This window comes from Centrocercus urophasianus, unplaced genomic scaffold, assembly GCF_019232065.1.
Source record: "Centrocercus urophasianus isolate 14NV4802_14NV808 unplaced genomic scaffold, USGS_Curo_1.0 seq_15, whole genome shotgun sequence".
In the NCBI taxonomy this organism is placed as follows: domain Eukaryota; kingdom Metazoa; phylum Chordata; class Aves; order Galliformes; family Phasianidae; genus Centrocercus; species Centrocercus urophasianus.
Genome location: NW_024884697.1, coordinates 19116663 through 19247263, shown reverse-complemented (window position 1 = coordinate 19247263; position 130601 = coordinate 19116663). Strand labels below are relative to the sequence as shown.

Genomic DNA, 130601 nt, shown 5'->3' with positions numbered 1-130601 from the left:
TCCCATGACCATTCACATGTCCTGTACTCTTACAGGAGATACCAGCTCTACTTTGCAGTCCACTTTGACAGAGGAATGCAGCTGTGACCCACAGCACTGAGCACATCACACCTGTCAGGCAGGTCCTGCAACACCATGGATGGACTTGGCTGCCCGCAGCTCCATGTGAGACCCCTTTGAAAGCCAGGCACTGATTGTACAGCACCGGGGCTCCCTCTGTCAGCGAACAGGAGGGAAAATGACACAACAGGGCCTTCTCAGGGCTCATCAAATGCTGAGAGGTCCTTAAGGAGTGCCTAGTCCCATAGATAAGCTGGCAATGAAACCATGAGAGTGAATTTGGCAGATGGAGCATCCCGGTAATTCATTTCCTCTGCAGATAAAAATATGCCGCATGTTGGATGAACAGCTTCTCTCTAATGCCTGTAACCAGTCATTGCCGAAAGGATCAGAAAGATGAGAAAGAGCTCATCCCCTTAATGAGATGAACTCCTTTCTTTTGAGACAAAAAACTGAAGATTTTAATGGAACACAGCATCTTCACTAAAAATCACAGGGCACCATTTATCTATAAGTGTTGAGCTTCATCTGTTTTCAGCTAGAACAGAAAGATCTGCAAAATTCAGGTGAACAATGAAGAAAGAAAAGCAGAAACTTCATGCTGAAGCTGATAACATTTCACCAACACAAGCGCAACACATAGAATTCTGCAGGAAAATAATAATCTGTTCTAACATCTGTGCATTCCCAAAACACATTACTATGCTGTCAGATATTTGATTACATCATCTGGTTGTGAGTATATGCAGAAATTGCATCAGCTGTATAAGGATGGATACAAGGAACAATCCTCCAAGTGAAGCTCTTCAAGCCCAGAGCTTACCCTTCTCTCTAAGAGCTGAAGTTTCACCTACTTGTAGATCAGCTACCTGTAAATGTTTGAAGGAGGAAGAAGTCTGACCTGGGTGGAAGTGCTGTTCTGCAATTAAAGAGATGAGCAGAAGGAAGAAGAGAAGAAGCATTCTTGGGAATTACACATGGCACATCTTCCCTTGTGGGCATAAAGCACCACGGTGCCAGGGAAGCTGGCAGATGTATTGCATTAGTAGCAAGTGCTGGTGGCAGGGACACCACAGGACACCAAAAATAGGACCACTCCTCAGGGGAAGGTGAGTTGGGATGGGGCTGACGGCAACAATGGTGAGCCTCTCACTATCTAAACATTCTCTCCCAATAGCCATGCAGGACTATGTATTAGTGCACAATTTAGGCTTTTAATACCTTCATTCAAGATTTCTAGATGTTCAGAACTGCAGATATAACCATCGCATTTGAAGCAAGGCCATCACTTTGTATAGGCACTAAACTTAAGCAGCACTGTGTGGATCCAACAGATTTGACACAAAGTGCTGGAAAGCACTCACACGTGCAAATGGACCCACAGACAACTGATCAGCATCTGTGCATTAAATCCAGCATGTCCTGAGGAGATCTGATCTGAAGGCATACAAAGAGAAGAACTGAGCTCACTGCATGCATTCTGAATCGCACATACAAATATTTCTTCCCAAGCAGAATTCAAGCTGTGGAAGCAAAGGGCTCTGCAATGGCACTCCTGGCTTTAGCAATCAAAAAGATGCAGAACAGTCACTGTACCATACATACACTGACCTGTATATGGCTCGTCATAGCTATCAACACATTATTGCACTCCCAGCAGTTACTCCTCTGAAAACAAGGTATTGAGTTATTTCCTCCTTCACTGCGGGGGTTAGAAAAAAATATGTTAATTCAATGATTTTTTTTGGTTTGTTTGTTTTTCTCTTGGGAGAAATTTTGCTAACTTGAAATTAGATATTCATCTTTACCAAAACCTCAAGGAGATTATATCTACCTGCAGACATGACCTATACTTCTCCTTTCTGAATGATATGTCTGAGAGGACAATAGTATGCCAAGTCTGAAAACAGCACGCTTACAGATGATAATAACAGAAATTGCTGTGTTCTTCCATTTACAATATCTCTTCCATCATCCCTCAGATAAAGTTTTAACATTTTAAAAGGTAGAGGTAATTTTGCTGTCAGTATTTTGCTTTTTTAAAAGCAGAGATGAGTTAAACGAAGATTGGAGGAGGTTACCACATTAATAAAGTAGTTTCTCTATTGATATTCTGTAAAGGATTAAGTAACAGCACTGAGCTGAAATGCTGTTGATCTGCACATGTTGTCGATGCATTAACCCTGCTCGTGCCTGAGCAGAGGCACCCAGCATGGGAACACAGCCCAGTGCTTCTCCAGTGCCCTGGGACCAGAATGAACACAGTCAACCAAAATGGAAGTGCTACAGACGTCACTCAGGAACTTCAAACACCACCACCTAGAAGCTGTTTTCACATTAATGACTCATTCCTTTGACACAGAATTGACCAAGGCTGACCTTTCTGCAGTCATTTGTCTTCACTGTCAGAATATCCATTTATTTTCTTTTACTATTTCACTGCACAAAGATATGCCTCCATAAAGCAGCTCTACCCAAAGCCCATGTGGCTTTGCTGTCTCCAGCACTCACCTGGAGCCCTCTCACAGCAGCAAAACACATATTGCCACACAATGGTTGTGAAAAAAGGCTCGGCCCAGCGAAAAGGGGCTGTCACAGCCCTGCGAGAGCCTGAGACACATGGGAACAGGCAGCAGGAACATGGCAAATGCCTTTTTTGAAAACAAACTAGAAGTGATTTTCATGCAGTCCCTTGGTAGTCAGAGGGGCAGGAGCCGCAGCTGTGTGTCCCAATTGCCCGCCTCGCCCTCACCACGCTGGGAGAGGGCTGGAGGTGCACGTGGGTCTCCAACAGGAGCAGTTTGTTTCATACCCACCCCTCTCTACCCCTGACGTTTTTATTTTGTGCCGCTCCGCTTGCAGTCACCATCCCAAAAGCCAGGCTCCCTCCTGGCTCAGGGTCTGTGTTTCCCTTCTGAACTTGGTCTGGGATAGAAGAGGACGCAGCAGTCCAACAGCACAGACACAGCTCAGCAGCCACCATAGCCCACCTAGCCTCCCTCCTACCCACACGTGGAGCACTTGTCCAAAGCCCTTCGCTCTTATATATAAGTGAAGACCAAAGGGAATTTTCAAAGCCTGTGGAGCTCCTCAGGGCAGGAAATATCACATGCCTCCCACATGAGCTTGGCATAAGGTGAATCAACCAAACACCGCTACCCAGGTGCTTTCCTGAGACTTACTGCAGCTACAGGGTTATTCTGCTAAACATTTCGGGTTTCCTTTATTTTTGCTTGCCCTGAAAATAAAAATGTGCAGCTCCACAGCAGCAAGCCCAGCACCAGGAACCAAGGATTCCTAACAATTTGAATTTGAGTGTTGTCATTCACTGCCTCAGAACAACTTAATGACTATGGAGAAAATGATTCAAGTGCAACAAACCTCACCCGGAGGTGGGGAAGGGGTGGCAAGAGAAAAACGAGCACTTCCTTTCCAATTCCAACATGGAAAAAGAGAGGAGAATAGGGCTGGATAGAGCTTGAGATCTCAGGCCATTTGCTGGGTGTGTAGTGCACAGACAAATGTTACTCCTGGCAACTGCTCCTCTAATCTATTTTTAAAGGCATAAATGTAAGAGGATCCACATTGTTCCTGCCTGGACCTCTGCCCTGTTTTTTTTCAAAATCATCTTCTAGGGAACTTTGTAGCCAAATTTTAGACTTCCAGATTGGTGGTGTTTGTATCACTTCACTCTCCAAAAAGAAGAAAAAAAAACCCAGCAAACTACTGACTCAACACTATCAAATGCCAGTCAGTTTCAAAACACAGAGACAAAAATCTTAATTCGCGTGGAGTTACATCTCACATAATCTTACCCTCACCTCTGAAAATCAAAGTAGGTCAAAAAGTTCCTGCTGCCAGTCAATGGAGTTGATAAGTGCTTTTTAAAAGCTAAAATAATAAGCAGCTAAATAATAATACAGCACAATTCAACCACAGCCAAACAGTGAAATGTTGAGAAAACAACCCCGGGGCTACACAGCCCCGTAAGCAGATGAGCGCCTCACTACTTGCTGGAAGAGATCCTTACTCACTTCACCTTGTCCCCCAAAACCCATTCAAATACTGACTTTGGTGATTCTGCTACCTTCAGATTACACTGCCCTCCACTGCACTGTTGCAAGCATAAGGAATCAATCTCTCCAGATGGAAAAAATATTTCCAAGATACAAAAATATAATGCTTGATACTTCAAGATACAGCTGTATCTTAGTCTGTCAGTCTGGCTTTGAAGCCAAGAATGTTAATACGTTGCTTGCCATTTCCTACCACACTGAGTCAGTGCATGGCTGTGCACATATTCATGAAGTGTTTCAAAGCTCTTCTCCATGCTTCTCAGTACATGCTTTCCTGAGATGAAACTTCTTTTTAAAGGGAAATCTCTCAGAACACAACCAAGCACCTGACTCTGCACTGCTGCTATCAGTTAGTTGCCTTAATATTTACAGCAAGATGACATGGAAAACAAACACCGTATTTTTCAATCCTGATAAGCTGATAAATCTTCAAATCAAAGCAAATCTCAGTATCACCTTGAGTAGAAGAAAAGTAAATTATCAAGTTAGAAACGTGAAATAATGATAATTTAACTGTAACTCAGAATATCGGCAATAGATTGTGTACAGTACTGCGAAAAAGATGGCAGAAATGGAATTTATCTCAGCCTGAGACTCTAGACATTAACATTCAAGAATTAGTCCATGAAACTTTTTAAGCATGCATGTCTATTTTTATGATGCTTAATTTGCTGGTAGTTCCAAGCATGTTTCCTACATGGTTTCTGTGCCAGCTGCAAACATTTCCACTCATAAGAATCCCCAAACAGTTGGCTTCACTTTATAGGAAGGGAATTTTCATCAAAAAATCATTAAAGCAAGAAGTTTGTGTACCTAGTCAAGATAATCAGTGTTCTGGAATCATTAATGCATAACATGGATCAATTACCTTACTGAGATCCAGACCAATGGTTAGTCAAAGATACAGAGAATTAGCCTTTTAATTAAGAAAATACACATTGTCTATAAATAAATAAATAACAGTCTTACTATGTTTCTAGAAGTCCAAAACATGGACTGTAGAGCACTTTAAATTCTTGGAGACCTCAACCAGAACAGTCCACCTTGGCACCACTTGTATGTGAATGATGGGACCAAAGAAAGAGTATGCCTGCTGCCTGTTGTGATAGTAATACAATGCTGGGCTGAGGCCATTCTCTCAGAATGATATCATTATCCATAATAATTCTAGCTTTAGACAATGAGAGGAAAGGATCAGCCAGTGCAAGTCACCAAAGTTGTCCCTCAGAGGCAGCTTTGCCAACATCTTCAAATATATCTACACCATAGCTCTGTTTCCACACAGACAATGGTATAGGCTAATTCTGGAAGAAAAAGAAAGGGGAGAGGGGAGGGGACACTGAGTTACCATGAGATAACTGCTGTCACTGCCTCAGGCAAGCAGAAGCAAGGAAGATGGAGCTGCTCAACTACTGAGGCTTAATTTAAAACAAAAAAAAAAGTCATCCTGTTCAATTCTGAGCTGGACCTACACAGGCATGAGCACTTTCGTTTTCCTCATTTATACTAAGAGGGAACAAGTGCCCTAAAGCAGTACAGACTCCAGAAGTTACACTCTGTGAAGTCAGATACCACCTAACCTACTACCAATTGGTCACTCTGCAGGGAAATCTCTCCATGATTTTGGAAACCTCTTCCCACTTTTATACCTAAGAGAAATCAGTGACCTGTCAATATTAGGAAAGTATTTTTGATGGAAAACGTGGCTTACACACTCTTAATGATGGAATGTGTCAGTTTCGGGTTTGTTAGGGGACTATGCTTCTTCGAAGAAAGATCAGGTTTAGACATGTAAGGAAGCACAATGATTCACAGAATCACAGAATGTCAAGGATTGGAAGGGACCTCCAAAGATCACCTAGTCCAATCCCCCTGCCAGAGCAGGAGCACCTAGATTAGGTCACACAGGAATGCATCCAGGCTGGTTTTAAAGTCCCCAGACAAGGCAATCCCACAACCTCTTTGGGCAGCCTTTTCCATCACTGTTCTGCATTTCCACACCTATTTCAAATCCAAGCTGCAAACAATCTGCCTTGCCACAAGACAGTGACTTGAAACCATTGTTCCAGTGGTCTTGCTCATCCCTTCCTTCGCCACACATTGCAAGCTGGGGAGAACTGTAAAACCACAACAACCTGGAAAATAAAACTAGATTATGTTTACTGATCTACATCCTGCAGCAGAGCCCCCTGAACTCTTCTAGGAAGCATTAATGGCTGTAGAAAGATCATTAAAGCAGATTCTTTTGCTTCTAATAACAGAACAGATTCCTGGGATCAAAGAGCATAAGTAATGTGGAAAAGCAAATCCTGTTCAGACAACAGAGTTGAATGAGCAGCTTGGTGCTGAGAGGTCAGAAGTTCCTTCGATTGACATGGCAGGAAGACCACCACTACAACCACAAGCTACCAGTATTACCAGGTGCCAATAGACAGCACAATGAATCGCTGACACAGAGAACTTCAATCTCATCCCTAACTGAGGTAAAGCACCATGAAATCTACTTCTAGAGATAAAGCAGCACACCTCTTCTGTCATTCAGCCTTCACAATCTTGTTGGTATCGCTCCTGGCAACACAGCAAAATAGTTCATAGTTTAATCTATTTTGAAGAAAAATGTATTTGGCCTTATGTACTATCAAAGGCTCAGGCTATTTTTATTTCCTACTATGTCCTCCGAAGTCAGTGATATTGTTTCCTCATTGGAGATATTGTTCCAAGCACAAAACATTTTTATTAAGATTACCAATATCTTGCCAATCCCCCAAGGGATCACTGAACTCAGGCAATCATAACTTCTCAAATTACATTCCACTTGAATTACCACTTCAAGACTGTAACTGTGGCATACCAGAAAACACATCCTGCAAGCTCAAAACAAAAGGAATCTAAAAAGTATTCCACATAATTCACTTCCTCTCCACTCTCTTTTTCAGTACGGATACAGAATCTCTGTACCTAGCCAGCAGTACCTCGTGAAAGTCTCCTTACTTGTACAAACAGCAGGGGTTCTTCAACAATTACTAAGGTCTCCTATTGGTGATCCGGACTACTGGCTTGAAACCAATTTAAATTATCTCTTCCATATTGTCCTCAAAACAGCCTTTATCATGAACCCCTTTGCCTTTCTCCTAAGATCTTCACTCTCAAAATCTGCTTTCAACACTTTTACTCTCCTGGCCTTTTAAAACAAAAGCTGACCACTTGTACAGTTGTAATGACATAGGAAAGCAAGTTAATCACTCCGATGACTTCTAACATTAAAACAAAAGTCCTAATTTATACCACATTACTAGGGTCTATATGTAAATCCTACAACATAAATAATTCACAATAAAAGCAAATTCTGAAAGCTGTACAAACAAATCCATAATTATCTAATGAAACAGGTGTAGCTAATACTATTCAGTGATTTCTCAATGATACAAGCATAACATTGGAATCTCAAAACATTGGAAATGAGTGAAAATAGCAGAAAAAGAAAAATAAAGATAGTATCAGAAAGGGAAACTATCACATCACGTGATTGTGACTTTTAAGCATAAAGTAATCCACTGCTCCAATCCATAGAGCAACAGACTTGTTTCTACAGGAAATGTCTAAATTCTTGGATATCCAAATGAGCAACTTAATTTCCTTTCTATTACTAATCTCTCAGCTAACATACCTACCTGTGGCTATCCAATTGCTGTAATTTACTATTCAGCAGAAGTGAAACACATAACACAGGTTCTTACAACCAGCAATCAAAACCAATCACCCCTTTCCAAAGTACTTCAGGCATTTGACTAGTCACATAAATCCTGTGCACAGCAGCTTCAAGTCCATCTCACCGGAATCCAGCAAAACACAAATGGTGACAGTGGCCAGCAACTATCTCAGCTACAACTTAATTCTCTCCTAAAACTGAGTAAACCAAACACTACAGGGATTTTAAGCCCCACAAACTGTGGTTTCAGAGAGAAAAGGCAAGTGAAGCAGAATAGAAAACACTCCAAAATTAAAAATACAAAAAAAATAAAAGCAAGAATAAAGGACATTTCCAACCAACAGAAGATTAACTAATGTAAAAGTGGTTTAGTTAGAATTCAACATTTTACTAGACTGGGAACTTCAGCAAGTCTCAACAAGTGCAAGTTGCACTTTCTGGTTAGGCAAGATTTTACATCAGTTTGACATTCGAGCTAGCCCCTCAAGCCTTGGCATTGGAAAACAGAGGAATTACTTTTTTTAAAAAAAGTTCTTTTTCAATACCATCTCCCATACAAAAAGCTTAGAACATCCTCAAAATTCTCTATGTGGTATGCCAAATCCATTCTGAATACAAAGCTATTTAACAAGACTCAGCTTCTCAGCTTTATTTCCAAAGGCACACTGGACAGCTTACATTTGTTTTCTGGTATTCCAAGCAACAAAGGCCAATCCAACATGTCTTATCAACGAGCAAACCTATGCAAGAGTGCCTCTTAATTAACAACTGATCTTCATTGTCAACATATCCTCATGTCAACATATATGTTCACATGAAACCCCACGTGTAAGTACCCACATAGATCTTGATTATACCCAAAACTCTATTACAAATTTGTAGGGTTAGTCAAAAAAGAGCAATCAGCAATCCTTTCCCCCTCCTCTGTACAATCCCTGCCCCCCTGCCCCATCTCCCCCCATTCAAGATAGCAGTACAAAAAGATTTTTAAAAAAAAATCACTCATTTGAACAGGTCTATCATATTCATATTCATTTTCCTTACAGGAAAAAAGAGAAAGCGAACCTAATCCACAAGACAGAAAGGAGACTCAAGCATCAAAAGAGCTTCGCAGCAGATTTAACTTAATGGAAGATTTAATTTTAAAAAAATGGTGTGACAATTGCTAATTATTAAGCTACATCTTCAAAAGCAAATACACTACTCACAATCTCAACTGGAACAAAATGATTTCTCTACATGGATGCAGAACTGGAGATCCTTTTGCAGAAAGCTTCTTTGAAACAGCTATAACTTTACCTTCTAGAATTTCAAGATGCAGACTGCTCATGTATCCAGAACAGGCAACGGAAACCACACATAGCTGAAAAATGAACTGTTATTCTATTACTATTCTGGCTTTTTAACTTCTTAATCTTAACCCATTGGTATTCAGGAACATGACTTAAATTGCACCTAAAAAGCAAGAAGTTCTTCCTTTCCAGAAGAATAAGCAACAATTATGGCAGATCTTATATTCCAATCACACAAAGAGTTAACATTCTCTGGCCACCAACATAATTCACAATGCAAACTAGATAACTCAGTTTTCTTAGTAACAAGTAAACACATAGCCTATCTCCTTCAATATCTGTATTCAATTTTGTTTTAAAAGGATCTCAAAAGCAAATGTTGCTTAATTAAAAAGGAGATACCTTTACAAAAGACAAAAAGTCAGTATCAAAGTGTCAACCATAAGGTGGAGAAACATTCACTCCACAAGTGCCAAACTTTTAATATCAAAACCAAAACATTTATTACAACAGCATATTACAAACAACGAGTTTCAATGATCAGATGGTAAGCTTTACAAAAAATGCAAAATTGTACTATCTGATTGTGGAATGACAGATACTCCAGGTTTACAAAAACATCTTTCTGTTTATGCACACTTAAAAGTGATTTCCAGTCTGCTTTATTTTCAACCAAATACAGTACATTTATCCAAACAAAAGCATGTACATTCAATATAGAACATTTTGAGCAACAGCTACGGTCCAGTTCCCATTCACAGTACTTGTAGTGCAATGCACTAACAGGGCCAAATAGTTCTCTATCCATAAAAGTATTTTTACTCCTGATCTTGTGATCAACAATTTTAGATATATTTTATACAAAAAGTATATATGAACACGAGGCATCTCCCTAAGTAAAGGAGTAAACCTATATAAAAAACACGGTATTTCTTCTGATGTACAGTACCTTTCAAATTGTAGCAATTTGACACAAATCACTAAACAAAATATTTTCTAAAACGCAAAACAAAACAAAACAAAAAAAACACTGTTGCACGAAACCCACCAAGAATTCCATAATGGCAGGCATGCAACAGGTTTCCTAAAGTCCTGGTTAAAAGGTTAAAATAAAAAGGATCTAAAACATTTTCCAAATTATACAAATTCAAGTGCTATCTATAGTGGTCATTTATCATATCGAGAGAAAAATTACTCGGAGTTTCTCTCATACTATCCTCCCTTTTTATTAATATTTAATGAAATAAACTAACATTATAAGTGGTTGTGCACAGATTGTCTGTCTATAACACATCGACGAATATTCACTACCTTCATATTAACATTAGTGTGTTGATCTTTCAAAAAATAAATTGAAAAAATAAACTGCAACTATCATTAAAGTGCTTGTTGTATCATTTTTTTAAAAAATAATAAAGAATAGAGGAATGTGGATATTCTTGTAAACATCCTAGATGTTTATCAAGTTGTCCAACGAACCACGCGTGGAAAAAATATGGACATCTTTGAAGCGACTGTAGTATAGAACATCCCAGAACTGGGAAATTAGTCTATATGAACAAACTGATGTTATGGCAAATACTAAAAATTAGTACAATCCAGCCAATATACACTACGTGTTTGCTCTTATACATTCATTTGTAATAAGTTTAAAACAGTATATAACAACAATTGCCAAAGTAGGATATCACAAAAAAAGTCAGAGCTGTTAGCAATTAGCACTATCAGGGAGGAACAGTACGATGAGCTCTCTGAAGATGATTTCCTAAATGAGGAACAAAAGTCTTCTTCCAAAGCTGTTGTTTGTCAAGTTGCCTCTGTATGGGTTTTTTTTTAAGTTCAGAAAGTTCGTATCAAACCTCAATTGCATAAGATAAGCACAGTTAACTGCTAATTTAGAAGCACAAGTGCATTTCAACTACAGCAGTGTTTTGGGAGGAGGCACTAACTACATGCAGTAAGAATGGATGTAATTTAGTAAGAAAACAACAGCTTATGAAGATATTTCCTCCTTATAGTACCATTATCAAGATATTAGCAGTTCCAACACCACATTAAAGTCTTTTTCATGCAAATGAACTCCAAATTTTCCGAACATCACTTGAACCTATCTGAGAAGAAATGGGAATAAATTAATACTTTGCATTTACCAGTACAATCCTTTCTTAAATTACACAATATAAATAACTCATAAGCTCAAATTTTTAATTTACCATCAAAATACAAAAGGCCTCTTGAAATCACCATAATTCAAGGTCCAGCTCAGCTCATTTTTTGAAGTTCCATCCCATTTAACCCAGATTTGCTAGGAAGCCACATGTTTCACATTATGTTTTAACATAACTAGGTAGCAATTCACTACAAACGCTAAACTCAAATCAAATTACCTTCTGGGATACAGAATTTCAGAGTAAAAAGATGGAATAAGGCACATATAACTTGGTTTTCTTTTCACCAAATATGCATGAAGGATATTTCTGAATAAAGATGTTAAAAACTCTTATAGGTATCACTAACGTCTGTCCAGTTCATTTTTGTACAATCCCCAAACCTTCAGGCATCACTCAGTCATTCTGTAATACAAAATTATCACCTATGTCTATTAATTCCCTTTTTTAAAGGTTCTCTTAAAAATCAGACCCTCTCTAATCCTCTAATCTCTAATCTAAAACGAAGGCAACAGAAAACTAAGAAAATACAAATACAAATCCCCCAAGTGTAAAAAAAATCCCAGCATTCTGTAGAGGCAGAAATTAAGAAAATTCTTGGCCAGAGTTGTATAAATATCTAGGCTAAAACAAACAAAAAAAACTATGAGGTTCAAACATTTTAAAAAATGAATCACCAGAAGTCTCCAAACTTGTGCTTATATAAATAAGTACTACAAGGATCAAAACCTTAATCTGACAATTTTTAGAAGTGTCCTTAGGATCCTAACTCCAACTCATTTTAAACCAAAGAAATTAAGCACCCAAATTACATTCAAAGAACTGTTCTATGCCTTTCTGTGGACAGAACACAGACAATACACATTATATATACATATTTATAAAATAATAATTCTAATATGTCCATAGAGAAATTTTCTGCCAACAGCTTTTACCATGGTACTTTTAGTGCTTCTTCAGTGAGGCTACTGAGGTGTTCATTAACAGGCTACGTTATTCAAATGAACCAAAGGCACTGATAATTTGAAAACATGCTATTTTAGAAATGTCCTTACATTAGCTTGATTACAATAGATGCCTTAAGGCAATTTAAAGTCAACTCGGTACAGCTTAATCTATATTCTACTCCAACTTCCTGCTATGACAAATTTAGAAATTAACTCTTTTCCTAAACTCTAAAAAAAAAAAAATAAATAAAAATTAAGAAACAATTCAGACATATATCACAGTATTTAAACTGCTAAAGCTGCTATGGATCTATATGTTTTTGGCAATATATCAACAACAGAACATAAAAGGTAGTTGTTCCTGTTTTGTTTGGGGAAAAAAAAAAAAAAAGACAAAACACTATATTTTCCTCACCAGACAACAGCTTTAGATCTCGTACTTCTGCCTTTGGTTTTGTTTTCTTCAGGTGAATGAGATACATTCGCCTTGTGGGTTTTCTTATGATGTTCTAGAAAAGCTTTTCTGGCAAACGCTTTCCCACACTTATTGCATCGGTGAAGAGAAAAGTTTTTTGTTACTTTTACTTCAATGCCAACATCAGCTCCTTCATACTTTTTATTGGGCGAATTAGAGGTGACATCGTGTTTTGAACCAATCTGTTTTGTTTCATCCCTCTGAGGGCCTCTTTTTGTCACCTTATTTAGAACCAGATCAATTGGCTTTTTTATTGCTCTAATTTCTAAACTTGCAGTTATTTTCCCAAGGTAGCGTGGTGACTTTTTATGAACTACAGTTATATGCCTTATCACGTCACGTTTGCGACGTGTTTCATAAGAGCAGAGAGGACACCTGTAGTATTTAACATAAATGTTATTTCCATCTGTGTGTAATTCAATGTGCTTTGTCAAGTTCTGTTTCGAAGTAAACTGGCGTTTACAGAGTTTACAGTAAAGCTGCTTGAAGTCAAAGCCAGCTGAAAGTTTTGGCTTCCTGGTTTTTTGCTGGCCACCTGCAGCAGATGCATTGGTTGACTTAGAAGTTGATTTAGTAGTTGATTTACAGGTTGATTTAGTGGTTGACTTAGAGGTTGATTTAGGGTTTTCAGAGTCCTGTTTAACTTTATTTTTCTGTGCTGACGGTGTGTTCTTTTTCTCATTTGAATGATTTGTTCCCTTTAATTCATTCTGTGGAGAAAGAGCGATGGAAGGGGGCGAAGGTTCTACAGAATCTGCTGGTTCAACTTTTAGTTTTATTTCTGTTCCATTGGCAGTATTGTTGGGCCCTTTCTCTCTTTTAGAGTTCTTTCCAGAAAGAGTTATCTTGTGAACAATTTGCATGTGCCTTTTCAGCATTATTTGTGAACTATATTTTCTCTTGCACAGAAGGCATTTGCATGCAGTTAAATTGTATTCAGCCTTTGAAGACGACTTTTGTTTTCGGGTCTTAAAAGATTTTTTAGCAGAAACTGTATCCAAGAACAAAGGTTGCCCAGGCTTTGTAGCTATATCAGGAGTAATGGAATCCCTTCTTAATCCTCTATGGACTTCATCAAAATGCCTTCTTACGTTGGCTTTTGTGGCAAATGATTTATAACATACAGGACAACTTCTACCTAATGCTACAAGAACGTTCTTATTTCGGCCTTTTGCAGAGCACAGATTTGGTTTCTTTTTTGTTTCTATGTACTTCTTCAGCTCCTCCATCTTTTTTTTGTGTACTTTTCTAATATGCCGGCGAACACTGCGTCTAGAATGAAATTCTTTTCTACAAAGACAACAAACCAACTGGTGGCCAAAATCAAAATTATCCAAAGAGTCCACTTCAGGTGTTACTGCTGGGGGCTGCTCTTCAGGAGTAGGGATCACCTTGTTTGTAACAGGATCAGCAGGAGGTAATTCCACAGTCTCCCCAACCGGAGCCGGAGCTGAAACAGCCTTGGATGGTTCAGTGCTGGGTTCCTGTACTGGTACTGGAGCTTGATCAGGAGCACTACTACTTTCTGTGTTCTCATCTGGGCTATCAGTCCTTGACACATACTGAAATACAGCATTCTGATTCGTTTCTATAGGGTCTAATCTAACTATATATTCTTGCTTATCTACTCTTGGATAGATTGCTTCCAGGAGGTCACTTATGGCTTGACTCTGTTTATCATTTATATCTGGAAGGTCTGGAGGGAAAAAAAAAAAGCAAAGACATTTTTAAATGATTTGGCAACTTACATTAAGTTTCACAAAACTCGAAGTGTCAATTCAGACACCAAACATGCACCATTGTTACTATTTTTCTGATCTTTCACACAGAAAGGCTTTGAGTAATCATTTTTAATGTATCAGTATAAGCAACACTCTTACTAGAAGCCGACTGTGGAACTACATCCCTCCAGTATGCTAATGTGGAAGCCACCTAAGCTAAAAACTAGTTTGCTTCAAATTAAATTGTTCTCTAGAAGTCACTATCAATTGCAAAACTAAGGACATAAGATTGTGCTTGTTCTTAGGTGTGCAGCTAATCTGAAATATAATTAAAAACCAATTTTCCTACTGCTGGAAACAGGCATCCTCAATAAATTAACCCAATTCTGGAAACAAGCTCTTTGCCATGAACTCTGAACAGTCCCTTAAGAGCCAACGAAATGTCTGCGTAACCTGAGCATTGTGTGAGGACAGACGTAGATGAGACAGAACTTAACTTCTGGGGCAGTGAAAACTGTTAGGACTACCAAAACACTTGAGAGACTTAGTAACAAATGTAAGGACAAAAAAATCCTATATTATTTTAGAATTTTTTTTTTTTCCCCTACTAATTTCTCAAAAGAATTCTGTGAAAGAATTTACTTCAAGAAATGACTCCACTGAGCTTCTCCGAAAGTTCATATTGAAAATACGAAAATGAGTTGAAACAGACTAAAAAAAAAAAAAAGCAAGAAAAGAAGATACAGTGGTTCTCCTTTACTAGCCTAAGCAAAAAAAGAAAACATTGCAAGTGTTAAATTTGCCCTTGAAGTACTGTTTTAATATACTTACTCTCAAAAAAGTTCATTCCGATGATTTTGAACCATTTACATCGTTGGCTACTGCAATGATGTTACGTGCATTGTATTTTTTAAAAGCAAAAGTACCAATAATTTTCCTGCCTTTTTTTTTTTTTTTTTTCTTCGTGAGAGAGATACCCTAAAGGTTTTGTATTATGAAATGAAAAATGAGATTTAAAAAAAAAAATAAAAAATCCCATTTGCTTACAAGCTACTGATGATATCACAACCCTGAGAAACATCCTGTTTTTAAATGCCAACTAAGTTCAATGATCTAGTTTCTAGCATTGCAGGCTAAACATCAGCACTGGCACAACTAAAACCCCCGTGCACTAACGTAAAAACATGAGGTACTGAGATGATCCCATTTGAAATTCTTCAAAATGATTTGAAGATCTCCTTCAAGGCAGCAACTTAATTCAGAGCATCTAGTATTATTCTTTTCATCTGGAGAACATAGCATTATCGCTTTCATTTGTACCCTTCCTAGTGAACAGTGAACTCTATCAGCCAAGCAGCCAATTAAAGGAAAGCTAGCCAACAGCTAGACTGGAAGTTTACTCAGGTTAATCTTATTTTACTTAGACATTCCTGAATTTAAGTCGCATGTACTTATAATTCCATAGTTTTTGAAACATTGAGGTACAAAGACACTAAGGAAGAAAAATCATCATCACACCAATGTTGATGAAGACAACAAAGACAACCATGATAACAAAAGCAGCTTTACAAAACACTTTAGATGCTGGCACATTTCTCAGTTACTCAGCTTTACTGACATCAACAAATCATTATCACTTGAATTGAATCTTTAATAGTTTGTTGTTGTTGGGTTTTTTTTTTGTTTTTTTTTTTTTTTTGCAAATACATTCATTTTTTTCCTTTTAATAATAAAGTTTACTCTCTACAAAAAAGAACGTGGGCTAGACATGATCACAAAAATGCCCCAAGAATATAGAATAGTTCAGTCGGAAGGGACTTTCAAGTCCAACTGCCTGAGCACACATCAGCGCTAACCAAAAGTTAAAGCACATCATTAAGGGGTATTGTTCAAATGCCTCCTGAATGCTGATAGCCTTGGGGACATCAGCTACTTGTCTATCAAGAATGAGAGATGTTTGACCACCCTCATGGTAAAGAAATTTTTCCTAATGTCTGGTCTGAACTTCCCTGGTGCAGTTTTGTGCTGTTCCCAGACATCCTGTCTGGTTCCCAGAGGGAAGATGGAGGTGAAGTGATGAGAAATGAATACAGTATAACTGAAGAAAATGTCTTCAAAAAGGGTGATTTCTCAGTTTGTGTTTCATGACTAACAATGAAGGATTGTATCTGTGATTACCAAATACTTCCCAAGTACAGGAAAAAATGACACACATCACCTACATCACTCTACATGATCCAGCCAAACTCTTTTTGAACTCTACTGATACAAAACCGAAATGCCTGCTTAGATTCAAGCTTTTCTATGAGACTCAGTTTCTCAGACCATGGTGAGCTTTTCATTATCTTCCAGAGGGAAAAGAAACCAAAGAAAAAAAAGTGGAAGAATTAAAAAGAATTAAAAATCATTAACAGTGGCATCTTTTGTTAAAGCACTGGACCTATATTCTTGTCTGATTATATTTGTTTGATTATTTTATGGGTCTGTGCTGTTAGTGCATATTCATTCAGCACTGTAGCTTCTTTTCTACCATAAAGGTTATCAACATACGTTACCATTTAAATTTAATTCCACATCAGTTTTCTGCATCTTGTTTCTCGTGCATTTGTACGAATGGTACAAAAAAGGGAAATTTCTCAATTTCAGGTGGCTTTATTAGATATTACAATTAGGAAAACTTACTATCATCCATCTGAAGACTTGGAGGACAATAAAACTTTTTATGAGTAATTAAATTTGGTAATCCCCTGAAGAGACTCCGGCACAATTTACACTCAAAAATGGTGTCCACATCTTTCAACAAGATATGCTTAAGTTGTTTAGTTCCTGTAATAAAAGAAATATTATACTTAAGGAAGGTTTTCCGTTCATTTTTTTGACTCGCATCATCACATGACAGCAAAAGCATTTTATAAGACAACAATCATAACAGTATTTCATCTTGCATTAATGCTATTTCACTGCACAGTTTATGATATGTAATCAACTTCCATTATGAAAATAAGCCTAGTTTGAAATAAATACATAAAAATTAAAGTTTACACATATTACAGTTTATTTACAGCAAACAAACAGAACGACTTGGACCAAAAACCAACAGCTGACATTAATAAGGATTCCATGGTACAATATTTGGTTGCTGTAATACAATTTTCTAGGAGGAGGGAATAAGCACCTAGAGACTTTAAAAAAGCTCATCATGTTAAGAAAGCAATAAAAATGCAGCTATTTCACGTAATAAATTATGAGGTAAGGAAAAAAAAAAATACAACAGAGTGTAAGAACGAAGCACAAAGAGCTAACATCAGTGTTACTACATCCAGGCATGTGATACAAGATAAAAGCGATCGTACTTATGGAAGAAAATAGAACTGGAGACATATTTTTAGCCTGCAAAAAGAATAAAATAACTTAGAAAATTTTCCCTTAAAACACACATTGCTCAACAAAATGTGCAGGTTTTCCAAACTACTGTATACATATGCATTGTATATTCAAAAATAAAATATCCAAACATGCAAGGATAAGTCTGATCTAGAACTGTAGGTTTTCCAGCTCCTGCCTTGCTTAAACTTTGAATCTTTTGTTTATATTACACTTCAAATCCATTCCTTCATTTCACATCTTGCTAAAACTATGAACATAATGGCCACAATGAGCAATGAATCACTGAATGATGAATACTTACCATGCCAAACAAGAAGAAAACACTGGCTACACAAATTCAGCTAATTGCTCTAACTTGATTTTATTTTTAATAGAGGAACAAAACAAAATTAATCTAAATTAGTCAAAACAGCAAAACTATAATGAAAGTTGGCAAAGTATCAACAGTGTAACAGTCAACTAAGAAACAGTAAAAATGGCATCTAGATATACTTTTCCAGCTGAAGCAGAAGCTCAAGGTTTTGGTCAACGTGGACAACTAAGGATTCCATTTAAAGATCAAACTTAGTCACACTGCAGAATTACGTTCTAAACAAAAAGCTTGTTCAAATACAAATAATTCCATAATTGTTCTTCAAGGTGAACAGACCTTATCTAGTCAGCTTTCTATTTCTTGGCCTAATAATGCTATAAATCTTTTTATAACTGCATTTTAGTAAAGCACAATACCTTCTTCAGGTGCTTAAAAACAGGACCCAAACTTGACTACCTGAGGCAACCATCCAATTTTTTCTCTGCCTATGCCTTCCCTGAGCCACTGCCTTATGTTCTTGTCTTTTTCTCTCACCACTCTTCCCCTCAAGCGTTATCAACCTAATCTTCATCTGACCTGCATTTTTACAGACAACAGACCACTGGAAAAAAACTTGCATTTATTGAAAAATCCCAAATTTGAGAACTGCATGAAGTTCCCCCTAAGGACATGTTATTTACTGAAATCTCACCCACAAATACTTCAATGCCTGCATGTAAAGAAAATAACATGAAAACACAGCTGAACAGAACTGAACATGCTCCATGTAGATGAAATTCCAGTAAGTCACTATCTATAATCCAAATAAAAGGCCTCAAGCTTGGTGTCAGTACACCATGAAATAAAATTTGACTTGTGCTGTCAGTGCATATCCTAGACACAAGTATACCCTTCGAATGGAAAAAAGTCATCTAATTTACCTCTCCTTCCTAACCAATCCTTCAATCCCTCTCTCCCACCCCTCTCTCATGTAATAATGAAAGTTCTCTACCCCTCAGTACTGAAGGACTGTCTAATTCAAACTATCAGCCTTAAGAATTTTGAGGACTTATATCAGAGGTCAGACTAGATGATGCAGTGGTTCCTCTGGCTTCAAATCTTTCTTATGCCGTGAAGCTTTTCATAAGAGTTAATGACTTAATGGGTCCTTGTGGATTATACAATAGACCCTTCCAAACTCCTGAGTTTGGAAGAGAAAATAAGTTAAAGCAACCATTGGTTTTGTTGACTCATCAGGCAGAGAAAAAGCAAGCATCTGCACATTCTTCACCAGCTACCGATTGTGGCAAGAAACAGTCAGCTTTCCACCAGCATATGCTTCCTCCAGTTTACCATAGCTTTATTTCATAGTTGCATTTCATTGGGGCAAGCAATGATGTAGCTATAGATGTAGGTGACAGAATGCATCACTACCAAAAGAAACTGATACAGAGTATCAGTCACTGCAAACAATTCTCTGGCAGAAACAGCCAAGGCTGGGCCCTCAGCAAGCAATTTCACTTTCCACAAAACCCTCAGCAGTTCACTTTCTCATAGGAGAACATTCTATTCTACAACAGCATTACAGAAGTCCAGAACTTCAAGGCCAGGCTGGATGCGGTTCTGGGCAGCCCAGTCTGGTGGTTGGCAACCCTGCACATAGGAAGGGGGGTTGAAACTGGATGATCATTGTGGTCCTTATCAACAGGCCATTCTGTGATTCATTCTAAGATTCATAGAAGAATGCTGTTTACTATATTATGATTTTGTTGCATTTGAGTCTAGCATAATTAGAAAGGAGTTACTAATTAATTTGTTATCCTTAACGCTCTTTACGACTGGAGAAGCCTTCTGCTAAAATTGCTTTCACGGTTATGGCTTTAAGCTCTATTTCTTCAATGTTCCTTTAAGAATCGAAAGAGCTCCTTAGCAAAATGAAAAGCTGTGTGTTCAAAACTAACTTGCAAAATCTTGGTCCAAGTCATTTTGCCTTCTGTGCAACTGCCACGAAGACAACAAGGTAAGCTATCAATTAACAAATGCCAGAAAGGACAATCTAGAAGCTGCCTTGAGACAGACAACTTGCAGTTTGTACTAGTGCCAACTAGTACTAGTAACTAATGGTAACTACTAGTACTACCATTAGCCTCCTTCAAGTCAAAGGGCCCTGACACACATATTTGAGGCTTTATGCCAACTTCATTCAAGCACTCACACTTATAAATAAAGTTGCTAATGATGACTCTCATATTCAGTTTTCTTTTTTGTATGAAGTTTTTAAATGCAGGTGGAGAACATACACAATACTATGTCATTCTACAAAACTCAGACCAGACACACAGCCCACTGCATACCATCAATGACTTACATGTGAAACAACTACTTCATAGACATAAAGCTCTGTTGATTTATATAAAATCTTTTCATGTAACTACTTAAAAGCACAAACTCAGCATTCTTGCACTAAGTTTGCTCTGCCACATCAGAATTGTAGAACCAGCTTGAAAGCATTACAGGTTTCAATCACCCTTGGTACGCTCATCCAAACACTCAGCTGTTATTCTTAGGTTCACTGCTATGAATTGCAACTCCAAAAAAAAGTCAAGGAACACCATAAAAGCAATATGATACAGCAGTACTAAAAAGTTCAAGGCAAATATTGAATTTTGTCTGCCACTCAAGAGTTTTAGTATGAATTCATTAATAACAGCTGGAGGGATGACATAAAGCAGAAGAACAAGCTATTTCTTAAGGAAAAAAAAAAAAAAGGTTTTGAAAGATGATTATACAGCAGGAGTTATAACTTGACCAGCGTACATGAAAATGCAGACAAAAAGAAATATCACTTTATACCAAAAACCCATCCATATTTTACAAATATGTAGAAAGTCAGGTGTTGATTTTTTGTTTTGTTTATATATACACTAAATCTACCCTAAATAAATAACTGTTAAAATAAGGTAATAAACTTTTCTAAGAGTTAAGCCACGGCTTTATACCTGATCGAAAACACTCGATGATTTGCTGAATACCAGATTTTGATGTTTGCAAAGGCTGCTGTAATAATGGAGGATCACCAGGTTCCAATATATGCACTGAAATACATAAAAGATAGTAAGTCATTTGAGAAAGCAAAGACGATTGTTATTAAATTATAGATTTTCAAAGAATAGAATAAGCTAGCTAAAGTGAAAGGCCAAGAATGCAGTACAAGCTGTCTTAGGCAAAAATTCTCATCAACAGTGAATTAAAAAATAATAATATAATAAGATAGTGACTGTTCCAGACATGATACCTTCTGAGAGTACGCTGTCATCTTGATTAGTCAAAGCAAGAATGTACTCAAAGCTGTGAGTATCAAACATAAACATACTGAACCATGCTGGCTCATCAGAAGTTTCCATCAGTTAAGGCAGCTCCCCAAAACAGGCTACCTGACTCCCATCATTCAAACCAAAACAACAAAGCAGATGTACAAAAAATTACCAAACACATCTCTTCTGAACGTACTACATTCAGTGCTGTCACTGCACCCAGAATTTACATCCATTCCACCATGATCAGAACAAAGCACAAGCATATCTAGCTAGTATGGTCCAAAGACAGGTACCATAATAGTTTTCACAATAAAACGGCATTCAAAAAATGCTTCTGGTTCAAGCAAACTGCAGAAGTAACAATTTAAAGTCTCATGTTACACTGGAATCTTCATAAAACCTATTATAAGATTTACCCAGCAAAAAGATTATCAACTTATTCTGATACACAGTGCTCACGCACACAGAATTAACAGCATTCTGTTGCTGTATATTCAAAAACCAACCAAGCCTTGCTCAGATGGAATACCAAATTTACACAAATACCAGCACTTACTCAAGCACAAGTTTGCAAAAATCACGTCAGTCATCTTTGTTATGAGCAAAACTAAACTTGTAGCTCCTCCATTGGCTCCTCTGTTGCCCATTCTATGACGCAATTAGACCATTTTTAGGTCTCCATTTCTAATGCCAGCACAAAGCAGCTCTACGAAATTTATGTTTTAGTAAGGAGCACTAACAGCATTGTGAAAATCTATTTAGGTTTACCAACTGCAAATAGAGTAAATGCAGGAAATGCAGGATGTAAGGTTATAAGTAAATTCAAGCTGAAAAGAACATCAGAAAGAAAAAGCAGTCTAAGAAAGGAACGATAAAATGAACACACCACACGACTGTGCTGACCCCATAATATACTGTTACATATGAACACGTAACAACCATTACAAATCAGTTAATTGTTTAGGGATTTCTAACACAATGACATATTGTAGTCTACCAGCCCATTCCATCTTCTTCAAAATAGTGTACTTTGGGTTGCATACTGCCCCTAACATGCATATGCAACAGCCACTGACATCAAGGAGCGACATACATGAAGCAGCCATCACACATCACTGTTATTTGTAGGGCAAGAAAAGTATTTTAGCCTTTATAAAACACGAGAACAACTCAAAGCCATTTCATCTTAAACGCAAAAAGTGTTTCTTCTAGCTGAACAGTATCTTCTCTCAAATTACAGTTAATTAAAGTAGTATAACCAAGCTTCCACAAGCAGACTTTCAAGTACTAATTCCAAAAAAAGATGCCTTTCTTTTTCAAATACAAGCAAAAGCATCCAAATAACAAATTACACAGAAAGGCAAGAAGAAAAGAACCAGGTTTACTTTTAGACTACCAATTGTAACAACGGGCATAACAATTACAGAAAATCAAGCGAGCTAGCTGAAACTTTCAAGCACTTTCTACTGGCAGCATCTCCTGTGTCACATAGCAATGGGATGCAGACAGGAGGTTTAGGACTTCCAGGGTTTCCCCCCCACCTTGACAAGAAGATCCTTGTGCTCATCTGAGCTCACCAGAGGAGGGTGAAAGTAAAGGGATACTCAAAAAATGCAGGAGATCGCCAGAAACGTCATTTAACAAGAAAAGAAACTAAAGACAGACCAAGACACTCCACTTCTCAAAACAAGAACACTTGGAATCTCTACGTGTTTTCTCGCCTGCTTCTGACAGGCACGCAGTGCCCACCTGGAGCCACGGGTTACAACGAGGCACCCCACAGGATCCGAGGAGTTACACCGAGCAGGTTGAACTCGAGGGTACTTAAGGACAGCTCCAGCATAATCCAGAGCGGCGGCACGCCCCGACCGCCCCCCGACGACGCACAGCTGTCACCCCCCGGGCTCCCGCAGCTCCGCACGGCCGCCCCCGCGCCGTACCTGGCTCGCAGCAGCCATGGTGGTGGTGCTCCGTCTGACAGCACTTGTCCCGCAGAGGCATTTTCCGTGCGCACGACCCGCGGTCCTTCTACATGCAGCGGCTCGCTCCTGCCGAAACGAGCAGACGGCCATCAGCTCCACGGAGCGAAAGGGCGAACGCCGCGCACCCGGCTCCGCGGCGGCCCCGCGCGCTCGGCCTTCCATTGTTTGCAGCGGCTCTCCCGGAGCGCACGGCCCCGCCGCTCCCGCGCGGGGCCCGCTCCAGCCCCGCGCCCGCCCGCCGCCACCTGCGCCCCGGCCGCCCTTCCCTCCTTCCTTCCCTCCTTCCCGCCCGCCCTCCTCCTCCTCCTCCTCCTCCTCCTCTCCCCTCAGCCGCGCTCGCAGCCCCGCGCCGCTCCCCACCGCCACCTCGCAACTCCCGCGCGACGGAGGGAGCGGAACCGCGCCGCCGGCAGCTCGCCGGGCCGGGCCGGGCCGGGCGTGAGGGAACGGAGCAGCGGCAGCACCGCGGAGCCGCCGGGCCGCCACGCGCCAGCCGCGGGGAGGAAGGGACGGGCGGGCGGGCGGCAGGTGACAGCGGGCGCCGAACGCCGCCGGCGGCAGCAGCAGGGAGCGGCGGGCAGACCGCCGCGGTACCGCCGCTCGCCGTCCCCTACCTGGGAGCGGACGGGCGGCCTCCCCCGCCCCGAACTCCACTTTATTCGCCCCTGTCCCGCCAGAGCGGCGGCCGCTGACCCCGGAGCCGGATGGGCACAGGGGCAGGAAGTGACTGCGGCCGTGGCGGCGAGGGGCCGCGCGGCGCGCAGTGCGCAGGCGCCTCTCGACCGCCGCTCCCCCGCCCGTGCCGCACAGGTGCCGGGCGGCGGCACGCAGCCGTTGGCGCCGGGCTGCGGCGGGAGCAGCTCGGCGGCCGAGGGAGCCCGGCGTCTTGTCCGCCGCAGGGGCTACGCGGCGGCGCTCCGGCGTGCCGCCGTCCGGACGTTGGCGGGAGCAGCCGCCGTCGCTCGCGATGGTGCCGCTGCCCTGTCGCAGCCCGGCCCGCGTCGTTTGAAAAAGTTGTTGTTGTGGTTGAGTTGCCGAGAAGCGGCGTGAATCGATGTTTTCCACGCCTGGAGGACGGATTAATTCTCTGAGAGGTTTCCGCGATGTGCAATCCAAACCTCGGCAACGGGAGATTGGAATGGGGTTCATTGATTTTTGCCAAAGGAAAAAGTTTGTCAAACGAGTGAGACTTCTTCCTCGTCATGGAAACCTTCCTTTGCGTAAGGAAAATCGTTTGTTAGGAAATGCGAGAAATAAACGCATCGTTACAGGAAAATCGCTGAGGGACGGTACCGCCGTGGAAATGATGGGCCAGGCTTCGGCTTGTGGTGGAATTGCTGCAGAGGCAGGATTCACGGCTTCAGGCAGTTCAAAGTCGAGCCTGCTGTCCATGCCATGCCTCGGTCATGCTGCTCTTCACGGCAGCCTCTGGGAGTTTTTGCCATCTCCAGCCACTACGTGTAAGCAGTGCAGTCTTCTTATTAAATGCGGGTTCTGTATTTAATAACAGATCTCCAGGAACTCATCTGTTTCTGAAGCACTGGCAGGCAAAATTGAAGCCCTGCAAAGTCCATTTGGGTTTTGATTAATGAACTTGAGGCACCCTACATTTCAGAGAACAGTCTGAGCAGTCTCGTGTCAGGAAGGATCCCAGCAGACATCAGCTGAAACCTTCACGCTCCTCATTCAAAGACGGGTCTTGGTGTATATCCAGAAGTGCTCTTGATGAGCTTAGCTACATCCAGAGCTCTGCTGCATTTTCACACAGACAGGAAAAAGGTTGAACTTCACCCAACTGTGTCACTGCACTCAGCCCACACACAGCACACTTGGGTAAAACTGCACTGCTTGTGGGTAACAAAGTGCCAAGAACACAGCCCTCAACTCCTTTTCTGTGCAACTGCCCCCTGACAGCAGCATTTGCCCAAGAAGTAACAAACTTAAAGAATTAACAACCGCCACCTCCTAGGAGAGGTCAATATCTGGTTGAAAATAAAATCATCTCCTATTCTTGCAGTGCCACTGGATACAAGTGTCAAAAGAGGAGGATCCTTTTGTCTTAAATGCAGATTCATAACTTTGTATCCTAATCTTAAGATCAGAAAAAAAATGGATGGTGTTGCCTGCTTGTATGAATCTGTATCTAAGCTGTCATACTTACAATTTGTTTCTGGCTGGAAGGTGCTCATTTGTACATTGTTACATTTAACTCATTACATAGTTCATAAAATAATCAATTAGAATGGTTAAGCAAACACACCCAAGCTTTGATCAGTCAGATCGCCAGCCCAGTGCAAAACGCCTGTTACAAGCTAACAACACACTGCTGCAGCAGGGTAAATGGGAGCCCACATTCAATTTCAGTTTCGTTGTTTAATTGAAAATTAAGCAGATGATGTTTCCTAACTTTGAACATTCAGCATCCCTCCATTAAACTTGAAGCCAAGCAAATACACCCAAGCCTTGATCAGTCGGATAGTCAGTCCCGTGTGAAATGTCTGTTGCAGACAAGTTCCCAGGACAGCAATAAAATCAATATAAAAATTTGTCCAGCTGCAGAATATTTCAGAACAGATAAATTGCAAACTCTTTCCTTTTAATATGTGAAACTAATCCCCCTGCATACAAATAAATCTCAGAGATTTAAGAGTTCCACCCTTTATGACACTGAACATAAAGACTGTGCTAACTGCTAACTGATTAACTTAGGACAGTTGCTGCTAATTAATTAATGCCTATATCCAGGCTAAGAATCCACTGTAGTTGGAGCTGGGGTTTGACTCATTTCCTTTTAACGTCTTCATAGATGCTTCTAAGAGATGAATGCCCATGATATAGCAGCAGTGTAGGTTTTGGTAGCTCTGTGAGCACGTCCCAAACAGTACACCTGGGCAGCTAAAGCCATGGGGCAGTCCAGGCTGCTAAGTCTCTTTTGGTTTTTTTTTTTCTCTGACTTCCTTATGACAAACTTACATAGCCAAGCATAACAAAAGAAAGAATAGTATAAGCTATTTGTTATAAGTATATTTGTTACTGCTGTTTCCTTCCACAGCACTCAAGTTGCTGCTGCTATACTGCATTCTCCAGGTTTGCCCACTTTTGCTTTCTAAACTTGAAGGGACAGAGCATCAGGTAATGACAATCTAAACATTAGATATGAGTGCTGTATTTTCTCTTGAACATCCCTCTTAACACTTCAAGTAACAAAAGATGACATTCAGATCATTTTTCTGACTTGTCAGATGCTGTTCATAAGTCCTGAAAATTCATAATAGATATTCTCAAATTATTCTATACTTAATTGCTGTTTGTGAGCAAACCAGCACTTTTATTTGGACCACTGCAGTCTCAAATGAAGCACTTGTCATTCATAATTTTTTTCTATTTATACCTGAAAGAGCCAATACACTTTTAGCATCCAAAGCAACTTATGGCAATGACTTCTGCAAAATTAAGTACTTGTGGATTTCTTTATGTGACAAATATGCTTCCTGATAAATTGGTTGCCTACTATTTCCTGTAGGAGTTCCTGCCAAAATTATTAATGAAATATTCTTGCAAGAATCAGTAGAAAAAGGAAACCACAGATATTCTACTTAACAATATGTTCAGCAGCCCTCCGTAGTGCCTAAGATTTTATTCTATCCCAGCTGAGTTTCTGGTTATGCAAACTGGGAGTTCTGGTTTAATTAATCTTCCTGTGCATTGAAGCTGTCCTGGCTGCCATTCTCCATGGTTTTGGTAGGCTGTGGTATCATTTGTAAGGGGAAATCTTTAAAAATATGTATGGTATCCAAAGAACACTCATTTCTCAGCTAAACCACTCATATTGTTAAAAAGCACAGAAGCTCTTCCATATAACAAAGAGAAGAATAAAAATCCTCTTTATTTTTTTCATGTAAATTCTAGACATAAAATAAGTTACTGGGTGGGTTTTTTGAGCTTTCCTCCTCTGAGAAATGTTCTCAGGATAACCTTTAGGCTTTTAAGCAGCATCTCTGTTTATTGCCTTTTACATGATATGGAGCTGGGGACATATTTAGATCTGAGAGTTCTGTTACAACTTGATGATCAAATTCTTTTAAAAGTGTTTCTCTTATGGTTAATGGCTTTGAGAAATCCAAAATTCAGAGCAATTTCTCTTAGGTACTGGATTGTATTTCCAAGATGTATAATGAGCTATTCTAGCAAGGGAGGTATGTTTTAGTAGAGGATGTTGAAGCATTATTTCAAATAGTTTTTTAAGTAGGTTTAGTGTCCACTGAGAGGTTTTGTTCTGCCAAAGGGCTGGTAGCAACACCTGCTGAGATATCTTGCCATCTGTTTATACATCCAAGAGCTGTAAGATTGGATTAGTAAAACTTTTGCTCATATCCTATGACCACCAATTTTTTTCTGTATTTTGGATGAAGCACCTAACTTCACAATAGCTTTCCCTACAAGAAAGTAATTCTGCGTTGGAATGAACTACACTGAGCCAAGTTCAGCTTTGCAGAGATGAAGGTAGAGTTCATAAATTCTGAAGATCTCTCACAAAATGTACTCTAGTCAAACATATCATGGATCCCAGTCATAAAATGTTTTACTGCATATGCAGATATTCTAGCATTCCTTAACACATTGCTCTTCATTTGTATTACTGACTTGGTGTGGCCTCATATGCTGTTCTTACTGATGGCATCTTCGATGAACTGTTCATTAACTCCAGATTAAACAAATTTTAGACATGGAAGTCTGAGAGCAATTCAGACTGTTTCAAGCACATTAAGGCTCCTTTGTTAGAGTCTCTGAATCCATGATGGCCAGATGGGTGGAACATTCACCAAGGAAGAAGAAGACCTTGATTTCTAAATCCTAAACTACAAGTTAGAGACCCCTTTTGTTAAGCACAAGGCACAGTTCAATCAGGAATGCAGGAGCTAGGGGGCTAAAAAGAGACTAACAAAGACAGGCTGAATCTATTGAGAATGCGATTAACTTGGAGAGGGGGAAAACAATACTGAGATCTGCTTGCAATTCCTAGTGCTGTTTATTTATTTATATCCACTGATGCTTAAATGGGAAATGCATAAACAAGTCTTTAGAGCACAGACATGTTGACTTTCAGATAAAGGTGGGATCACTGAGACAACTCTTTGTCTTGGATCAGTCACTATGAAAAAGTACATTAAGAGTTTTCATGCACTACAAGTGAACTAGTTATCCCCATAACATAGCTAAGATACAGCTTGCTTACAGTATTCCCAGTTTTAAACTGCATATATTTGTACAGTCCTGCTTTTGATGAGATCCCAAAATTAAACTCATTTATATTTGCATCAATTCTACATATTCATGATTGCAAAGTTTACACTACCCTTATACCTTAGCCTTGGTAGAATCTTACAGACATTCTAGATATATTCTAGATATTCTAAACCTTCTGAATCTTAGTCAATACATACTCCAGTCTAACAAGCAGCTGCATGCTCTGTTCCCCAGTTAACACAAAGCTTCATTACCCTTTGGGATAAAAATAAACTGCTATGTGTATTATCTTACCCATAATTCATTTATTTACAGAGTTAGTGAAACTCATAATTAACTAGATCTCTCATGGGGTCTAATTTCCTTCTGTTCTTTCTGGCACACTGGTATAAAGTTCAGCAAACAGAACAATTTGCAATGCATCTCTCCCCTAGGAGACTCATGTCATCATCTGATCACAGGTTCAACCTCTTTTATTTTTTCCTTTGTGCCCTTCAGCTCAGATTCCTGGTTGCACAGTGATTCAACTTCGCATGGAGGCATGAAAGAATTCTACCATAGAATTACATTATTGGACATTCATGATCCTTGAGGTCCCTTCGAACCTTGGCCATTCTGTGATTCTGTGATCACGGCTTTCTTTTGGCTTTTGTGGCTTGGACAGGTACACTGCTGGGCAAAGAACTGGCTCAGAGAATGGTGGCGAATGCAGTTAAATTCAGCTGGTGACAAGTCATGAGTGCTGTTCCTCAGGGATTAGTATTAGGGCCTGTCCTGTTTAATATGAAGAGAGCGCACTCTCATTAACTTTGCAGATGAAACCAAGTTTGGAGTAAGTGTTAATGTGCCTGAAGGCCCTTCAGAGAAATATGGACAGGCTGGACGGCTGGGCTGAGGCCAGTGAGATGAAGTTTAACAAGACCAAGTGCCAGGTCCTGCACTTTGATCACAACAATCCTAGGCAATGCTACAGTTTTGGGAGGGAATGGCTGGAAGACTGTGCAGAGGAAAAGAACTTGGGGGTGCTGGACAACACTCAGCTGAACATGAGCCAGCAGTGTGCCCAGCCATGAAGACTAATGTCATCCTGGCTTGTATCACAAATAGTATAGCAAGCAGGAGCAGAGAGGTGATCATTTCCCTGCACTCAGCTCTGGCGAGCCACATCTTGAGTACTGTGGTTAGTTTTGAGCTCCTTACTACAAGAAAGACATGGAGGTCCTGGAACATACCCAGAGAAGGGCAACAAAGCTTGTGAGACGGTTTGGAACACAAGACTTATAAGCAGCGGCTGACGGAACTGGGATTGTTTAGTCTGGAGAATAGCAGCCTTAGGGAAGACCTCATTGCCCTCTACATGTAACTGAAGGGAGACTGTGACAGCTGGGAGTCAGCCTCTTCTCTCATGAAACCAGCAACAGGATGAGAGGGGATGGCCTCTAGTAGCACCAGGGGAGATTCAGGTTGGATACTAGGAAAAATTTCTTCTCCAAAAGAGTGGTCAAGCATTGGAATGGGCTGCCCAGGGAGGTGGTTGTGTCACTGTCCCTGGAGGCATTCAAGAAATGTGTAGGTGTGATAGTAAGGAATGTGGTTCAGTGGGCAATATCAGTAGTAGGTGGACAGTTGGACAAGATGATCTTAGAGGTCTTTTCCAACCTTAATAATTCTATGATTCTAATTCTACTTAGCTTGTGATTACAGTGTATTCCTGGAAAGCATGCACGGGTGGTTCAGGTTAAAGCAGGATTGCACGAGGATTAGAATCCAGATTTCCCATTTTACTGCTACACCCTCTTATGACAATGCTTTCTGGCAGAAGAGTTCTGTAGCATACAAAGTAAACACTTTTTGGAAGAAAAAATAATATACAGTGGGGAACAACTGAGGGGAAAATCTCCAGCATACTGCAGGAGACAAGAAGCAGACACTGAAGACATTCTGAATTACCAGATCGGTGTGGTCAGTAATCCTCTTTTACACAAGAAACAAGGAAGAAAAAGCATAACTGCATTGAAGACATAGCTTAGTTTATGACTGGGACTTGGGCACATGTCTACTTCCATACTGCAAACCTACTTCCATTGTCCAAGAAGTTCTATTATTTTTCTCTCCTCCTTATGGATTTCTAGCATGATTTTCAACCTAAAAATGGTCTATTTCACATAGGTTTCTTTATAAAAGCTGTTGGAGACGGTCCAGAGGAGAGCCACCAAGATGATCAGAGGGCTGGAGCACCTGCCATACAAAGACAGGCTGAGGGAGCTGGGTTTGTTCAGCCTGGAGAAAAGGAGGCTGCAGGGTGACCTCACTGCAGTCTTTCAGTACCTAAAGGGAGCCTACAAACAGAAGGGGAGTCAACTCTTTGAAAGAGTAGATAACAGCGGGATAAGGGGAAATGGTTTTGAGGGAGGGAAGATTTAGTTTGGATGTCAGGGGGAAATTCTTTACAGAGAGAGTGGTGAGGTGCTGGAACAGGCTGTCCAGAGAGGTTGTGGATGCCCCGTCCCTGGAGGTGTTCAAGGCCAGATTGGATGGGGCCCTGGGCAGCCTGGTTGAATGGGGAGTTTGGTGGCCCTGCATGTGGCCGGGGGGGTGGAGATTCATGATCCTTGAGGTCCCTTCCAACCTGGGCCATTCTGTGATTCTGTGTGAAAAAAAATCATTCTGTATAAACAGTCTTCCCTTTTTACTTTTTGTTCCTCTTTATAAAAAAAAAAAAAATAACCTTATCAAATACATTAGGAAGCATGAAAGACTTGCTTACACTATTATAAACTGAATTTACATCTTCTTACCACATTCAGTTTTCAGTCCAGTGATTTTTTCCTTGCACAGTCTTCCTATAGAAGGAAAATAAAGTTAATTTAATTCATGTTTTCATCCTTGATTAACCTGATAAATAGAAAATATATATATGCAACACAGTGAGATGCATACTTCCATAAATTTAATTGAGATATATATTTTAAGAGTTAAAAGGGTTAAGAGGAGGGTCACAAAGCTGATCAGAGAGCTGGAGCACCTCTCCTATGAAGACTGACTGAAGGAGCTGGACTTGTTCAGTCTGGAGAAGAGAAGGCTGCAGGGAGACCTCATTGTGGTCTTCCAGTATTTAAATGGGGATTATAAACAGGACAGAAAACAATTTCTTACACGGGTAGATAGTGATAGAAAAAGGGGAAATTATTTTGAGCTAAAGGAAGGAAGATTTAGCTTAGACACCAGGGGGATTTTTTTCACTGAGAGGATGGTGAGGTGCTGGAACATATTGCCCAGTTTTTGGATGCCCCCTCCCTGGGTGTGTTCGATATCAGGTTGGATGGGCCCCTGGGCAACCTGATCTAGTACTTGATCTAGTGGCTGGCAACACTGCCTGCGGCAGGAAGGTTGAAACCTGATGATCCTTGAGGTCCCTTCCAACCCAAGCCATTCTATGATTCTGTGATTTATGGTGTAGACTAAGAAATGGAGGAAAATACATTTGGATAAGTAATATGGAGCAGAATGCACACCTGGTCCGGGATTGCTGAGTCACAAAGTGATTATGTCTTGTACCATGTAGTGTACATAAAAATTATCATACCCATGAATATAGTCAGGTTTGCAATCAGTATAAAGCATAAACAGCCGTCTCTTTCTTCTGTGGCTGACAGCAAAGGATACAGACAAGAGAATGAAGAAGAGAGAGGAGAGGAAAAATTAGAATTCTAAATTGTTTCAGTGGAAAAAAAATATAATCCTAAACTTATCCTTAAACACGATCATAAGAGAAAGGTATCAGAGAAAATCAGACATGGAAAAAAGTTGTTTTTCTTTGTGTGCTTAGAAAATAAGTGTGTATACGTACATTTGCAGTCCTATGCATATAGAATCATAGAATCACAGAACGGTTTGGGTTGAAAGGGACTTTTAGGATCATCTAGTTCCATCCCACTGCTATAGGCAGGGATACTGCGATCAGGTACAGAGACCCCTCTAGATCAGATACAGTGTGGGATGATTGTGGGAATCAGGCAAGATAGCTTGGAGTAATAGCAAAGTAAGAAAAATGTATTTGGGAGGTATTTTGAAGAAGGAAATGTAAATAGATTTATGAGAAGAGGGGCGAAAGAATTTTGAAAAGGGATATTTAGATGCAGTAGCTTAAAATTAATGCAAAAAAGACTGGCAGAAGAAGCATAACTGAAAAAAGGTAGGAAGAGGTAGGAAGTCAAGGAACAGTAAACAAGCAGTAGAATAGTATGCAGACAAGTTTCCTGTGGTTTTGTAACTTGGAATAAGACTATCTTATGTGCTTATTATTTTCTGAGGATTTGCAGTAAAAGGAAACATGTAGTAGAAGCATAAACGTAGGCCATAGGTCTAATTAGAGCAAATCCACAAATAATAAGATTATTTCTACTAAAAAGGAAAATACAGTTTTCACGAGCTTATTCATAAAGTATGTGCATCCTTTAGTATATCAAGTTGCATACTGCAGGATAGTGGCAAACTTCTGAATTTTGTTAGGGAAATTCTGATTTCATTACCAAATTTGCAAGATATTACTCAATATCAAGTAACAAATACGAGATGTCAAAGGAAAAACCATGAAAACAAACAAACAAAAAAGCTGAATTTCAAAACAATGCTATCAAAAATCCTAAGGACAAGAATTTGTAGAAATCCAGTATATAAACTAGCTAAATACAATTATCCCAGTCAGCATAAAAATGCTATTTCATATAAAGAAGGACAACAAATTCTAAACTACGTGATGAAAGAAAAATGGAAGAGTGCATTGCCTACCAGTAACAGGTAGCTGATAAGCCAGCCTACGTGTGTCTAAGAGAGAACAAGAGTTAATGGAATCTTCTCTTTTGGATGGAAGTTAAGCAGTATCCTTTATGTATACAGTACATGTCCAAACAAATGAGCTGAACTGCATCTCTGCCCTCAGTGGGAGACTGCTTGGCTCCATTCACTTGTTGTAACACTGAGACCTTGAGCACTCTCAGAACTGGCTGAAATTTTCAAGAAGGTTCCAAGGAAATTGCAAGGCTCAGAATGACAGAAAGTACAACTGAGTACATCTTGCTTCCTGAACAAGGGAGGCTAGAAGTATAAAAAAGCAAAAAGAGATGAAATTAATTCAAGTAGACAGTTGACTGCCACTACATTAAAGCTAAACACAGTTTGCATTTGGACTGCAATTTAAATTGGCTTCTCGGATAGCAGTACATGGCATGTCTAATTTGGACTAGAAGGCCAAAATAAAGGACACTTCTGTTAAAATAAAGTCGATGACAATGAAGAAAAGATACAAATTGGGAGGTAGAAAGCAAAACAAACCTGGACAAAAGAGATTGTGAAACAAGTGTGACAGAAAGGATTGTCACAAGGCTGTTTCTATTTCGGTGTTCAAAATCCATTAATGCATAAGAAAGATATACACTAAAAAAGTCAAGCAGCGGAAGATTTAGAAGTGATGACAGAAGTGTTATTCAGCAATAAGAGAAGCAGGCAGTTACGTCAAGAAACAATTTCAGCAGTCTCCTCTCAGGTTGGAAACACAGCAGTGACAAATAGTCTCAAGGAATCAAACCTCAAACACAAAGTGAATCCTTATAATGAGCAGGGCTCACCTGCTCTGATGCCAACATACTGTGTCTCTCTCTAACTTTTTGTCAGTATCTGCGTGGCTTCCAAGCTAATGAAATTTAACTGAAATGAGACTGACACAGGATATTTTGGCAAAGGACACTTTAACAGAGGATATTTTGACTGGGAAGGAGGACATAATGACAGGTGCTCAAACTCTTCTTATCCCACAGCTTTTCCCATTTTTTTTAATGTATTAAAGAAAAGGTTTTCTATTTTATTCATGCATCAGCTCAGAACACTTTTCTAGTACTCACAAATAAATTATGATGCGATGTTTAATTGGCCACTGTATAACCAAGATGTTATAATTTGTATAACCAAGATGTTATAATTGCAATATAATCAAGAGAGTAAGGCAAAGCAGACAACGATCACAAAAGAGAACAAATGGAAGAGCTTACCCTTGGGTTGAACTCACCAGAAGATACCAAAAGAGGGGATCTCCAGAAGAGATCCTTCCCCTCTGGTAGCCAGCTCTTAAATAGGTCCAGGAGGGGTGGAGCCTGGCTCCACCCCTTCCGGCAGCACAGGTGAATTGCCTTCACCTGTGCTCCTCTGGCTGACTCAAGGCTCACCTCAGGTGATCAATCAGAGGTTCAGGCCGTGACTCAGCAGTTCCCATACAGCCACTCAAAACATATTGTCTGCCAGCATACCAGCTGCCTGCCAGGTAAATTAACTCTATCATTCGCTTCACTTTTAATACATCTTGAATTCATTGCATGATTAATATATCATACTGAATTAAGTAGTGTAGATACTGGAGAATAGTTCTGCAAATTGAATGCATTCAATCTTATCACTAAATAAGTAAATATGCTGTAGCTCCTCATTTTTGTGGTAAAGAATATATAGCACAGACAAGGTACCAGGCAGGTAGTGTTTTCAGTTAGCTGTGTGCAAAGGAACAAGCAACAGCCCATAGAGAACTGTAGTTGCTCTGGGCCATTACACAGCAAGAGTAGTTAGATTCCATTCATTTACCACTGATGTTAACTCATCTTGTATATAAGACACAAATATTGGAACAAAGTGAATACGCTATTTGTATTTAAAGAAGAAAAAAGAGAAGCTCAGGATTTAAAAAACCTATCTGTTTGCCTCACTTATCCCAAATACTGAAGCAAATAATGGAAGACAGTGTTATTAAGCATTTAGAAGACAGGAGGAATATGTGAAAGAGAACATGTACCTGCCAAGTAAGAATTGTGACAAGCTATCTAATTTCCTTCTTAATGATTAATAGGACTTGAGAAAATGAGAAGTGGAATCTAACAGGATTTCAGGAAGGATGTTTTCTTATGTGGTATGCTCATTTATATGCAAACTACATTGACTGAAAAAGAAATATATCAATGATTTACTGTCAAAGTAGAGAACTATTTTAAGATTCTGTCCTGGTCCAATACCATTAAATATTTTAACTCATAACTTGGGGTATTTGTTAAATTTGTCACAGATTTCATGCTGAAGGATCTATAAGAGCAGAGAGGGACAAAATGAGAGTTTTAAATGAGTTTGGTGAATTGGAAGAATAGTCTACAAAAATAGGACATTGTTAGTTTGGCAATGAGAAACTGCTCAGATAAGAATAAACACTGTATGGGTAGTAAACACGCATTTGTAGTAAAGGGTAATAATTATCAGTGTTAAAGTGTACACAAATCTCTGTGAACTATAGTATAAATAGGAGATGTGTGGTGGTAGAGCTACAGTTTGCCAGAGAGCCTTCATTTACCTGCTACAGTGAGATTATGGTTCCCAACAATCAAGAAGTATGTATGAATGGCCCATCTTGTGATGGTAAAGGTACAGACAAAAGGATATTAGACTACTTCAATGGCAACACTCACATTTTGAAAAGGAAATGAAAGGTTGGAATAACAAAAGTTACTTCAGGATGGAGACTTTAGGTAAAATCATGGTATAGGCCAGGAGTCAGGAGTCCTTGAATAACCTCAGTTAAGAGGGTATCAGAAGCACTTAAAAGCAACACAGTGGTGTGATGAAATTGCTGGGAAGATACTAAAATACAGAAATAAGCTCATAAAAACAGTAATCATGTCCAAAAGAGGGAAAAACCAGGACAGTCCAAGTGATCTTAAGCGTAAAATCACAGATCAGTACAAAAACCTATTTTGAAGAAGCCCTAAGAAATGCTCAACACCTTTTTATCAGAAAGAAGTGGTTCACCAGACCATCAGTGAAACTGAACATTGGCCACAAGCAGCTCTGAGGGTAGATAAACTATATCAGAATGCATTGGTTTTCATTAAAGAGCAGGTCAGGGCAGCTCTTAAAGCAATTCTTCACAAGTGGTGAACCTGAGGAGCTATCTCAATTAAAATATTAATAAAAGGACAAACTAATAAAATTCACTATACTAAATTGTAGGGACATGATGGATGGTAATCCCAGAGCTGTAAAGAAATGCAAATATGAGATTGCTGAGCAATAATACTGTGGTAGGTAACCTGTGGTTTAAATCAATCTCTATGGCCAAAGGTCAGTGACAAACATGACATCAAGCTTAAAACAAACTCCAGGAGAAATACTGGGTACTACTAGACCATAAATCTGATTGATATTTTCGATCAGCTTTTCTTCTACATAATTGAGTATTCTATATAATTAAGTATATTAAATACAATGTACTGGCAAGGAGTCAGCAGAAGTCCTGTTGAGGACTCCTACATCACAAATCTATTAGATATCTGTGGAGGAGTTCATAAGATAAATGTCACCTAATTGATGTGTTTTTCACAGAGATTCATACAAAGGCTCTTAAAGAAGTTACTTTGTCAAACGTAAGACAGAAAACTAAGAGTAAGGTTTAATAATCGGATTTTATAATGAGAAGATATTGCACTTGGACACCTCAGAATCTGAGCCAGCTTTTTGTTAGTTTTAGTGCATTCATAACCATATGGAAAAGGGTTGGATTACAAAAGGACAGAATTTTGTGATGGTATAATATTATGCAAGATAGACAAATATAAAACTGACTGAAAAGAAATCCAGAGGGATCTCAAAATATTGAAAGACTTTCAATAAAAACAACTGAAGTAAATCTTGACAAGTATAATACCATGCAGACAACTTAAAAGTACCCTAATTATAGATACACGATTGGGTGGTTCACTGTGATATCCATTATCTTTCAGAAAGAGATCTGAAGCTAATAATAGTGGAAAAGTAACTGATAAAAAAAATACTAGAAATTACAGGGAAAAGAGAGAACAAAAAGAAAATATCATTTTATATGTATATATATATATATCACACTAACTCCTCTCAAACGTCCTTTCAAATACTTGATGCAGTTCTAGCTACAGCTTTTCAGAAGATGTGAAACAGAATTAAAAAACAAAACACCTGCAAAAAAGAGTCAGTTATTCAGATGAATGACAGCTTCAGTACAACAGGTTAGGCATTTCTAAGCATAGAGAAGAGATGGGGGAGAAGTATATGATACAGGGCTATTAAACTGTAAATAGTTTGAATAAGATGAATTGCTTAGTAATTATTTATAACTTCACAAAAAAAAAAAAAAAAAAAACTTCAGACCCTTCAGGAAATTATCAGGCAGCAAATTAAACACAGTAGATTTTAATAGAATATGTAACTAAATTATAGGCCTCACTGCCACAGAAAAAAATAGTCATAATAATAAGAAAATAAAAGTACCAATGTGTTCCAAAAGCGATGCATAAATGGAGGCAAAAGACTACACTTGTGTAGTTTACACTTTACACTTTACACTTGTGTAAATCTTGATAACCTTCAGTCTGGGGAGCCCTTGAGCTGAGAAGATACAGTAGAGGAAGGATAACTTTCATGTTCTTCCTAAAATTTTCATGTACTGGCTTCTGTAGTGAACCTGGTTCTTTCAGTCTAGCATGAAAGGACAGAGGTTCCTATGAAATGCACAAAAGCAGTATTGCAAACAATTTGCTAGCTGGGAGTTCTACAAGAAAGTATCTTGGGAGTACAGTGAATGACAAGCAGAACAAGACTCAGCAATGTCATGCTGCTCCAGAAAATGAAAAGCATCAAGTTCTGAAGTATAAACATGAATTTGAAGGAGTATTTTTGCTCGGCTCAATTGGTAAATCCTTAGCTAAAATGCTGGCCAAGTTTTGTTATTGCATTTTCAAGGTGATATAGAATGAAACTGCAAGTGTAAAAAATGTCAAAAACATATGACCTATGGGACACGTAAGAGGAATTATGGAGCTTTTATTTAGACAGGAAATTTCCAATATTTAAAAGACAGCATCAGAGAAGGAAGAAAATTTGTTCACTGGGTCATTGGGCATCTACTGAAGGAAAAGAATGCAGAAAGCTTGAATTGTTCCATACAAGATTTAGACTAGATCTTAGGGAGGACTTTTTGACAACACTGCTAATATTGGTGTGAATTGCTAGGAAATTGTAGAATTTCTATCATCCTAGATTTTTTAAAGACATCTGCCAGATCTAGATCTTAAAAGTTTAAGTACAGATCACTTTGATTCAGAGCAGTCAGTAGACTACATTAGCATTCAGCATCCCTTTGAGCCCTGTTTTTTCAGACATTTGAGGACTGGATTCTTTGATTTGGTAAATTGATATTATCCTGACTGGACAGTAGTGCATGCTGTCTTTGTGTAGTTTTATTTTCTTCCTCATTCCAGCTCTCACTATCTCTCACGCTGTCTATAATTTTATTTAAATACTCAGCTACTGTTCCTCACATCCATAATCCTTTCCATGGCTTGCCAATCACTGCTTAGTCTTATTTCCTGTATTCTATCATATTCCCCTGCTCATTTTTCAAACAGTCAGTGGTGATCTGTTCTTTGTTTTATAAGTACAATCTCAAATTTCCTTTTACTTACTTATTTTTAAAATCCAGATATATAACAATTGAGTGTGTCATATTAAGGTAGATACAATCACCTTATTTAGTATTTTCCCTTAGGAAATGTGTGCTACCTTGGCTAAAAGCTCAGGTCAGCTCACTGAAATCTTTTGCTTAATCGTTTTCAGGGAAGAAACAGTTTGTGCTTTAAATTTAGTGCAAGCTGTTGGAAGCATTTATACACTAAGGTAAGGCTTAAAGAATAAGGCTACATGCAGAGGTGACAACTGTTTAAAGGCACTTGCTGATCCCTGGCACTAGCAGCTGCCAGTGGTGCTTATGCCAACAGTGGATGAGTTTGCTCAAAACGAAGCAGTGGAGCCCAAGCTCCACTGCTTGGTGGCACAACACATGCTACCATGATGGCATGGCACTGTCATGATGGCATGGAACCTCTGTGTTGACATGGCAGCTCAGGGGTGGCCCAGAAGCATTGTGATGGCATGGCACTGCCATAATTGCAGAACACCAACACAATGGCACATCACCACTATGATGGCACAGAACCCCTGTGATGGCACAGCACCACAGTGATGACATGGCATCTCTGTGATGGCACAGAACAGCCATGATGGCACAGCACTGCAGTGATGGCATGTTCTTCTCTCTGTAAGGTGGACTCCCTCAGCCCACACAGGCAGAGTCTGGGCATGACTCTGGCACATTACAGCAGAGTGTGCAGATCAACAGGCTCTAGACGAGCATAATTCTTACTACTTACAGTGACAGAAGTAGTTGTAGAAGAGAGTTGCAAAATGCTTTTGAGGAGGAAATATATCACCTACGTTCCTTAACAGAAGAAAACCAAGATAATTATTTTCAAAATCTTCACTATCAGGTACTTTGTGAGCAGACTCCATAAAAGTGATCCGTTTTTCAAGGACATTTATCCCTGCTTCCCTGGTAATCGAGCCCATTTTACGACAATCTTGATTATTATTCAAGGGAGCAGGTATCTATTCACTCAGAGCTACCTGCTAACCATGATCTGAGAGCACAATGTCATTTTCATAAACAGGAATATACCACCAAAGTTACTTAGAGCTACGTGGAAAATAACAGTTCTGTAGCTGTTCTGTTCCAAACCGATTATTTCAAAAGACACAATTTTTTAAAAATTCGTTTCTTAAAAGTACGAAAGTCTTCAAATGGTTGGAGACAAATTCATTTCTGAGAAGCAAAGGCAGAGAGAGACGTACTGTGCAAAACCTTTAAAGTAGAACTGGGCAGATTAATATCTTGCTCAATCCTTTGCTTTACAGCAAGCCAAGATGTAGCAAATGATGGCATAAAAACTGTGAAGGAGACATCATGCCTGATGATATAGACTGGAAGAAATTTGGGCTAACTTCACTAGAGAATCAGAGGACTTATTTTTATTGTTGTCCCCCTCAATGTACGTAATCCCCTGACATGCTTAATGTTCCTTGATTACATGTGCCGTTTCTCCCTTTTTGCTGATTGGCAGTGATACTGTTGTGCCAGAAGAGCACAACAGCTCTTAGTAATCACTCCCTTGTTGAAGCCCACTAAGATCAAGGTCTTTGAATGTCTTCCCTTCGATTCTTGGAAGTTTTGTTTATGTAACTCTATTGTTTTCATCCCTTAAAATAAATAAATAAATAAATAAAATAAAAGGTTTTCACTTAGCTCTCCTGTAGATGGTTTTATGGCACCCATTCCTGTATGGCTGCATTAACCAACCGTGTAACCAGTGAAAGATATTGTCCTAAAGAACTGCCCCAAAAAGCTGATTCATATAAATGCCCAGGGAAAGCAGAAGTGTGTACATCTACCTCAAACCAACCACTCATGGTAACTCTCAAAGATGATGAATGTTTTTAAGTGTTTTCCTTCCTTAAGTTTAGTCCTGAACATTCTTTAACTTCCTTATTGTTTGATTTTGCATGATTTTAACAGACAATTACACAAATGTCAGACCCAGTGTTGCCTGATTCTGCTGAAGAATGCTTACAATAACGTATGTAAAAAGGCACCAAACCTATCCCTGAAGTGTCTGTTCACTACAGAAACCACGCAAATATGGGTTAGTGACAAGAACAAGAGGAACAGGAAAGGACTAAAAATGCTTCTTTGCTATGGTTCCTTAACTTTTTCATACCTACAGTTACACTGCAATTCCACTTATTCTGCGGTCTCTGTAATTAAAACTAAAATAATCATCTCACTTATTTTTAAGAGAGAGATACCTTTGGTTTTATGCATAGATCACAAAATGGTAAAGTACATGTGGAGATTAGAGGCACCTCAGAAACTCATTTTGCGGTAGGATTGTCTATGCAGTAAAACAGGTCATGAAATTATCTCCTAAAACTTCTATCAAATGAAATTATTCTACAATTTAAAAATTAGAATCTAAACACCACCTTCTGGATCTCTAAGCTTAATCCTGTTAGAAGTGTTTCATACACTACTGCAGATATTACACATAACAGTTACATTAAAAGAGCACTGAAGTTGTGAAGCATGTATTCACACAGCACTCATAATGCATTGGACTCCTTTAATGACTGATTTTCTTTTTTCTCCTAATTGTGCTGTGTAGTCTATGCCCTTTTTATTGTACACAATGCACCTACTGCACTGAATTAACTTAGAGGTTCTTCCATAAAGCACATCTATATAGGAACTGAATACTTTCTAAACATTTTTTTTTCCAAAAACTCCATGACATTAGAGATATTGTTCTCTCTCTGTTGCTGACGATGAAATGCACAGAGACACTAAGGTCAAAAGTACTTACTAATTTTGGTTACTCAGTTTGAGACACAATATGATTTTTCAGTGTATGCAGCATAATACAGGCTTCATTAGATTCAAAGTGCCTCTGTTAACTTCAGGGACTGCTATGAGCACTCTTTCAAATGAGGCTGCAGTACTTCAATATCCATAAAACAATTAATAAATGGATGACCATCTAAGGTAAGAGAAGCCTAGTTAAAGATACTTGTGTAGTGTCTAGTTATGTGGCAAGAGACAGACAGTAAATGTCTCAGTTATCTAATGTTGCCTCATCGGACCAACCCAATTTCTTGCTGCCTCTTTTCTTTACTGCTCTGTCTCCTTCACTGAATAGCTTATTTTCTACCATTCTGCAAGAATAGCCACCCTTTGGGGATCATATAAACCGTATGCCAAAAGAATCAGTGAGTAACAACATCTGGAGAACTCTAGGATATGTTAATGGCTCCTGAGGATCCAGCCAGTCCTTGCACAAGAACAATCTTCAGTAACATCTCCTGTAACAAATCACTGATACCCTTGTTAAAGTAAGATCTATGCAGCCCATAGCATGCAAGATACCACTGAATGTTTGAAAACCTATATATCCCTTAAAAACTGTTGGTCCAACTGTTTGTCCCTTGGCTGCAGGCCATCCTCTTCACTTTTCATCAACTACTTCCAGTCTGCCTAGAGAATCTGTCCAGCCTTCCCAGGCACTGCTGGTGGACAACGGGTTGGCCATGAGCCAGCAGTGTGCCCTCGTGGCTAAGGCCAACGGTATCCTGGGGTGTGTTACAAAGAACATGGCCAGTAGGTCGAGGGAATTGATGGTCCCCCTCTACTCTGCCCTGGCGAGCCAACAGCTTGAGTATTTTGTCCAGTTCTGGTCTCTTCAGTTCAAGAAAGACAAGAACTTCTTGAGAGAGTCTAGTGGAGAGCCACAAAGATGATGAAGGGGCTGGAGCATCTCCAGTATGAGGAAAGACAGAGTGGATCTTAATGATGCTTACAAATATCTAAAGGAGAGGAGTCCTGTAGGTGGGGCCCTTGTTCTTTTCAGTGGCAGAACAAAAGGCAACGGGCACAAGAAGGAACACAAGAAGTTCCATAGGAATGTGAGAAAGAACTTACTTTGAAGGTGACAGAACACTGGAACAAGCTGCTCAAAGAATTTGTAGAGTCTCTTCTGGAGATATTAAAAATACACTTGGATGCTTTCCTGCATAACCTGCTCTTGGGAACCTGCTTTAGCAGGGGGAGTGGACTACATGATCTCCAAAAGTCCCTTCCAACCCCTGCAGTTCTGTGATACTGTGTCACTCCATCATTCAAGAGACTGTTTCCTCCCTTCTTTCACCTCAAAAGCTCAGCTGGGTTGGTTGTTCCCTTGCACACCCCTTGCTTCATTCTCGTCTTCCCACATCCCTGTCAGATTTCCACTCTTGATCTATCGACAATTTAGGAGATGTCCTCCTCAGTGTGGTCCAAGCATAAATGTTGAAAGTATAAAGATGACACCTGACAAGAGAAAACCTTGCTCAGAGTCAGCTCACCTATTTGATATGAACTACCTCTTCAGAAAAGCCCTTCTTAGTTTGGGCCAGAGGTGCCCACACAGCATCTTTGGGAACTTTGGCTAAGAGTCCTATTTACGTTTCTGGTCATATGGGTGGACTAGCAGTTTTTCAAAAGGCTGTAAGACCAGCTGTCAGCAGATACAAACATCAATTGCATACTAAATTTCAAGATTTCTGCACCAAAGTATTAATACAGTAGAACTTTTCAAACCATCACTAGGCTCTTTAGAAAAGTCAAAAATACCATTTTCCTTCCCTTTTTTACTGGAATAGTTCTTCCTAGTCAGTCTTAGGCAGCAAATATGAGCTCAAGTGGGTAATATTTGCTATGTGATATAGAGAAATAAAATCTTGCTGTTACAAATGGAGAGATGTCTGACTTAATAATATCGTAACAATGGAAAGTGTCTGTACAACGTAATTACAGAGCCAGAAGCTTTCCTAATCCCATTAGCCTCTGTCTCCTTCTCTGTTTCCACTGAGCTGGAAAGCTGTGTTTTCCTATTGCAGTGCATTAGACAAGCTCCAGTACCGCACAGAAAGTACAAAGTGACCTGATAGTGAACAGAGGAGGAAGGCAGTGTGTGAGGGGAGAGAGCTTGCTGCCTCTTCCTCATTGTGAAGGGTCTTCTCTGCTGTATGAACCCACATGGACATTTAGACTACATTGCTAAGACAGGACCTGGAAGAAGTGTGAAGTTAGGTTCCCCCAGCCACATAGAAACTGTCCCAAATGGTAATTGTAATTCTCTCCTCATGATTATTTCTGTCTCCAATCAGTGACCTTAGACTGAAATGATCTGACATGAGTCCCAACACCATAATTGGAGATGGAAACAACAAAGAGGAGATCTAAGAGAAAGGAAGAGCTCTTTCAAACTGCAGTCAGAACAACTGAGCTCATGGATCTTGTTGTCTGACAGAGCGTTTTTTGAAGGAAAGGGAAACGTACACATTAGCCATGCTGAGGCTCGCTTTCCACAAAATTGCTAGCAGTTAAGAGACCCATGTAAATTTATGTAAGCATTCCTGAAAATCTAATTGAGTTTTCAAAACTGCAGAAGTTCTGGCAAGGCTCAAGCATTATAAAGATGAATAGATGTCAGTTTGTTTCCAGAACTTTTGAAAAAGAAGATGTTTTGTACCAGGATGTAGTGTTGATTCTTATTCCGATCTTGTTCTTATCTCCATTTTGATTTTGTAAATTCTTAGAAATTTGTATGAACTTGAGAACTCCGTTTTTCAGATTTCCACACATCACACACATTCCATCAGAAAGAGGATGCCTTCTTTTCCTTCTATGCTCTTGCTAGTTGTTTTGTTGCTGTTCATTGTTTTTTTAAAATCCTTTCCAAAGGAATTCTCCTTTTCAAAAGCAATTTTCTCCTGCAGCTGAGTTCTAGGGCTAGCTCTGATGACGACTTGTTAGTAGTCTTGTAGGCAAGTCAGTACACTCAGCCTTCATTCTTCAAGAATCTGCAGCCTGTCAAATATCCAAAAATTCAAATACCCCAAATCTCTCTCCATCCCATACACAAAGCAGCAAAAGATGATTGAACACAATCTCCACTGCCTTCACAGAAATGCCGCAGCAGAGTGGGGAGAAGAGCATCAGGAAGGTTGCTACTGCCACCAAGATGAGATGGTAGGTCTGCTTCGGACTGCAAACACAGGAAGGAATATTTAAGTATTTGGAAGGTGTTTGCTAAACAGCTTTTCCCATCCTCTCTGGGAAAGCAGACAGATGGAAATGTACTGGGTGGTAGCTTCAGTTCATGGTCTATTGGCTGAACTACATTGATCAAAAGCAATAAAACACTCGTATGTGCTTTATTTATTAACGTTTGTAAAATGCTTTCAAGTCTTGACAAACAATTTCCTTATTAATATTACGAAAATAGTGATAATTAATTAATTAATAGGAATAACAGAGTTCTACTGCAGGAGCACACATAATGAAATCAGTAGCTGGCATCTCTGCGACTGTCATGTCACAGTTATCATACCAGGTGGTAAAATATGCATGTGGCATGATTATATATCAAATCTTTCAATTTGCATTTTATTTCACAAGTGAATCAACAGGCAATCATTACTTATCATTTTTACTATTTGATTGATTTTTTTGAATTTACTGCTATAGTTCTGGGAATTATTTCAAAGGACAGATGGTGAATGCTTCTTATTTCTTTGTTGCACCGTTCACAGTCTAGTTCTCTGACCTTCACTGCACTGCCAGAATAACTCTTATGTGAGCAGAAAAGCAGCACTAGAAGTTTTAGATACATGATTTCAAGATAGGTAAAATCATTGCAATTTTTCATATAATTAAGTACCATTATTTTGTATTCTAATTTTGGTAGCTATATTCACAAAAATATTCATATTTTTTTGTGAATTAGCTACCAATAGAATTGGTAGCTAAGGACAGAGAAGTGAGAACTGGAGAAAACGTGACAAGCAGTGATAACAGCACAGTAACCCTGAGTAGCTCATCCAAGTAGCTCATTGCTAAAAAATCTAAAAAATAAAAATAAATAACAAGGACTATGGGTATTGGAGTGGTTCCAGCATGCACAAAGATCTCTTTCCCATCATGCAGGGCAGATGGAATGTAACAAGTAAGGTTCTTCTCTTAAATCTCAACAACTGGGTGGTGAAATCTGCTGTCATTCACACGCAGATGTAGATATCTGCATTTTGATGGAGGAAAAGAGAAAGCTGGTTGAAGAAAAAAAAAAAAAAAGTAACAACCATAATTAGGTTCTAATGGGAAAGAAACCCACAGAGAATGGCCACGTAGACAATGTCACAAAAAATGCTCTTTTGGAGGAATGTGATCAAGAAAAGGTAGAAGTGCTCAAGGTTAGGAAAAAAAAACCTGAGTAGCAGGAAAACGTATGCTGTTACCTTACACTACAGATTTAGCTGTGATGCTCACTAGAAAGCAATATACATCAAAGAGAGTGTTAAAGAAAAAAATTGCAACTCATACAAAATAGTTGTGTATAAGGAATGAAGAAATCTAATAACAGGTGAGATAAAATACGAGCAATTACAATAGCACAAATGATAGAAGAGATCAAGCTAGAGGGAAAGAGAAATAATTTTATCCAACATGAACAGCCCAGAAAATACTGGAGACAATATCCAGTATGCCTTAAATTGCAGCACACCGAAATAATGATGAATGATCTCTATGGTGAAGCTTCTCATGTTGCAAATAATTATTTAAAGCCAGTTAAAGAGAGGCATTTCCCAAACCTAAGATACTAAGAACTATTAATGTCAAACTGTCATCTCCTAAGAGCTCTGAAAGTATTAAAAATAATTGCTAGTCATCAAACAAATGATGAGGGCCTAATTTTACATGCCTGTTTCAAGGCAAAATTCTCACAGCCGTCAGGTTGATAAGTCGGGAAAAATGCCCAATAACATTTTAGTATAATAGCTCTTGTTATAAAAAGCCAAAATGTGTATTTTTAATCATCTATTTTAATAATCTTTTAATAAGATGTTTTAATTGAAATTTATGTGTTACATAACATTATATTAAGCTAAATTAATCAGTATCCTTCAGTAATGGTTGCCCTGGAAGAGGAATTCTGAGTATGTATTCAGTCTCAGCACTGCATTTCAGACCTGTACTGGAATGGAAATCTGGAATGCTTTACATGGAAAGCGCTCATTACTGAATAGCTGGAAATGGTTTTAGAATTGCACAGTAACAATTTGCCAGACAATTAGTAAATGTCAGTTTCCCAATTAATGTATACTATTTCTAGAACATCAGAAATCTAATGTTTGTCGTCTATGCTCCCTACAAAGGGAAAGGGAAATTATGCCAAACAAAGGGGGGAGAAAAAAATAAAAAAGAAAAAGAAAATAAATTACACAGGAGTGAAAGGACAGAATCTAGGATACAGGTAATTGTGTTCTCTTATATGGAATTCTACACCATGGCTTGTGTAGGGACATTCTGGGGCAAAAAGAAGCACACAAAATCTGTTGCTTCTATGCATAAATAAAGGCAGTAGCTATGATGAAAAATAATATATATATGTATACATACATTTATCCAAGAGGCAAATTTCATTCACAGCACTGCTGAAATTCTCTGGAGAAAATTTACAAGCACATCACAAAACAAGGACAAATAGCCACTCTATTCTAAACCTTGGAAGATATTACAGTAAACAGTAACAAACAACCACCACCAACAAAAAACAGTTCACTGTTGTTGGTTTTTTATTATTCTATATCTGCATATAAAGATTGGACACAGCTGTAGATCTTAAGCCACAGAACAAACCACTTGTTTGAGATCAGTCATGGTGATGCACAGAACTCCTGAAGGGTGGAGCTGCAGAAAGACAGAATCCTGCCTCCTATCTGCAGCAGAGAGTATCATCAGCTGGTATGCATGTGACCTAGAATAGGAACATCCACCAGCAACATCAGTGCAGACACATCTGGGAGTCCTGGAGCACCTCCCCTATGAGGAAAGGCTGAGAGCTGGGGCTTTCCAGCCTGGAGAAAAGAAAGCTCCACGGAGAATTTATAGCAACCTTCTAGTACCTGAAGTGCCTACAGAAAAGCTGAGGAGGGACTTTTTATAAGCAACAGGGAGAGGGGAAATGGCTTTAAATTGAAAGAGGGTACATTTAGACTGACACTGTGAGGGTGGTGAGACACTGCAACAGGTTGCCCAGGGCGGCTGTGGATGCCCCCTCCCTGGAAGCATTCAAGGCCAGGCTGGACGGGGCTTTGAGCAAAATGGTCTGGATGGAGGTGGATTTCAGAAAGCAGATTTTAAAGAAAATCTGTCCTCCTCAGCTATGTGACACGACCAAGACTATGAACCTCTGTCTGTATTCCCTCTGCATCTGCATTGCTAAAAGTCACGCAGCAGGAACAGCAGAAAGCTTAAGAATCCTCAAGTCATTGTAACACAGTAAATATGTGATAAATATGGTGATGATCATTCACACTGCAGGTCAATGTGCATGGGCTACAGCACATAACATGTTCACCAGTAAAAGACAGATGATTGTGTATTTGCAAACTACAGAATATTCTTTCTGCATAAATATATTAAATCACATTTATGCCAAATATATTACATACTCATGTCAAGAGAATAGACCCCATCTGTACTGCAGAGATGTAATTAGCATTAATTAATATGTTCACATTGTCTGGTGTTCATATATTTTGCCCTGAAGTCATAAATGTGGCATGGCATTTAGCAAGGCAGTATTCATGAGCCTTCATTTGAATTCCAAACATTTGTTTTTTTTCTGATCTTTTTACTAACCCTTATCATTAACTGTTTCTTGGCAGTTATGGAAAATAAGGTTTGCTCATTGCAGCAATAGAGAACTTGCTGTTCTTCCTAAGATACTGTCACATGCAAAGAAGCTTGCTCAGCAGCTGATACCTAGCTGATACAGCTACCTTCATCTTGTGGCACTGATACATTAACAAACTTCACAACTGAGTACAATTAGCAAAATTGCTCAAAAATGTTTGAGCAGGTTATTAGCAATCTAAGATAAACTCCTGTTCAATTGAGCCATTTGGTAAATAACATCTATGTATTAATCAAGGTGATACTGCAAGACGTTCAGGGAAAAACACACGTCATCTACAACAGCACTGTTAATTCAGCAGAGATCTTCAAACATGAAGCCACTTTCATGCCCCACTCATGACCAACACACGTGTGGACAAGATACTCTTGTTCTTACAAAGAAAAAACATAAACCTGTGAGAACCCTCTGTTACTTACTTTTTTCCTATCACTGCAGATCTCATTTCTGGTTCTGGTCATGCTGATGCTATATTACTAAATAAAAAACACCCAGAGTACTTTGGGCTGAATTTCTTTGGTAAAAGTCCTTTATATGAGAAGTATTTCTCTTCAGAAAGTCATACTGTAGGCTGCATGTATTTTCTGCATAGCTTTCAATAACACCTCTTTTTATTTCTGAGGGCTGCTTCTTACATCTTTACTTTCTGCAAATAGCTGTAATCTATTTTTTTCCCTTATGTACTGCTACTACAGATATTAACAACAGTAGCTAAAATTGCAGGGTTGGTGTTCAAGTGGCTGATTACTCAGATGACTGGAAGCACCTGGGCTAGCTACCTTAACAATAGCTTACTATTTCTACAGAGAATGCTGTATCCACAGATCCAGGAGAGGAAGGATAGGGCTCTAAGCACCCTGATCTAGCTGTGGCTGCCCCCATTCATTTCAGGGGAGCTGTACTAGATGATTTTCAAAGGTCCCTTCCAACTCAAATGATTCCATGATTCGAGTAACTTACAATACTGTAAAAATTTTTAAAATACATACAGTTCAACCCCTAGAAAAAAAAACTATGACCCTTCTCTAGCAGAAACAAGTTTACCATTGAAAGAATCAGAGGCAATTTTACCACATTTTAATTGTATGTCTTTCAATCCATAGCCTACTCCTTTTTCATGCTTTTAGAGGCACAGCTCACCTTTTGTAAGCAGCAGTCACAAGTGTGATGTGCTCCAGTTATATATATATTGGGCCACTGCTTGTGTCTGTTAGTGCCATAACCGCGATGGGCTTTGGATGAAGCTCTTCCTATTGCTCATTTACGCACCTTTTTCTCAGCAGCAATGAGGCTTTAGGAAGTCATCTTCACTAGCAGTAACCATTTATTCAGCGTAGCTTTGGTTGGCCAAAGGTTTGCAAGGCTGTGTGGAAAACTAGATCAGTTCACTGATGTAACTGAAATATAATTTGGCAAGAAAAACAGCTATTCAATTCTCTAATCTGATTTAGTGTATGAATCTGCAAGCGTCACAGCATGAATGAAGGAGCAACAGGATGGAAAGTCATTACACAGCTATACTGTAGAGGAATAGGTGAACAACAAGTCTGTGCAGATACAGGTAGAGTCCACACCAGCAGGGACTAACTTAATTGAATTGCTAACATTTTGAGCTGCTAATCAAATCACTCTTTGGAGCTGTATCATCACAGCGTGGTCACTCTTGCTTTAGCTAGGCTACTGCAGGTCACTGCTATTTGCTCTTTATTCAGAGCAATCGGCCAGAAAAAAAATTAACTCAAAGTATCGTAAATGAGGGTTTCAGTACAGATTAACCTTAAAACAAATCTTCTGAAATTGGTCATAGGAAATGCATCACCTGCTTTTTCAATTCTTTTCATTTATGGAATAATATCAGATTTGACAGTAATATGATCCTTTGCAAATCACAAAAGCCAGAAGGAGAAGTGACAGAGATAAGTTGCACCTTCAGTGCAGCCAAACAAGGGCACAGTGGATTTTACATTAACAGTGTATTTGCCAGCACCCTCAGGGTTTAAACAAGGTGAATGTCCTTCTTAATGGGGAATAACACTACATTTCTCCTCCAGCTTGAACAGTCCACATGGGTAGCACGTAGAAAAATAGTTCAAGCCAATGGAGTGGGGAAATATCTGTGACAATTTTATTGCTCTAATGCGTTTAAGAAGAGTTCCTTAATGAACTTTGTTAGCTTTGGGACAGTACTAAGCTTATTGCTTGATATGCTGGTACCAGTGCCTGCACAATGAAAACGTGAAGATATGACAAGAAACTACAAACCGAGTACGTGCAGTGTGCTATACATAGAGCCTGAGGTTTTTTACCATTACAATTTAACTTTATTAAAACTCATATTTCACCTTAGTAATGGAGTTCATGCCAAGTCTCACAATCAATCCATTTCTGAGCTATCCAGGATCAGATAACATCTGAGCAATTTTCTGGAAGTATGAGAATCACAACAATCTTACAATACTCAGATCATTAAAAATGAGCAAAATTGATTTTCCTTTAACTTCAGAGAAATGTTCACATCTGAGTGAACAAACATAAGAGTTTCCAGCAGATACAGTCACTTCCTGGAAAAACTGAGTTGCTGAAAATGAAGGTGTAAAAAACCAGAATCCCTTTAAATAAAGGTCTATAATCACAAGAAATAGCAATATATTTAATGCAGAAAATAAAATGTTGCATATAAGCCATTTTAAGTAAGTTTCAGGAAATGATACACAGCTGTGTATCATAAGGTTATTTGAATGTTACGATAAGACTACTGCTACTTCTCTACAGAAGTTCACATAATCTGCTGTTTTTAAATAGAATCATAATTATGTGTAATTACCATTATTAATTATATAAAATAATCACCTCTTAGTTGCCTGCACACTATTGCAAACAGTAGTTTCTGCAGTAGAACAAAGAACTCACGATGTAAACAACAGAAAATACCTAACGAAAAATTAAATTTGAAGTACATCCATACGCAAACGTTCACCAAAATACATTCAAGTGACTATCCTGAAAAATCAACAAACAGGCAAAGATGTTCATAAATGTGACTTCTGCTTCTCTTACAATGTAGAAGACTCATACTAGAACTGGCATTTAGTCTTTACTTCTTATCAGTAGCAAAAAATAAAGTTATGTAGGAAATTACTTGTTCAAGGAGTTCTCAGAGCTTTTATTTGATACCTTCAGTTCAGAAACAACAAAAGCCAGCAATTTCTCTGCCACTGAGGATGAGTACTTTTTTGTGTGTTCTTTCAACAGCCAACTATCTCTGAAAATCAGAAGTTATACATGTAATACATCAGGACTAGACTTCACCACACCTTCTTCAAAAAGATGGCTAGAAAAAAGCATTTTTTTCCCTACTTTTTTTTTTTTATACAATATTTTCAGAAAGAAAGTGGTCATGAGATTGTGCTTAATCAGTGGAAAAGCCTAGATCGACAATTGTCTAGGGCTGCTGTTTGTGTTTTGATTTGTTTTTATTTAAAGCGAGCACAGATCTGGTAGGAAAGAATACGAGCCTTGCGTCAGTTGACTGTAAATGTGTGCTGCCCCTATGTGGCTGTTTTTTGAGTATCTTGATGTTTTCAAACAAATGTGGTTGATAAGTGGTTAAATGTTCCCAATGTAAAGAATTAGCACAACACATACGCACCATTTGAATCCTACTTAATCTCTCAAAATTGATTCTACATCATACATAGACTATATTACAACTATTTCAGTCCTTGTTCTGCTTATTGCAAAATATATATAAACACATAAAATAAGCAGAATTATCCTAACATTCTAAAGATAACAATGAGACTTTAAAGCATAAGGAAAAGAAATGTCTTTCTTTAGCTTAGAAATAGTGCCTGCGAATTTCAGTTGAAGTGCCTCTACACCAGTGTAAACAGCTAGGGAAATAAACAGGAGGAAATAGAAGCTAATGCACTACTATTCTAGAAAACCACGATACAGTTGCCATCACTGAAAACTGGTGGGATTATTCCCATGACTGCAGAGTGGCTATCGATGGCTACAGACTGTTCAGAAGGGACAACAGATGAGGAAGGAGGGAAGAGATATTGCTCTCTCTATATCAGGAAAGGAATTGAATGTGAAGAGCTGTCTCTAAAGAACAGTCAGGAGCAATTCAAAAGCCTATTGGTAACAGTTAAAGAACAAGGCAGCAAAGGGAGCCTTGTGATCAGAATCTACTACAGGCCACCCAATCAAGCGGAGCCTATTGATGACACCTTCCACTTCCAGCTACAAGAGGCACCTGCTAGAATTTGCAGATATAATCCATGAATCAGGGCTATAAAATTAAGCATACTTTGAAATTTACGGGGCACAAACTCCTAAACTTGGCATTGTCTAGAACCAGCTCTTGATGGATTCCATGATTGCTGCTGCCATCTAGGAAAATGCTTTACTTAAGTTTGAATTTTATTTTATTTTTTTTTTTTTTTGCTTTAAAGCCTCTTTCTAATACCATTTTATTGAAAAGATCATTTATTTTATTGATTTTACCTGTGAAAAATCCAAATGGACAATCCTTACTAGTATAGTCTTGTGAATTATTAGTGCTACATGCCTCAGGACTGTAGATATTCTGGTCTAATTTAAAAGAACACTATTGAAATGTTATTCTCAAGTAGCCACGAGTGAAGTTAGAAACATACAGAAATATCTGAAAGCTGTCTTTTTATTCGGTACATATGGAACAATGTTTTGAAAGATTATATTATTGCTTCTTCAGGGTCTTTAAAATTATGTAATGTGTTCTTACGCTGAATCTTAGTGAAGTTTATGCTTATTACTCACATTAAGTTGCAAGCTAAATTTGACTTAGCCATGCTAAGATCATTTTTGTAAGATCTACGCACAATTCTTCTCTATATATGCAGGTCCTAAAGATCATTATGCGGTGCTTTGGAGACAATGTAGATCTTACTGTTGTGTTCCTAGCCTCCTGATCAACACTCAAGTAAGGAAGTTCTCATAAAGTCATAGGCCTCCGTGTCTTGGATAATATTTTCAGTTTCTCAAATATGTCAGCATCTTTTCAAAAGCCACTGCTGAAACAGACGTACAGAAGTGAATTCCATACTGCAAACTACTATCATATATCATAAGTATGATGATAAAATCCTTTAATTTCTCCCAAGCATGAGACATTCCAATCATTACGTCCCATTTGCTCATGCATTATGGAACATTTTTGAAAAAAGCGACAACAACAATACAAAACATTCTGCTACTTATGCCAACAGAATAACAGGCCTGTAAAACAGTTCACAAAAATAAATAGATAAATAAATCGGTCTTTCAGTGGATTGTACAAAGTCATATAATTCTAACAATAGTAGCCCAGTCTTTCTTTTGAAAGGCTATGATATTTCAAAATTGTGGACTCAGCAAGTTTATCAAGCTTCTCACTTATCTCTTTAACACTATATAAGGAGAATATTTTATTAATGAGATTGTATATTCCATATAAAGATAATGTGCAAACAAACATTAGTCTTACATATGCTTATGTCTCCAGAAGGCTCGAGACTTCTCTTCCTCCCTCCCCAAATGTGTCTGTCACAAGGCCGTCCTGCATCGCCTTGCTTTCCTGTTTCTTTTTCTTTATTACAAAGGGTACCTAAAAAGACAAACAAAAAAAGAAAATAAGAATTACAGACATTGAAAAATAAAACCTCATACATAGAGATTACAAATGTATCACTGTATAATCAATGAATATAAAGAGACCATAATTATGAAATAAAGAAGAGAGTTTAGCAAAGCAGATTATAATAACAAAAAGAGAATAGAACACTTACCTGCATCCTGGGCCCACAGCACAACTCCAGAGGAGGAAGCTCCAGAAAAGATCCTTCTCCACTGGTAGTCAGCTCTTAAATGGGTCTAGGAGAGGTGCAGCCAGGCTCCACCTCTTCCAGCAGCACAGGTGAATTGCCTTCACCTGCGCTCCCAGGGCTGACTCATTGCTTGCCCCAGGTGATCAATCAGAGGTTCAGGACATGATTCAGCAGTTCCCATACAATCACCTACCTCATCAATCAACCCTGCAGCAATTGTTCTTAAAATAGCCTAGAGTCAGTAGTAAGAGTTAAAAGACCTCATCTTATTTCCACTTTCTTCTGTTCACCAGTATAGTAAATTTTTCTTCGCAGTTCTTGTTTTTGTTGACATCATATGAAGATTTTGAACATGGAAATTTTCTTGTTAGTAGAACATTAAAAAATCCTATGTTGTAAGATCTCCATGGGGAAAAAAATCATAGGTTTTATGTCAAAAAAGTATTTCCCTGCTTGCCATGCAATCTTTTCTTTGAAGGTCAGTCTTCAAATAGGCACTTGATAGAATCAAGTAAAGAGGACAACACACAACAGCCAGTGATCAAATTTTTCGGTCACTTGCAAATCTTGGAAGTAGTACTACAACCTCAGAAAAGTTTGGTAACTCAAAAGGCAGAATACAGTGGAGAGCATCTATCCACCTGCTGGAAAACATGGAAAATCCTTCCAAACTGCACTGGATCCTAGGTGTATGCAGACTTCCTATATTTCATAAAACACACTTCAAGAGTTAAAGTACTTCTTTAAATACTGAAGTATTAAGTATTTAAAGAAAAATACTTATTAAATGAAAGCACTTTTGACTTCATAGCTTATCTGTGTGGTAAATTAAACTTGTCCAGCTGCCTGACATCTACTCAGCTGCCCCTCCTCACCAGTACAGGGGAGGAATATAAAAGTGGTCATGGGCCAAGGTAAGGACAAAACAATCACTTACCAGTTACCATCAGGACTTAACAAACTCAACTTAGGCAAAACTAATTTAATAACAAAATACTTGAATTGAGAAGAAAAAAAAAAGAGAGAGAGAGAAATTACAACATTTTCTTCCTATCCATCCCCTTTCCCCAGGCTCTACTGCACTCCTTTTATTCTTGACTTCTCTAACCCACCTAGGAGCCCAGGCAGGGTGATAGGATTACGGTCCTTTCTGCTATTCCTTCCTCCTCACAGCTTTTCCCTCCTCCAGGGTTGTTTTCCACAGACTGCAGTCCTTCAGGATAAACCTGCTTTCCTGTGGGCTCTCTGTGGGCTGCAGTTCCTTCAGGAAATATCCACCTGCCCTGGCATGGCAGTATGATAAGTGCTCCTCTGTGTCTTCTCCACCATGTTCTCCTCCTGCACCATGGCTGTGGGAGAACCTGGGCTCCTGTACCCATAGCACCTCCTCCCTGACCTTTTTATCCAACCTTGGTGTTCGCAGGGCTATTTCTCATATTTTTTTTCCTCACTCCTCACTGACGCACAGGGTTCTGAACTTTTCTCAAACCCATTTGTCCAAGGCACTGCTGTGTTGGCAGTGGGGCACAGCATCACCCTGTGCTAGAGTCATTGGAGTCAACTGGCACTGGCTGTGTCCAGTTCAGGGAGCCCCAGCCTCTCCTCACAGAGGCCCCTGCCAGCACTTGGGCACAGACACACAGCACATTACATTCAAAATTCACAGGTTTGAGAAGCAGTAATCTCTTCTGCCACCAATGTGCATTAGCAGTAGGGGTGAACTAGATGATCTCCAGAAGTCCCATCTAACCCCTAAAATTCCATGATTCTGTGATCCACAGCTTCCTTATTTTCTCAAGAGAATACAACTTTTATTCAGATGGTGGTACAATGAAAACAATTAAAGAGATTTAGAGAAGACAAGTTATTAAAGATACCTCACTTCAGATCGGGATGACAGACAGGATAACAAAGGATATTAATGAGAAAAATATTACGAGAAAGTTTTATGTATATTAGCTTGAAATTACAAGAAAGTAAACGTGTTATGTAAACATACATTGGCCAGAATCAACACAATAACTAGGGAAATATGAAAGAGTAAACTATATTTCTGATACATAATGGAAACCAGCAGAATGTAGGCCTACCACCAGAATGTTTGGCCTACCACCAAACTCAGTCACATGGAGTTCAAATCTACACCTACCATCACACAGAGTTATCAGCAGGGCTAGAACAACATGTAGGAACCATAATTGGAACATCCAACAATTGGGCATAAGGATACTGTGCTTGACATCTGGACCTGAGGGTCTAAAAGATCAAACGTTTTCTCTCATACATTACCTATGGAAAGCACAAAAACTTCTGACATTTCTCTGCTAAATATATACCATAATTTTGAAAATAACAGCTGAGATTTAGTGCAAGGAAAAGAGTATTTGTAATGCCCATGATAACAAGACACAAGCAGTAGAAAGATCTCATAGTCTACTGCTGACTGCAAAACTGCATTTTAACACAAAATGTTGTGCAGCAAAGGACATTGCAAACTCATTTCTGCAGCTCTTCATCACAGTCACAATAACCCAATCCTCAGCTTTTTCTTCAGCACTCCATAGACATTAGTAGGCATTAGGAGGAGCTTTGTATGAAAAAGCTCAGCAAGCGTAGAACCATATTAGTGGTGATATAATTTGCCAGAGGGAACCTCTGCATATATCATTTCTATTACAGCTGAACAAATACATTGTGAATAATTGGACAGATAAAGCATCTTTCTTTTGAAGAACTGTTGAAGAGAAGCTTACAGTTTACTCAATTTTGTTTGTTATTCAGAGTTACCCAGTGGATAATTAGATGAGCGAGTTTTGCTCTGAAGGTTGTTCACTAGCATTTCATACCAACATCTGCAATTTGAACAGTTTCAATTAGATTTCATTGCTTATGTGGGTCACATATTATTGGATCTGACTCCTGCCAGTATGAGTATTGCTCTTAGAATCCAGCATTTGACGTGAAAATGTACTTATAAATTCAAAACATATATTGATCAAATACTCTCAAATATTTTGCACTTCAAAGTTAACATTATTGTGAACATTCCTGCCATCATAAAATACCAGAAAGAATAATCCCAAAGCACCAGTAATACAAATCTCTTCTATTTTTTCACTCTTTAATTTTAACGTCTTTATAGATTAAATGTAGGATATTTATTGAGATCAAACTCTATTTTTTCAATTAAGCAAAGCAAAAAAATAATTTCATAATACCTGAGTAGTGATGCCTTTTCACTGCACTCATTATCTGCATGCTGATGTTCTGTACGCAGTTCAACCCCGAAGCACTCTCATTCAGTGCTTTGATTAAAATGATATATTTTTTCCTCCTACATAATTTTTTTGAAGCTGTCAGATACCATTTTCTTCAAGACTATGTGTCGTTCTGTACCTTCTGTTTAGGACTATTTGGAAAATTCCTGAAAGCGGGGAAATGTGTATTTTTAAGGTCACCATTTTCAAAGGTTATTTTGATATTTGAAATTAAAATCTGCAGACTCTCTTTGATATAAGTAAAATTTTGTGTTTGCATTAAAGCAAATCAGAAATATCATCGAAGCCCAAGAAATACAGGTTAAATTCTTCTCATCTGTCTTTTTCCATAATTTCCCATTCCAATATTTGAAGGGAACATATAAACAGGAGAGCAACGGCTGTTTACATGAGTGGATAGTGATAGAACATGGAGGAATGGTTTTAAACTGAGATAGGGGAGATTTCGCTTAGATATTAGGAGGAAGATTTTCACATGGAGGTTGGTGACACTGGAACAGGTTGCCCAAGGAGGCTGTGGATGCCCCATTGCTGCAGGCATTCAAGGCCAGGCTGGATGTGGCTCTGGGCAGCCTGGTCTGCTGGTCGGCAGCCCTGTGCATAGCAGGGAGTTGAAACTAGATGATCTTTGAGGTCCTTTTCAACCCAGGCCATTCCACGATTCTATGATTCATTCTATGATAATTCAAAATAATCCACGTGTGGTAAGAGAAGAGGTTGTTTCTATGTTAAGAGCCAATAAGAAGGAAAAATAAGAACTTCATCCCCTACTTACCAGTGAATTGTCAGCCTTTCCAAAAGAACACAGAGAAAAATTACACAAAAAGTAGATTCTACCTCTGTGCTGTATTGTTTTCCAGAAATTTTCCGAAAATGACTTTCAACTATTTCACATACCAGTGACGAGATGCTCACTATAATGAGAACAGTTGGCAACATCAAAGAAAAGATAAAAATAGTGTTAACACAACTGTGGCATATTTTCTGCTGCTCCAAACACTCACACCATCTGCCTTGGAAGAATAAACACACAAACAGCAAAACTAAGCCTGGAAAACAGGAAATTACTTAAGTCAACGCATGTTAAAACTGCTGTAACTTTGATCTTCCTTCACCAAAAAAATAAATAGCCTCAGAGGGACTAGGAGCTGAGTTTTATCTCATTGAACTTTCTATTCCTCCTCTTCAGTGTACAAAAGCTCATAAACAGCAAACATTCAGCTCTGTTATGCTGTCTCTGTAATCTCAAATTAATTTATTCTAAAAACAAGGAGAAAAAAAAAAAAAAAGGCAGGCAAAGTTTTGATACTGAAAAGATCTACTTTACGGTTAGATCTATTTCTCAGTAAACCCAAACTTGTACCTATTCTTCTGTGCAGAATGAAAGGTGAGTGATAGAGAGCATTTTCTTCTCTGTAGAGTAAATTGAGATCTCAGAGTCAAAGAAATAATGCATGATAAATGAAACATATTTCATTCTAACTCTGGCAGAGATCTTTTGAATGTGTCCTATTCTGGATTTCATTTTGCTTGTCTCTACCGAGTCAAAGATGGCACACAGTTATCCCCATTCTGTTTTATAAGCCCGATTGAAGGAGCCTCTCATTTAGCCTTATCTTGACAGAAGACAGCAATAGTGCAGAACAGGCCTGTGTGGAAGTGTTCTCAGCAAATGATTTAAGAACCAAACGGGCCACCTAACGAGCCTAGATCTTTCAGCAGAATCACCCAGACCTAAATCATTTCTCAAAATTGTTTAACCTCTTCTTTAAAATCTTGTCTAACTTCTTTAAACATCTTGTTGAAGCCCTACTCAAAAATCATTAATTCCACATCTGCCTTCAGCAAATTTTCTTAGAGCTTATCTGTTCTGACTGCTAAAAAAAATCCTGTGTTTAGTCTAAATTTCTTTTTTGGAATTTACAGCTATTTCTTGCCCAAGCCCCAGTAGTTATGGAGGTCTTTATTCTTCTCCTCTTTACCTATTTTATGTATATCTTCTTCATTCTACACGATGAATTTCCCTTCAGCCTCTGTTCTTTGTGCTAAAACACATCTCCAACAAAGTCAAAGGGAGAATTCCAACTTTCAGTCCCACCAGGAAAAAGAATACAAGACTCGAGAAAAGCTGTGATGACTTCTTGTGAACTTTAACACTTTTCACCTGACAAACTGTTATGCCTTGGATCCTGACTTCTTCCCTCCTTTTGAACTACATTTCAAAATTTAAGAAAATAATTTGTTCTTATTTCATTGTAAGAGAAGAACCTTTTCTTTTTACATTCTCTGGTGAATTCAGTTTGTACTAACTGCATTTTAATTAGCAGCTCTCTGCTTCAAAACATATGTTTCTTCAGATTGTTGACATTAAGAGACTGTAATACCAAGTTTGACGCATCCCAGTCTGTAGCCATGAAAAGAAAAAGCTATTGTATCACTTGTGGAGGATTACACACCTAAAAATAGTCAAGATGAAAAGACTTGTCAAGAAAGTGATATTTAATTGATACACCGAAATGATACACTGGAAAAAAGCATCTCAATTATAAATAGGTTCAAAACAGTACTACTGTTACCTTCTTTCAGCAATAAAGTTAATCTTTAAAATATATCTCATCTCATTCAAAGGCTACTAAAGCAATGACCTATTTCGATGACAGTTCAGTCTAGAAGGAATGCATTTAAGGTTACGTAAACCATTTCACTTGCACTGCAATGGATTAAGTCAGTGAATTACAGTGGGGAGTAACTTCCTGGAGAATGAACTGTAATTCCCTGAATTGCATTAACTTCATGCTTGTATCTATGCAAGTACAATTCTCATCATAAAATGGTCAAAACGCAATTCATTTTCTAGCATCAAATGCATAGATTTAATGTCTCACATCACTCTTTTTCGTACAAGCCAAATTCTAAGATCCTTTGAATTCTCTAACTTAGTAGGTGGGCAGTGTTTCCAGAGCATGTGCATTATTGCCATTGGAGGGCAGTTACTGACACTGCATTTTCACTGCCGCATTATTAACGGTATGATTCAAAACCAGCAGGTAAGAGTGAGAAACTGTTGTTGCTGCTACCAAAGGCTTTTGGGGCTGGAAGGAAGGTGGAGTTGGCAACTGATCTACATTTTATGGACCTAATGCTGTGGTTAGAGTTATATCCTACATAGCTGCCTTTTGGCCCTTATTAGCAATTATTCTGGATTAATTACACTGTTGATTTGAAAGGTTTTCAAATCTGATTTTCTGAGAATAACTTGTGGCATTTTAAGATAATTTCATGCATTTTCCCTCATAATTCCCTACAGCTCATTCATATTATCTTTCATTCATGTTTCCCACCTTGGTAATTCTTTAATTTTTTGGCTAATAAAGGTAGCTGAATGCAGCCCTTTTAAGGTAACATCGTAGAAATAAAAGCCAAATTACTCCACATTAACAGATTGCTGACCAGAAACAATGCTGTCATTTGGTGCAACCTGGGAGCATTCAGACCAAAGTGAGTGGATGAGAGAGATCAGGCTTTCTACTTGAAAGGATTGAAGGCTAACACATGGAGACAAACAAACAAGAGATGGCAGTACACATACTACACTGATCCAAAGGCAATACACAGAGAACCAGCCTAGTTCTGGGCACTAGGAGGTGTCTGATGAGATCTCCCCAGAGCTTCCCCCTCTCCAAGTTGAACAGACCCAGCTCTCTCAGCCATTCCTCATAGGAGTGCTGTTCCAGTCCTTTCACCACCTTTGTAGTTCTTGTACTCATTCCACTACATCCACATTTCTGCTGTACAATGGAGTCCACAGATAGATACATCAGTCAGGATGTTGCCTCACCAATTCTGAGCAGGAGGGAATGATTGCCTCCCTAGACCTACTGGCAACACTCTGCCTAATGCAGTCAAAAGTACTGTTAGCTTTCTTAGCAGCAAGGGCATTTGAAAGCACAGAAAATATGTTGCTCTTAGGAATGATTGGAAACAAAATTCCTAGGAGTGGTTCAGCAAATATTAGGCACGTGGTTACCAAACAGCATTTTGGACTAGATGTTACGATCAAACAGAGTTCAAGGGAAGGGATCCGTTTCCTTTTCCAACCAACTTCAATGGAAATTCTGCTGATATACAGCCAATTTCTTACATACAATCAGGCCCGGCCAGAATTTCTTGAAGTGCAACAAACTTCCAGTTCCAAAGAAGTGCATATACATAGCTGTACATCTAAAGCTTCTTATTGTTTACTTCTTGTGGAAACTGAGAAGCTAAGGGAATGCTATCCTGTAGTGTTCACATATACTCCTTCTGTGACTACTTTTCTGAAGTTTTGGGGTTTTTTTAATGTATATTAATGTATATTTTAAAGAAATGTAGAAAAGGATCATAAGAGAAAAGCATCTGTTAATTTGGCAAAAAAAAACAACAGTGTTGCTGTACATGTCTTCTAGTCAGTGTAAATAAACAGCTTCCAGAATACAGCAAAATATATAATTTGTCTCAAGATAGTGATTGCACTCCATATAATTTTCTCCAGCAGACATTCATTATTTTCAAAATGTTTTCTTAATATTACATTTGACTTGCAGGGTAATTTGTCCTCACTTTCTCATTTGCACAATTTAATATTTTAATCTTGAATTTAACATTAGAAACAAATTTACATTAACAGAGCAGAAGCAGTTGAAATAATCATGTTTTGTACAAAGTAATTGAAAATGCATATGACTTAAAGAAAATGAACCAGTAAAAACTGACAAATAATGAGCTAGATTTCTCATACTGCATTTACATTTGAGGGTCTGCAACCAAAAGTAAATAAAGACATGCTGGAGAAATTAACGATGCTTGTACATGGAAGAACAATAGATTTGAAAGCTACTGCACAGTAAATAACATTAAATTGCTCTTTCCTCTTTAGCAGAAAACTGATGCCCTGCTTTGGCTTTCAACATGAAAAATTCCAAGTTTCTCCTATTATGAGGAATAATGCTGTGTTATTCTTCATGTACTACAGTAGTTACAGTAAAAATTTTCAAAAATACAAAACACTGCTAATACACGAGGACAAAGGTAGATGCCTCATTGTTTCAGAAATGCTTCTAATTGTAAACTGTGATACTGATTTTACAAATCTTCACAGGACTATTACTTAGGTGTATCATCTGATGGACCCAGATACAGAGAGCAGAAGGAGCTGTTCAGATAGGCTGAAGAGACTAGAGCTGTTCAGATAAGAAAGGAAAGAAAAGGAGAATAGACCAGCCTAAGAACAACAAAACTAATGAACCATCATTTCCTGCACATGTTTTGAGCATCCCTTTACTATCTTTGCAGTAACAAACTCAAATCTAAATTCTACATAATCTTTGCCATATCACTTCTGTTGCAGTACCCAAGTCTTCTTCACTCTCCTGTTCAACAGTACGCCCTAACTCACTCCAGTGCCTTGTACTGCCATCTGGACTGGAAGGACCCATTTCAAATGCTCCAGACCATTAAAATGGTAATCATACAGCTCAATCTGCATGTCAGGACTGACTGGTCAGCTAACAGACTAAGCACAGTAGGTTACTCACTGCAACAGCTCTTCCAGTGTCAGATTAACTAGATCTCTCTCTTGTCCAGCTCATGCTTTTTTTAAGATGTAAAATTTGATTAAGACATCTCCATACTCTTGTCATTTGGCCAGTCATCAAAATTATTTGCAGAGAAAAAATAGTCAAGTATGTCCATACGTCTGATTTCCTTTGAAAACCAGGTTATAACAGCTTGAAGTTCCCCTTCAATTTGGATGACGCATTTCCAAGCCTTAGTGAAATTTATACCCGGAAATCTCTGTGATAGGTTTAGGGACTAGTCAAGACTGTGGTGACTTCTGTGCCACCAAGGAAGCTGTAGCTGAATGAGCCAACTCAGAAAAGGAAAATTCCATCCCTTACCTTATATTGCTAAAAATACTATTTCATTTCCCAGCAAAGTGATCTAAAATTTAGTACTCTGTAAAGCACGCATTGTACCAATGCTACTTCTGTAGTTACACTCAGCTCTATCACTGTAGAAATGAAGTGCCTATTCCCTGATAGAATTCTGTGATAGCATTCAGAACCCTAAAACTAAAAAAAAAATCCACTAAGAACAAAAAACACTGTGAAACCAGAAAACTTATGCTTTATAATCTTTATTACAAATGCTAATCACCTATACTCATCATTTATACTGTATCAATCTTCTTTTATAGTAATATAACAACTTTGGTATACTTTGCTTTTGTAAGAACAGTTTGTATATGTAACTTCTTCTGACATTAATATGGATGAAGTTATATATTGCATTTGGTTTGGCTTAATACATCAGATGAAAACATGACACGTTGCAAGTAATGTTACTGTCTTTTTTATTAAAGCTGAACCTACACTCCTGCTCAATTTGCTTCAGCATGTCCTATGGAATTACCATTCTTCAAAAGAAGAGAGGTGACATCTGATATCGCAGAAAAGATTCAGATGACTGCAGTCAGGATGTCTTGCCACAAAAGTCAGCATACAACATTCACTCATTTTCTGTCAGAGAAGAGCACCAAATATTGATATGTATGTCTTGGCTTATCAAAAGCACTACTCTTTTAAGCAGCAGCACAAAAGCACAAAAGCAAGGGGGGGTGCAGCTCTCTGTTGAATCCTTCATGTCCTACTTCTTCTGTCCTGGTAGGCTGTACTGGATTTGGTTGGGGTGGAGTCCATCATAGCCTGTATGATGTTTTTTGGATTTGTGACTAAAACAGAGTTGATAACAAACCAGTATTTTGACTGTGTCTGAGCAACGCTTTCACTGTTCTCCTCACTCTGCCTCCCACCAGCAAGTAGACTAAGGGAAGGCAAGAAACAGGGAGGGCACACACCCAGGACAGCTGTCCTGATCTGACCAAAGGGATATCCCATACCATACGATGATGTGCTCAGCAGCAACAGCTCCAGGAAATGACAAAGGGGGAACATTCGTGGTTTTGTCATTTGTCTTCCCAAGTACCCATTGCATGCACTGAGACCCTGATTTCCAGGAAGTGGGAAAAAGTAAATAAGTGTTATATTTTCTTGGCTTGTATATGCAGCTTTTGCTTCATAATATCCTCAAGAGTTAACTTTGGTTGAATTGTTTTTTAATGCATACAGTGCAAATACGCTCTGCAGCAGCAGCAGCAATATAAACCTGCTTATTTCACACATTTCTTCATAAATGTCTACACTAAACAATGCAATAAAAATCCCTCTTTGCCTTTTGCCAGTCAACTTCTGTTGTCAAGTCCAAATTTTCCATGATGTTCTGTAGCACTGGAGAATATTTACTCATTTATCTTACATGCACATGCAACAGGCCATCTGCATCTCTCCTTCAAGGTGCCAATCATAGAATTGTAGAATGGCCTGGGTTGAAAAGGACCTCAAAGATCATCTAGTTTCAACTCCCTGCTGTGTGCAGGGTCGCCAACCAGCAGACCAGGCTGCCCAGAGCCACATCCAGCCTGGCCTTGAATGCCTGCAGGGATGGGGCATCCACAGCCTCCTTGGGCAACCTGTTCCAGTGTGTCACCACCCTCTGAGTGAAAATTTCCTCCTAATATCTAAGCAATGCAGTAGAGCACTATGCAGTGCATGGGCAGTCGACATTTGAGTATCCAGTGTCAAGATTTTTACTTTCTCATAACCATGTATATCTTATCAAGTCAGCATGTTGCAGCAGATAACTGATATACAGCAGCAATTGTTTAGTTCCTGAATATAATGCTTTACTGAAGAAGACAACCTTAAATTGATGACTAACACCTTAGTGTTTTGTGGTTATCCACTTCAGGAAAGAAGTGGGTCATTTCCTCTGTTTTGCACCTGTCTTTGTGTGGAATGCCCAGTTAAACTTTCCCTTTTTGTCTGCACCTACAGTTTTCTAAAATCAATCCAACTACTTTAAAAGGATCTGATCTTGTGTTTTTCCAGAATGGTACTCCTAGAAAGTGAGAGACTGAAAAATGAATAGTATTCTGACTGGCCTAGACAGAAGGTTGTGAACTGCCTGTTAGATCATAGCAGATGGGATTAGAAATGGGAAAATATCTCTCAATAAAATCTCAAGGTAAGGAAGAAACTCTTTTCTCCCTGAAAGATGGAAAAGATAATAATAATGTTTTTGCTGCCACACGTATGAAATATGCAAAATACAGATCTTCTTGTGCTTTGCTCTGTGCTTTTAACTGAATTCAGTTATACCTCTGTTGGTTAGATATGCTCAGATCACCCCTGTCAGATGGGGCTGATTGAGGATTTTGACATACAAACAACTAAACTGAATTTCGAAAGTCTGTAGACAGATAAAGATGCTGAGCTATTTTGCCCAGACAACACGGGAGTTCCATTTACCTTATTTATGATCAGAAACTATGTTTTTGCTACAATTCATAGCTTGTATGTGGCATACGAGGAATCAAGAACAAGAATGTTTGTGAAGAAGACACCAAGGCACTTTGCCTGACAAAATATAACTGCATTTTTACAATTCTACATTTTCAGAAGACCTGAGAGCTCAGCCTACATAACACATTCCCATCTCCACATTTAAGTTATCTGGATATGAAGAACTAAACATAAGAATAATATAAGCATAATATAAGATCTCTGAAATTAGAGATCCATATCTGCTAAGATCCATATACAGCTGAGGTCCAAAACCAGTTACAATACAAGCCGATGCGTACTTCATGTCTAGTGACTGAGAGCTTCCAGTATCAGCCAACTGCAGTAAGATATACAATATGTCTGTCAGTTTTTCGCTGGATTTAGACAAAATTTAGATGAATTTAGACAAAAAGGTTTTTTTTCCATGTAGAATTCTGTAAGCTCGTGAAGAGGAAATACTGATCTTCAGCCAACAGCAACTTAAATGAACGCTGTTTAAGTATAAACCAACAATGTGATAACTTTCATGCTCCCTTCCTGCAAAAAAAAGAGAAATGTGTTTGACCAGAGCAATAACAGACTGAAGTATGGCATTTCCCACATCACAGAAGAGACTTGAGCTTTCTTTATTATCAGGAATCACTAATTAAGGAGGTAAGAGTCTCAGAAAACTGAACAAAGAGGCAACTGGATCTTCTTGTTATTCAGCATAGCACCAAACTTGCCTACTTCCTTACTGTCTACACTTATAGAGGATAAGGTCCTATTACTATCATTGGCTATAACCCACCAGAGCAAAAATCTGTGATTTGAGACTTTCCAAGTTCAGCACCTGATGACAACGACAATCTCAGCACCACTCCATGGCGCATTTAGCAAAGTGAAGTGTTACATTAGCACCAGCCATCTAAACTCTAGCTGACCTAATAAGCTATGTTTCAGTATGTGCTCTATGTTTTTACTGCTTGACTCCAGTTCTTCTGAAAAGAAGCAACATCAGCAACAAATCAAATGCTAAATTGAACTGGCAACAAATCCTGTAGTCATTCAAGGTCACAGAACAGTCTTGTCTTCACTCGTCTAGTGATTGGTAGCCTCCCTTTCAACAGTTCAATAATTAATTCAGCCTTCAGTACATTAAAAAACAATTCCTCTGCCAAGGTAAATGAGAGTTCAAACCCCCCAGTTCCTAGTTAGTGTCATGTATGGGCTCTAGTGCTGCCCCTGAGACCTGTTTGCCCTCCTTCCCTTGCAGGAATTCTCTCCTGACCAAGGGGCATCACCACGTCTCCTCAAAGAAGCACCAACTTGTGTATGTGCATCATGCACTACTGTAATGCCTGCACGTACAGGAATGGGAACCGGGTATAGGATCAGCTTAGATATGTAGTTATGCAGCAAGTAAGTTAGATTGGCAGGATGCAGTCGGTTCAACAGAACTGAGCCCAGAATGAGTCCCCAGAAGATTTCACGCCAGGTGAATCATGTAGTGATTTACACAGGGAAACCTGTCTATGCCAGTCACTTGTACTTGAGTTGCAGAGTACAAAATGGAAAACACTCACATGAATTCAAGATAATCAAAACTTCAAACTTGGAGCTTTCTTTTGTAGGTCAATCTGTCACACAGTTTTGGATTATAACATCTGTGTATTATACCAGAAAACGAAAACTCTGAATTTTGAAGATACAATGGTGTTTTTATGGCAAATATTATCCATGTAATAAGGAGCCATTGGAGTCAGAGTCACAAGGGAACATGGTGTTCCTATATCCAATCACAGGGGTCAGTAACTTTTAACCTATCACACTCACATTGCCCAGTAAAACAAAAAATTGCATGCAGTCGGTTTACTCTGTGACACATCACGGAAAAGCACAGCATAAAATATCAGGAGCTAAAGAGGACTCTCTACAACCCTGTCATGCCCTCCAGATGTTAAGCTACTGTGAGGACTGTAATTACAGGAGAACACTTTTCTTCCTAGAATCCCCAAGGTATTATACAGATGTTCCATACCATCCCTGTCAACAACAGGAGTCTACATGAATTTACCCTCATGAAAGACTGTGAGAGTAGGGCCCTTTCTATCCACTTCAATGGATGTTTTCATCCACTGTGATAAATAAGTGACTCCTGGGTCCTGTATATCTCTTAATGCTGCTAAGGGACTGAGGCAGGTGACAGGAACAGTTTGAAAACCATTCCTACAATCCTTTTGTTCACAAAAGAATAAATATTCCAAATGCGACTGGGGAAAGACGAAGAGAACAACAACACCCAACTCAAAACCTCTGTAAAGATAATCTGTGGATGGTCAGTTTGCTGCAAAAACACACTCCAGTACTCTGGCAACATTAGCAGATATTTAAGCTCATCAGTGCAAGACCCATATATTACCAGATGCCTGTGAAACATCCCCAATTGCAATTTGACAGATCTAATCAGTGAATTTGGAGACTAAAGCTGTGAGAATATTAAGTCCCAACAAAACTTGGGCAATTCGTTTGCAGCCTGCCAGCTGCTTCCAGTGTGCTGCAAACAGTTCAGTGATACCCTTCTTTTCCATAACAGTTCTTGCCAAAATTTTCTGCTGCAGAGTTTTGTGGGATTTTGTTTTGATTTATTTATATATTTATTGTGTGTGTGTGTGTGTGGTTTTTCTTTTCAATAAAAGAGTTATGCAAGTACTGTGTTAAGAACAAAATGCATTGTTTGTGCTGAACTAAAGTAATTGACTTGTGAGTGACAAAATATTTGCATATATTCTGGGCACTTTGCATAACCATTAGCTTTGCTGCATTAGAAAAATACAGTGTTCTCAAAGATTAATAACACTCTGTGAGTCTACACACAAGAATGCAACATTTAACAGATTTATCCTCCAAAAAATTAAAGCTGCCTACCACCAATCAGAAAATTTGTGTGGTTGAGCATTTCCTGGAGTTTTTGAGCTTATTTTAAACTTTTGATCAGATGACCACTGTTCTTCACAATCTATATACGTTTTGTGCTACTGATCACTCCAGCATATAACTTGGAATCATTCTTTCAGAATGCTGTATTTTTTGGTTTTTTTTTGTTGTTATTATTTTTATGTATTTACTTTAGTTATTTTTGTTATTATTTGTTATTTTTGTTGTTTCTGTGTGGCACTTATAGCTGATTTAATGATGAAACAAGTTGTAAGTTTGAAGGTGTTGTTTGGGGACAAGACAGATCCATTTGCACCTACACTTGCTGCATTAGTGAGATCAGGTTTATAACATGAAGAGCAAGATAAAAGAATAATTTAACCCTGCTAAGGATTTGGCAGCAAATACACTGTAAAGGCCACTTAATGTATTTGACTGATTCATAGTATCATAGAATTGTAGAGTCATAGAATCATAGAATGGCCTGGATTGAAAAGAACCTTAAAGATCATCTAGTTTCAACCCCCTGCTATGTGCAGGGTCACCAACCAGCAGACCAGGCTGCCCAGAGCCACATCCAGCCTGGCCTTGAATGCATGCAGGGATGGGGCATCCACAACCTCCTTGGGCAACCTGTTCCAGTGTCACCACTCTCTGTTAAAAACTTCTTCCTAATATCCAATCTAAATCTCCCCTGTCTCAGTTTAAGACCATTCCTCATTTTATGAGAGCAGGCCTGATATGGACGTAACAATATCCTACCAATATTTCATGTTTTCAGACATGATATGATTTTACATTTAGTAAACTATTCAAAGCAACGAATATTGTTACTGGTGTTGATCTGGCAATTATCTGATTTAAAACAGATCAATAATTATTTGAAAACAGCATGACCAGGTCACTCGGTAACACTGGGGTGAAGTTTCAGCTATGTCCCCACCATAGATAATAGAAAAAGTATATGAATATTAGATAAGCATATGTCTGTAGAAATCTGAGCTTCACTTATTACTGTGAAAGAATGGAGAAGGAATACATGCAAATAAAAGTAGGCAGAGGATAGCCTCCTCCTTGTGACATAAATAATATAATAAAACAACTTTGACAGGTTTTGATCTCTTGCATGACACATGCTATTCAAGTTCACTGGTGTACAATGGCTGGTGGAACAATTTGCTTACAGACATACCTACTGCTCAGTGGGAACACTATACATGTCAGCAGCTTCTGTGGTGCTGTAGCAGTTACCCTCGCCTTCCCTGCTGCACAGTAGCCAGAAAGCAGGAAGGAATGGAGGTAAGATTCCTGCTTCTTGTTTGTACATTTCCTTTTGTGTGTTTCTTTTTACTCTGTTGCAATTGTCTTTCCCTTAATGTGACGCACAGGATGATGCTGTCAAAAACTCTTCTAGTTTTAAATTCAATGTACGTTAAATTAAGTAGCAGTAGTACATGGATTTTTTATTGAACATCATAAATACCCCATGACTTCATTTCTTAGGCACATCTCAAGTAGTTTGTCTTTCACATTGAGTTTCTGAATTTACGTACACAATCTGCACTGTTCAAAGTCAGGTGATAAGGCAGAAGCACAACCTACCCTAATAGCATTTTTCCTTTAAAAAAATAAATAAATAAAAATAAAAAAATAAAACAACAAACAAAACAAACAAGCCTCCCCACCCCCCCCCCCCAAAAAAAAAAAAAACCAACACATAGTAATGGGCATAGTAAAGGGCTAATGCATAGTAATGTAAGGCAAAACAACGTCACCCAGAATGCTTTCAAAAACCTGATGTGAGATGCTATTGCCCCTGAATTCTTTCAAGTAGCAGCAGGCATGCTGGCCAGGAGCCATTCTTTGTCTATGAAGCAATAAATCACCAAGTAGCTAATTAGTGGCATCTTGTCTCTGTAGTGGACACTGCCTACCAGAGTCCACCCTTCCAAAGTAGGCTGAGTTCAGCAGATGCTGAGAAATTCTTTTTCACATATAGGAAAAATCTATGCCTCCATGATTGGCAGCATATTCTGTTTTGTTTGGGTTTTTTTCTGTTTTACTTCATTATTTCTTATTAGTCTCATTAAAGTTAGATTTATTAGAAGGAAGAAACCTTTTCTGTCTGCTCCAAACAACCCATTCCCTTTCCCCTCCTGCTATTCTCATGGAGCAACTGGCAGCATCACACCACGGCCACTCAGCATCTCCTAAGCAGGATCACTGTACTATCATTATTCAGTATTCAGAGCATTTATGGCAATAGTATTTGTCCACCAAAACAAGGATTTGGGTTATCAGATTTGGGATTTTGTCCCGGCATGTCCCTAGTTGTTGGTACCTCATCTTTCCTGGCAATACTGCAGACAGTTCCCTTGGCTGAGGACCTACCAGCAGTTAGCTGGGTTTATGTTGTTGCCAAATGGGATTATTACAAGCATTATATATGTGACTAGTTTTGAAGACCACCTGGAATCTACAGCTAGAGCAGTACGTTGCTGCCTGTGAGATTAACAGTGTCAGCTGCAAGGCACGTACTATATCAACTTCCCAAACACGGCATGTTCCATCTAGTTGCATTTGGCTGCAGCAGAGCTGACGATCTGAGAGCTAAGTTGTTCTCACTGCAGCCCCTGTCTTTACAGTTTTTTCATTCTTCTAGCAGAGCCCATAGCTGTTGACCAAATGATCAACAAAGAGGAATACAGATAACTTTTCTCAGACCTCCTTATACAGATTTTTATACAAAGCTACTGTGATGCTTATACACAGCTTAACCCAGGCTTCAGGAATGGTGTATAACAACATCCTAGCAGCAGCAGGAGGAATAGCTTAAGTGCTATATATTTAAAGATCACGCATTCAGACATTGGAGCACAATATTTATTGCTAAGAATGACAAAGAATTCCAAGGAACAAATACAGAAATGCAGTTTGCTGTGCGATTTCTTCTGTCAGAGTTGGGCTTCTTTGGCCCAGCTCCTCATGCCTACCCACCATAGCTCGCACATTATGCTCTTGACAAGCCCCATCCTTCATTTCACTGATGGATTTATATTCCGTAGCACTCAACTGAGTACTTAGACAGTCAGAATCTGATCTCATTACATGTGTGTCAGCAGAACTAACTCCAGGAAAGTCAATGGAACCAGGTTAATTTACAGACTCGAAGCCAAATTTTTAATTCACCATCCAACATCTGTCATAACTTCAAATTTAAACTCTCCATGGACACGACCTACATTCCTAAACCTTACAGATGGTATTTTAATGTTTCTATAAAAAGAAAAATCTTGCATGCCAGTGTAGTGCGCTCAGTTCTTCTCATCTAAGATACCTGACTTACAGGCACCCTAATTCCTCCAGGAGTGTTTATAAGGGCAGCCAGTTGGAACTCAGACAAAGGGATTAGGAAAAGGAAAGGCAGCTATGTCAACTGAAATGTCAACGTGCTGGCTAGCCTAAAGCTCAGTTCCAAAACTAATTGGTCTGGGGAAATCAGATATATATTTTTTCCACATTTCCACTCATTCCTATGTATTAAACCTTTCAGTGACCTCATTCAAACCGCGTTTGTTCTGAAAAGTCGAGAATCATCCATCCCAGCTCAGAGCAGCTTTGAAATGATTTTTCATGCAGCTTTTGATGATGAAGTCTAAAATATCTGCTGCTTCACTGTTAAACACAGAAAGAGTTCTCATGTTTGGACATACTTTCTCCCGTTACGTTTTTTCTCTCTGAATTTTACACTGCAGTGAACATTGATTAATGTGAATGTTTTAGCTGTAGTTGTTGTTTGTGTATAAACTTTTGTTAAAACAAGCACTGCAGAATAAATGACCTTTATACAGACACCTATTAAGGCACTAAAAGGCTTGGCTACATTCATCTGAGACGCGTATACATAACATTTGGAACAATAAAGGGATCAGCAGCTGCAAGGGGTTTGAATTGAATTCTTTAACAATAGAAAAGTTTTTCAGGCCCAAATACCAGCAAAGAGAATTTTTTGCAGATAATCCAGAAGAAAGAAAATAATAAAAAAAATGCTAGCCAACTTTGCAGCAGTTAGCATAAGGGTGCCATCTGAAACATGTCAGCTTAAGAGTGCCCCATAGTACCATTCTTTTACACAACCATAGTATTCAGAACTGTTTCCCCAAATAATCCCAGATGGCATGCCACAAAATTTCAATTCATTTTAAAAGCTTTCTTTGCTGTTATTATGTGATTGAAAGTGCAAAAGCAAGTTGCCATTCTCATGGCACTATTTGCATTGGCTATTATCCCCTAAAATCCCCTTTAAACAGCTACATTGTCAGCCCATAGGCCTCATTTAGAACTACAAAAAAGCCCAGATTAATTCGATCAAAGGGAGAGCCAAGTACAAAATGCACTTTTCAAACTGTATCAGAGTAGGTTCCCTTTACAGATCGCTGTATGGCTAGAGCAATGCAAAAAAACCCTGCTGAAATAAAGTCGGAGCACTGACAGAACTAACTGTGCATGTTTCACATGGAGCTTTTAGGGCTCTTCCAGGGTAAATCTCTCACTACAAATGATTAGAATAAAATATATTTAAATATACGGCTGTGAATTAAGTAGTAGCGTCAGTTTTTGCTTGTTTGGCCTTCCGCCACTACTTTCAGGACTGGTGACTTAGCCAGCTACACACATTTCTGAAGTCTGTGTGTATCGGAATTTTTAATTAATTCACTTAACAATCAGCTATGAAACTTCCAAAAGGTACAGACAACTCCCCCCGGAATTACTTTGCTGCTGTTGCAAAAAAATTATCATTATCATCAATGGTGAGGCAAGGGAGAAAGAGAAAGCCACTGGTATCGTTTTTGCGAAGTATTTCAGCATCTAAGGTGAACCCTCTCAAGTTAAACATAACACAGGTCTGCAGATCTACAGCCAAAAAGCAGCTCTTCGGTCTCACCTGGGGTTCTGATGACAGGCAATAATGCTGATATTTTTGTTTCTCACAGAAGCTCCTTTGGTGTCTCTGCACTGTCTCACTCCCTCAAGTCTCTACTGGAGTTTCTTATTGGTGCTGCCATCAGTTCTTTCACCCTCGGTCTGAAGCGGTTTCTTCAGCAGCTGCTTTTGTGTACTGAGAACATTTTACAGTGTAAAGAAGAGCAGCACAAAGGTAGAGCAACTGAACACGTGCAGCAATATGTGTCATTGCCTCTTAAAGGACACATCAGGCCGAGAAAGACGCACTGAAAAGCTGAGCAGCTGCAACTAATACCGAAGTCATTTGCTGTAGGATGAAACTGGATGAATGCTTTTGTTAGCCACTTCCAATAGGGGCTGGATTTTTGAACAGTACCATTTTAATATAAGTGATCTACTTGTTTATTTACTAATTATGTTACAGAATAAGTGTTTATGCATTATTAGCCAGGAAGTGTTCCCATGGAGATAGAAACAGCTCAAACAGAGAAAAAAAAAAAAAGCCTTAAAAATCTTTGTAACAAATGTATATCATTTGTAAAGATTATTAATACATTGGCAGACAAAACATGTTTTGCAGCTTGCAATTATGAAAATCGTTATTTTCGTTTGTGCTGTTGGGAACAAGAACAGTGAAATCATCAGTGAAACAGTGAAAAATAGAAACTGAAAAGTAAACTGTAAATAAAATTTTGTTGCGTACTTTGAGGGGGTGCACGTTTTAAGTCTGCAGTTAGAAAAGATAGATTTCATATTTACTTACAAACAGTTTCAGTTTTTAAAAATTTATGGGGCTTAAACATCTCCAAGTCATTCCACATATTCATGGAAATAAATGCCAGAGTTTGTTCAAGTCAATTATAAGAAGGTACTCACATCTTTGTACGGAATATACCAGAAAAAAAAATGCTTCAAATGAGCTGCTTTGTCCCAGGAAAAGAAGGACGCTTCAATCAATATTTGTCCCAGTCATTTCTTTACCATAAGGTACAGAACTTATTGTGTTATTGCAACAATTTTAGTACTAAAAAGTAGTTTCGACCCATAGAAACTTACAAAATGACGGTACATCAGGGAATGAGGCTCTAATCCTGTAAACATGTTCGATAAATTTCATGAAAATTCACTATGTTGCACAAAGGTTTGCAGGCCCAGGTGCTCCGGGCTAGACCCAAAGACTCTTAGATTTTCAACAATCTGTAAAACGACCTAATTGAAACATAAAGACCTTCAAACATACTCTTCACTTTTTTTCTTTCCTTTTTTTTTCTTTTCCCAACCTAATCCTGTAAGTGCCTAACCACTTACAGATACTTAATTCAACAGTAAAGAACCATAAACTGAGTCATCTTGTAAGCACTCCTAGATTCAGGTCACAACATGGAAGCCAATAATAGGGTAAATCCCTCAGGACTCACAAGCTCAGGATCCCTGCCATTTTTCAGCAAAGTCCGATCCAGCAGGCATTCTGTAGCCACACGTATGAGATTACACTGCACAAAGCACAGCCAGACGAGGCAGTGCTTCAGCAGCGTGCTTCCTAAATCATTCAATCTGTTACAGCACCCTCGTGGGATGGCAAAGGGATTTGAACCTGCATCACCATCCCCAGGCAAAAGCAAATTGCAGCACGGGTTATTCTACAGGGGGCACTCTGAGCCTCTCGTGCAGGCAGAAATACATCTCACATAGAATAATTAATAGAGAGAAGGGAAAGACCAGAAAGAAATGCCAAAATATTTCTCAGAGTCCAAAATACTGATCAGTCCAACAATAAACGTTCTCCAAAAAGGATACCTTTGTCAAATACCTATTCAGAAATGAATGTCTCATTTAGCCCACAGAAAAGCAAACTGAAAACTGGAAATTAAGCCCTATGAAGAGGAAAGGCTCAGATCTGCTTCTTCTTTAGAAGTTCCTATTTGGGGTAGTTTCACACTGTCTACCGAATTTTATGGATATGCTCACTAACAGTCTAATGCTACAGTGCATTATAAAGGTAATGACATTCAGCTAACAGCTTTTGGTTAACATCCAGCAGATGAGATGTTTCTATCCAGTCTACTGCTGTTTCCCTAATGGAGAGCAGGAACATTCAGGCAATGAATATCGCTCAAGCAGCCATTCTCTTCTGCTTTACTGACAGGCTGCTGCACATATTTCTCTGCCCAGCTTCTGCTACAAGGCACGGGATGTTCTCCACCTTCAGTGCATGGATACCTTCTCCAGAGAAGAAATGCAACCCTCTGTGATGCAGCAAGGAGAGGTGGTGGGGAAGTTGGAAAGGAAAGTCTGCTATTGCCAAAGTATTGCAGGAAGAAAGGAGACTGCGCTATGGCAAAACTTGGCTCTACCACGGGCAGCTGAAGAGATCATTACCTTGTACCGTTGCTAAAAGCCCAACAGTGTAACATCCAGTGTGGTAATGCTGAAAGCCAATTCTGGCAAGTCCTTATTAACAAACTAGTGCAGCTCTTAGTGAAGTTTTGGGGCTTTTTTTCTTGTATACTGAAGTTATTTCTATTGTATGTGCTTAGAATGAAGATGACCAGCGCTTTACTGCTGTCAGCATTTTCTATTTTATTTTCTCCCATTTCCATGAGAAACAGGCATTTCCAAACAGTTCTGTCCAGGTTAAATCACAATTTTCAGATTGTTTAAAAGACTATTGATGGATAAAAAAAATAAAAAATAAAGGAAGTAGTTGCCAGTGAGGCGTTAAGAGATGGATATTTTGCAGACAGCTACAGGCTAACAAGTGATAAACCACGTTCTAACCTTACATTAGCATGAGTCTGGAATAAGTTTGTCAAAATCAATGGAATTAAACTGTCACACAAGAAAAGATGTTCAGATCAATCTGTTTTCGTACTCATTTTACACTCTTCTAAGATCCGAAGCCTTCGGAACATTAAACTCAGTCTGATCTTGAGATACTTGATTATCTGTCCTAGAGATGGCTTTTCCTTCTTTCATTTGCTGTTGTAAGTGTGAGAACATTAGATTTCAAGGTTTCTAAGTGCTGTTATTGCCTTAGACTGCCTATTCATAAGTCTGTCTTTGGTGAAATCCCCATGTCTGTGAAATGATCAGTTATGCTGCTTTCTCTGACTGCATTCCTATTGTAGCTTTGTAGATACTACGTAGTTTTCCTTCAATATTAACAATCAGAAATGAAGTCATAGGAAGGCTTCTGTCAGCCAGTCACACTGATGAAAAATGTGGGCTGGCAGTATCTTTCAATTTCACAAAGAAATGTTTAGATACGGATGAAATACATAATTGCTGGTAACCTTACAAACCCGCATGACATTTTTGTCACCAAATGTTCACAGACACTAAAAAGTGTCAAGTGAAAACATTACAGTTTCATTTTGATTTAGCCATGTTCATTATATTACACATAATATCTCATGGAGGTTCCTCAGATTCAGAGTCATGGGAAGGGATATCCAAAGAAGAAACCTGCTGTGGTAAAGTGGCCTGAGTCAAAATGACACAGCCAGTCAAACTGGGAGCTGAAAGACTCTACCTGGAAATCTCCTGGAAATATATTCTGGCATACATGAGGTGAGTTGCGAAAGAGGAGAAAGAGATAATGCATGGTGCTAGAACTGAATGGAAAAAAATCACTGCGCCAGCTCAGTGCGGATAAAAGAAGATGGGGAAATCCAGCAGAGCTAAGGTGAGAGATGAGAGCTGCACTCTGCTAGTATAACAGAGTGGAGAAAATGATTGTGTTTTCCCACTCTTGATCTCACTCTCCTTCCCACTATTACCCCATCATTTAATTTTCCCATGATGAACAATGCAAACATGGCAGCAGGCTTGTGCAAAACACGCAGCCTGACATCCTAGCACAGCAAGGCAAGGTAGTCTGGCAGCTACTATGGAAGCAGATGTCACTTCATAGTTAAACTAATGAAGTCAGTTTGTCTTGCTGCCTTCTGGAAATTTATCATAATGTACACCAACTTATACTCTTATTCTCCAGCATTCTTCTACCACGTTAGGGATGGCTTTTTACTCTGCTAGGCAAAAGAAGTGATCATATTTACCAAGTTTCTACAAAAAATCTGATTTGAGGCATGCTTACATGCATTCAATAGCTGGCTCTTGCCCAGGGTCTTACAGGTTAGACTGAAAGGTTAAAGTAGGCTGCATCTTAAGTGGAAGGAAGTATAGATGAGCAGTTTCCAGAAACATACTTTGAATTTTCATCTCACTGATGGAAACAACAGTACAACATTACTAGATTTGGAACTGAATTAAGCATCTGAGACAAGATATGTAGTTAGTCCTAAAAAATATTCCTTCCTATCCCAAGAAGCAAAAAACAAGAGGGAACTTGCTGCCGCTGTGGTCACATGATAGCATTTCTCTTCACTTCTGCAGACTGGGGCAATAACACAGCACAGGAAGATTACCTAGCTCATTTTTATCTTTTCATTTTACAAGAACTGTGGAAAGTTTGCATGTCCTCGCTGTTGACTGATCAGACAATAAGGAACTAAAAAAGACAGCATTCTTTGTATTTCTTTTGTGATGTTTTCTGTTTGGTTTTGGCTTTTTGTAGATTACAGCAGACACATGGAAAATTTTATTTACCCATGATTTAACTAGATGAGAAAATCCAGTTAAATAATATTCATTGCTTTTGCTTTTGATGACCCATTCTTTGAAATTTACACATAGTAATCTAAGGAGTTGTTTACACAGAGATGCAGGCAGAATTTCAGCTTTGATTTCAATGTACTTACTTCCCTGCACTAGCTCTTTCTTTGAACATCCTTAGAACAATGTAAAGTGATATTATTTGGGGATGCCTTTGGCCAATCACCCACCTTGTGTTCCCAGATGCATCTGTAGGGCAGCACAGGATCTTCGTTGACTTCACAGTGCAATATTGACAGCAAATGGAATGGTACAGTTATTCTTTTTTCCTTCTTGGGTTCAGCATCTTATATTTTATACTGCAGCTTTAACCATTAGAGTGAGCCTCTTGGTACAATTGCTTTTCAGGGTAAAGTGAATAAAGTCAAATATCCAGATATTTCCTGAATGAGTGATTTACTCTTTCTTATGAAGAAATCTCCTGTGGACTCCAGAACACTAACAGAAAGGCAAGACAGGGCCACAGGACAGTTCAGCTGTCATCTCACCCTTTTAATGGCCACACATGAAGCTCAGCTTCAGATAGCAGTAGCACACACATTTCACTGGGCTCAACAAACCAGAGAGAGTTTTGAGTGTATGCTCAAGCACACATGACCAAATACTACAAGGCAGGCTCATTGTAATGCAAAGCCTTGGAATATTTTTCTTCCTTTTTTCAGTCTTAATCTAAGATTGTCTGTGCTATATGTTAAAGTTACTTGTGCTCCCACCATTAAATAAGTTACTTCTTCCATACCACAATATCTCTCTCTCAACTAGTAGCCTAATAAACCAACAAATATTTAGTTCTCAAATCTATACCATCTTCAGCTCATTAAAGCCTTACAGAGTAAGACATTTATAACAGGAGGATGAAATACAGAACTGTAAATAATAGCTCATAACCCAGAGCTTGTTTGTGCCTGTTTGGAGAGTCCATTCAGCCTCCCTACAGCTTAAAGAAATATCATCTGCATCTTTCAATAAATACTTACATAATCCTCCTAATCAACGCAAAGTGAGGAAATAGCAAATTCACATCTAGAAATGCTTTACTTACAGGGTTGTGTGCTTTGTGGAAGCTTCTGTACATCTCTAAATAGTGGCTCCTGCAGTCTCAGACAGCAGTGCCATGTACATTCAGGAGGACTTGCACAAGTCAGCAATGAGTAAATCCAGTCAGAATCTCTCCATTCTTGAAGCTGAAGCACAGATCAATATATTCCCAAGGAGGTCTGGCATGTCTGTCCTGGACACATGAGTTACTTATCTGTTCCATGTACATTTATTCCCTTTTTCTATACGCCAAGGCAATTTAGGTAAAAACACCCAGCTGTTGCAAATGAAGAAAATCCTGTCTCTGTAGGACAACCAGATTTTGTTGTACATGACTGAATGCCCGATCTGCTCCCAGACCCAATCCTGGCTGACAAATTTCAAGAACATGGAAATGATTCCCCACACCTTACCACAACATGGTTCAGGTGCTCCCATTACTTCCTCACCTGTATGTGAGCATCACCTAAACAGTGCAGCACAGGTACAGCAGATGTCAAAATAAGCTTTTGAGAAAGCACTTGCTGCAAGCCTGCCTCTGCTTTCTCTTGAAATCTGTGCTAGATGTTCAGTTTGAATTTCATAAGTAAGCCTAAAGCATCACCTCAGTCAGCCTTCAGAGGCAGAGATGTAGCCCCAATCTCTAACAGGGCACATCCTCTGAGCTGATCTGCCTCTTGAGCAATCAGGTAGCAGAGTATACTTTGATTTTTCAAAATTACTGTTTTAAAATGCAGTTTTAGCTTAGGTGCATTACGGAGAAGCAATACATTGTGGCAAAAATAAAGCAACTGTGAGAGGATTTTCATTAAAGGCGTTACAACTTCTGGATCACAGCTGCGCAGAGGAAGTTTTCTCCTACCTCTACGCTACTTACTTCATATTAAGCCAACTACCTGGTAAAGCATTTACATAGCAACAACAGATGCCGTTACCACACAGGGATACATTGCAGCTATCATAACTTGGCTGTGTTTCTTACCTAGCTGATAAGCAGACATCTTGCATGCTTCTTTACACATAGTGGCAACTATCCACCTGTCAGAAGGAGCCGAAGTAAGAAGATACTTGCTTTTTCCTCACCATATTTTTTATTTCTCAAGACTATCTCTGTTCTGTGGGGACAGCAAAACTCTGCCCACCAGTAAGATGGCCACTACTCTGCAGTAAGGCTGTGCCCACCCAACAAGATGGCTGCCACTCTGTGGCAAGTTGTGGTTACCAACGTGGCTGCTGCTCTCCGAGACAGCAGCTCAACTCACTTCACCCAACCACAGAGCTGGTGGCTGTCTTGTCAGTGGACACAGCTTCTTTCTCCCTGCAGTGCCCACGCAGGAGGTGCTGTATTTGCACCTCAGGGAAGGTGTATGGGAGACATGTGGAAGCTAAGGAAGGGATTGCTGTAAGTTATGTGAAACTGGGAACCGGAGAGATTGCATTTCACACTGCTACGAAGCCCAGTGCTGAATGGTGGCCAGCTGCTAACTGAAGAGATGGTTGATGAGCTCACTACAGCTGCCATCACATTTGAAGTAATTTTATTTAATCATTTAAAATACCGAAGGTAATGTAAATGGCTGTATCCTGGCCAAACTTATATCCATGAGCAAAATTTGCTATAGCAAATGCATCGCTTGTTTCTCCCCCCCAGTAGGTGTACAGCATGGGCAGACTGCTGTCAGGAGCAGCCAGTAACAGCCACCAGCAAGTTACGCATCTGGGCGACACAGAACAGCAGTGCTGATAGTAGCTTGGGTTTCCTAGTGCTGGCATTTGTAAGGATAACTGTTTGTGGAGACAAAAGATGCAGCTTTAGCCTGGGGAAAAATATTCAATTTTCCTGAGACTGCTTTTCGGTTGAAAAGGAGAGCAAGGGAGAAAAATCCTTCTTAGGAGAAAGCAAAGGAGAGCTGGAGAAATCTGCTGCAGACAGAAGGCAGAGGGTAAACTATGGGCAATGGTAGAGAAAGGCATAAATTAAAAAATAAATTAATGTTAATTTTTGGTGGTTATGGTTTTTTACATTTGACTATTACGACACTAGGCTACGTTTATTGTAGTTATCAGATAATATGCATTGGTAAGTTTGTTTTCATGGCAAGGATTTCAGTGTTCTATATCACTAGAGCTAAACTGAGCAACTTCATGGCATAAGGACAGAAGCATTCCTGCCTGTACTTTAAGATTTACACATATTTCTATAGCTAGCTAATTTGTAGAGACTGCGCCAATAAATTTAACTGCTTGAAATGTTTTAATTTTTTTTTCTTAATTCAAACTGGAATATGCAATAAGTAAATGTTCTATGTACAATGACTGTGCTAAATCAGATAAAAACTGTGCCTTAGTTGGGTTGTTCCTGAGTCACAATGTGGTTGATGTTGCAAATATTTCTGTGCAAATACAAATTTTGTCAAGGATATATAACCTTTTCTTCATTAGTACCTGCAAAACCCTACATAACTTACACTTACATAACAGATCTATGTTTTTTGAGTATTAAATTCCATATTTTGTATCTTCAAAGCTCTAACAAAGGAGGTGCATGAAGGAAAAGCAAAGAGGGGCTCAGGTGGGAACAAGTCAAGCCTAAAGAAAGAGAGATTAAGTGATGTGAATAGAGGAAAAGTAAATAGGGAGAATTAAACATTTTATGCTCATTAGCTTTGGATTAATAATTTTTAACAGAATCACAATGCAAAACAATACAGAAAAGCTGAAAAGCTTTATGACTTTAAAGTAAAAAGAAATTAACTTTCAAAATTAGCAGGAAACTTGCTCTCTGGGCAATATTATGATTGACAACATTCAAATAGTAGAGGGTTAATTGGCTCCAGCTGATGTGCCCTACCACTATTGGGACAGATTATAAAAGAAACGGGAAACAGGGTTAGAAAGAGTGCACTCCCTTTCTGCCTGGCCCGGTTGCTCTGTGGTTTTTAGTTTGATTATGTGGCTTGATGACTGCCTTGTGGACAATAAAGCATTCTCTGGGGAAAATCTCTAAAGGAATTTTGTCTGGAAGTTTGCTTTCTTTCTCCACAGTAATTCATACAGGCTAAGGCCTTCCAAGTGCCTTGAAATACCTCCTCATGAGTACTGCTGGAATCAGACACCAGATTCCAGTGTATTAAGCATCTACTGTGGAAGTTTATTTGTGCTTATTGCTGCAAACAGCCTCTGCAGCTATGTATGGTATTGCTGGGAATTTGTTTCCATTGCGGTGGCTTCTTTTGACAATGTGTGAAAATTTAACTGGCTGCAGCTTAAGACTGAAATTGTAAACCATACCATTCGCAAGAGTTGTGTTTTACAATACAGGCCTACTACAGAACACACGCGACCGTAGGAATTGCAGATTAAAACCGATGGGGCGTATAAACTCTATGTTTGGCTGGGGCAGAAAGAGGTTAAAAGTCTGACCTGCGAGCAAATCTGTTGCTAGCTCTACATCCCAACTGCAGCTTTTAGTATGGGAAAATGTTTAAGGCAATTTCCATTCTCCCTCAAACAAAGGATCCAGTTTAATAAACCACGGACTTTGTGACCAAACAGCCTACAGTATTTTTTTAGGTCTTCTTCAAGTAGAGCATGTTATGGAGCATAATTTACTCCGAAAGTACAAATGAAGTCAGAAAGGGGCCTTCAGTAGTACTGTTGCTATAAGGCCATCTAATGGCCATCTAACAGTCCCAGATAGAATAGCCTAACATTACACTGAAGTTGTACATTATCATAAAAATTAGCTCAGGTCTCCAGTTCTGGTTAGAAGGAAGGGAGGAAGATGCTGACAACAGAACAACTGAGAAAACAATTAAAAAAAATTTTTTTTTTTGCTAATCATTTACATGGCAATGTTGACTTCAGATTTTGCTTCAGTAACTTCTAAATACTCCTGAAGAATAATTTGTTAATTAATCTGGAAAAAATATTCATATTTGGGGACGTTATGTTCTAGAACATTCAGAAAGTAAGTTCAGAGAAGTTCATGTGAGGTCAGCCTCCAAATCTAATTTTGATAGTCACCAATTCAACTAGCATAAATGAATACAACAGTTCAGAAATGATTAGTTAAAGGCTCTACAGCTCCACTGCTGTCATAAATGTAAGTTTCACCATTATGTTATAGCTCATTCGTCTTCCAATCTGAATGCCAAAAAGCATATTCTGTGTGTCACTTTGTCATAAATATATGAACGTACTGAATAGAGTTGATGAATGCAGGTACTTGGCAAGCATTCATAACTGTTTCATATCAGTTCTTTCTTAGTGATCCTGAAAGATGAGGGATATTTTTTTTTCAAATCCAGTATCTTTTGGTACCCACAGTAGTAGCAAAATGCAATAATTTATGACATCTAACAGTAACTTCACAACCACTGAAGTGTTCCTAATTTTATAGTCTGAACTAATTAAGGTTTGGTGGGGATGTTGACTAGGTTCCATATATTAGATAATTGCTTTCTTGTTTGATTACTGATTGAGCTTACAGGTCAAAGGAGACCCTGAGATAAACCTGCTGCTGGTGTGCACTGGCCAATGAACTAATCCAGCATCTGTGTGAAAGCAACACTGGTTGCCTTTGCATGCAATTTCTGTCCATTGTCATACCACCATATAATGCTTCTCCTTGCTACAATTGCAGAGCCAATGGAGTATACTGGTACTAGGCTGAGATGTATATGTAAGAACTTGGTAACATGTTCTAAGTAGTATCTTTAGAAAAGCACTATCATAATAATATTTTTATTCAGTCCCTACATAGAAGATTTTTTATCTATTGTAAAGATTGAAACTTACACTCTTCCTGTCATATATGACTTTCTGTAACATCTCATCACATTACTTCAGCTTAAAGAAATGGAGAGCAATAGCTCAATTTTATAAGATGCTTCAGTGAAGTGATTAGTACTGTAAGTGCATTAATACACGTTAGCCCATTTTGTTGCACTCACAGTGAATTAATGTTGAACATAGGACCAAAGTAAGCTCTCTACCTGTGAAAGTTTACTGCCAAGCATCAGCACCTTCCTGTGCCTGATAGCTGAATGATACCCTTCTCCAGACACATTCTTCTAATAGTTTCCATCTATTCAGTGGATTCTACAGAATCCACTGCAACATTTCCAAGCTCGCAAAGATTGTAACTTGAGGTATGCCTTGATTTCTCAATTAATTTAGCCAAAAAAGACTTGATTAGAAAACTGTTCTGTGAGAATATGAAAAAAGTGCCTGCATACGCCAGACAGGATTGTCAAATGGCTTTTATAAAATCGAACTACTGAGCTATAATTCAGCTGGACTGTGTGATTAATTAGCCCCCTTTTGCTTGTCAGCTTTCCCTCAAATGGGTAGCAAAGAACAAAAGTAAAATTGCTCATTTCAGCAGCAGTCTGCAGTGTTGCATCCACTAGGAGGAGGTAGAGAACCATTCAATTAGACGTACAGACTCTCGTGTGGTAATTTGTGTGTGCTGAATGGATTTACTACACAAGAACGGCTGGTAGATGTTATCCACAGCATCACTGCTGGCTGGTTGGATGCCTGTATGTTCTGCCTCTTTTCACTCATCACTGTCCAAAAAAAAAAAAAGAAAAAAAGAAAAAAAGAGGATGTAAGCGGCTTAGAAAGGTGATGGATTTATCAGCAGCATGGAAGACAGAATTGTAGAAATTTCCCATGAGATTTTACAGGATTTCTGCAGCTCTTAAAAACTGCATATTTTTGAGCACAAGCTACCACAGCACTGTAATATCTGAAACTCTCAGGTCTAAGGCAGTTGTCATAATTTGAAACCATGTCCAGCTACCTGGGATTGCCTGAATACTACATTCTGCTCCTGATGAAAGTCTGTGCATAGCTGTTCATACAATGCTCAAGGCCTCCAGGCTTCTTAAAGCAGCCCTGCCAGCATTAGAGCAATCTACACACTGAAAAACTGAAGTGATTTTGTCTCAGTGGGCCCAAAGCTTTGACGGTATGTCAGTGTCCCAGTGTAGAGAGAAAGTAGCCTATTTCACTTTAAATGGTAGTTCATGCTACTTTGCACATCTTAGTTGCAGTAGCATGTTCAGGCCTGGCCAATTTATCCCAGTGTGGCATTAGTGGTAAGACTGCAATGATTTCTTGTTCTGCCAGGTTGCTCTTCTTATCCCAGCAACCATTTCAACGCAATATTAACCACAGAAAGAGAGAAGGTAGGCCAAAGGTAGATTGTGTATCTCTGGAAATGTGAAAAGCAGTCAGTAATAACCCCTAGCTTATTTTCAGCTTGGATTGTTTTGTGAGGAGTCTGAAACATTTTGCTCACTTTGGAGAGCTAGAAGACATTGCATAAATGTATTTCTCATGCTCAGTACAGAATCACAGAATTACATAATAATCTGAGCTGGAAGGGACCTTTAAAGGTCGTCTAGTTTGATTCTTCTCCAATGAATGGACACCTACAGCAAGATCAGGTTGCTCAGAGCTCCCTCCAGCCTGACCGTAAATGACTCCAGTAACGGGGTGGCCACCATCTCTCTGGGCAGCCTGTTCCAGTGCTTCACTGCCTTTATTGTAAAAAAACTTGTTCCTTATATCCAGTCTAAATCTCCCCTTTTTCAATTTGAAACCATTTCCCCTTGTCATATCACAACAGACACTGCTAAAGTATCTGTCCCTTTCTTTTGCACAGCCTCCCTTTAGATACTGAAAGACTGCTCTCAGGTCTCTTGGAGCCTTCTCTTCTCCAGGTCTGAACAGCCCCAGGTCTCTCAGCCTGTCCCCATAGGAGAGGTGTTCCATTTCATGGATCGTTTTTGTGGTCCTTCTCTGGACACGCTCCAACAGGTCCATGTCTCTCCTGTACTGAGGACTCCATATCTGGACAGAGTAGAGGGGCAGGTTCACTTTGCTCAATCTGGTCATGCAGCTCAGGATATGGTTGGCCTTCTAGGCTTCAAGGGCACATTGCTGGCTCATGTCCAGCTTGCCATCTGCTAGTACCCCCAAGTCCTTTCCAGCAGAGTTGTGCTCAATCCTTTTGTGCCCTGGCTTGTACTAATAGTGGAGGTTGCTTTGACCCAGGTGCAAGAGCTTGCACTTCTATTTGTTGAACCTCATGAGGTTTTCTAGGCCCATTGCTCAAGCCTGTCTAGGTCCCTCTGGGCTTCTGTCCCTCTGGTGTCATCAGCAAACTTGCTGAGGATACACTCAATCCCACTGTTGATGTCACTGATGAAGATATTAAAGAGTATTGGTCGCTGGGGGACACCATTTGTCACTGATCTCCATCTGGACGTTGAGTCACTGACCATCCCTCACTGGGTATGATCTTGCAACCAGTACAGATTTGTTTAAATGACTTCAAACTGAACCTCAGTTGTTCTGGTTCCAATGAGAAGGGCATAGAGTACGGTTTGGTTATACTTTGTTTTTCTTGTCAATTTATTAGCTAGTGGGCAGCCATAAGCTGTAGAACACTGAGGCTGCTTGCATTCACACTCACTGTCCTAGCTGCAAAGAACGAGACCTGGCTCCCTGCTCCCCGGCTGCGCTTCCAAGGCTGCTGCACAACACTACCATCAAGTGGTCTCTGCAGCACAGCACAGTAGCATGCCAAGCCCTGAATCCATTTTGAAATTGAAATAATGTTGCTCAGTTTTGCATAGATATAAAAATCAAATCTTTTCGACATCGGGTAAGCCTTTGTAATGAGTGTTCATGTTTAACTGCTCCCTCTCATATTAAATATTTCACAACTGTTGTTCCTTTTTCAGACCTGCCAGTGAACTTATTTGTCAGAATATTAGGAAAGTAGAAAACTTGTAATTTAACTACCTTCACAGAAAATTTTACACTTATTTTAACTAAAATGAAGAAAGTTGTTTTTTAAATTATTTATGTATAAACTTAAGAACACATAAATAAAGTGCATGCAATGCAGAGCATGACAGCCTACATTTTCACTACAAACTATTCCAATTTCCTGCAGAAAATTGTCATTTGAATATTTATGAAAGTTTATTGTGCAGGAGCATATTCACTGGAGGCCTATATAGAATTGTCCTCTTGTTCTTTGAATGTGGAGGAGATTTAGATGCACTGTTGCTGCTCATTAGTGTTGTAATTTTTGGTAGCTCCATTTTCCTTTTTTACTTTGTCTCTTACTCTACTGTTGTTGGGTTTCTTTTTGCCCTTTAAAATGTATAGTACAGAACAAGGTGATTCAGAATATTTCCGATCAGAGTTTTAAATAAATTCCCAATACATATTAATGTGACCACCTTTTCCAAACCTTCCTAGTCTGTCTTTCCATGGGGGTAACATACTGTAAAAGAATTTGTGTAACACTATTTTGTCAGGTCAGCATCAGTGAAGATCTAGGACTTTATGTGGTCCCACATAGCCCAAATGTTTTCTTGTAAGTTAGATCATAATCTTGTTGTTTAACAGCTCTCAGCAGGTGGGAACGTTACCATCACTCTTACTACAGGTTGCTGCCTTCTCTTGATCATTCACTGATTTGACCTTTATGTCCTCGTTTGAATCTGCTGCACATGCTGAAAAACAATATATAATTTAAATATACATCCTTAAGCTTTTTCTTGATTTTTATCTCCCCTCTACTCCCTAAGGAGCTGTAGTTATTTATACATGGACAACATATCCTTTTGTGCAAACTAAAAGTGTTAAACGTAGTAGAAAGAGTGTAATAGTTGCAGATCTAATAGTCTAAAAATTACTGGAAGTTCAGTGTATCCTCCTGGCTGTCACTGAAATACATAGGGATAAGCAGTTAGAGATCATTTCGGTCAGATGCTGACCTGAGGGAGGTGGGATATTTGCCAGATACTTGGGAAGTTTGCATGAGACACTCCAGTGGAGATTTCATAGCACACTGAAGCTCCAGTGTTTTATCATCTTAGTTGGACCATTGTGCCAACTTCTGCAAAAATGAATTCCTTACTGTTCCTGTCATCTTCTCTACTGTTTTACATCCTGGAAGGTCATTATATGCACTCTGTTGGATCTCTTTTTGTTAGATTTAACTATTCCACTCCCTTTCAAGTTCTAAACATCTAAATCTTGTCCCTTTTGGATTCTCTCCAGCATGCCTTCATTTCTGTCAAATTGAGTATCTGTAATGGAATACTATCAGTGTTTGATTTCTGCCCTTTAAAGCACAAATGCTGAAGCTCAACACAGTCTGTGAAAGACTGTGAGAATAGCTCCTGCAAATTATTGATGTAATTATTCCAATATTTCTTTTTCTTTATTTTTGAAGGTAAATGGGTAAACTATTTTTGTTCTTAGTTGGGCAAGAGCAGTGACTTATTCTAGTATATAGCAGAGACAGATAATGGCCTGCTTTGTATTAGATACCGTATGAAGACAGAACATAAAGATGATTCTTACCCCCCAAACTTACAATCTAAATAGGAAAAAGATGGATAGAGACACCAGTTAAGCAATAAGGCAATAATTATCAGTGGCAGCCAGAGACTGCAGTAAACAAAAGATAGAAAGGGAGGGAGTGAGGGATATAATCTCTGCAAACATGGGCTGGTTTTAAAAAGTTCTGACTGTTTGATGATTCATACTACATAAATCTTAACAAGGTTGACCAGATTTTTACAGTTGTTAAGCAGCTGGAACAGTGCAAGTGTAGTGCTTGAAAACAGCCACTTTATCTAGGCAGCTGAAGTTGAGCTGTCTTTGGTGTAGTTATAAATGTACACACAATTTTCTACAGTTTAATAGTAATATTCATAACTTCATAATATGTTTTCTTTAGGTGTGGTTATCTTTAATTAAAGGAATTTTTGATGACAATCCTGCAGTTGCATAATCCTTAAGATGTTATGGTACTCATTTATATTCAATGACATAATTACTATGACTTTAAAAACTGGACAGGCCACTTCTTTTGCCAATTTACAGGGTAAAAGCAAGTTTAAGTGATACAAAATTATTTATTTACAGAGCACACTTCTCTAGCATAGATTTACCTCCTACCTTTCCACAGGTTACGTGAAGAATAACAGCTTCCTATCAACTGTGCCCATGTCTGTCCAGTTCAAAGCACATCCAGGAATAGATGTTGTACTTTTCAGCCCACCACTCAAATGTCAGGAAGAATGGAATCTAGATGTAATATGTTCCACAAGCAAACTGTTGAGCAAACATTTGTTTCCCAAAGGCTACTGTCAACTATTGACTAATTCATCACATACTTCAGTTAACATGTGAGGATGTAAAGCAACTTGTTCAAATATGTGCTTTTGAGAAAGTAAGTTTATTTTCAAATAGGCATTTAAAGGGAAGAAAAAGTAAGTTTGAAAAGGTGATTAATGCCAAGAATCATTTCAATGGATACCATAGACTACACAAGCAATGAAATATGCCTATATTTGACCCATCCCCAGAAATCTGACATCAGATATTTTTAGTACAAGAGTGGTTAATCTTTTGGGAAGCTTTTGGAACGTTCCTTGCTGTCTATCTGTTAGAAAATCTTCCTTTTTTTTACTTCTCTTTGAGCTGAGAAGGAACTTCCCAATGCCATAACCCATCTGCCTTTCCTGCCCACTCAGTCAGGGGATTTGTTTGATTATATACTTAATGTTCAGTTAGAATTTTCTGCCTGTCTTAAGCACAATCACAAGTAAAATAAACAAGCAAGAATATAATTTGAGTTCCACATGGTCAATCCATGAATCACGTAAGTGAAGAAGGAAACCTGATTAAAAAAATGAGATCTGCACATATATTATATTATTAGAAAGACAGAATGACCACAAAAATTACAATCATTCTCCAATAGCTGTCATTATATTTGACTGAGATAATCGGGGAACTTACAAGATTTAATCTCTCAATCTTTTTAATTTAAGAATGTGGCTTTTCCTTGCACACAAACTTTTATTGTTCTTAATACAGCTAAATTGCTCTTAATCATAACTAAACAAAGATTCAGTACTATGCTCGTCGTGCAAACATCAAAGATTTAGATTTCTTTTTCTGTTGTTTTTTCTTCTTTTTTTGTTTATTTGCTTCTTTATTTCTTCCAAGGGACTGTCTGTTCATGAATGCTGCTTCTTGATTCGCACTTGTTAACTCAGTGCAGCCCTACAGAAAATAGTCCTTTTTCATATTTTCCAGGTGGTAATCTCTGAATACATTGACTTGTGTATTTCAGGTGATAGATATATCATGAAATACAGCTTTGATAAACAAGAACTGCAAAGCTTTATCCTTTTAGACAGATACTAATGACCTGCCCATTATCATACTATCATAATTGAGTCCTTATTACTACAAGATCAGCTATTTCAACTTGCTGTATGAGCAGTATGGTTCAGCTCATCACCAGTAATTTATTAAATCACAGCACCTCTGCCACCTCAGCCAGCAGTCTGTGAATGCCCTAAAGGTAGCCTGACGGGGGACCAAGTCGCTCAAAACTTTCTGAGAATCAGGTTATGTTAGTTTCTAAATCAATAGTCAACTTTGAAAGTGGAAGCTGTGTAACATGAGGCAGATCCTTACTCCTGGAACACAGTGGCAAAAAAAAGAACAGGGCATACTCTATTTATGTAAAAATATAGGGGAATAATTTTTCTGTGTTTACAAACTAGAAACCTCTCATCATAGAAATCAAAGATCTACAAATAAATCTTCATGATGGAGAAGGCAACAAACGAAGAATTCCTGCTTCAAGTATTTTCTGGACTTTGATGAAAATGGAAATACTTTTTCTAGGCAATATATATGACAAGGCAATGAAACATATTAATGTACAGCTGTTTGTTCAACATGACGCTGCGGTGTACAGAACAGTCAGCACAGATAACCTGCTTCTCCTTCATGTACGTGGTTCCTTGTTTGTAAAGTTCAACTATTTTAAATTGGCAGTATTTAAAAGCCACTTTCGAGTATGTAGAATATTTTATTGGAAGAAAACAAAGTCGTGATGGATATGTAGTAACTGTAGTTTTAATACTTACACTGAAGATGGCAGTATGAAAGCAGAAAACAAACTCTTCTGAAGGGACTTCCCAGAGCTATTTTGGATCTTCCCTATTACTGATTTTATTACATTCTTAATAAGTACGAGCAGCTTAAACGACATAAAAATTAAAATTCAGAATGGTTAGTAATGAGAAACACTCAGAGAAAAAATATTCAAGACAGGGCAAAAACCATTAAAACATGGAATATTGACACTGTATAGTAGAGTGAAGTGAAGAAAGGAACCTTTAGACAGGAGTTCATTAACAGATTAGACAGTTTCAAAATACCAAATCATAAAAACATTAGCATTCAACTAAATGATTTAGGCTTCTGTGAATGCATTTGTGTTGGGGTCTTCTCTCATGAAAATGACAGTTTTGATATTTAAAAGAAAACGATTCTCATTCTGAGTGGCAGTACTTTCCTGCATTTAAATCTGTTAGCCACCACATGCATTTCCCTTCTATCCTTTTGCCTCTGTCCTGAATTTCCTTTGTGCATACACACACATACATTCCCCTATCAATGCACATTCATTATCCCGTGTGATTGTTTTTCTCCTTAATAGATGTCTGATGTGTTTAATTACAAACCAATATAATGTATCCTTTGTAGAGCTGAAAATAATTTACTTCTCACAGAACAATACATTTTGATTCCAATAAGCTTCACTCAAATGATTTTGAAATGTTTGTGTCAGGTATCACCATGAAGGTAGTTTGCTGTATTTTATAATGCAGAGGTGATAGTTGATGGATGCATTATAGGTTCTAAACTAAGGTAAAACAAAAACTTCTCAGTAACTTAGTGACCAACATTAGGAAGCACTAGTAGGATGAGAAAATGTAACCCACCTGGAGCCAAACACATTTCTTCAAAGAACTTCCCTAAAGAAATTCCTGTAAGCACACAACATTTCCACAGATCTAGAAACCAGGGTACATCAACTTTTCATGGCACTGTAGCAATATTAGAATAGCAATGTTTAAATCTTCCAGCCCTTATTTAAATCTCTAAATCTTCCCATCAGCATATTTTCTTTGACTGCAAACTAAAACAGCGAGTGAGAGAGGGAGAAAGATGTCTGGTATGACAGGTTATGCTAAATCATCTTTTAGCCCTTCTGCCTAATAAGAATTTTTTCCTGTTAAGAGAAGAGTGTGGTGACTTACAGAAATGCATGGGAAGCCAATGGAGTTGAGAAATGAAAAAAAATGGCTCAAATTCTACTATGACTTCCTGATGTGCGACTGGAAGAAGCAGTTTAATCATTACCTTTGCATGTGACTGGAAAATACCGTGATCGTGTGAATCATCACCGCCCCATAACTTCTCTTTCTTATTGTAAACAGATCATGTCTGGAAAAGTACTGTAGAGCAAATATTACAACTCTTTTGTAATTCTTGGTTTTGGAAGGGATGTTATTAACAAAGGGCAACTAAGTTATTTCTCTGTTTGCATCACTGTATCTGGGATAAGCATTTATTCAGAAATTCTCTTGAGACGTAGTCACTGGTGTCAGAGCCAAGACTTCCAAAAGATGGGTTTGCCTGTATGTTATTTGCCTATGTATCTTCTGTTAGTTGGTTAGTGCAAGTGAGCATACCTTTCTCGGAATGGTCAAGGGGAGAGCTCTTAGAAAGAGGGCAGCAGTAACAGAATTTGCTATATTCCTAAAGTCTTGGAATATTTCCATATTTCTGGATTTTGGTATCAATTTCAAGTTTATGACTGTCTCCAATTAGACAATGCATAGTATACCAAATAGGCCAACAAGTCAACATAAGAAAATGCTTAGACTCTGGATCAGAGTGATTTTGTTATTCATGAAGTGGTAAAATTATCTGCAAACCCCTAAACGTCCTATCATTATTTAACTATGGAATACAGTGTGGTAATCTTCACTCTTTATTAATAGAAGTCACGAGAAAGAGAGGGAGTTGTTTGTAGACTTACTTCAGTTTCTTACTCTCAGTCTGCAGCAGCACTTCCTAAGAGTTACATGGAGCCATCTGGTTGCCATCTGGGTCTTATCAAACAGTATGGGACATTTCCAAGTAGATATACAGCCAAAAATTGAGCATCCACAGCTTGTGTATAAGAGTACCTAAAGAAAATATGCATACTACATATACAATGGAAGCCATACGTAATAAACATATGATCTTCTCTGGTTTTTCATGTAATACTTTCTTTGAATATCTGAGGCCAAATCCATTTAGATGACAGTAGACATAACTCCTCTGACTTCTTTTGGACTGAGCCTGGCCTTTTCTTCCTGAACTATAATCATACTAGCTAAAATTGCACCTTCTGGCATCAGTGAGATAAAAACTACTTCTGTAGGATTCAGTAATTACCGAAGGCTTCCTTGAAAGAAAGAAAGAAACCTCCCTTGAAAGAAGCTGTGGAGAGTGAACATGACTTCATGAATGTGCTGCTGAAGGAGCAGTGCACCTTGCAACTCTGCCACGTTTTTACTCTGCAACAGTGCCTACCCCTTTGTCTTCTTTGGATCTGTAGAACACCCAGAAGATAGCTATTCTTCTAAAATGCATTTCCTACCTGTATGCCCACTTCAACATGTGAATACAGTAGGACTGCCATAAGCTCATCATGATCATTTGAATTTAGAGCCAAAAGTATGATTATACCCCTTTGCAGCTGCCATGCTTGGGCAATGGATCATATCTTCAGATGTAAATGAATGGAGAAATCTGCAGCATCTTTTTGTATCTTGTCTTGATTGCAACAGCTGGTAATTCCGTGTTCCCATTACTCTTATCTCTTGCTGGAAGTACTACTAAAGGGCATATTAAAAAAAAAAGAAAAAAGTGATTAAATCAAATAAATCAAATAAGATGCTTTAGCTTTGATATTTCTTGTCCTCCCTCCACATAATGTTTTGGAAATGCCAGAAATGTACTTCAGTGATACTAAGCTGTTTGAAAGAAAGTATAATGGACTGATTCTTCCAGTTGCATAAACTGGGATAGTTTAATGTAAGTTAATGAACTCTCATGCCCAGCTGAGGACTTTGCCCAAGGCCTACTAAGACTCAAAGTAAATTTCCCACAAAACAGTAATGTTACTGTCTCTTCCTAAGACCAAGCAGGAATGGCCCAGTTCACGATTTGACTCTTCATTCAGGGCATTTGTTGCAATCATATCACTCCTCTGAAGGATTCTATAATCCCATAATTCTATTTGTCATCAACTATAGACAGCATAATTCTTGGTAGAAAGGAGGAAGAAATATTTCTGTCCCTACAACCAAAAAAATTAACAAGTTTTTTGTACTAGATGTAGGCAAACTGAGAGAGATATACATAAAAAACTAGCAGTTTCATTTTCAGTCATTCAAACCTGATGTTTTGCTGAAGATAAAAATTAAATCTACACCAAAACATTTCAGGAGGGTTTTGAAAGGAACAGTGAAGTTCCCTGTTTTTCAGTTTGAGTTAAAACTAGAAATTCCCCTGTGTTTTAGGAAAGTGTATGCGTCCACATACAATATTTAAGGTTGACACTGAAGTTAATTAATGGCCTTTGATATAACAGGAAGGTTGAAGGCAAGCTGATGGGTCACCTCTGGGAAAAGCAGAGAAGAGTTCTGCTCTGAAAAAAATCAAATCTGAGGTAAGTATATGGAGATTTCTTTCCTTCCCTTTGCCAAAGGAAATGCAGGTTGTCAGGACACTATAAAAGAGGGGATTAGGGAATTAGGGCATAAAAGGAATTAGAATAATGGAACTGATCCAAGTAATTGCTCAGTAGGAGAACACCCAGTGCTCTTTTGGTATCAACCATGGCTGAAAAATGGTAAAGTAATAAGAGATTTGGAATTTGGCAATGAGGCAGGTGACATTGGTATGCAAAGTAATTATGTCTTAACAAAAAAGTAATTGTGTGCTTGTTTACTTAAGACAAGCAGTAATTGTTACAACCTAACCAAAGGTTCCATTTCCAACTAAATAAAATATTGAACCACCATTAAAAAAAGATTGTGGAAACTGGAACTTCAAATTTACTAGCTTAAATGAAAGAAAAAAGATCTTAATACAAACAAACCTTGTGCCAAAGAAAAAAAAAAATAGCCCAGCACAGTCAAATTATCTCACTGATTTGTGAAATATTGTTCAGTTCAAATAAATCTGTCTTATGCTTTTTTAAACATGTATGTTTAATTTAGTAGAACATTCCAGAATGTTTAGCTTTTTATCCTGTCACTGTTTTCTCTCCCTTTCAGGTAACACTCTCAAAGCTTTTGGTTCTTTTCTTTTTTGGAATATTCCCAGCTTCTCGAATCACAACTTTGTTTTGTAAGACTGAGGTGCTGCAGCTAATGGTGTTAAGAGAGCTTCCTGCTTTTGACTGATCACAGCTGAAAAATAACTAACTGCTAAGTCTCAGCGAGCTGACAGCACTGACCTGGACAAAGCATATAAAGGCATGAAGTCTGGAGCATGTTGGCTTAAACAGAAGAATTATCTTTTTTTCTTTAAAGCTTGGAACGTGTAAGAAAATTGCAGTGGTTGCTGAGCCTTTAGTGAGTAAAACCTTAAGATTTGCCAAGACAATCAAGATTACTAGACGTGGAGGTTTCAGTGTTTGTATTGTCCTATACTGCCTATATTATCAAAACTTTGCGGTCTGTCAATTTGTGCATTGTCAACTGTAATGCTGGAGAAGACCAGAGTGCTAGAGTGCATGGAGTGATCAACACAGTGTAGGTACAAGTTTGAGTGTATTAAGGAAGACAGTCAGAACCACAAACAACTTCAGGTTTGCAAATTGGGTAAAATCTGAAGAACAGTCAAAAAGGAAGAGGATAACATCACCATGAGGTCAGAGAGAGATAGGGCTGAAGTAAGAGAGTCTGTGACACTGAGTTGCTGCAATATAAAATGAATAAAAAAACAAGATGGCTATGAAGAAAAGAAAAACTTCACTGAGAAAAGTCAGGACTGAGAGGACAAGGGAAAAATAAATGGATTTCAAGATGTTGAGAAGGAGATATGACTCTCAGAAAGAAGGAAGAAAATAAATGACAGAAGATTCTTGATAGCCTGCTGTAGAGGAAGAATTTTGTTACCCAAGAGTCCTGGGTAAGAAACTAGACTTATCACCTGAGTAAACCCAATAGAAAATGTGTTACTTGTCAGGATGCATTTAATATAAAAGTTAGAGGAGACTGTAAGGTTAAAGAGACCTCCAAAAAATACCAGAAGAATTAACTGATTATCTGGGACAGTCCTTGCTGGGACAGTTGACATGGCCCTACTCTTGAAATGAAGCTGCAATTTGAGAGCTGGGAATGTAGCTACATGTAGTTGAGTCTCCTGGTTGAAGAATACGTTCAGTCACTTAGAAGATAGTCACTGAAGTTTCCAAGTCACTAGGAAATTTTTTAAAAGCATGACAAAATCAGGAAACAAAAGAATATCCTAAGATAGCAGGTGCTATCTTAGGGAAAAATTAGAAGGAAGAATAGAGTCCACAGGGAATGCAGAATTGTACTGGCAGGAAAGGGAATGAGGATAAAATTGCCTTCAGTCACTGGAAACCTAGGGGTAAAGTGAGAACAAGGCCTGGCAGAGGACAAGAAAATAAAAGGAGTAGGATTTTTTTAACCATCTATGTGAAAAACTCGGAGAAAAAAAAGTCACTAAACAATGGCAGTCTCAGTTTCTCTGAAAACTAAATAAGCTATCATTTTCTCAGTTTTCATTAATGACTGTAGTTCAGAATGCCAAGTGAGAGGTAGAATGACTGATAGGAGTTCAAGAACAGAAAGGCATAAGGGCCTTTTTCTAGGAATCTCTTAGTGATGCAAAATTGAAAAGCATTTGCATTATAGAATAATATCATGCTATTACCCAGTATCTCATGACCTTGAAGATATCATAACAGCAGTTATACAGAAGTTCATGCTTCCAAATGATACAGTTACAGAACAACACCAAAAAGTGTGGGATGAAATGAAGCTAGATATCTAAGCAGATGAGGTCTCTGAGTTGTTAATATAGAGCAAAGAACCTAAGACATAAAACAGGAAGTATTTCCAGTAAAAAAATAGAAGTCTTAATGTCATAGCAAAAACTTCATCACTTTGAGTACTGTGTACAATACTGATCATCTGTGTTTCAGAACCACAAGCTCAAATAAGAAAAATTCCTCTGAGCTTAGAAATAGAGCCTGAGGTTTATATTGGCAAAATAAATCTTATCTGTTTTTACAGCGTATTTGAATTGATTTGAATTGTTATGTAACTATCCAAAAGCACCAGAGTGAAAGTATCTTCTCAAATTCCTTTCCGTTGTCAGTGAATTCCAACAGCATTTACAGAACTGATACTGCAACTTCCCAGTTCTTTCTTAGTGAATTTTCTAAGTGTTGAAGTATTTGGAAGAGGTAGAAGACAAGCCTAAGTTTAAATTAAGTTTACTGTACCACCATAGTAAAATAAGTTCATTCAACCTAAATATCTGCTTGCTCTGTCATTCATCGCTGCAATATTGTTTTAGTTCTTTCACACCTTTTGTTTAAAATATGTATTTCTTCACATATCCAGTCTAACAGCCTCACCTTCCAGAATCTCTATTGCTCTATGGCTATCTCTAGATATCTTGTTTTTATATACTTTTAGAGAATGAGAGCAAGGATGTTCAAGAAATAACTCCATCTCCAACCACACCAGAACAACGTGTAAAATTGATTTCTTTTGCTTAGCTTTCTGACTACAATGAAAGGAAAAAATCCATATCAATTTACAAATTAGGGAAGGCAACATTGCAACAAGTGGTATGTTGATATTTCAAAGCATCTGGATACAGCTGTGAAAATCTGAAACAGCTACAGTGCTGAACTACATCATACTGCTGTAAGGATTTCAGCCTACTTGGTGCTATGAATCTTGACCTACTTTTGGTCTCCAAATCTTCATGTCATATTGTTAGTCAAAGCATTTCACTTGCCTAAGATTTTCATTTCAATCACTGACTTATTTTTAACAGCATATTGAATTCTGATAGGCTTCAATAGAGTTTAAAATTTTCAGTTCAGGCATAGAAAACAAAGTTCAGATTCTCAAGATTCCAATGTACCTTGGCTATGCAGACTTCCTCTTCTTCTGCCATTAGCTAGACTCTTCTTACTGCTCTCTTCTTTATTAAAATAATTGCTTAGATGCTGTTATACTGTTGTTGCTATGCTAACTTTTCCTGTTTGAACTATGAAGGTGATATCCCTCCAAGATACAGATCAGAATGATACTTGGGAGAAAAGCTCAGAGCTTTCACCTTGAATTTTTCACAGTATTTGCTGTAGGACTCTTTGCAGTCTGACCTTCATTTTGAACTTGGAGATGTGTAATGATGAACCTCTGCACAGGATGAAAGAAAGGCTGCTTTCTGTTGTTACCATTTGCTTGACTGGTAACAGATGTTCATGACAGAAATAACTTTTTTAAAAAATGTTTGCTGTTTTTTTTTTCTCAGATATAACATACAAGGGATGGAGGTTACTAATATTCTGATCAGGTAGTGTACTTCTCATGAATCCATTTTTCTCAGTTTTTGGGTGCTGATCCTCACATATTTTCACATTACCAATTTAAAAGTATCTTCCATCCAAATTATTTCAAAATCAAGAATAAACCAAGGAAGCATCTAAGCGTTATATTCCATTCAGCAACAAGAAAAAGCCATTTGTGATTTTTCGGACTGTCAAGGACACAGCAGTTCCACAGAGAGTGATCTTTTCTCTCTCATCCCTGTAGAAATCCCTGCACCTGTGCTGGAAGTCTGAGATCTCAGCTAATGAAGTAGGAGCTATTTATAACTCTTCAAATCTCCAACAGTTTTTGATGAAAAACAGTCAGTCCTGAAAGCACAAACAGTTTCTCAGACTGGAACTTCAGACCAGCTCACAAAAGACAAGCGGGCCTTTCTTGTCTTCTCCTCTTCATGTCAGATGTCGTCTGCCAAGAGACTCATTTTTTCACTTCAAAAAGGGAGGAATCTGAATCATAAAGTCGATTGAAAACTAAGTAATAATTGCATGGAGTTACTCCTGATGGGGTTTCTGTGGCCCTGCTGGTGCACAAACTGTTGGCCTCCACTGGGAAGATGTCAGGTGAAGTCGTGCTGCTTCTGCTGCACTCAGTTACCGCAGCTCAGTTCATCACAGTAAGCTCTTTGAAGCGCAGTAGTCTGACTAGATCCTGAGTCCTACACTTTTACGCTTCAGTCAGTTTTCCTCCCATTTGGGGGATTTGTAACACGTGTCAGGTTTACAGGAGATTTAGGCTCAGTAGTCCTAATGTGTGATGGTGTGGCCCACATTCCCTGTCAAAGAGTAGATTGTCATGGTTGGGAAGTTCCCTATGTGGGCATGCTCATCTCTTTTACTGTGTCAGCTATCAACAATTTCAGTTACATAAATTGATTAAGTGACTCAACAAACAAAAGTGCAATCTTCCAGCTGTGGACTGAGGGCATTTGACTGATGCTGGGGAATAAGTTAGATTGTTGCTTATTCCCTAAGGAGTCCAGGTCTGGGCAGACTGGGCCTGATCATCTTCCTTGTGGACAAACTTGCTGTGGGGGAAAGAGTGGAGAGAGAAGGGGAGCAGTAAAAAGAATTAGCAGCCAAAATGAGCCACTCTCTTGGGTAGTTATCAGAAAGTCAGTAGGAATGTAGTGTGTCTGAAAGGAAGATTCCTGGTAACTATATCTTGTTTAAAAAAAGTGGAAGATTGGAGCTCTCATTCTCTCTCCAAAATAGGAATAGAATATGAGATAATTTCCTGTGATTCTAGTTGTTACATTTTCCTTGCAATTTTCCTCAAATGAAATTGAAAACAAAAAAGGATCTTTGCAATTTCTCCAGCTCTGTGCACAGCTCTGCAGAAACATGCAGTTGTCTTAGTCTTTCCTCCAAACAAAATCCTCCATGTATCCACTCCAGCAGCTCTGCTCATAGCACACTGTGGCACCAGCCTGTTATAGCGCTGCAGAAGGGCTGAAAGGGTCTATTTTAAAGGGCAGAAACTTCAAGACTCAGCCTTGCTTTTACTGAGTCTTTGATTTAAAATGAAGTAGAAAGAACTACTGTATGAGCATGAAAATGGAGAGCCAGAAACAGCCACCTGCTAGAGAAAGAAAGAGAGAATATACTTATCCCACATGATGGTAGCAGCAGCTATACAGCTATGAGTATTCCTCATGGACAGTGCCAATGGGCCGTCTATGACCCCTGCAGTACATCTGTCCCATATTCCCTGATTGAAGAGAGGACAGAAGGCTCAGGAGTAAGAAGCTTATTTTAGCTGACTGGTTTACTGGAACACAGACGTAATTGACGGTTTTGCTGATAAAGCTAACTTAAATTTATTATTTGGCTTATGCAACCAGAAAAACAAGAGAAAGCAATGAAAAATGAGAAGTAGCCAAGTAGGCTCTGTCTCATGAAAGCTGAAATGGCTCATGCTAGTTTATATGGTGGCTCTAGCATTTTGCATTAAATAAGGACTTTGTTCTGTAGCTCAGTTAAGCCTGTAAAATCCTTCTGTACATAGAGTCACAGAAGCAGGGTCTGGGCTCATCCCAGATCATGTAACCTGGACATGTGATAAGAAAAGGCATACTGATGGGGCTCAGGGCCAGACCTGTACAGACTACCTACTTTTGTGCTCCCCTCTCCAGTTATGCTGAGCTGGGGAAGATTCTTAACTGAGGCACAGCACCACACCAAATTTGCTCTGAATATCATCACTGTACTGAGTTCAAATTGACAGATTCTCTCAGAATCTGAAGCTACAAAACTTTTCCAAAACTACCATTGTTCCAGTAGTATCAACTCTAAATGGGAGCTACAAAGCCAAATTTGACCCAAGCCACTCAGATGGGAACTGGCACTGCACAGAAGGTAATAGGAATAAGAGACACATCCACAGCAAGTCTGCATGCAGCCAGGTCACATTTACAAGCATTATTGGTGTGGGGTCTGTGTTAGATGAAAGCTGATGAAATGCTTCTACTGCACCTGCACTGACACCAGCCAAAACCAACCAGCTGTGCAGAGAGCCAGCTCTATTGTCTCACAGAGTTAATCTGCAACCTGGATAAACAGCCCATGGATAATTGAGAGTGAAACACATGATATATCAGCATTCTCTTGGCAGATTTGAGTACTGACACATCATTTATTTCCCATAGATTATGCATAAAAAGCTGAAAACAGAAATTTCAACGTTCACGGAGAAGTGGGAAAGAATCTCCACTTATTTTTTATAACAATTTTGTACTGTTTTAGCTGTATGTACCAAAACATCTGATTAAAGATATCTAGTCTAAGGAGAGTTCCTCTGTGTTTTAGAACTGATTTTGAGTCCTTATAGCTACTAATTTATGTTCCAAATATAATATAAATGAGAGGGCAAATAAATTATGAATAATTGGAATGTTGACTAAAACCTTACAGCATAAGAAGTTTCTGCTACTCATCTCTAATGGTTCCACAGATATACTTCAAGAATTTTCATCATCCCTGTATGATCAGAAACAGTATTAGAATTGCTAGTTTCGATTACTTTCTCAAGTCTGAATTGACTCATCCTGCAGTGAATCACCTGTTTTATTTGAGTTTTAGGGACTTCACAGCTTCCCTCTCCAGAGCAGTCTTATTGCACTGACGTCTTAAAAGCTGTTTACGGGTTCATAATGTCTAGAGCTTTCTTACTGGGATTGTTGATTCAGTTCAGTAGTGGCCTAGAACCTATTTGCCCCTCTGGTTCTCCTTCAGCTACTCAAGTTAATGCAATGACCTCTGCTTTATGAGAAAAGAAATAAGTAACCAAATCCTCTTAAAATTAATGTCCTATTGGTATAATGTGGTAGAAAAGTATTCATGGATCAGGTGTCTAAATTCTATATAAATTCTCATGCCTAATGTTTTATATCCCTTGTCACTTGTCTAGCTCTGGCACCCTTACATAGGTGATCTGAAACATTCCTCTACTGACAAGATACTTGGATATAGGTAGAACTTACACTGTATAAATATATCCTTCAGTGCCAGATGCACGAGAATATTTCAGGATCTAACCTCCCACTGATTTCAACAGATCCGGCATTTGCTTCCCATTTAGAAAATTAGTCACCTACATATTAAGCAGAATCGTATTAATGGGAAAACATTAATCATGTTTTCCCTCTGTCTTCGGTAGATTCCCACTCCTGCAAGCACAGTAAGTTAGAAATACAAGCCAGCCATTCCAGTTCAATCTTGTTTTATACTGGTGATATGGTCTTCTGGATAGAAGGATCAGGCTGGAGAGCTGGGCTGAAGCCAATGGGATGAGTTTCAACAAGGCCAAATGCCGGGTCCTGCACTTCGGCCACAACAACCCCAGGCGACGCTACAGGCTTGGGGCGGTGTGGCTGGAAGACTGTGGAGGAAATGGACCTGAGGGTATTGACTGATGCTTGGCTGAACATGAGCCACCAGTGTGCCCAGGTGGCCAAGAAGGTCAATGGCATCCTGGCTTGCAACAGAAACAGTGTTGCCAGCAGGAACAGGGCACTGATTGTCCCCCTGTACTCAGCTCTGGTGAGGCTGCACCTCGAGTACTGTGTCCAGTTTTGGGCCCTTTGCTGCAAGAAAGACACTGAGGCCCTGGAACGTGTTCAAAGGAGGGCAACAAAGCTGGTGAGGGGTCTGGAGCACAGGCCATATGAGGAGAGGCTGGAGGAGCTGGGAATGTTCAGCCTGGAGAAGAGGAGGCTCAGGGGAGACCTCATTGTTCTCCGTAACTACATAAAGGGAGGTTGTAGTGAACTGGGGGTTGGACTCTTGTCTCATGTAACTAGTGGTAGAACTAGAGGGAATGGCTTCAAGCTGTGCCAGGGGAGATTCGGGCTGGACATTAGGAAATACTGCTTTTCTGAAAGAGTGGTCAGGCACTGGAATGGGCTGCCCAGGGAGGTGGTGCAGTCACTGACCCTGGAGGTATTAAGGAATGTTTGGATTTTGTGCTGAGCGACATGGTTTAGTGAGTGCTATTGGTGATAGGTGGATGGTTGGACTGAGTGACCTTGAAGGTCTTTTCCAACCTTGGTGATTCTGCGATTCTGTAATTCTCTTTACACTGTCCACCTTTCCTTATATTAAGGAGAACAGATTTGCTTTATCTAGCATAAGATAACAGTTGTAAAAGAAATAATGTAAATTACTGCAAATAAACACAGTAAGCTGTAAAAAGCAAAATTCCTATTCAGTACGCTAGGGAATCTTTGGTTTATGAAGGTGAGGATTTAAATGGGAAGTAAAGTAATACTTTACTTATGCCAAAATGTTACTTGTGACTGCTACATTTTAACATGACCTAGAAATAATAATAATAAAAAAACAATCTTATTCTCTTCCCGATGATTCAACAGCTCTGTAATATAAAAATGTTTCTTATAATGGAAGTCAGACTTCAAAGATAGGAGAACGAATAAGAAAAGAGTAAACAGTGACACCAAACTGAAATTGCTGAATCCATGCTTTGAGTTAGCACTGAGTAACAATGGGCATAACAGTTTTTTAAGTCCAGGCAAGAGGCAAAATAAATAAATCCCTTCCGGCAAAGAAGAAGAACTCAGTAAAATTAGTTGATTTTTAGAAGAACAAGAATGCCTAAAGTATCCATTAGGAAACATCCTACAACTGGAGGCAGGGAGGATATGCACAAACAGACAGCACCAGATGTCAAATTTTTGGCAACTAGCAGTGTCCCAAAGCTCCCAAAAATCGTTAATGTCTGGCTAGGCTATGACCTGGTTTGTTTGATTTGTCACCCATTACATCTTGGGATACAGTCAGTACTTGCTGCAGTTATGGCCTTTTAATAGACTTTCTAGCGCAAATAAGCAATATGAGGCATCTTATTTCCTCTGCTCTGGAACACTGAGAAGGTTCTATCAATTTTTTTCTAGTCAAAGCTGCATATGACCACAGAAAAATTGCATAGAAATGTCTGCAACCATTAACTGGTATGAGAGAGATGCGTGCAACATATTCATAATAAGGTAACAGCTGATTTTTCTGAGAGTGTATATTTCTTCAGCTTTACCTGTCCCTTCATTGTTCTGCAAATCCCAATCACTTCTTTTTTTGTCATCAAAAGCTGCAAGAATTCTAAATCTTATTTTCATAATAAAAGTAATACCTGAAGTAGGCAAACAGTGGTTCAGAGATGATGAATCCAATTTTGCATTAGCCTGTCAGACTGAAAATAATAGGGATTAAGGATTACGGGCTGAAATACAAATGTCATGTGTATTTACAGTCTTTAATATGTCCAATCTATTATGTCTGGGAGAAACAGTATTAGTATGCACAGCTACTTACCCAGTTCTCCTAGTACCCCTATCTGCTAGTGTAAATCTGCGTCTACACAATTAGAATAGTTCTCTAGGATGAGTACACGATGTATTGAATAAGTAGAGCATTTCCTTGGACAACTCAGATAAACCTGTTTTTTCTTCAGAAGTCTTTTTTCTTTTCTTTCTTTTTTTTCTTTTTTTTTTTTTTTTTTTTTGGTGTGTGTGTGTGTGTGTGTGTGCTATCAACACATTTCATTTTATTAGCTTAGCTTGTATGCTTGCTACAGATGACAGGCGTCCTTAACCTTCTCAGGACTGCAAATATGTAATTTTTTTATACAGTGTCTCTGCTCTAAAAACAAGATCACACACAGGAACAACTGTTGTTTCTGTACTAGTCGTAAGTTCTGAGAAGATTGTTCTTTTTCTCAGTTACCCTCATCTTAGCACTAACTCTTCTTGAATACTGCTCTAGATTGGACCACGGATTTCTGTTCCAGATCTCTTTTCTTTTGGTAGTTTGGGTAATAAACTGTTGTGCCTAAAATGTCCACATAAATGTCCATTGTCAGCACCCTTCTGTCTTAACATGACAAGTTCTCATTGGCCCATCAGATGGTTTCAGTGAGTTTCCTCACAGTCTTTTTTATATTATTCATTCCGGATCTCAAGCTCAGTCTTATCTCTAAGCAAGTGTTCCATTCGTTTCTCAGAAACATGCTGAAGTCTTCAGTACTTACACTCTTCTTCAATTTAATTTCTGTACTATCTACCCGAAAACACTTTTCTTGTAATTCAGATTGATACAGAGGAGAGTACCATATGCATTTCTGATAGGGGTCAGAGCTGACCTCCTTTGCCTGAATTAATCAAGAGCCATTAGGACATACAGTGCATTAAAGGCTGCTATTGCCAGAGGAGAGGCTGCCTTCAAACTGTATTTTCCCCACTGGAACTTATTGTATGCAGCTGGAGGTAGAAGCTAAGGTAAATCTCTCATTTTTTCCAGGTAGTTTCCACTAATAATAAAAGCAGCTTGTCTAGAGGTTCATTTGTTTTCAATTTCAGTAGAAATGATTTTATCTCTTTGAAGCATGAGAATGGTAAAGAAAACAAATTCTTTTTCCATTTCAAAAAACTCTATAATTGAACACATTTGCCACTGCAACGACTAAAGACATTTCAATCTGGCTTGTGGCTAGCCCTTGTTGAAAAAGTATCCTTGAACATTTCTGTAAATACCAGAATTAAATCTGATTAGCTTGCAAGCTTCTGATATTAATATTTTATTAAGTCAAATTATAGTTCAGTGCAGAATTGTTATTATGACATGGAGTGCTTCACAGGCATATATGGTTAACCCAGCTGCCTTGTGACAGATGGAGTGAAAATGTATAGGGAACAGGTCATAAGAGCACAGTCAATAAAATAATGCATTTTTCTTTTATTTTTTACTCCCAGGACCCTGTTCTGCAAACACATTATATCCTAACTGCCTGACAGAGGATGGTATCAATCTGTGTGTTAGTGCTTATTGATTAGCTTTGCTAGGATACGTGCTGCCAGCTATAATAATCAGGAACGTTTCAAGTGAAATTGATCACATAGTCCTAAAAGTGAGATCATTTTTTTGTGGGAAGTCCTCATGCAACAACCATCTGATTTAAAACTTTTTAGTTTTGAAATCGATATTCTCAGGCCACAGCCAAAAGAAAATGTTTGTAATGGATTTTTTAAAGTCAGTGGTTACTAAGTACCAACACTGACATGGTACGAGTGAATGTGAGGCCATGCTGCCCGTGCTTATTTTGGTATCTTTATAGAAAGGTACTTAAGATTCAATAGCTGTATCTACATAACCGAATAATTTAGCATGATAGAAGCAGGAGTTCAAAACTGTTTTACTGCTGCAAACCAAAATGATAATGTAAATGCAGAAAACTGGTCTTTATTCTCTGCTTCAATTTTTTATGTCATTGAGCATAAAAAGAACGAAGAAAGGAATATGGATACGCTGCCCTACTGAGGGAAGAGAAGGACTGTGAATAAGAGTTATACAAAGGAGGAGTAAGAAATCCGGATTTTCTCCTCTCAGAATCACAGAAAAAATCTAAAGGTTTGGCCAGACAAATCATATACCTGCATATACCTATGCAGCAACTCCTTCTCAATGCCACATAGTACTGCATCATGAATAGTAACTGTTTGGTGTTGCTGGCTATACTATAAATGCCCAGAAAGGGAAAGAGTATGACAGCCAGCATCCTTTTCTCACTTATTCTTCTATCTTTGAAGTTTGATTGCCTCCATAAGGAAAATTACTTCCAGCAAAGTTTTGATGAGACACATGATCAGCAGCAGAAAAATAATGTCTCAGTACTCTATCAGCAAATACAAAGACAAGGCTGCAGCACACAGCAAACCAGAAACTGAGTAATGAATGGACAATGGGGCATCAGTGAATATGCCAGGTTACAATTCTTCCATAGCATTGCAGGAGATTTCAAAAGAAAACAGCAAACAAGCAGAGGCTGATTAAAATTATATGATGGTACCCTCACAATTCCATTTGGAAACTGCAAACTCTGAAGAGAACTATAAATTCAGTTCTTTTCAATTAACTCTGGGAAAACACGGTGAATTTCTTGTATCCTTCTGTGGCGAAGGGCGTACCATTCGGTTAGGAATAAAGGGTTTACAGTCCAAGAGGTTAATCACATAATAAATGAGATGAGACATCATTTATTTAGAGACATACAAACATCTCCCATAAGTTGTGTGAATGTGACTGAGCATCAGCCAGAATACTCCAGTGAAGGGGAACTGGCACTTCCCTGCTGGGGCCATCAGCGGGGATTGCTTGTTTGGAACACCACTGGCCATGGCTGCACTGATTGGAGTCCTTTGAAATGGCCTACACTGGGGAGACAAGCAGTTCCAAGGAAGAGGAAGCTTAATGTTATAGGTAGTACAGAAAGTGCTGCAGAAATAGAGGAATTAATGAGCATATTGACACTATATGGAGTATAAACAATTCATGCCATAAAGAAAATGAAAACTATATCCCGGTAATATATTGCGGCATTGTTGTAGCAGGTTGAATGCAAAGGCTGGCATGTCTTCTGGGCATACTTTACCTGAAAATAGATAAAAACAATTCACCAGCCACAGTGCTGTCTCATACTTATGATTCTATTACAAGAAAAAAGATACATGAATAATAAAGTGAGTGGAAAAAGAATGTATTGTTGCTAAACTTAGCTAAAATGCATTAGCTAAACTGCATATTTACATATACTTAAACATTGTTCTCATGTGCCTTCAGCTAGGAGTGGGAACTTAGAAGTGCGTGACTTAGAAATGATCTTCTTTCTCTGTATACTTTGGTTGCCAGAAACAAGAATTACAGAAAAGAAAGAGTACTTTTCCTTAACTTGCATAGCACTGGGTAGTTCTAAGTGTTTAGGTGCACAATTTGGAATCAATTTACTAAGAAAATCATCAGTTTCACCAGTAATATGGACTGCTACAGTTCACGGAAATCCAAATGGATGCAAAGCATTCTGCCGTGTTAACACAAAGACAACTTAAAGGAAACTGCAACAGACGCAATGACACCCAACATTATGCTCAGCAACACCAGGGAAATAAATAGAAGTATCCCCAGCAGAACTGCAAGTGACAGCAGTTCTAGGGACACTTGGGAAGAGTTTCAGCTCATCTGACTTCAGGAGTTTCTAGAATGCATACACTTGACCTGTTTTGGATTTCTATATTAGGATGAGATGAATCACACATTGGAAGTGTGTTTCTCACCAGACTTTAAAAGAGCCGGGGTGAGTGACTCAGTGGATTGGGCTAGGTGAATCCCTCTCTGCTGACCTCCTGGCCACTCTGACCTGATGCAAAGAGCAAAAGCAACAAGGTAGGTGCTTGTGCTTAGAAAAGCACAGGAAAACCTGGTCTTCCAGCTCTGGTGAAAAGTGTGAGAGGAAACTACACAAGAGAAAATTAGCAAATTTATTTAGCTGTTATTTAACCAGAGAGGCTGAAGAATTAAATATCGCTGCTCTTCTGGGGATCTGGTCAACAGAGATACCCAATGTGTCCTAAATAGCAGTTTAGGGTGATAAATTCTAGTGACATTTGTAAGATGTATCGGGAAGTGGAAATTCTAGTACATTGCCACTGCATTGCAGCCTGTTAACTGGTAAAAGCAAACCGGTGATTAATACTGCTAAGGCTCTATGAAAAAGTACCAGAAAGAAAAGAAAGGAAAGAATGGGAAGCTGTGCTGTAATCCAGTCAGCACAGCAGAATGATGTCAAGAGATACATTCATCTTAGTGGCTATTGCGTCAGCCAATTTGGATGAATGTTGATTAATACAAACAGCAATGGTGAAATGAGGGACACAAGTGCCAGCACCAAATGCAATCTGCAAGCAGACTTCAACTAGCTCAGTCTGTCTTCTGGGAATAGACTGTGGGCTGAGAAGCAAGCTGTATGTTTTGGACAATGGTGAAACTCAGCAAGGTGGTAGGTGGAAATGCATTAAAGCTGCAGACACTTTTGTTGACTGGGAGTACAAGCTACTTTATCTGTGTGAATTTTTATGAAAGATTCATTCCACTAAAATTTGATCAGCAGGATGCAGAAGGAACACTGAATGCTGAGTGGCTGATACTGAATGGAGCCTAGCATCAAACTGCCTTCAAAGTATACACAAGACTTATTGTATAATGCAAAGCCTGGATAAACAACTCTCCCCAAACCAGAGGAAAATGCCTTTCAGCTTTGATTCATTTTCCTTGTCACATTCAGCTGCACCAGGCTGGAGTGGTGACCTCCCCCACAGCTGGAGCAATAACTTCTTCAGCTGCCACAGTGTAATCCACCAGGGATCATCAGTAAGATGTTTTCACTGCTACAGTTCTTAGCCAGTGAGGTAATTTAATTGATGTTAGGTTATGTCACTATACCAGACTGAATTATAGTAGCTAACGAGAAGGCTACCTGTGTTCATCAATACCAAACAGTAACCATTCTGCCAATTCTAGCAAGCCATCTCCAATAAAGGAATGGGCTGGACATTTTGGTGAACACTGCATCTAAAATCCAGGCAGAATTGTGAATGGAGTTCCTCAGCTGCCAATTAAGTCAATAAAATAAAGTTACTGTTATGTCTAAGGTGGTATTGTTTTTATGAGGTGCCATGGAATGTTAAGTAAGAAGTTTATGATATTCCTTCTTAATTTTGTTATCTCAAACAGCACAATGAAAGAGACAGTACAACTGACAGCTTCTCAAGGCATCATTATGTCATTCCTGTGCAAGACACTGCTAAGCAGCAAAGAAGATTCCCAAGAGTAGAGGCTTTTCTGAATCTTAACTCTTAACTTAAATCTTAAACTCCAACTCCCACATGCATATCTAGAAAAGAGGTGTGAGAACTTGTGAACTATATGTGATTTCTGACAAACACAGGATCCAAAGTGTTAAACCATAGAGCTTTATCAAGAGGAGGAGAAAAAAAAAAAAAAAAAAAAAAAAAAGTGTAATAAACATTAAATTGAAAACACTGAGTACTAAATCATGAGTAAATGAGATTACAGGACCCAAACTGGAAAATGAGGACACATGGCTGTGTGGACACAGCTACATATCATTACACAGGTCTCCTGCACTATATAAGGCAATGTTCCCAGAGCTGCAGTCCCATTAAAATGCTGACCTGGCCTCCTTGTTGGCTTATATCTAAACATCTCCAAGGCACCCTGTCAATGGTGTAACCCACCTCTAGCTACTATCTGTATGTGCATGAGCAACTCTCACAGCTCCTTCCCCACCCCTCCCCACAGAGCAGCCTCAGAACTGTCCAAATGGTGAGCAGACCCTACAAAACATTCAGACCCGAGGAGTCTAAATGCCAGATGGCATTACTGATAAGTCTAGAACAAGGCAAGGAGGTCCTTGTTAGTCTGATTTAGGCTGCTGCTGACTGGCCTCATCTGTTTGCTGCTGCTGTGCAGGTCTGCCTGTTCTTGCCACTCCATTTGCTACCCACTAATCTGTACATTGTAAATCTTTATGGCTTTTAAGCATAAAGAAGATTATAGTATTTCCTAACACAGCAATTTACTTTTCCATGTTATGGACCTGACAAATTACCTTATCCTCTGTATTTTCCTTCATATCTTAGGTACATGCACATATTTTACATTCCCTGGCTTGGAGACCTTTCTGCAACCAGCTGCTTTCATGGGCTTCCAGTTGCTTTCTACTTCAAGTACGTCAGAGAAAATGCAGATATTTTCTCCTGACATTCCATTACTCATTACAGCCATTTGTATGAACGGCTTCTTGCCAATTGGGGGCTCTGGTATAGTATGCTCATTGCATTTCTTTAGCTTACATCTGGCAGAAGATCATCTCCTCATCTGTTCATCAAGACTTCTCCAGGGTTTTCTGACCATTCCTTTCTCCACCCACCCACAGAAGCTAGCAGCTAACAGTTTATGTACATAAATCAATTCCATGTAAATGAATCCACTGTCTGCAAGAGCACTGTAAATATGGAGAAAATAAACCAAACAACCTTAGATGGCTCATTCTTTTCCTCTTACATACAGGAACGTATACACTGGGCCTTAATGGTTCATCCTGTTTAACTGCAGTGGCCGACTGTCAGATAAAAAATTCTTAGCTCAGAACTGTGATTGTACTCGTGAAAAGTTACCCTAAAGCTCATCATGTTCACCAGCAACACCCTTAGCAATCAGCAAGTTACAAGAAATCCTATTATCTGTGTTATAATCTGACATATGCTGTGGTATGAACTATATTGCCTTGACATACTGAAGTCTTTGCTTTCACTGTATTTGATCGCATTCTTCATAACTAAAGGTGCCTGTTAAATAAAGATTGAAGTGACCCCTTAATGGTGTCACACTCACACTTGCCTCAACCTGAGGATAATAGGTAGAAGGAATTTGTTCACCATTTTAGTCAACTCAGAGGGTAATTCAGATCATAAATGGTCTCCACGGCCATATAAATATTCATATATTTCTCTACTAAGTAGATAAGGTACAATGCAACCTTATTTCCTTAATGTAACCTAAGTCAGCAAGGGTGAACCCAGGCCAAAATCAGACAAACTCCTCAGTGCTGCTTTGGGCAGAACATGTTTGCCTCAATGAATCTACCATACCTGTGCAAGCTGTAATTGCAAACTTTCCAGATCTTGCAAGCTACATGCCAAAAACTTCACCAAAACAGCACACCAATCAAACTTCATCAAGATACATACCACCACAAGTGTCATGTACATAACATGTGGTGTAGTCACAGTCTCCACTTCTTCACTCCAAGGCTTGCCTGGGCTGGACATGCAGCTGAGTCCCAGAACAACCCAGCACCTCAGTTTCAGCAGTTCCTTGAACTCCATTCCTCTCAGAGGAAAAGATGTGGATTACACGAGTACAGCCCTTGGTCACAAAATGCATGCTCAGCTTGGAAATCACACTGGAGCTCTTTGTGAGTTGCATGGGCCCAGGAGGCTGTGTGGCCTTGTGCTATTCTATACATGCAATGGCTGTGATTGACATAGAGAAATAAAGTGAAAACACATTTATTACACTTTCTGTCTTTTTCCGTTCCCAAATGAGAAAGAAACATCGTTGGCTGTAGCTCAACAGCAGTAAAACTGTTCAACTTCCAACCTCACTAAAATGTACTGTCAAAGTGGTATTAAATAAATAGTGAATGCCTGAGCCTGTGAGAGGAAACAAAAAGTAGTTCATAGATACATGAGTGACTTTATTGACAACTCTGGGATATGCAATAGCCTGACTCTCGGGTCTTAGGAGAGATAAATAGGCAGTCAGAACCTACTGCTTGGGCATGAAAGAACAAAGATCACGCCTGGGCTGCGGATGCTTTTTCATCTCAGTGAAACAGGAGTGAGCTGATCTGCAGAATCAGAAAGTGAAATCAAACATGAGAATCAGAAATGAGTCTGGGCCTGTGAAGGGATCCAATAGCAGAAGAAAAAATGAAAGATTTAGCCCTAGAAATTTCTTTAAAGAGAAAATGAATTGTGCCATGCCCAAAGGAACTGTCAAAACTCAATGCTAAAATCAATGTCCTTTACATATACCTTAACACCGATATCAGCTTTAAGCCAGGACCTTCACCCTAGTGCTATGACCTTGATCTCTCATGTTCCTGCATAACTTCACAGAATCCCAGCTCTGTTTTCCCTTCTCTTCTCACCCTTCATCCAGCTACCCTATACTCCCAGCTCTCTTTTGCCCCATACCTTTATCTGGAGGACACAGGAACTATAATATGTAGGCTTTCTACTGCTTTCTGCTGTAACAGGTGTTGCAGGTCAGCTGATGGATAGGCAGAGAAGAAAGGAACCTTGTGAAGATGCTCATTCCTCATTGGTCAGAGCAAACCAGCATACCAAATATCTCCCTGGGGCTGTAGAAAGAAGATTGAAAGCACAAGGAAGACTAAGACCAGTAAACAGATGCTCTGATTCTTTCAGAAGAAAGCATTTTTAAAGAAGTGCTGAAATTTACAGAGAATGTCTCACAGACATAAAGATGTGAGAAGATTCATATTGGTCCATATTATAGAACAGACTCCTTAGGGCTAAGAGCATTTTCCAGAATTTTTACATCTCCAGCTAATGCTGTTAGAAACCAGTCAATCAGGAGCAAATCTATTTTATTAGCCAGATGTGCGACTTTCATTCTTGGCAGCTGGCAGCTGAGAACTTGTAAATGTGCATTCACCTACTTCATTTAAGCAACATCACTGCCAACTAGCAAATTTACCCTGACATTTGGTAATTTCTTTTGTCTGTCTTCCTACTTCTCTACCTCAGCAATAATGGCAATTTGTTAATTGTTTTTGTGTTGTATTTATTTTCTATTCTTTTAACCATCAGGAAGCTGCTTTCATAAAGCCATCTGCACTTATTCACTGCCAACACTCAATATGATTTTAATAAGCCTTGTGTGGTTTTGACTTTAACACTTGTTTCCCTGTGCACAAGAGCCTATTTCCTTAGCAGTCACATAGTTTTTCACTTCAATAAAGTTTCCCAAATTGCTTTCTAAGCTGGCCAGATTTCAGTCTCACTTTCTTAAGCAACAAGCTAGATCCGAGTAAAACTGCAATACTGATCATTATCTAAACTGGTTGATGTCCATCTCTTTGAACATGAGTTTCCCTCTGTCTAAAATCCTTCAAAAGGGAAGCGGGTACCTAAGGAAGTACTGATATTTCGAAAAATGACAGCCATCATCTTTTAAGGTTCATGGCAGCATGTCTTCAGGATCAAGTAGTCTCTTTTCACAAGATGGCTTAATGAATTTCCATCTCTGAAAAGCTCACCTGGGACTGAAAATCACAGCCTAGTATTTTTCCTGCTCTCATAGCATCACTAGCAATGATAATTCCAGGGCTGAAAATTCCTCTTTAGGTACTTAGCCACAAAGGGATTTCTGCAAAGACTGATGATAGATGTTGGGAGGAGTGCTGGATGGTCTCATGGCTCTCCTGTGGAGAGGCAATCACAGTCTTCAATAATAATGCCAACAACAGAAAGGTAAAAAATAATAAAAAAAAAAATAAATAAAAGCTATCATTTGGGTGCTGTTCAACAGGGAAGACTGAGCTGCTGTAACAGTTTCTGGCTGCTGGGCTGATGGCATAATTTAACCCCATCTCTTGCACCAAATTGGGTGTTACTCCAGCCCTGCATATGGCAGCTCACTCTCCCTCCTGGTGGGAAGGTACCCCACAGAGAGCAGAGTTCTGCCAGCTCGCAGGATGCACTGCCTCACTGATGAGCAAGGAGGGGCTCTGTCAGGAGATGGGAAGGGGATGGAAAATGGAAAAGAATAAGAGTAGGTGGGAACAAGCAGGAAGACCACTTGGAGTAAATTGCTATTCATCTCACTGCAGTCGTACTTCTTCCTCCCAGACACCACATTTTCGCTTTCATACTGTTCTTAAATTTTAAGCTGGTTTGGTCAGGGACTACTTGTCATGAAATTTACTCAGAAAAATAATATTGCTCACTGAATAGGGCCTGGAGTCAGAGGACCTGACTCTTATTCCCACTCTGGCCCTTTTGGCACCACTTGCAAAACATGGGAAATGTCAGTAAATCTTCTTATGCCTCTGAATTCTCCATGTCTTTCTTTTCTATTTAAATCTGATCTCTCCCAGGTAGAGATTGGAACAATGAAAACCTGATCCTTGATTATTAGCACCCAGTCAAGGTACTAATAAATACGCTGTCCTTGCAACTGGCACAAACAAACAGCAACAGCAGAATTTCAGGGGGGGAAAACAAACCTCACATTTAAAGCTGAGTTAATAACCGTAAGGATACAGGAATGTAAAGAAAATCCAAATTACTTTTCTGTGCTGGAGAATGCTTTGCAGCAGAAACAAGAACAAGGCTAGAGTGAAAATTCTTAATCTCTAAAGCAAACATCAAGCAGGTGCCATATTTCATATTTTCATACATAGTTTTCAGCCCAGAACCACACTTTAATCAGGAAGATTTTATAGTTCAGAGCTTCCTGCAAATCTCTGCTTAATGTAAATTTTAATACCTTTGGCATATTTTGGCTGCCTGCCTCTTATTCACTTGATGCACCTCAAGCAAGTTTTAAATTATGCTGCTAAAACAAAAAACTATTTCAGATGTGGTAGACAGTAAAGTGATTTTGTAAAACAACATTGTAGGAAACTGCAGTTACTGTCTGTCATTGATTTTTCTGCATACAGCTCTAAGATGTGTTCAGTTTATAGGCAAATTGATGGCTGGGTGGGGAGTTCTGGCTTTGCTAATCATGAATCTGTAGAATCAGGTTGTAGTTACACATTGTTTTCGGCATCCAAGTGTTGGTTGCTGTGTTGGTAATTTACGATTCTAAACTGAGTCTTTCCAGAAGTCCAGATTACAGTGAAGTTGTGTAAAAAGATGAACTGCTCCAGCTGCTGTGACACATACTGCAGGGAAGGGGCGACTCACCTGAGGGAGTTCAGAAAAAAGAATTCTCTCAAAATGATCTGCCACCAACAGAGAGATGATGTACATCCTGAGTCAAAAACTTTCTCTCCTTTAGGCTAAATGTGTGGTCTTTCTCTAATTAAATATCACGGACATTGAATCTGATATGGAAAGGCAGAACAAATATCCAGGGAGAATTTTAATTTGAAAGAATATGAAATGAAGTATTGAATAATGAGGATTTTCTGGTGTTCCTCTCGTTTTTGAATTAGATTGCTACAGCATGTAGCTCATCATATATTTAATTCAGAAACAACATTAATAAGTCACCTAGCAAGTAGCCAAAGGGAACAAGCTCTTGCACCTGCCCCACAAGGCAGTTTTTCAGTGAAGAACCACCAGGCACACACTGGTGCCTTAGCACAGGTTGGCTGCTGGATGTCAGTCCAGCGAGGTCCCACGGTAGGCGGGCAAACAGTGCGTAACCCTGCATGCCTGCATCAAAAATCTCTCTGGGGGCCAGAAACAAAAACCCACAAGAAAGACCAGCAAGCAGACACTGTAATCCTCCCAGAGCAAAGCATTCTCAAGGAACCACTAAATTTTTCAGGGGTATCTCTCATATTGCATGCATTTGGAAGATTCAGGTTTCTCTGTCTTACAGAACAGAGTACTTTGGGATAAGATCTTCTTTTCCATTTTTTTTGTCAGTTTTAAATCTGTAGCTATCAGCATCAGTAACAAAGTAACCTAGCCCCAGTATATGCTGTTAGCCAGATATATGCCCACTCGATAACGGGTGAACCATTTGACCCTAGGGATCTGCTGGTCAATCCGATCATCGCTGAGGTAATTACAGTATAGATTGTCCGTATCTCCTGCATGTTGAGCTAAATAAACCTCTGCCTTATTTGATGGGTTAATCTACCCCATCCTTAATTTGTAAAGCTTGTAGCTAGATCCCCATGTGGGCTGAGCATCAATGTCAAGGTTTCACGGCACAGAGTGCTCTGTAGCAATGGGATTTGAGATAGTCCTGTCCTCATAGTATATGTCTCACAAGCCTATGCTGCAAGGCAGCCCTCACATGGAGGCAGAGAGCTGCTCATGGGACCGCACAATGAGAAAGCAGGTAGCTTTAAAAGTATCCCTTTGGGGAAAAGAAAAAAAGGAAAAAAAAAAGAAAAATAAGAAAAAATTGGTTGAACTTCTTATCTTGATTTAGTCAGCATTCAGATTTATATTTAGGTTAGTCACTGCAAGGTCCTTTCACGACCTATGGAGTAAGAATGGCATTTCTAGGATGCATTTCATTTCACTGTAATGTAGGTGCAATCTAAAGCAGACAAAGCATGTGCTGGAAGTGTCTATTCCTTCCCCTGGCTACAAAAGGAGCACAGGCTGGCTGGTTCAGATGGGGATGCCTACACTCTAGGTGTCTGAAGTTAGGAAAGATCAATCTTGCCATACATCTGTTGCTGTTCCTCATGTGCATTTCCCCTCTTTGTTGATCTTATGTATGAGGTTTCAGCATAACACCGAAATGTTTATGAATGTGTAGGCAAGGCATACTTGTGTACATACATTCTCTCTTAACCTCCATCTGCACAAAGCAATGGCTTGGGGCATAGGGCACAGGCATTTTCTCCAGTGACATAGTCAGGTTATGAAGTTTGCATCTATTTTGCTGAATGCTGACATTTGTCAATCACACATAATTTTGTAATGCAGAAAATCTCTCTATTGAGCAGACTGGTGTGTGGAATATCTGTGGGATGTCAGACATGGGTCTTGTTCTCCTGGAGCTGTTGCCTGGCATTTCAGGCTGTGCTAGCTGACCAGCTGGGACATAGGTCTATCCCTTCAAATTACAGTTCTCTAGCTGCCCAGATCAGAGCCTAAGCACCTGAAAAAGTTCCCAAATCTGCTCTGGTACCCGTACTTCACCAGGTTTCTTCACACACTGAAAAATACTTTTCACAGCTCCCAATAAAATGAACACTCATGGCCTCCGCTGTCACCAATGGTGTAGGTGTGGCTTAATACTAGCACAGCTTCCTCTCTTCATCATACTGCTTTGCAAGCATTAGTGTAGTAGACCCACCCTACTTTTCAGGAAATCCAAAATGAGTTCAAAATTAATCAGAAGTCAGAAAGCAGAAGAAAGAAATGCGAAACCACAGAGACCAATAGCTTTTATTAGAATGTGAAATGTGGAAACACTGCGGCTGCTCTGAAAATAATGCTGCCTATTTTATTATATTTGCCGACAGTCTCAGAGGTGGATGTTGGTGGTAAGGCTGCAGAGGTTGAACCTTCCCACCAATATTCCATTACGTTTTGTTGTCATGTGACAGATAGCAACAGAGAGGCAGTCTGACAGAATGGAATCTGACGTGGCAGTGCGTATGGAGATGTGTCACTGTATTCCTCCATGTGGAAAAATGGCACCCACTGACATTCATTGACATCTGCTGAATGTCTGTGGAGATCAAACAGTGGATGTGAGTACAGTGAGGTGGTGGGTGGTGTGTTTTAGCAACAATGCCATCATAGCAGCTGTGAAACAGTGGGTCACCTCCATTGGTGCAGATTTTTATGAGTGTGGCATGCAGCTCTTGCTCATCACCGATGAAAATTATGAGCTAATGGTGATGACTATGTTGAAAAACAGTATTTTGTAGCTGAGAATTTGCTCTGTCTAACAGTGTTCTTGTGCTATTTGTATCTGTTGCAGTTTTCGTGGAAATAAATAGGAGGCAGTACTTTTGGAGCAACCTACATACATTAGAGCACATCTCATCTTTGTACTTAAAAAACAGCACCAGCACTACCAAGATTTCAGCTTTCTCTTGATTTATGCTATTTATCTCCTAAGATCATCAGACTTCCATAGTCTCCTGCTGTTTGACTCCCAAGACCCCAACACACTGCCATGAACAGACTCTCTTATCCCTCTCTCCTCAGTTTTGTGTCTTGTCTCTGCACCCAGACTGATCAAGAGCTAAGCCTACAGCTCTTCGTCTCCAAGTTACATGGCAGCATGTGAGCTGGCCTCTGTAGTAAAACAAGGAAGTTCCAAACAGCTTTTCATATCTCTTTTTCTTCTGCACAAAGCTGGGATGTTCCTCTGTATTTCTTATTAGGTTCATGCTTATGATCAACATCCCACTTTCTATTAATACAGATTGGTTCATCCTACAAGGCTTTTGCAGCAGCTCACACACACTGACAAAGAGCGTTCTTTCTTTCTAGCATGCCCTGCAGAATGATATCAACTTCTTTTTTTCTGTGACCAATGAATATTTTTGCACAAGTAATGTGGAAGTTTTTCTGCAGTACAGTACAGTTTCATTCTTGATTTCTATCAGCTGGCAGCATAGTAGCACTATGCCTTCAGACCAACAGAAATCTTTATACAAAATGCTGGTATTGATCCAATTGTTTCTTCTCATTTGTTTGTTCTTACATTTGCTAACTTCACTCATTGATAAACTGCATGGCCCTCAAAGCTTGATTTCCAAGCCTTTCTTAGGTAAAAATACTTATTCTTTTCCAGGTTTTTCTACCGATTTCTCTTCCTCTGCACTTCTGTTGACTGTAAACAGGACATGAATTTATTACCAGAAATGATAACTTAATAAGGTAATATGACAGACATTATGCTGACCATTTGGCTATTCTGGGCTAACAGCTTGAAGTTGTCATTCGCTGTTTACTAAAGCGTTTGTAAAAGCCAAGACAGCCTGAACAGAACTGTTATTTTCCAGGCTAGCAAAGAGGCAAATAGCTGGGAGTGTCAGCTGTCCTCCTGGCTAGCACATTATTTTGGACAGCTTTCCCATTAAGAGGTGTATTCTGACCCATGACCAGTCTTGCAAGACTCTGAATTCTCTTAGGGTATAGAAGAAATTGAAGAATTTATTTAAAAATAGCACAGTTGCATGTCTTCTAGGGAATCTTGTTTCTCCTTGCAAAAGCTAAATATGTCTCAAAACATACAGGTTCTTCTTCCTAAATGGGTGTTTTTATCCCACATGCTCACCTATGTATATGTTTAAGTCATACGTAGCATGGATTATTTACATGTTGCATCAAGCTCTTTGCCTTCTGGGGCAGTCAAAGAAAAAGTGATGTTCTAGAAGGCATAACAAGACATATCTCTGTAACACCTGACCTCTGCTTCAACCTCACCTCAGTAATCTAGGGCTTCAACAGACACCAGCCTTTACTCATGTCATACCAGTCAGTGCTGCAGTCACGTCCTCGTGGCTGAGAGATTGAGTCTGATTTTGCATGGGTAACCATGAGCAGGAGAGATGATGCTGCAGAATTGTTAATTGCCTAGTTGTCTCATGGAAATTATTTGTTTTAGACTGAGTCTCTGGAGGCTTGGGGAAGGTAGACTGTCTCTTCTAATTTAAAATAACCTTACCAAAAGTTACCCATTTTCAAAGTTTTTATGCTTCGCGTTGTTTTCAGACTGTTGCTACCTTACGCCTTTTCGAGGAAAATATTTTCCCTTAAAGATGCCAGTAAAGCAAAAAAAAAGAAAAAAGACTATATTTCTTGTTTTAATGTAATGCATATATATTTATGTGCACGTATATGCACACACACTCAGCTCTGTAAATCTCAGTAGCTAAATTGAGGACATTCCTGTATGTTTATTGATGTGAAAATTAAATGCATTGCAGATCAGATTTTCCAGATGCATTTCTTACATTTTTTGTCTACTTGCAGGGAGAGATAATGTTTAATTGTTAACCTTCAAATATTTTAAGTTGTACTACATACTGATTTATGGTTCTTACAGTGCAGATAATCAGTGTAAGAGAACTACATGGAAAAAAATATTCTGCTTTGGTGCCATAAAGCATTAGAGCTGATTTCCTCTACCAGGTCGTAAACCAGAATGAGTTATGTGACTGTTAATAGCATCCTTCTATTTACAGAAAGAAAAACAGAAAAATATAGCAGGAGCAGCAGCCAAAAAATAGGACTGCTCAGTTTACTTTGAGCTTAGAGGAAACTTCAAACTCTGGATCCTATCTCTTATTGCAACATTTTAACATTTACATTTTTTGTATTATTATTTGATGCCGCGCATTGGTGCACAAAAGATGTTCTCCTTTTTCTTCTTTCTCCCTGTTGCATTACACATTTGGTAGATTTTTGTCTCGCTTCCTGTCTCAAGTCTCAGTTTGAACATTACCCTCATGCACTGCTCCAGGAGTACATCGTTTTCTTCAACCCATACAGCTGTGAGGATGCAGCAAGCAGGAGAACAGCAGGAGAAAACAAGACGTCACATTTAGACCACCAGCCTAGCTGCAAGCACCTACGCTAACACAAACATGTGGGCCCTGGAGGAGCTACTTCTCTGTAGTTCTCTTTTCCTTCTGTAAAATAAAAATAACAGCAAGCCCCTGCCCCACAGGAGTATTCTGAGGGAAACCATATCACAAATTAAAAGGCTGTTAGATTTGGTTGTCAGAACTACCAACTGTCTTGGGCAGATACAAGACAAAGTGCAGCAGCTTCTGTCACGAGATGGGAGCCTGCATATGCTTTAAAAGGAGAGGTGTAGGGACAGATATTGCAAACCTTTCATTCAGAACATTTCTGCCTTCCCAATATCTCCACCAATTGACCAAGACTAGATCTTGCATTACTGAAGTTTCGCCAGCCATTTCCGTGAGTTAAGTTGGCTTTTATGTGTATACATCATTACGATATTTAGATGTTTATGTACACAGAAAGAAAAGCAGCATTTCATCTGAAAAAATGCGATTCAACAACTACAGACAGCTTTCTATAGATTCCTGCAAAGTAGGTCAGTAAATCAAATCATCAGAAACATTGCTTTTCTATGGAGTGCTGAAAGCAGGCAAAAATAACCTCACTTAATGTACCTGCATTTTTATTTCCTGCTTATGAATTCAGTTATTGACAATCTAATTTTATTTCTTGCTGAATCCTCTTTATCATCTAGGCCTATAAAAGAAAAGACTGTACTGTGGCAGATGGTGCCTTTCTAAGATACAGTAAACCTGCTTCTTGATACCCTTAAAAGCATAGTCCTTAAAAAAAAAAAAAAAAAAAAAACTGTAGACATTGTCACAGAGAGGAGAATTTAGCTGTGAATATGAAAACTGGAAAACCTTGCAAAATCACCAATTTCACAGTTCTTAAATCATTGCCTTCATCTGAGGAGATTTTGCATGAGTGAAAACAAGGCTGAAGCTCACAGCTGAGGTGGGAAGTGGCTGCTCTGTTAGTCAGAGGTTTTAGCAGTAAAATCTGAGTTTGGTAGCAAAGGTTGTGCCATCCAGGTCTTCTCTTCCTTCGCTCATTGCAGGTGCAATTTCAAATACATCTAGGTTGACTTCAGAGAAGCTCTGGTTTGTGTGAAAAGTTTCTAAGGTTGAGTTGAAGTAAGCTCAGCATTTCATAAGCTGAATATTTGTAGGAAATAATCTTCTTTTGCTCAAACCATTCATTCATTAGTTCAAAATAAGTAATTAACCCAAGGCGATAAAACTTCAATCTTTGTTCCTGTAAATACAATTCAGTGGAAAATAGCCTGACATAGTTTGTTCTTCTGTTTTTAATTTTATTGAGAAAGTAACACTACTAAATGTAAGTTTTATTGTCTTGGGGGCCAGAATCAACCACAGTCTTATCCCTGGAAACTCTTTTTCAAGACTTTTAAAGACATCAATATGAACTTGTTCTAATACAGCATTCAGCTCAAATTGTGCATCTCTTCTTTCTTTGTCTATCTTTCCTTCTTTCCTTGAATTCCTACCTATTCTTACAGCCTCATCCAGCAAAATTTCTTAACTTTTTATTTGCTTTTCATTTTGCCAGAAAGTTTTTCACTTAAGACCTTCATCCACTGGCAATACAGTTTATTTCCTTGGGAAGAAAACAGACATAAGGTAAGATGGAATAGAACGAGAAGTTGTGTTTAAGGTATTCTATGAATATGAGAAAATTAATAGAGCAGCAAATAGCTTTTGTGAGGGATTTAATGCAAAAATATAATATTTTGTCTTCGATGGAGTTCTTGCTTTGTGCTAAATGTAGAAGAGAAAAATAAAGAGTAAAGAAACAAAAACAAAAATAAATAAGGGGAAGCTATAACTGTTTTTTGTTCCTTTTGTTTGTTTGTTTGTTTTGTTTTTTTCTTTTTTAAATTGTGACAAGAGAGGAGATAAAACTAAGTGTGCATAAATTGTCTGAAGCATGATGGCAGGCCAGAGACATCTGAATTAACACACAGTCCAGAGAAGGGCTGCACACTGTGGTCAGTAACAGACAAGAGTGGAAGCCAGAAAATAAGTTGTGAATTTGCATATTACATACACAATAGAAGTCACAGTATAAAAATGGTTGTGGTTCAGCATATGATACTTTCTCTTTTTGATTTTGTGGTTTTTTTGTTCTTTTTTTCTGAAGAGAACACTGTGGTCTTTGAGTACCTGGAAGTTGCTTCCTGTTAGTTTCCCAATCTTTTTTCAAATAGGGTTTTGCAGTACACGCTATGCCATGCTACCTTCTTCTAGGTCATTTGTGTGTTATTTATTGCACAAATTGGAGGAGGTTCTTAGTAGTTTATGGGAAATAAAAGAGCAGTCTCGAGCCATTTACTCCTGACAGGTGTTCACATTAAAAGAAAAACTCCACATACTTGGCAGCTGGAGGTCAAGTTGTAAAAGCTTCATGGGAGAATGAATCTGAACCTCCTTTTAGGCCAGGGTCTGCATACTTTAGTATACCAAATACCAAAGTACATTAGAATAGTAGCTGCTGTTCTTGCTCAGAGATAACAAAAGACTTCAATTTTGGAACAATGAGATTTGTATCTTTCATAAGCACCAATGCCCGGAGATCAGTGTGCAATTACAAGGCTTTTGTTAACTGGGCCATAGAATACATAGTTCCTGATCATTCAGTACCTGAAGGGGCCTACAGGAAAGCTGGGGAGGGACTTTTAATAAGGGCATGTAGCAACAGGACAAGGGGAAATGTCTTGCAACTGGAAAAGAGAAGATTTAGACTACAGATTAAGAAGAAATTCTTTACCATGAGGGTGATGAGACACTGGAACAGGTTGCCCAGTGAGGCTGTGGATGCCCCTTCCCTGGGAGCATTCAAGGCCAGGCTTTGAGCAACCTGGTCTAGAGGGAGGTGTCCTTGCCCATAGCAGGGGCATTGGAAGTAGTTGATCTTAAAGGTCCCTGCTAACCCAAATCATTATATATTTCTATGACTCCACACTGAATATACAGCCAGGTTGTACCGAAAAAGATTTATCCAATATTAAAAGGTACATAAAATGATTTAGAAGAATTAGGCTGCAGATGTTCATCCAGTGTTGATGCTATCACGTTTCAATATGGCTTTAATATTGTTTTTAACATGGTAAAAAAGTTGAAAATGGTAAGAGGGGTTTAATCAGTGTCAGCTTGTACAATGTTGGACGTAGTTCACCTTGAAATACAGTGGTGGGCTCTATTCAGCACAAGTTGTAGCTAAACAACGTCCAAAGGAAATATCAGAATTAGTCTCTGAATTCTCTTTAACTTGAACAAATGATGATTTAAGAATTTTTACTATCCTACATTTGAGAGGAAAATTTGTATGCTAATTCTTTCTTTGACCCTGTTTTTGAGGCAGCACAAGGAACAGAAAGTCATTGTTCTTGCATTCCCTGTCAGACTCAAATGTTACCTGAAAAGCTGTCAAAACAAACTCTTAGCCTAATCCATTTTCCTTCTAAGTCATTGCCTGCACTCTGTTTTTGTGTAGCCCAGACTTTCATTTCTTCCAACTTTGGTTTCAGCCCATCACATGAATAACAAGGGAAAGGTCTAAATCACATGCCCACAGTTTTCAAGCTCTTTTAGCTATGCTGGAGTTTCTCTTCTCTCCAGGAGGAATAGCTTGAAAATTTGAGTACACTATATGTGAGAAAGGGAGGTGTTTTTTCCAAGTTCTGAAAAAATGGGAGTGAAAAAATGCAACTGTACGTTAAAAAGAACAGTTGGTCTCCATCTTCTCTACTCTGATGAAAGAATCCCACAGACCGGGTTTGAGTTGTAAACCATCAGGTAGAGCAAAATGAAGTAAAAGTATCTTTTCTCTGAGCACTAAAATAGGACTAAATCAATGTTAATAAATTATAATCTCATTACTTTTCCCCATGGTAAGGAGAAAATGGGCTTTTATTTGAAATTTATCACTTCCACAGAAAATCTGTAAGAGAAAAAAATAGCATTTAATGATGGAACGGCATTCAGTGTTCATGTATGTCTTCTCAAAATATCTGGAACCTCCAAAACAGAAGTGAGAGTAGGAGAGCTGTGACATTGCACAGCTGGTTGATTGAGCTTTTATGAGCACGGTTAAAAAGAACAGGAATTCTGTACAATGCAGGTGTTGTTTGTTTTTGTTTTTTTTTTCTGGAAAAAACATATCACAGGCAGAATATGGACAATTTGCCCAAACATACGTGTTAATGGAAAGCATGGAATTGCAGTAGTCACAATTGAATACATCTACTTAAGGACATAATGAAACTGCAAAATGATCTAGATGTGGCCAGATTTTAAACCCTGAAATAGTGAAAATGCCCTTGCCATCCAACCCCTATAAAAGAGCACTTGGCCTAGTAGGAATTATGTGGTGTAGTGAGCCCTGCGGTCTGTTTCAGCTTTTACCGTGCTTAATATCATTTTGCAATTAGATATGCTATGGAAATAAAAGGCAAGATTGTCAGAAGCATGAAACTTCCTTAAACTTCTCAAAGAGCCTCCAATGTGGGTAACTGAAGTAGCAGAAAACAGTATTTTGCACCTCTCCATGCGTCCATCTGGCCGCAGTGGTTCAGGAAGGCCAATATGAACCATACTTGTGGTGTAAGAGTGCTTCTGAGTGTTTCTGAGCAGCATGGAGCTGCTTTTAGAAAAGGTACAAAATTGGGATCAGATGTCTACACTGGACCAAAGTCCACATCACTGAAGTGATTCTATGGTCATTGGTCTTCCTTTAAAACAAATACCCTAGAGGAAAGGACGACAGAATAGGCCTCAGAACAATCTTACCAGGGCTAACCTGGAGAGGATTATTCACGAAACTTACTTTGTCAGGCTCTGGGTGAATGAGTTCTGTGAGCACCCTCCACACACAGCAGGCAGAGATGAGCTGCAGATACATCCCTCGTGACTTCAGACGATTAACTGAATTATCCTGATCACCTGAGAACTAGGTATCTAATCTCCAAAGCAACATGGATTGCAGGGGACCAACGCATTTTCTCAGACCTCTTTCTCTCACTCACTCTCCCCCTTCTCCAAACTTTGATTACTTAAGGAAAATAGAACAGCTCTGCTTTCTGATTTACTCAGCTTGGTTAAGTGCCGAAGTCAGATGAGATAAAAGGCCCCTAACCTGGAGATCTGAATGTACAGACCAAAAGTAAACAGTGTAAATACCTGCCACACTAGCACGTGATAAGCATCAGCTCCTTGTGTAGTAAGGAAATATCATTCCCTTATTGTCTTTGGCCATCTGCACAAACAAGTCTTCATAAATATTCTCAATTAATGTATTTATCGTCTAGCTAAATTAGCAGCACTTTTTATGATTGGAATATTTCAGCCAGCAGCTGAGCTCATTGTACTGCGTGTTCCTTTGTAACAGACAGTCTATCAATCTTTTACTGCACCAAGCAAATTGGAGAGTAGGTTGTGCTGTAAATATAAACAGAATTAATACCAGGAATGCAGATCTCGAAACACTTTAAATCCAGACGTGGTAGTTAGCCATTGTCAGTCAGCCCAAAAAGACAGTGAGATATGTGGCAATGTGAATTAGTGCTCAGCTACAAGAAGCTCAGTCTTCCCTTAGCAGTGAGCTACTGTATTCACTGCTTAGACAGCAAATGGAAGCAATTTAACTTCTTTAAATAATAGAATGTGATATCTGAATCTGGATGGTCATATTTAAAATTTAGAAGCACAATGCTGCCTAATTATCTGTGAAAGCATGTTGTAGCCAGTGAAATGTCTCCAGAGGTCTACCACAAAAACCAGGACCAGAACCCAACCTTACATAACATCCTATCTAAAGAAAAATGAGGAACTACTCGTTTGGAAGCAATGCAAAGAAGGAATGTCAGTGTGCTGAGCTGAGTGATAAATTCGTAACATTTTTTTCTAACCAAAAACACAGCTACTTTGTGAAATAGTAGGAAAAAATGAAGCGATGCAAGGGGGAAAGGTTACATGTCTAGTGTTCCATGTGAAAGTATGTGTGGTATGTTTTCAGGGTGACTACAAGAATTCAAGTGCCTTTTTAGCTACGTGGCTGCTAATAGCACAAATGGCTTGGTTCTGTTTCACAAAAGTTAAATATCTGCCCCATCTAATCAGGAGTGTTTCCGACTCACATAAAGCCCATGGCTGAAATTTGTGCTTTTCTCTAGGTCGCTAAAAAAAATCCAGTCACTACAGAGGTGGCAACAGGAAGAGCTTCCGTGCTGCTCCTGGCTGCAGCACAGTGCATGACAGAGAGCTTCTGCCTGTCTCCTGGTCTCTCCTGACGTTTCCAAAGAGATTTGTAGTTCAGAATGGCACCAGGGAAGATCCTCTTTGAAGAAAAGGCAACCTTCAAGCTTGATAAGGCTTGCAATGAATACTAATAGTTTGGTTAAGTGCCTGATTTTTGTCATAAAACCTTAATTATGCCAAGTATAGTTTCAGGTACTTCAGCTTAACTGAGGCCACTTCACTGAGTTTCAGAGCTTTCTCGAAGCATATTAAGAAGCTGAGCCTGAGAGGTTATTGGGTTTGCCTCTACGTGTTCATAGCTCTCTCACATTTTCCTGTTAGTTACCCACCTCTGCATGTCATGATGGCACTTCACCCATCCAGTACAGCCACTTTCACGTGTCATGAAACTTACGGCAAAGTTAACCCTGGCGTGTCCCTTGCAGCAGACCAGTAATTGAGGTCAACTCTGAGCAAATCAATCTTTTGTCACTTCTGCTCTGCCTTGCTTCAACTATATATGTGCACATTGATTCGTCCTGTGCATTGCTAAGGCTCTGTCCATCTCTTCTATAAGCTGAAATTAATGGACAAACGAATAGACAACAAAACTCTGAAGTTTCAAATATCACATGAAGCACACTGGTGTGAAAATTATGGAGCAAACTTGATATCAATAACTGGCTTTCATGTTCCTATTTCACAGTTGAAATGTTGCTTTGGATTGTTTTATTAAGGTAGCTCCCTTAGAGTAGTTCATTCTTCTCACTGGTTTCCACATGAAGATCCAAGTGAACATCCACAAGTCCCAAGCAAGGGTGTTGTCTGCACAGGGCAGCTCACAGCCACCATAGAATAATACCACAGGGAAAAAAAAACTCAGTTAAAACAAAAAAATAATGACAACCCTGGTTTGAAAATGAAATAATTACTAAAATTATAACTCCACAGGGTGGAGCCACTGCAGACAGACTCTCACACAATTGTCCTCGCCAGGGTAATGGAGCCAGCCCTGCATAGGCAAGGCCATTCTGGAGTCACCGTGGAGCAGTGAGCACCAATCATAAGAAACTGAGCCTCTGAGACTTCTGCAGCTCCAGCATTGCTCCTAAGGTAATGAGATAATACAGGATAAAGAAAGAGAGCAAGTGGTGGTAAGTACCCACACAATTGTTCTTCTTTGATGAGAAACAGAGGGGAAAGGAGACCCTAAGTAATTCACAGTATAAGTCACATAAACTTATTCTACAGAAACACTGATTTTATGACTGTCATCTTGCATTTTCACCATCCAAACAAACTTCTTGGTTTAAAAAGTTCAAAAACATGTTACTTCAAGTATGTTTATTGGTAGGCAAGCTTCTATTTCACTCTGGTCAAATTCCAAACTGGATAATTACAGCCTGTCTGCTGAAAACTCCCACCGTAATTTCACTTGGCTGTTCTGCTCAAAACTACTGTGCAGAATAGCTGCACACTAAACAGCTTCCCTGTAGAAATGGGCTGTAAAGGCTCCCCTGATATGTTTTAAAGTTTGGAAAGCTCTACAGTTTTTACCTGGGTGGAAAAGAAAGTCACCAACAAAAGATGTGATGTATACTGAAGCATATGTGTCTTCATACACAAATATGCTGAATTAATTTATCATATAAAATGCATGGTCTCCATGAAAGCAATGTTTTAGAAAAGCAACACAATCTGTTATTTGTATTTGAATAGAGAGGGAAAAAAAACAGGAAAACACATTTTTCATTATTTTCTCATTGTTTTCTCTACAAAGATTCTCAGACTATTGTCTCCAAAAGGCCATTATTCCACCCATACCCTCCTCGTACTGACTGTGAATTTCATACTCATCACACACTTTCCCAAGAAAGTGTCTGCATGAACCTTTGCTGATAGATGTTACAATATTTCACAGTAGAAATCCAAAGAATGCATTGTTAAAAAAAGAAAGACTTGGTCTTGCTGATATTTTTTTCTTTTTGTACTAGACCTGGGAATTCTACCAAATGAAACACCCTGACGTTCTCTGCTTCTGTCTGGCTTAGCAAACCGAACAAGCGAACTGGATATAAACATCCCTGTGGCATTTATCAAGAAGTGAAATTGAGCAACAAAGTAAATTTTGGTGATGAGGAGGTACACCGTTGATGGCCTTTAGATACAACAACAGCTGCAGTAAAAAGGCTTCTCTGTTCTAGAGCCCGAAGAAGGAATCTTGCAGCACGATCGTACTGCTGGTTACCTGCTCCCCTGACAGCACTCAAGCACTCTGCTCACACAATGCAATCATTCTCTTCAAGCTGATGAACTCTGAGTATATCAGCGACAAACAGCAAAGTATTCTGATTGCACCACAGGTCTTTGAACTAAAAACTCCAGAGGAATGTTGGCACAGGGCTAACAATGCCGAGCAATTAGCATAAGTGCTCTCCCACTGAAATGTAATCCACGAGGAACTCACTCCCGCTGGAGAAAGAGAGGAGAAGGTGATTTTGGCAAGAAGTCACCAGGCAGGCAGTCTACCAACACCGCCCTGAGTGGCA

At 39.0% G+C, this 130601-nt stretch overlaps 1 protein-coding gene and 1 long non-coding RNA gene across 3 annotated transcripts; both read right to left on the bottom strand.

Annotated features, from left to right (window-relative positions):
• Positions 1 to 8963: 8963 nt before the first annotated feature.
• Positions 8964 to 24125, bottom strand: ZNF800 (zinc finger protein 800). 2 transcript variants are annotated; one of them, XM_042816195.1, is made up of 6 exons: positions 24041 to 24125; positions 23385 to 23492; positions 21127 to 21222; positions 17131 to 17274; positions 12668 to 14423; positions 8964 to 11248 (listed from the first exon to the last, which is right to left on the bottom strand). In XM_042816195.1, coding segments are annotated over exons 2-6 (2058 nt in total). In that variant the 5' UTR covers positions 23446 to 23492; positions 24041 to 24125; the 3' UTR covers positions 8964 to 11247. The 2 variants fall into 2 exon arrangements, with proteins under 2 accessions (XP_042672129.1, XP_042672128.1); XM_042816194.1 differs by having other exon boundaries at positions 8964 to 11244.
• Positions 24126 to 31486: 7361 nt separating this feature from the next.
• LOC122159072 lies at positions 31487 to 80262 on the bottom strand. Its single transcript, XR_006168377.1, has 3 exons — positions 80085 to 80262; positions 54429 to 54548; positions 31487 to 31516 (listed from the first exon to the last, which is right to left on the bottom strand). It is a non-coding gene; the product is annotated as an uncharacterized LOC122159072 (long non-coding RNA).
• Between the last annotated feature and the right edge of the window lie 50339 nt (positions 80263 to 130601).

Excerpts from the sequence above, each read along its gene's own strand:
- ZNF800 (XM_042816194.1), bottom strand. The coding sequence starts at position 23,445 with ATGCCTCTGCGGGACAAGTGCTGTCAGACGGAGCACCACCACCATGGC. Across the intron at positions 17,275-21,126 it reads CATCGAGTGTTTTCGATCAG|GAACTAAACAACTTAAGCAT; the intron begins GTATAAAGCCGT and ends CTTTTATTACAG. Across the intron at positions 14,424-17,130 it reads AAGTCTTCAGATGGATGATA|ACCTTCCAGATATAAATGAT; the intron begins GTAAGTTTTCCT and ends TTTTCCCTCCAG.